This window comes from Sciurus vulgaris, assembly GCF_902686455.1.
Source record: "Sciurus vulgaris genome assembly, chromosome: 9".
NCBI classification, from domain to species: domain Eukaryota; kingdom Metazoa; phylum Chordata; class Mammalia; order Rodentia; family Sciuridae; genus Sciurus; species Sciurus vulgaris.
The window spans coordinates 134,821,449-134,948,704 of record NC_136469.1 but is presented as its reverse complement, the minus strand read 5'-3'; the positions used below and the strand labels follow the sequence as shown (position 1 = coordinate 134,948,704).

The following is a 127,256-nucleotide window of genomic DNA, read 5'->3' as shown; positions in this document are numbered from 1 at the left end:
TTTTAAGTCCTTTGGGTATAAACTGAGGAGTGGGATAGCTGGGTCAAAGGTGAGTCCATTCCAAGTTTTCTGAGCAATCTCCACACTGCTTTCCAGAGTGGCTGCACCAATTTGCAACTCCACCAGCAATGTATGAATGTGCCTTTTCCCCCACATCCAGGCCAACATCTATTATTGTTTATGTTCTTGATAATAGCCATTCTAATTGGAGTAAGGTGAAATCTTACTTGTTTTAATCCTGAGCAGAAAGAGTGAAGCAGGAAGTGTCACAATGCCAGACCTTAAACTATACTGTAGAGCAATAGTAATAAAAACAGCAAGGTATTGGCACCAAAATAGGCAGACAGATCAATGGTACAAAATAGAAGACACAGAGATGAACCCAAAAAAATACAGTTACCTCATACTGGACAAAGGAGCCAAAAACATACAGTGGAGAAAAGATAGCCTGTTCAACAAATGGTGCTTGGAAAAATGGAAATCCATAGGCAGTAAAATGAAATTAAACCCTTATCTCTCACCCTGCACAAAACTCAACTCAAAATGGATCAAGGACTAGGAATTAGACCTGAGATCCTGCACCAAAGAGAAGACAAAGTAGGCCTGAATCTTCATCATGTTGATTCAGGACCAGATTTCCTTAACAAGAATCCCAAAGCACAAGAAATCAAAGCAAGAATCAATAAATGGGATGAATTCAAACTAAAAAGCTTTTTCTCAGCGAAGGATACAATCAATAATGTGAACAGAGCCTACAGAGTGGGAGAAAATCTTTTCCATATGCACTTCAGATAGAGGTGCTTCTTCTCCTTGTTTTTGGAGTATTTGTTTGCTATTGTGAAATGTGTCACATTTCACCAAATAAACTCTCAGTGTCAGTTGAGATGATCCTATGATGTTTGTCCTTCATGCTGTCAGTGGGGTGTTACATTTAGCAGTTTTCACACATTGAATCATCCCTTCATTCCAGGAATAAGATCGCTTGGTAATGATGTATAATCCTTTTAAGGTCGAATTAGTTTGCTAGTATCTTGTTGAGGATTTTCGCACCAATATTCATAAGGAACATTGACCTCTTCTGGTGTCTTTATTGGGCTTCAGTGTCAGGGTAATGATCACTTCATAAAATAAACTTTGAAGTTTTTCTTCCACTTTAATTTTTTTTTGGAAAATTTTAAGAAGGGTTTGTTTTATTTCTTCCTTAAATGTTTGGTAAAATTCCTTAGTGAAGATATCAGGTCTAGGGCTTTTCCTTTTAAGGAGATATTTTTAAGTTACTGATTCAAAACCTCTTGAAGAAATTCTGATTTAATTAATTTGGGGCAGTGTTTCTTACCCTTGACTGAACATTCAAATCACCAAGGGAAATTAAAATTCTGTGTGCTCAGTCCCCAGCCCTGACCAATGTCACTGTAATCTCTAGGAGTGGAAACCAGGCATCAGCATTTTTACTGATGCTACTCTGTTGTGTAGCGGGGACTGGGCTTCACTGGGCTAAGTAGACAATTTGAAGACACAGTAGTGAATTATTAATGCACTCTTACATAAAGATGAAAACAAAATTAGGAGGGGAATGTCGCTTATTTGCTTATGCCTAATAAATTTTTTGGTCCCTTCCAACTTTATTGATTTAGTTTAATTGTGAATATACAGGGCTGCTCTTGTCCCAGTCTACTTCTCTTTCATTTTGGCTATCTGCTACTGCAATATGGTGACTATGCTGGGTTGAATAATGTCTCCACATAATTCATGTCTACTCAGAATCTGTGAAAATGGACACAAAACCTTTATTTTGTTTCTTTAATGTTTATGTGGTGCTGGGGATCAAACCCAGTACCTCACACATGCAAGGCAAGTTCTCTATCACTGAACCACAACTCCAGCCCAAGATCATTCTTGATTAGGATGGGCCTTTATCCAGTAAAATAGTGTGTTTATAAAAAGAGGGAAATTTGGACACACATGCAAAGGAAAACTCTATGTGAGGATAGGGACAGAGATCAGTCAGAAGAAAATGTCTACAAGCCAAGGAATACCAAGGATTGCCAAGAAACTTAGGAGAGAAGCATGGAACAGATTCTTCCTCACACTTTCAAGAGAAAGTAGCCTTTGTGACACGTTGATGTTAGACTTTTTGCCTTCACAACTGTGAGAGAATATACTTCTGTTGTTTTAAGCAATGTAGTTTGTGTAATTAAATATGGCAGCCTTAAGAAAATATTTTAGTTACTTAATTGATACCTATAGCATTGAACTATGTCACTCATTCAGAGTAGAGGGAAATCATTCCTTTATTTTTCACATACATAGTTGCTATTTACTGAACTTTTTAAAATAAGTTCATGTTCCCATGCAATGAAATTTGACAAAGTCCTATCTTGTTAACTGGAAATTAATAAATGTGTTAGATATTTGAAACTTCATATGAGACTTAGCTCATTAAAGCAAATCTTCCAGAGGTAAAGCACAGATAGGCACATTTGCACTCTTGGGTCTATCAGCCGGAGGTGGTCAACAATGAATATTGCTTTCACCATCAGCACATTTTACCTATGGTATTAATAAATTCTGCAAGGAAAATTTTATTTTTCCAATCTTTGGAAGTACTATAGATTAAGACTTGTATAGTTGGATCTAATTAGAAACTCCACCCATTCAGGGTGAGAACATTGGGTTAAAGATGTCTGAATATAGAAAATTTTTCTGTTAAGGAAAGGGTGGTTAAGAAAAAAAGATGGGAGAGAAAGTGAAAAATTATTTAATTGTTCTGAGATGAGTTTTGTCCCCCTGCACCCATAAATTTTATGTTGGAGCCCTAACCTTCAGTGTCTCAGAGATGGTGTTACTGGAATCCTAGATCAGAGGCCTCATTCTGGGGGTCCCAACAAATCAGTCCAACCACTTGCCCCAGAAACTAAGTGGAAAAGATCACAAAGGTGAAAAGCAGGAAAGAAACTTTAATCAGTATGGCCATATTGGGAAGGCTAAGCGAGATCCATCATCTCAGCCCTGTCTTGGGTACTGACATGAGCTTCAGGTATAAATAAAGGAAAATTAGGGGCAGGGGTGAGGGTGTGCATGATTTAACAGTGTTGGTCAAACTGGTGTGGCTGGTCATCGCAGTTCTGGTTCTGTAAGGTGACTCTCAGGAAGTCCTCATGGCTGGAGCGGATAATTCCATTTGCTGCTCAGGAGGAGACAATTGGGTTCTCTTGAGATGACCACTCCCGCCTAGGGGGTCTGTCTCATCTCATCCTGGGGTGATCTGCCTGCAGGTGTTACTGTTCCTGGATGGTGTAGGACAGGGCCTGGAGACTTCTAGGCACCATTCCAGGGAGCTGGAAAAGGATATTGCAACAGCTGGAAGTTGAATGTACCTGCATATCTTGAAAATACCTTAATTATTCTTATCAGGCTGTTCTCAATTTTAAAGGTGGATGAAATAGGTTAAATAAATTTGGAGTTGGTAAACCAGTTCTTAGATGAGTACTTCTTAAGTGATTAGCCTGCCCACATACAGTAATTAGCCTGACACCACAGCTGTGCCTGGGTTTGGGGCTGAGGGTTTTCTGTTTTCCAAACACAGGGAGCTTGCTCTGTTACTGGCTCTTGTATGGGAACAGCCTTCTTTGTCAGATTCTGGAATATGTCAAGGCACAGCAGAGATGCTCAGGAGAGGTCAGTGCTTGGAGCCAGAGGGTATCTTGGGGTTCCCTCCCATCTCTTAGGGCCCATGGGTTTAGTTAACCTAAAGGATGCTGGAGTCTTGGGAGCACAAGTCTTCAAGATGATCTTATATGTGCACAAAAGACTGAGGTTTAAGAGGAAAAAAAGAAAGAACGAAAAAAGAATTGTATGTGGGCGTGTGGCAAGTACAGGAGGGAGGCAGAGAGCGCCACACTCACCGAGCCGAGTCACCTAGCTGCCTGGGGTGGGGGAGGGGTATGTCCCTTCATCACCATGCCACAGGACCCAGCACTAACTGAGTGCCAGGTTCGTGTTCACACTGTGACGCAGCATGTGTTTCAGACCATGAATTCTATTTTAAGTTGATTTGAAATAACAATGCATTTTAATGTCACAAAAAAAAATATTTTAAGTATTCTTACAGTACTAAAAAAGAGCAGGAGATACCGAAACTTGATTCTGTATCAAGAATCATATTGTGGTACAGTCATAACTGTCTTTCCATGAGCTTTGAGGGAGAGACTTGGGGTGGCCACTACTATTAGGGTGAGGGTTAGTCGTGACAGGCACTGGGCGTCCAGTTTAAATCTAAGGGACTGACTTCTGGCAGTACTGTACCAGGCTATTGCCGTTTTGTGCAGCCACCTGCCACCCAGATAGCCCGAGGCCTGAGAAAATCCAGTGGGGCTGGAGCTAAAGCTGGGTGGAGTTTAGGTAGAGCACCACTCAGAGGAGTCCCTGCCTGCTCAGGAGGGGGCGTGGCCCTCTGGCGCCCAGTGGAGTCCCTGCCTGCTCAGGAGGGGGTGTGGCCCTCTGCCCCCAGTGGAGTCCCTGCCTGCTCAGGAGGGGGTGTGGCCCTCTGCGCCCAGTGGAGTCCCTGCCTGCTCAGGAGGGGGTGTGGCCCTCTGCGCCCAGTGGAGTCCCTGCCTGCTCAGGAGGGGGCGTGGCCCTCTGGCGCTCAGTGGAGTCCCTGCCTGCTCAGGAGGGGGCGTGGCCCTACCCCTGCAGTGGGCAAGGGAAGTTCCCAAGAGGTGGTGCTCAACTCCCCGGAAAGGTCAGAGGTTACATCAGGTTACAATCCCCAGTACTAAAAAAGAGAGAGAGAGAAGGGCCAGAGGGCAGGTTCCTAGGGCAGAGGGACCATGATGCTGGAAGGCAAGGAGGCAGAGGCCTTGTCGGAGATGTCAAAGTAGCCAGAGACAGCCTGGAAAGGAGGGTGCTCTGCAGCCCAGACCCACCCACACAGCCCTTCAGGACACTTTGAGGGCACCAGCTTGGTCTTGGACTGCTTCACACCTGGGAGCCATGGAGCACATATGGTTCCAGCCAGGATGCTGCCCGTGGGCAGATGAAGGCAGAGGTTCACCTGACCCACCCACGGTGGCATTGGGCAGAGCACCACATCCAGCTGCCCTGTATGACCAGTCTCTTCTGGCTCTTGAAGGCCTGCAGTGGAACTTACCAGAAGAAAGATCAGTCCTGCTCTTCTCCCTCTTGCTTCTTGGAACACAGCAAGTGCATTGCCTGGAAACTTGTCTTCCCTGATTACTGCCTGCCTGCCTGGCTCCTTTCTGCCCTCTTCTTAGCAGCCTATCCTTGTTAGATCGGAATTTGGGCAACTATATGACGGACAGCGGGGCAACTAAGGCAAAGGGCAGCGCGCCACATGGTGACCAATCAAACGGGCAGGAAAACTCCACTGACCTGAACATCCTCCTGTCACTCAGCAGGACCCCTGCACATTCCAGCCTATAAAGTGTAAGGAAATTTCTACGGAACCACGCCGGACACGGGAAATCACATGAGGGAATTTATTAAGCAAACAGAGTGTCTCCCTGCAGGGTAAGAGAGAAAATGAGAGGAAAATAGAAAGGAAAAGAAAGGGTGTGCGCGCGAGAGAGTGGAAAGCCAGGAGGGTAGAGAAAAGTGAGGAGGACAGACAGAAGAATGGAAAAGATGGCGGGGAAGCTACAGTAAAACAGCTGAATTCTGCCGGGCTAACAGGGGACCAATATCAGAGAAGGATACTTGCAAGCTGACTGATGAACCAATAGCTAGCTGGGATGTTCACAGATTGACAAGTGGTTGGGAGGCAGAGAAAATGACTGCACCTGATAGGCAGGGGAGCAGCTTTATACATTACATTCCCCCATTTCTTTTTTTTATAAGAAAATCTTTTGCTTTCCAGTTCTTTTTGAAGCCTTCTCTCTCTTTCCTGCCTAAGTGACTGGGGTTGGTTTTGCAGGTGAGATGTAAAAAGTCCATTCTCCTTCCAGACTTTCAAAGGCAGATGGTTTTCATGGACTTCATTTCCTGGATTTGACTGATCCCCTATTTCTACACTAACTGCCTGTCCCCAATTCTGACTTCATTTACCCCTCTAATTCTAGGAACTCCTTCACTGTTGTAGGGAAAGGGGGTGATGACCGATCTGGTTTCTTTGAGCTGGAAGGGGGCATTGTGGGGCAAGCAGTTTGAAGTTCCCTTTTTAGAAATCGGGTCAATTGAGGGGTTCATGGTAGAAGTCCGGTTGGGAAGAGCAGGTTGTACAGGCATCTGGGGATGGGTGCTTCTATGAGAGAAGAACAAAAAGACATGAGTACTGAAATGAGATTGATACAATATAAATGTTGCAAAATCTGGAACATGCCAATGAATATCATAAAGATGACAGAAAACAATAATTCCTCACCAGGGGGTGGAAGAACTGAGACATTGTTCCCATAACAAGGCCTAGCAAAGGCTGGAGGGGATAAGGTCTTTATTTGGGAACTTCAACATTGTCCAGGTTATCAGGAATATAAACACAACATTTAGTAGAGATCTCTATACTTCTGTTACTAGCAAACAAGATTAAGCCTACTTGTGTCTGTAGGCTTTAAACTGACTAAAACTTCTGACTCTGGCAGTTTCTCTTGATAGTTATCAGGCACATTTGCCTAAGAATCTCTCTTTTGTAGCTTTTAGTCTTTATTCTAGTGGGCTAACACAAGTGTACATCTTAAGTTACATTCAAGTATTCTTTTAAATGCCCAAGAATGGCTATATTTTGGTTTTAACTGTTTTGCTAGGTGTTTAAGATCAAGTTGGTCAAAGTGACCTGTTCCTGTCTGTTAAAGAGTCAGCTGAGTTTCCACAGGGGTTACTCATAGAGAACTTAAGAGCAGCTTCTTAGCTCCATTATTGCCATTGGTTAGGCAGGGTCTCCTCAATGAGGTGGCTTTCCTTGAAAGCACCAGGGATGTCTCCCTTTTTTCTTGACCCTCCTCTGCAGCAGGTGCACTGAGTGGCTTTTCCTCTACTGGCCTCATCAATCTCCTTGCTCAGGAGGTTGTGTGACCCAGAGTTGCAAACCTCCTTAGAGAAGTCCTCTTGTTCCCTGGGTTCAGGCTGACTTTGAGAGCAAGACCCAAATATGGACTTTTCTTGACCTCTGTATTTAATCTCAATCTCTAAGTTTGATCTTAACCATCAAGCAAGTCAGTCTCACCAGTCATAAAACAAGAGTACTGGGCTTTAACTTCAATGTCTATGACTTTACAGTTATTTACCTCCTTTTATCTAATTGGGGTTTACATTATCTGTCCTATAGGTAATGGCTTACTATTCCAAGTTAGTTTACGGTGTTCGCTCTTGAAGCAATACTTCTGCAAAATATTGATCAGGCAACAATTAGAGTTTACAAGGAAAATACAAAATGGAATCATTAACAGTAAAACCTTCAGTTTGTGCAATAGCTATCTTGAATTTTGGCTGAGTTCCCATTTGAGATCACAGTAATCTTTACAACAAACATCAAACTTTTGAACACAACTTTAAGTGAGTTAAAGTCAGTCTTACTTTGGAGTCATTGTAATGTGTAGCAGGGTTGTGAGGCAGAGCCTTATCTCAGGTAACGTGGGGCTTTTCAGTGAGGGGCAAAGGAGTATTAGAAAATATAAACACAGATTTTGAAGATTAAGCTGAGATCAGATGGAGCTCTGTTCTCTGATGGAAATGCAGATCTAAAGAGTTATGTCAGCAATCTTTATATATGTGCAATGTTAGGTTCCAAAGTTACTGTGAGGTGGGCAGAACCAGAGAAGGGGGCTGATAAAACACTGGTTATCTAGCAAAAGAATTCCTTCCTGCCCAAGAGCTGTGTGCCTGAGATCAATGTACTGCCACAGCAGTTAGGCATCTTGTGCCCCTGCACAGGAGCACTCCCAGGCACCAGGCATGCCACAGTCATGAGGTCATCAGAAACCCCAATTTCAGTCACTGTTGTCCCATTTTTGCTACTGTGCATTACACTCTTTCTTAAATGTCATTTTAAGAAGTTTACATATATTGACTCCTGAGTCTGTATGAACATTAATTAACACAATTTAATATTATATCCTTTTGTGTGGCAAAGTGGTAAAATGCTTTCATGCTTAACCTTTAAACAAATCAGGCTCTCAATAACTTTAACAAATTTTACATATACCCTATTGATGACAGGTCCTATAATAGAACATTAAATGATAGGTTTACCATTACAGATAAGTTTAATTTGGAGAATAGCAGCTTGATAAATTTTCTGCTTTAAAGGCATGTATACCTGGAAAATATGAACACATTTACTATACAAAGAATAATGTTTTTAAGTATGTTACTCCATGGAATAACTTTATAAATTAGTCAGATGTCTCTAACAAACACATTTGAGTAATCCCATACATGTCGACTCTAATTCGCTCATCTTATTGTAGAAAAACCAAGATATCAGACAAGCGTACCAACAGTATTTGCCGTCTCTTTCCTGTTGAAGAAAAGTCCTAGAAAAATTGATGTTAGACATTTTATAAACATCAACATTTTATTAGTTTGACCACCTAGAGACTTGTGAGTTAAATTGAACCTCTTTAAATCGCATGAATTAAAAATATTTGGATCCGTTTTTAAATTTTTAATTTTTATGCGCACTTATATTTAACACAAAAGCAAAGGTCTTGTAATACTTATCTCCATTGCAATGTAACGGATGTTCAAAAATAACTCCAGAGTTGGATAAAAAGAACTGATCAAAAATCATTAACCTAGGTATATAGGATCAAAATTGTGAGCTCAAAAATATAGCATTTAAGAAAAACAAAAGTCCTAGAAGAAAAATGATAATGGTTATTAATTAAAGCATGAGAAAATGAGAAGGAAAGAAAAGGTGAAAGGGAGAAAAGTATTCTGAGTTATAGCCCAGAAATTTAAAATGGACACTTTTTTCCTTTGAGTTTGAGACTGGTCTCTCACTGCACCTTCCTCCATTTACATTTCAATGTAAGCCTTGACTGAGATCTGAATCTGAAAGGGGCTAAAATGTTCTAGCAGAAACTTGATGCTTAGGTCCTTTTAACTCTTTTTCCTGGTTAGCAATTAATTTAGGTTTGGACGCAGAAAATTGTTAAATAATTATCTCCCACTACTTGTGGGGAATGGGGCTGCTTATATTACATGGGGAAGCAGGGGAAGATGGAGAAGCAGGGTCTGGTGGCGCCTGAGCCTGCAGGAAGAGCTAAGAAGCAAGAAAGAAGAGACTGGAACATAAGGAATCCCTTTCCATCAGCCCACTCGCTCACGGAAGCTGTGTGCCATTACACAAACGGATTTTGATGGCTTTAAGTACCAGGGGTCGGGTGAAGGGTTCCCAGGGTGGAGTCTGCCAGATTGGAGGACCCAGATTCCATGGTGGGGACTGATACAGCCGAGTCTGTGGCCAGGGCGTCCTGAGGCCAGAGTACTGGGCTGGAGATGAGGGGCAGCACATTGATTGTGTCATCACACAAACATCAACGTGGGGCCAGGCCAAAGCCGAGAAGGGTTTGAGGACCTGATATCAGGGTTTTTGAGTACGAGTGCGCAAGCGCGAGATGAGCCTCAACTCTGAGAGAATCTCCACCATAAAATCAGGAGTCCACCCGGCAGATAAGACCGACTATAGGGGCTGCCGTAACTCTAAAAGTTGTGGCTGGGGGTACCCCCACCCCTCAGCCACCTTGAGGGTATAAATCTGCCTAGGGGAACCGGCCTAGAGGACTCACCAATCTGAAGTCCGGTGATGAATGCAGAGCAGAGCGTCCGGGCAGAATGGAAGGTGCAGCTGTATCGGGGGGCACTGGGGCTTAGATGAGGTTCCACTCGTGACAGTGGAAGGACCCATCCCAAGTCACGGCACCAGATGTAAGGAAATCCCATGAAACCACACCGGACACGGGAAATCACATAAGGGAATTTATTAAGCAAACAGAGTGTCTCCCTGCAGGATAAGAGAGAAAATGAGAGGAAAAGAAAGGAGAGAGAAAGGGCACATGTTAGAGAGAGTGGAAAGCGAGAAGGATAGAGAAAAGTGAGGAGAGACAGAAGAAGAATGGAAAAGATGGCAGGGAAGCTATAGTAAACAGTTGAATTCTGCCGGGCTAACAGGGGACCAATATCAGAGAAGGATACTTGCAAGCTGACTGATGAACCAATAGCTAGCTAGGATGTTCACAGATTGACTAGTGGTTGGGAGGAGGGCAAAATGACTGCACCTGATGGGCGGGAGAGCAGCTTTATACATTACATAAAGACCCTGGGCAGCTGGGGCCATGTGCGATTTTCTCCTGCTCCCTACCCTGACCTGTACCCCAGGGGTCTGGGAATTTTGCCTGAGAGCCAAATTCCAATAAAGCTTGCTTCGGCTGCTTTCTGTCCGATTTTATTTGGCCACTAGCCTGGCCCCCCAGCTTACAATCCTGACCACTCAATGAGTTCTCCTGTAACTCCATCACTTCATCCTGCCTTGATCCTCTGTAAAGCAAAGATTTCTGTGGGTTTTCACTCTTCCATCTTTCACACTGATCACGCAGTGTGTGATCAGATTTGCACCACAAGAGACAATATGATTGCATATTAACAAAGGCCAGGCACTGGCGCAGAGCTGTACAGAGGGAGGACAGCGGTCAAGCAAGTGCAGTCCCTGGGAAAGTAGTGTAGGTGAGCTGCTGTAACAAAAGGACCCTGCTCTTGTGAACTGATCTTCCAGGTTTGTGCCAGGCGGTTCCTCAAATTTAACTCCTGGTTTGTCTGGTTGTGGCCATTTGCAGTGTTACAAGTCCAAGATAAGCATCTTTGTTTGATTAGATGCTTTATTCACTTGCCACTAACCTAACCCAACACTGAACTAATTGAACTGCAAGTGGGGCTGGGAAATGTAGTCCCACCCAAGCAGCCCTAAGTCCAGCCAACACTCAAGGGGCTGGAAGCCTAAAGGGGACAATGTCACATTAACCAAGAGACACTATGAACACTGCAAGAAGAGAGATGCTTTAGGGACAGAGAGGAGGGCTAGGTGACCAAGGGTGGGAGGAAAGGAAAGAGGAAGCAGGCTCAGCCAACTCTGGCTCAAGGGCAGCAAGGGTGGAACAATTCAGGGGAAGGCAGGAGTCAGAGAGTGTAGGAAAGGGTAGTAGTTTAACGCAGGGTCAGAGGCCTGTGACGTGTGGCCTGGTTTTGGAATACTTATTAGAACTCAGCCAGTTCGACTCGCTCACAGATTGTCTATCGGCCATGTCTGTGTAGGACACAGCCCGACGCAGACCACATGGCCCAGGAAGCCCAACACAGTGACTGCCTATCCCTTTATAGGGGAAGACAGCTGACCTGTGGGTTAAGGCACATCATCGGGCGGAGATCTGCAGTGGACCTGTGGGTTGCTCTACAGTGACCAGAGATGAGCATCATGAGGACCAGGAGAGGCAGGTGAACCATGGAGGTGCATGAAACTGCCCAGGGAGACAGTGGGGGCTGGACCAGGAGAAAACCTGGGAACACCAACTCAATTTAAGGACAGGGAAGAAGACGAGTGTAAGAAAAAGGCTGAAGAACAGAAAGGAAAGCCCAGGAAGACAGAGGGCTCCTTTGGGAGCCTCAAAAGGAGATCCACGAAGTCCTCTTCAGAGTGGTGGGAGAAGCCAGGTCACAGCAGCTGATATACCAATGGAGGCGAGCAGGTGATGGGTTGGGAGCGTTTTCAAGAAAATTATTTGAGAAGGGGAGGAGGAGAGAGAAAAATGTGCTGCACTGCTGAGAGAGTGTTCTTTGGGGACGGGGAAAAGATGAGACCTTCAGGACTGTTATGGTTTGGAAGTGAGGTGTCCCCAGAAGTTCATGTGAGACAACACAAGAAGGTTCAGAGGAGAAATGACTGGACTATAAGAGTCTTAACCCAATCAGTGAATGAATCCCCTGAAAGCGGTGAACTGAATGGTAACTGAAGTGGTAGGGTGTGGCTTTGGGTATACATTTGTATCTGGTGAGTGGAGTCTCCCTCTGCTTACTGGCCATGATGTGAGCTGCTTCCCTCCACCACACTCTTCCACCATGATGCTCAGCCTCACCTGGAGCCCTGAGGAAGAAAGCCAGCTGTCTATGTATGGAGACCTCTGAAACCATGAGCCTCTAAATGAACTTTTCCTCCTCCACAGCTGTTCTGGATGGGTCTTTTGGTCACAGAGAAAAAGCTGACTAAAACAAGGACCATATCCCACCGCTTGTGCATTTGGCAGCAGGAGATACTGAAAAATACATTGGTAAAAGTTGCAAGAATTAAGCTATGGAGTATTACAATCAGTTGGCTTAAATAACTGAAATCTTTATGGGATATGGAAATTAGGTTTTTGAAAAATTAGGTTAGGGCAGGTTAGTTAGGGCAGGATTTCCTATAAAAGAATTCACGATCTGGTCTCTCATGTACAGTTTAACAAAAATTCACTTTTGCACACAGGAGCGTGTGTGTGTAGTTAGCCCATGCTGGGTGATCTGAGTGTGGATATTGCTGCTTAGACTGTAAAGAAACAGTAATTTGAGATCAGTAAAACTGAGGACCTAAAAGAGAGCTGACTTTGAGGAAGCGGGATGTTGATCCCAACTATGCATTCCTGGGTGATGGAAAAGTAGTGAATGAACAGACAATCCCAGGCCACCTTTCATTGCTTAGAATTTGACAGTTTGGGTCTCCCAAGGAAGCAGCACACGGACCACGTTTTCCAAGCCCCCTTTTATTGAAATGAATCAGGACAGTGATCAGGACACGAAGAACTTGATGGAAAGCCTACATCTTGAATGCCATGACATTTCTGCTATTTTGGTTTGACAGTATTTCATTGCTTATCACTTTTGAAAAAGGCAAATCCAATGTGAATAAACCAAACAGTGCTTTCATATTTTTTAAGGACACAGCATGATGGCTTTATTCATGTTGGACACCAGATCTAAGAACCATGCCAGGGTCTTCCCCTGTTTCATTTTAGAATCCCCTCCCACAATAATCAGATGACATCCAGTTAATGCTCATCCTTAATCAGAAGATGCGATTCAAGTGGAGGCTGCACTCGGCGTCTGTCAAAATAGCTCTACTTTCTGACAAACAGCATTTCCTTCTCTCAAGATCTCTCTGTTTTGAATTTGCTAGTGTAGCAAAGCGGGGTTCTCTGTGAGTGCTTTTGCATTCTGTTCCCAAACACCGTGACCAATCATTGACAAAGCAAATGCAAATCCTTGGGGAAGCACACACTGTAGGTTTCACCTACTTATAGTGAATATGGATCATTTGCAACAGCACCAATAAATCAACACTGACCCAATGATAAGCTCATTTAGAAGAAAACCTTACAATACTCATTTTTTAAAAAAAACCCTGGCTGTGGTAAAAAGTATATATACAATCTACTATACACAAAATACATGTTTTCTGTAAACCGTAAGTGTCCAGCACACTCCACCTATGGAAGTCACTTAGAAACCCAGTATCACATCCTTTGGGCTGGTTGACATAGAAATGTGTCCCAACCCATATGGTATGGTGTCTAAATAGAAATTCAGTGTAAAAAAAAAAAAAAAAAAATAAGCGGGAGAGGAGATTATCCTTGAATAGTGATGGACACACAGACTATGAAGGTGACGGTGTTCATTCCTAACAAAGCTCTACCCCAGAGACCACCAAGCCCTCCTGAGTCACTGTGTTGCCACCAGAGCTCCTTCTGGATCTGGAAAGTTCAATGGCCTGATTCTTTCCACGTTGTATGTCTTGATGCTGAAACAAAGGTCAGACAAAATTTCAGAAGTTGGCTTTGCATTAACCAAGCAACCACAAACACATCATCCTGAATGTTCCCTAGGGGACCCCAGGGGAAACTTGTTCTAGAGGCCATTGTCTTGCCCAACCTGATTTGCATGGTCTCATAATTTCAGTTTCTGAATTTTTTTTAGAAAAGAAAATGATCACAGAAATGTTTGTTGCAAAACAATGTTTTAAAACATAAAAATGTCTGAAGAACTCAAGGTACGTGTTAGTGCACAAATATCTAGGAGCTTAATTTTTACTATAAGGAAAAACTCATATTTTCATAATATATACAGCCACCACATGTGTGTTTTTGTAAGTATATATCATACACATGATCATGTATGACATAGTCATGTACAGAGTCATGATTTATATAGACATATATAAGTGACATTGAACTGTCTAACCTACACATTAGATTTTCCACTTAATACATTAAGATTATCTATGTTTTAATATTCTAAGAACTAACAAATGGTACATTATTTTACATGAAAGCATCAACTTACCTCAAGCAATTTCGACATCAGTTATTGATAATGTGATGGGCTAAAACACAAGAAAATACAGAAATATAACACTTGCAGCGGCTGAGGATATATAGAGAGAGACCCCACCACAGAACCAAGGCTGAAAGTGGTGAGGGTCAAATACGCCCGGCCAGCAGAAACCAGATCCCGCAGCAGATGGACTGCCCACCAGAAGCAGAAGCAGAAGGCTGGCCTGGAGGACCAGAAGATAGGACCAAACGGCAGTCCTGCAGGAGCCTGTTTACGCGAGTCGCCATGCGAGCACACCTGTGTGGCCCTTCGTGGTTCTCTGGGTTAACAGCCACCAGTCGTCCTGTGCTGTCCTAATTTTCTCCACACTCGTGGCCTTGACAACCAGAACAGGGGAATACCAGGGGAGACCACAAACTCCCTCTGGTTTGGAACCCCCGCCCCTTGTGATTTAGGGAATCACAGCCCTTCTGACCCTGCAGGATGGGCCAGGCACAGCGGCACTCAGAGACCCCCAGGGAGGGGGAAGAGCTTGGGAAGTGGAAGTCCAAGCCCCTGCATCAAACTGATCGTTGAACTTTGGAAACTACAGACGCTTAGTCCTGTGTGCCTTTTCTCACTCTCCTTTCATGCACTCAATAAACAAGCAAGCGCTATTGAAGGGGCCCAGAGGTCCCTGGGGAAGGGTGCAGGCAGGGGCAGCTGGGCGTCCTGCTACGGCCCACAGCAGCAGCCCGGGCTGGACCCTGGAAGGCCTGTGAGTTCTGGGATCATCTCTACAGAGTATCTGCATTTGCCCTCCTGAGCAGAGGGGTGCTGGGCACACAAATTGACCCACTGGATTTTCTGCCTAGCCATGCCCCCTCTTGAGAACTCCAGACAAAACAACCTACCCTATTCTAGAAAAGGGGATGTTCAGGAGACTTCAGAATTAGGTAATAAGCAGCATGAACCCATTCAGCAACTGAAACTAATTCTGGAAGCTTCTGATGTGAAGGGGATGATCGGCCTTGACTGGGACAGTTGGAGGCCTTGAGAATTTAGGCTCTGAACTACAACTTCCTGGGCACCCACCACAATAAAATGACAAAGGAGGCCAAGGTGTGAGTGTGGGGCACTCTTCTCCCAGAGCAAACACGGCGCTGAGGTGGCCCTCGTCAAGTTAGTGTGGAGCCACCCTCCAGATCTCAATCAGCACAGGCTCTGGCAGCCCCTCCCACAGACAAGAGGCGGTCCGTGGACAGAAGCTGCTTGGCACTGTTGCACTTGGCAGCCCCGAGGCCTGGAGCGTCACAGGGCCAAAGGGCCCCAAGCACCTTCCACCAGACCAGCGTGGCCAAAGCATGTGTGGTGAGGGGCGGTGACTACTCCCTCAGCGTCACTGGGGTCCGTCTGCTCCCTCCTGCTGCCCCACTGGGCACTTCTACCTCAGTGTCCCTGGGATCCCCGGCAAAGAGCATACTCACAGCTCCCACAAGGAGAAGGCCATGTTCACGGGAGTATCTGCTTGGACCCTGTGCTGTGGTCTTCCTCAACATGCCTTTTTAACATTAAAAAGGACAAGTTCATATAAAACCCAGATTTTCTCATTTCCAGAGAAACTCAACTCTGAGGCACCATTTGCCTCTTTTTTGTCCCCTATTCTGTCAACTCGGTGGTCGTCAGAGCAAAGAATGGGAAAACTGTCAACTCCTCTGTGGTCTTTCCACCTCTGCTGAGGGAACCTGACTCAAACCCTGGCCTTCGGGAGAACAGAAGAAACAACAGCTCAGACCTTTGTTGGCCCGACTGGGGACCTGGCACCTGGCGCCTGGGTCCTCCTGTAAATGGGAGGCAGCTGTGAAGGACTCAGAGGACTGTGCACGATGAAACCAGGCTGCTTAACACATACTGCTGCCCTCGAGACTCTGTGGATCAATGGGAAGCAATTTTTTTCTTCTAATCCTTCAGGCAGAGCTAGATAGGTTTCGCTCCACCCAAAACAAACAAAAACAAAAAAAACAAAAAAAAAAAAAAAAAAAAAACCACAAAAGTCCCCAGAGGGTGAAAGAACACAAGCTGTTGGGTGGATGGCCAGTGATCCAGGTGATCCACCTAAGGCCAGGGGCAGGTGGGCATCAAGGCCCTGGATGCCTCCCCAGATGAAACTGCCCCCGCTGCTGGGTGGGCTCTGGTGGGAGGCAGAAGCATCCCTGAAACAAACTCCAGGCTTCTCCAGGCTCACAGGAAACCTGCTGCCTCTTTCTTCAGACAGAAGCAAACGACCAGTCGCAGAGCAGGCAGTGGACTCATGGGAGGGTAAGGGCGTATGAGTGTGTGTGAAGAAGAGATAACAAAGATGAGAGGGGAGACAGGTGAAGGAGTTGATGAGACTGAGCTGGCCACTCAGAAGCCGCACGGTTCCCCTGCAGGGGACTTTCCTGGGAGGCTCCCCAAGAACCAATAGTCAAACTGCTCCAGACTTTACATAAGCTGACCTGCAGAAGGCTTTTCTTAGAGGGCCAGGCAACTTCTCTGTGCACTGACCGCTCCGCTCCCAAACCTGGCTTTGTCCTGAGACGTGGCAGCATCTGAAGACTTCTGGTGTGAGCACTCATGGAACTCACAGCGACAGGAAGGTACAAAGGTGCTCACGTTTACCCAAACGGAAGGCCCATTGGGGTCTCCCATGGCATCTGAAGCCCCCTGCCCACCAGTGTAGGCCTAGAAGCTAAGTGGACCTGGCTCGGCAAACAGGTTGGACAGACACATTTATCTTCTGAACACCTCTGGGTTCCATTGGAAAGGTCAGGGTAACAAGAAGATGAGATGGTCATTATTGTCATGAACCAAAACCCTCAAGCAAGGGCTTACATGGTTAAAGGGTGAATATTTTACCCTTGTGACCTCACAACCCTATGTGAGCTGGGCTCCTGTTGTCCCCTTCTACAGATGAGGACACTGGTAGGCTCCAGGAAATGCCATAGCGCTTCCATAATGACACAAGAAAGTGCAACACAATTTACCCCAACTCGGACCTCAAGACCTCCAGGAAGGTCTCAGTGGAGCAAAAGTGGATCCTAACATTCCGAGGGCTTCTGAGATGTTGCTCCCTCACCTTCTGAAAATAAATCAACTCCACTGATCTGAAACTTCCTGTGTTTCTTCCTTTACTGGTCCCACAAGAGCAGACTGCCCAGGACACCTATCAGGGCTCCCCCACCTGCAAGGTGAGCTATTCTGGAAGGAAAACCAGCCCTGATTCAACAGTTACCGTGGAAGGTGCTCCAGGGAAACCAGAGAGGTGGCAGTTAGTCTGTGGCATTTTTCTCCTTGAAACAAAGCATTTCAACCTGCTGTTGGGGCTGCACCACAGTATACAGAAAACAGAAACTTCAGGAGAGCCCAGGACTTCCAAGAGGAACACATTCTGAGTTCTTTCCTTCAGGAATGTGAGAGGCTAGGTCCTTCTGGAAGGCAAAGCATTGCAAGCAGAGTCGCTACAGAATCGTCCTCAATGGTACTTAGTACAACTTGGATGTATCACCTATTTTGAATTTCAGCATTAACAACCCAGGATGAAATGTTCACCAGCAAGTGGGAAGGGGCACGTATATCTGGACATCACTTCTGGCTTTTTCCTGTTTTCTATCGTTATCATTTTCCCTTTTCTGTACGGCAAATGAAATCCAAGAGTTAGCAAGTCTTCTCACGTGCAATGACATGGGTAAAAGCTGGCCAGCAGGGACACTTGCACATGTCCCTTGAACCCTTAGTTGAGGTGCACCTGTGCATCGAATGGGGACTCGGGTCCTGTCTTGTCTATGCTGGAGGCAGGTGTCTGCTCTCCTTTGCAGCAAAGGGCCCAGGCAAGGCCACGACAGGATGGGTGATGGCAGACAGCTGCCTGTTCTCAGCAGTCAGCTCTGAGACCAGGTGTTAGTGAATGTCTATGGTTTTGACAATCACTTCTAAATGACAAAGGATTCATGGCAATATCGGTGTGCTGAGAGGTTTCTGGGACCTCAGAGTCTGTGTTATCCACTTGCAAACTGACCCTCCCTTTTTTATATTTGTATTTTGAGACAGGGTCTCAGTAAGTTGCTTTAGGTCTTGCTAAATTGCTGAGACTGACTTCAAACTTGTTATCCTCCTGCTTCAGCCTCCCAAGTCACAGGACTACAAGCTTGCACCACCACGGCCAGCCTAAATCCTCCCTTTAAATCGCAAAGGAATCCTGGATGCAGCAAACTCCTCCAAACCTCCTGCTGCTTAGGAAGCCATAAAGTTGTACCTTCCAGATTCCCAAAGGACTTGCCATTAGCAGTGGTAAGCATGGTCAGCAGAGGGTCTCCTGCTACCAGAGTCCTCAGGGCTGGCTCTGCTGCCAATTGCACTGCCCATGGGCTTTGTCTTTCCTAGGCAGCCTGGATCCAAGGGGCTGAGGGAGGTGGGGGCACAAAGTCTCCATTTTGCCCAGTGAAGGCAACTCTTGGCAGGGCATTATTTGCTCCAGAAGATTGAGGCTTCAGCAGGCCCACCTGGACTTCTCTTCCTTTTGCTATCACAGAGCTTCAAATACCTCGCATCCCAAACTCCATCTCAGCATTGTGACCAGAAGACCCGACCCAGGGCACACTCCGGCCCAGGCTTGCCTCTTTTGCTAGAATCCTCCAAGCCAACTGTGACACTTCCAGGTACAGAGAGGACATTTAGAGCCCTCACAAACAGGGCAAGCACCAGAAACCAATTCTACAAATTTAGAAAGTCCTAGAAGAACAATATAGATAGTTAAGAAGAACTCTAATTGAAGAACAATATAGATAGTTAAGAAGAACTCTACTCTGACCATGAAATTTGAGTCCATAAATACTACCCTGTGAAAAGGGAGATCAGTATATGATACTGGCCACAGCACTGTCTACTCTGCCAGGAGGAGACAGAGCTAAGTGACAGCTGAATCAATCCTCAAACCTCTCACAACATAGCACTCTCGCAACCAAGTCCAACACAGATCCACCTTTTCTTGGAGGCAGCAAATGAGATGGTGTCTATTTGCCATTTTGAAACCTTATTGTTCCTTTATTATTGCTATTTTTATTTTCACTTCTGCTTTGATATGAATGTATGTGTCCCCCTAAAATTCATAAGTTGAGATCCTAGTCACCAAGTGAGGGTATGAGGAGGATGAGGAGGTGGCCGAGCAACCCCAGTGAGCTGACTCACCCCTTCAGCCACGGGAGGACACAGGGAGGGGTGCAGTCTATGGAAAAGTCAGGGAACCAGATGGCACCTGATCTTGCACTTCCCAGCCTCCAGAACCGTGAGAAAGAAGTTTCTGTTGATTGTAAGTCATCTAGTTTATAGTACTTCATTGTAGCAGCCTAGACACACAAAGACAATTCCCTTCCCCTTAAATGGCAAATTAACAAGGAAAGTTTGGAAGTTTTTGTGATATTCGATATTGTAAATTGGGTAAACCTTTCTCACCTCTGAAGAGACAAATTTAAATACCTTTCTAGTTCTGCTCCTTTTGAGGTCTGACAAAGGTAGAGAATCAGCTGTTACTAGGCAACACTACTTAAGATAAGGGTGCACCTGCCTGGACTATATATTTATATACATAAATTCCTAGTGGGGAGTCCACACTGGGGGCTCCCCTGAACATGGTGACCTTTCAACTGGATTATCCCATGGTGCATAGGCTTCTAAAATAAGGTGGATCCCCTGCACACTGATGTTAGACTCACTCCTTTGCACTTGAGATACCTCTTGGGGGGCCAAAGAACACTGGTTTGGGGCCAGCTGTGCAGAGGTGAGAAGGCCCACACCCACTAAAGGGCATGACTTGATGCTGCCCTGCTGGCCTTTGCTCATCCTGTCCCCCTCTTCTCAGCAGACAGAGAGCCCTGGTTGACATGTACATCTCAAGTTTTAGTGGAGCCTCAGAAGAAGACGCCTGGCAGGTAATGCTCAGTTACTTAGTGAACATCCAGGATCACAGAAAGCGCCTGAAGTCCAGAAAAATGTAAATTCATGGAAAGATTTTGGAGAAAAGGATGGAGTTCCGTCTCTGGTTGATTATAGTTAATTTATTAGAAGGAAGAAAGAAAGGATGAATGAAGGGAAGAAGGGTAAATCTTGAAGACCAAAACCACTTAGTTTGATGCAGAGAAATGCTAAATGAAAGTGCGCATGCATGGAAACCATAATGATCTGGAGTTATACACAGCATTTTTGATGACACCAAATTTTAATTGCTACACATTTCCATTGCTAAGAAGTCCACTATAATTTCAAACTTATGGCTTCATGCAATGCTATGTAGGTCATGACTGGAGCTAGCCATTGACAGAGTATCAAGCAGAGAGAAGTGAAGGACATCAAGAGCATGCAGAGAACTACACGGGACACACATGCACTTCCAGACTTTTCTTTACCTTGTCATAACAGGATTGTGAACACCATATAAATGATCTTTATGATAACCATTATTACCATTTTCCATACTGTAACAAAAATAAATACACCAAAAAACACCATGTTATCTCTAAGATGAAGTGTTTGCATCATGGAGAACAAAGACAATGGAATGGTCATGAAAGGTTTGTGACAATTTGTTAAATCTGCAGAGAGGGCACAGGGGTATATTTACATTTTATGCCCTTCAAAACCCAAAGATGGAAACGACTTCCTTACGGCTTAGTAATTTTAACACGTAAAACGTGCATTCATTCAACAAGTATTTCTTGAGCACCTTCTCTGTGCCAGGCCCCTTTTTAAGAGGTGTCACAATTTATTTTTACCAAGATGTATCTGTTATTTTTATGTAATTTAAAGATGCTGTGAATGTAACTTCAAAATCTATCATAGGATAATAAAAAACCTCCCACATCCCATGTATGAATATAATTTTTTTTAAAAGGCTTACTTTTTCATGGGTACAGTTTCAACACTATAAAATACAAAAAAGGAGAGACAACATTATTTATTTTCTTGTGACTGTTTTGGCTCTACAGCTTCATCCCCCACATTTGGACTCCCATACGGATGTTAATAGGGCACATTCCAGAGAGAGACAGGTTGAGAAGATGAGTGAAATGAAAGCGAAACACACAAGATCACCAGACACACAGCCAAGGGCGGACTGCAGAATGGAGAGGAAAGTAGTAAATCAGTTATCATAAAGTAAAATGCCAAGTCCCCGGCAGAGAACGGCTGCAAAGGAGAAATGAGAAAGGAAGCTGAGATTAATTAAGAGGGAAAAGGTAGAACAGGCATTGAAACATTGGTAAACACAACCCAGGACTTACTAAAAAAAAAAAAAAGCCAGCTGCAGTCATCTGAGCTCACACTTTGCAGCTCATTGAAGACAGCACTACACAGACAATGACCCGCCTTGGACAACACCTGTACTTACTCTTCATACACATCCTCCGAGTCCATTCGGCGGTAGTACTTGGCCAGCTTTACAGCGATAATTAAAGCCGGAAGTAGAAGGAAAGTAGCTTTTCCTATGCCAAACCAAAACAAATTCTGGAGAGGAAAAAATGAAAGTTCAAATTAAAATTTAAAAATTAGATGCTCGAAGATGGGAAAATAACTGTTGCTTGGGGAAAATACGTGTCTTGCAATTTTTAAAAATGAACTTTCATTTTGTTCTTTAAAATCATCTGTGAACCTAACACAAACAAGCCGTTGTCTGAAGGGCTACATGTTATAGTCCAGTTTGTCTTTCTGAAAACTTTGCACAGATCCTATCATTAGATTTATTTGGCAAAAGATGAACAGAAGCAGCCAGCAGCGAAGCCGGGGTTTTACCTAGGACACTTCAGAACAACTCCAAGCCTCGTGCTCCCTGGGCTGCCCCAGCTGTCTAGCTAACAGGATGGCAGACGCCAGGTCTGAGTCCAGATCCCTTCTATGCAATATGAGGATGACTGATGAAACTTTCTGGCTTTGTTCTGCCTCTGAGCAGCGGAGATGCAGCAGCCTCAGCCCATAACACGATCGTATCAACAAGACAAAAGCAAAGCTAAGCACATGCCAGGGTCGCCAGGAAAGTACCATGTTTAATTTAACCCACCCTGACGGTTGACCAGAGGCTGAGTTCAACTACGTTTTCTTTAAAAAGCAAAATTAAAGTATTTAAAAAAAAAAAAAAAAGTTGCCAATATTTGTAAGTCGGATCTCTCACATAATCCTGAATTTACGTCTTTTCTTGAAAAATCTGAGGTACCATTTCATACCCTGGACCCTTGTGCCTTGAAGAGCAGCGTCTGTCCCCATTTGGGCACAGATCATGTCACCTTTGCAGGGTGACATCCCAAATCCCTCAACCTTACTAAATAAAGCAGCAACAGCTAACTGCAGTCAGTATAAGCCTGTGGTTCACACAGGCTGGTCCCACTTCTGGCCAGCATCCTTGGTCGGCCTTTTAAGTCAGCAAATTCCAGGCTCCTGTGGAAGTTCAAGTCTGAGCCCTGCCTCATGATAATGCTGCAGGACCACCAGAGCAACTCCCCCAGCCACCATGAGGCAGAAGGCAGCTGGGACACCAGCCACCGCCAGCCTGTCCCAGTCTGGCCAGGCATGTCTGCTTTGCTCCTGGCTGAGTTTGCTGCTGTATCTTGGTGGCACATCTCTGGCCTCCAATTTCCAGTAGATGTGTTCGCCCTTCTCTCCATGTTCTTTCATTCAAAGATTTCTGTTTTCAATCTCGTTTAGAGAGGCTTTAGAGTTTTCTGACAGCCACATCCTTTCCCTGGGAGCCTCCTCAATCCTCTGAGGGATGATCAAGACACTAAAGAGACATGGCGGCTAACCTGTGTCTATTTTGTGGGCACAGTGTGATGCCCAGAGCTCTTCCTTGCTCCAAACCACCAGCTGCAAAGATCCAGCCTGTTACCCACCCCCAGCAGCCAACAGACCTCTCGTCTACCTGCCCCAATTATTTGCAGAGAGGCAACTAGAAGCTGGGTGATTTACCTGGTTGGTGATGGGAGGTGGAAAATGGACCAGGGAGAGGTCAATTCAGCATCAAGCAGGTGAACTTGCCTAATGAGGACTTCACAGAAGCCAAACACAGGGCAGACCGGAAAGAAGGTGCAAAGGGAAGTGAGCAGTCAGGAAGCTCTGGCCTAAGTGCACCGAGCAGATGGACTTGAGAGCAGGGAACAGGCAAATGAAGAGTGAGAGAAATATAGAACTACTGAGCCAGAGTTCACACCCTGGGCCAGTGAGGGGCACAGCAGCGCCCTCTGTTGGGCAGTTCAGTCTAGTGTGTGCTGCAGAGGCGGGATCATGGAGGTATGCACTCATGTGTAATTCAACAGCAATTATGTTTCTCAGGAAAAGCATAGAATTCCGTGGGAATGTGGAAGAGGGATCCTGTATGTTTGGAAGATCAGAAAAATCCTTCTGGAAAGTAGATACATTTGAGCTGGGACCAGAAGACCTAACAACAAATGATAGTTAACAGTTACAGAGTGTGTTACCGCTTCAGGGCTTTACACGTAAGGTCGTTGCTTTAGGGCTTTACATGTAAGGTCGTTGAACCATCAAAACAGCTCCATTTAGGTGATGAAGCTCAGAAAATGTTAATAGTTTTTCAAAGTCAGAGCTCAGAAAGTGTAGAAGTGGAATTTGAGTTCAGAGTCTATGTCCTCAACCATTGTTACCAGGTATAGCCCAATGGGTAGTGGGGGGTGGGGAGAAGAGAGAAAGAGAGAGGGAGAGTGTCTCCAGACCAGAGACTGGGCATGTGCAAAGGCCCTGAGGTGGGGAACTTTGAAGAAGTGAAAGGAAATGAACATGTTTGAAGCACAGTGAGAATGGTAGAAATCCATACATAATGAGGCCTGGGTGGGCAGTACCCCATCTTGCAGGGCTAGCCTATTCTCTGAAGGGCACTGGCCTTCATGGTAGCAAGGGGAAACCTCTACAGCACTCTGAGCAGAAGCCGCAAGAGGATCGACCACGGACAGAGTCAGTGCACGTTGAGGAGTGAACAGCGCCAAGCAATGCATCTGATAAACCGAAACTCACCACCCCAGTGGTCACATGTCAAAGGACTTCTAAAACAAAAATGAAGCCTGGATGTCAGCACTGGGGTTGTGCAGAAAGTTGCGCTAAGAATCTTCTAGTATTAGCAAGGACTCCTCCTTTCCGATTGTTCCCAACAAGAGGAGTCTTTGTCACGAGTGTCTCCCAACTTTAAGGGTAATTTTAGTAAGAAAGGAGGACCTGTATGCAGGACTTTGACTGTTTTAGTCTTCTAGGTATCATAACATGATGACCTAAATTCTAGATTTTAGGATTTCAGTTCTAAACCAAAACAAACCCAAGCAGAAAACTAATATTAACAAATATTACTGTGTCCATTTCAATGGGGGGGGGGCAATCAAGATGGTGGGTTTAACACATGTGCTTTTGGAAGATGGAGATCTCACCAGAGGGTCTACAACGAAGCCACACAGAATCACTTTAATGGCAGAATCCATGGCGGTGGCCACGGGCTTGCAGGACACCATCTTCTCAGTGACCTATGGGGTAAGGGACATGGGAAAACTCTGAGCCAGCAGCTCACCAAACACCACAACAATCAGATCATTTTCTGTTGATCCATCTCACAGAAGGATCTGCCTTCCCCAGGGACGCAGAGCTGACATGTAACTTGCACTAACGAGTCCCACAGGGTGCAGAACCCTGCTCTCCCTGAGCCTCGGTTTCCGGTTTCCTCAAATGCTATTTGGAACCAGGAGACCCACCCTTCAGGGTCGCCGTGAGAACTTCAAGGGCACACAACGCACAGCCCGCACAGTGCTTTAGCCTAAATTGTGAATCTGACCCCTTTGTTATGTGATGAAGGACGTGAGAAGCAAATGGGGACCCCATGTGACAATGTGTGCCCAGGGACAAGAGGGGAGCTGGGAGGGGAAGGAGCTCCCACCTGGGGAGCTGGTCTCAGAGGTCCTGGTCCCCACACTTCAAAGCCCCCCTACTTCACTTTGGTGGAGTCACCGGTAATTCAATTTTATTTTCACCTGAGACAATGACCCTCTTAAGGTGTGACCCACACCACGTATGCTCACAGAAGGTCGACTACTTACAGCCAGCTCCACCCACTGGAGGTAGTGTTCAAAATATCCCAGTATTGTTCTCCCATACTTCTTAGTTTCCTGGGAAGAAACTCAAGATTAGTAATGTCACTAAAATGATGAGAACATACTCAAACACTTAATTATGGGAAGCTCACAGGCCCATTGATTGGTTTGTTTTAAAAAAGAAAACTCACTTCCACAATAATGGAGGAAATATTGTTTGTTATGAAGTGCTGAACAGATTCCAAAGCATACAGGATCTTGGTCACTTTGCCCTGGAAAACACAGCAGTAATTAGAAGGAGATCAAGTGACAGGGGCTTTAATCAGACAAACTGAAGACCAATTCGAGTGCAGGTGTCCCTGGGAACATTGATTCCAAGAGCCCCTCGGACACCAGGTTCACAGATCAAGTCCTTCGTATAAAATGGCACATAACTTACACGTATCATACTCTCCCATATTTACTTTAAGTCATCTGTAAACTACTTATAGTACCTGATGCAATGTAAATGCTATGCAAATAATCATTATTGCGTAGGGAACAAAGAGAAGAGAAGGAGCCTGTGTACATTCAGTATAAAGGCCATTATTTTCGGTTCTGTGGTTGGCTGGACCTGCAGATACAGACCCCATGGACATGGACAGTCAATGGTACTGGTGCCTCAGTCCAATGCCACCATGACCTGGCCTGGCCACCTGAGGGCAGGGGAAGGACAAGAGCCCAGAGCAAGCATTTGGGGGCCAGTGCTAGAAGGGGGCCTTCACAGGACTCCCTTTTTGGAGAACTCACAGCAAGGTGGACAGGAGGGTGCTGCTGGCCACCATTCTCAGAAGAGGTGGCTGATGGCTTCAAGAGCACCAAGCTGAGCACTTACTCGGGTGTGAGGGTTTGCCTGCACTGTCATTCAGAGACAGCACTGTGGCCAACCTACATGATAGCTTGGTGCAAGTCAGAAAAAGGGCTCCTTTGCCCAAGGTGCTGGGGGACACAGCCTGAGGAATGGGGCACGACTGAGTCCTGGCCCCACTCGCTCCCTGGGCTGGGCCCCATGCATGCAACCCAAACCACACGTGCTGCTGCACCCAAGGGAGCAATCAGCGCGTAGCCAGCAGGATGTCGCCAGGGTCCCTGGGCAAGGGATGAACCATGATGAAATGGCCCCCGTGGTTAGAGGGGGAGGGACGGTCCTGGAGCAGAGTAACCTACACGTCTTCAGAGAAAGGGAGTCCTGGTACTGGTCCACTGAGAAAAGTGTAGGAAGGAACACTGAGCTCTTGGGGCAGCCGAGCTGGTCAACAAGGAGATATTTTCTGAGTTGCTTGTTGGCACTATAACAGCCATGGAGCCCATTTCTGCTGTGGTAATGTCTGTGGTCAGGGAGCCCTGGCAGTAAGCTGGCAACTGGTCCAGATGATTGACGCCTTCCCCGGCACGACTTCCCAGGGCTTAGAATTGGCCCTCCGAATTCACAGATTTTGCATTTGGGGATTCAACTAATCTTTTTCTTTGGAAAAAAGTATACTGAACGTGTATAAGATTTTTTTTCCTTATTATTATTCCCTAGATATCACAATATAACGACTATCTATATAGCATTTGCTCTGAGTATTTTAAGTGGTCTAGAGATGACTTAAAGTATATGTGATGTGCAGAGGTTATAGACAGATATTATGCCATTTTATGCAACAGACTTCAGCCCTCATGGGTTCTGATATCCATGGAGGGTCCTGGAACCAACCCTTCCCCCACTGAGGGACAACCATGCTTCTCTTCCCTGACCATCATGATCACTGGTGAGGCCATGTGACTTGCTTTGGCCAGGGGAACACAGGCAAAGTGGAGTGTGCTGGTCCTAAGCAATGTCTTAAAACACAACCTGTGTCCTTGTCATTCCCCAAACTCACGTACCCCTGAGAGCACGTGAGGTGGCCAAGACTGTTCCTTCAGGCTGGCTCTCTAAGTGGGGAGATAAGTAGAGCAGCCGGTGGGTGGCCCAGCAGTGACAGAATGTGGAAGAAGTCGCTGACCCTTGATGCTGGTTTGTGAGGCAGCAATAGCTCTGTGAAAGCAACCCGTGTTACCTTCTAAGTTTCTAAATGGATGTCACCCATGAAGTCAGCCTGCTAGGCAGGGGGTGGGGGGTGGGGTGTCAGCATTTACAGAAGAACTTGTAGTGGGGACATGGTAGGAAAATCCAGTTGGGCATTTAAAATGGGTACATCACTAAGACTTTCTCTAAAATTTAAGTACTTGTAAAAATCAATGTCTCTGAAATTCTATGCACAATATTTAATAACAAAACCCTATGACAGAAAAACAAGATAAATCTTACTGACAGTCCCTTGCTCGTGTGTTTAAGTATCTTGATCTTTTGTTGTAGGTTGTTCTGGTGAAAAAACAGAAAATATTATAAAACTATTAAACAAAGGAGCAAGAACACATGGCTCATGTCTTCCCTGCACCCCCAACAAGACAGCCATCAATCTGATCTTACACTGCAAAGCCTTCATTCTAGAAAAACCAACGGGCACAAGTAACGATGTGTACCTTCCAGGCGTTTGGGGTAAGAATCAGGATAACTGTTGAAGAGCTTGGAAGGGCCACGAATCACATGCAAGGTGCCCATGAAACCCCTTTGAACTGGTTTGATCCAAGTGGAAGGCTTTCAAACAACCTGCCTGACAGCGTGGCATTCCTGAACAGTTAGGTCAGGGGTGGCAAGCTTAACCTACAAGGGCTGGAGCGTAAATACTTCGGGCTTTGTGGGCCACGGCCTGTCCAGGTACTCCACTTTGTCCTTAGAGCCAACAGCAGACACAGACAGTTTGTAAATAAGTGGGCACCACTGTGTTCCAATGAAACTGTGTTTACACAAACCAGGAGCTGGCCGGATTTGGCCCACAGGCTATAGTGTGCTCACCTCCGTATCTTTTTGTGGACAAGTCAGCCTCTGAAAAGGGGTCCTGTCTGCTAGAAGAGAAGCTCCTTTAAGGACAATGAAAAGCAGATTTGTTCTGGGTCTGAACAGGGATAGCAGACCACGGAGATGCCCGTGGCACACAGGTAAGTCAGCTCGGTAGGAGGGCTCCCCGTGGAGTTAGGGAGTCAGACAGGGGAAAAGAAGAGGGAGACAGAGACAGAGACAGAGGGAAAACCCCATCAGGAAGGTTCAGATGTCAGAGGGCGTGGACATAACTCGCTTCTCCAGACTTGATCAACTAACCCAGGAACTAAGTCCTCTGAGGTCAGAGGTCCAACATCACCAACCAGGGCGTAGCGACGCAGGAATCATTCTCCCCATGCTAACTTCTCATTTTGTAAAATTCTATTTTTAGATGGGGAAACTGAGGCACTATCACGTTTTGGAGAGGCAGGTGCAGGTCTTCCTGGCTCCCTAGTCCTTGTTCTTCCTCTGCTACAATCCTGCCTTGATGGTCTCAAGCAAGAAGGCCAGGTGGGAAGGGATGGGAGCAAGGGGAAAGGCAGCAATGGCCGTCAAGATGGCGACAGAGTGGAGAGGACGCGGGAAGAAAAGCACCGAGCCTCACTTTCAAGGCTTTCTAGGCGGAGTTTAGAGAAAAAGAACAAGAGGATATGTGATGAGTGAGTCCAGAGCAAAACGGTCGGTGCCATACCAGATGCCCAGCCTGGGAGGGCCTCAGCAGCAATGGAGACCAGAGCAAGGAGCGGGGCCCAGCACAGAGCCAATGTAAGGGCAAAAATGAGCTTGGGGATGGTGCACTTTAAGCTTTGTGCTCCTTAAGCCCAGCTCAATTTCTGAGGCTAAGGCCAGCTGGATGAGACCTCCCTGTAGCCTCGGGCTGGATCTAAGCCAAGGAGGTGCAGCTGATTTTGCTCAGATCACTGGAATACCTTAGGGAGCTGACGGTTACCTCTGTCTGCAACATGGGGACCACTTGCTGCTCATGAATTGCTCTGATAGTTCTTGCATTTGTCTTCATGGACTCTTTTAACTGTCCAGGGGGCTACAAAGAGAAGAGAAGTCAAGATCGACTGCGTCCTTCCAGACCCCGGCAGCTGACACATAAGCACACGGCCCTCCTCGGGCAGTGGAGACCATGGGTGGGCACAAGGGCTGGCTGAAAGGGGCAGCACCAAAACGCCCTGCTTCAGATCAGAGAACCACGGGCTCCCAGCCTGACTCAGGAGCCCTTCCTGAGAGCCAGAGGCTGGGGTCCCTCTCGACTGCCTCAAGAGGCAGAGCCACCGTGGTTTCTGTGTTACAGATGAGGAAACCAAAGTTCAGCTGAGAACTTTATATTGAACCCACGCTTCAGTGGGGTTTGGCCTACTAACTGTAGAAGAATCCCATAAGTACTACTGTCCTCGTTTGCCAGATGGGGAAACCGAGGCACAGAGGGTTGAGATTCCTTGCTCAAGCTTCAACCCTCAGAAAGAAGCTGAGTCAGGGTTTAAACCTGGGTTTTCCCAAGCCCAGGCTCCCATCATCATGGTCTGCTGCTACTTGGAAGGGGCCAGATGAGGCCATGTCGTCACCGACCAGCAGAGGCACGGATGAAGTGGAAGCCGTGGGCCCACTGGCGCCTCTGCCCTCCTCAGTCACTTATTGCTGGTGATGCAGCAAAGCACTCCTGGGGCTTTTCCCATGTCTTCAATTACTATTCCCTGCGCCACGGAAAGGTGACGTGTGTGAGCTTGCAGGTGCATACGCACCTGTGCTCACACGGGGGGTCTGAGGGTGAAAGAGTCCGTGGGGATGAATGTGGGCCCGGGGAACTTTCAGAACATGCAGGTTGCATGGCAATGGCTGCCCAGGGGACTTTCCACGTGCAGGGGCGAGGCGTTCGACAAGGCCGAATTCACTCATTCAGGAGCCTCTGCAGTGGCTTCCTGGCAGGGACACTGACGTTTGACATCCGCACTACTACAGCACTTACCCGGACTATTCGAACTCACCAGATGGTCCGCCTTTGCTTCCAGTTCATAGGAAAATGATAAAAGATTCACTTTCCCAGGGGATTTTTTACTCTACAAAAGAGATTAATAAATTTGCGTTATGGGATTTTTTAAGCCTTAACAACGTCTTATAGGCAACTGATTGAGCATGGGTCTGTGGGCATAAAATACAAAGGAAGGGGAGAAACTTCTCCATAGGTGACACCTGCATTTCCATTTATACACATCATTTCTATTCAACAGTGGAAAAGAAGGAAATGCCGACGCGTGCTAAACCCTGGGCAAACCTCGACAACACACCACGTGCACGAAGCCAGATCCAAAGGCCTGCTCTTGATGATTCCAGTTACACAAAAATACCCAAAACGAGTACATTCACAGAAATGGAACACAGATTGATGGCTGCCAAGTTTGGGGGAACAGGGGGCAACTGCTCATGGGCACAGCAGTTCTTTGGGGGCAATGAAAATGTTTTAGAATGAGATAGAATTAAACGGTGTAACACTGTGAACACACTAAACGTCACCAAGTTTCTCACTTTAAAATTGCAAATTTTATGCTACGCGAATCTCCTCTCACTTAAAAAATACCAAAAAAAAAAAAAAAAAAAGAAAAGAAATATATACATTCGATGCTCTACTTTCTCCCAAAAGATCACACATGCCATGCGGATGATACCTGAGCCAAGTAGGTGCTGTACTCTATTTTGTCGATTCCACTATTAGCGAAGTCCTGAAGGATTTTACTTCCTGCCTCGTCCAGAAGAACAATGCCATTAAGTTTTACATCCATGTTTTCAAATCGACTGTTTATGTTGCCAGTGTGCTGATGAAATAAGCGTTGGAAACCAAGTCGTTACTCTCCAAGAATGTCGAGTACTTAAAATGATTGAAAAGGGCAATAAAACTGTGCAGGAATATGCACATGTATATTTACACATACACATACATACACATGAATATGTGTGTGTGTGTGTGTGTGTGTGTGCGTGTGTGTGATTTGCTGGGATTTCTTCCTCCCCTGCGTCCCTGGCTTCTTCCGTCCGGTGGCAAGCACTCTTCAAGGAGGTAAAGCGCAAAGCAGAGGAAGAGCTCATCTCCCCTTCAGAGACCTCAAAAGGAAGAGGCTGTGTCATAAGAGGGGCCCACGATCTCCCTCAGGGCACCAGGGAGAGAGGAGCTCAAGAAAAGTGACTGGGGGCACAGAAGGTAGAGAGGAGGTGGCTTTTGGACCTCTAGGCTTGACCAACAGGAACGCTGAAAGGGACGGGTCACACAGGCAGTCCAGGCAGGGACCGCCCTGCACCAGAGCTGCGCAGGAGGATGACACCGGAGACATCTTCTGGGAAACGGTGTTTAGTTACTACTTGGGCAAAGGTCATGGGAATGTGGTGGCTGACCTGGGGTTGACCTAGTAGCCCATAGGTAGTTCCAGAAGGCATGAAGTGCCTCAGTGTCCCAGGTGACACTCGCAACTGTTACCCAGCACAGCACAAGGAAAACAGCCCATGGTGTGATGGGCAAAGGGGGAGAGGGCACCTAATTAGGATTTGGTTACAAAATTACATTTTATTTTTGGACAATAAGCAGTATTTAGGGGAGATAATCAAAACAAAATTCATATACAGTTTTTGAAAAAAGTTCTTCACATTTTAAAACTGTCAAGTCATCAGGACCCCATGGTCCCCCTACTGGCCTTCCAGATGCCTCAGGGAGCAAGCTGTAGGACCTGGTGAATGCTTCCCTATGTTCTGCCTGGAATCTGCTCCCATTCTGGAAGCCCAAAAGTAAGAGGATGAGATTTTTCCCTGCACAACTGAGAAGGCCAGAAGAGGCCCCCAGGTACAGGAGAGTGCCATGGTCTGGGCTAACGTGCTGGAGACGGGGGCAGTGGAGACTCTATTGCTTTCTTCAGTCCAGCGTGTGCTGGACTGGCCTTTCTCTGAGTCTTAAGACTCAAGACTGAGGTGTGGACTGAAGCAAAGCAGGAAAGAAAGTCATTCTATCTGGCCTGCTTCCATCCTTTCTTCTTGCCAAGGGCCACCAAAGCTCAGCAGAGTCTCCCCTGCAGTCCTGGGGTCACAGTGTGATTGCAAGGAATAAGAACGGTTTGGCCTGTACTTCCCAATCCTAGGAGCTGTCAGAGAAGGGGTGAGGGTCTTGGAGAACCACTCTCCCTGGGAAGCAACTGGGGGTTGCCCTCATGGGAACCTCTACACTGAGTGAAGTGGAATCTCTCCCTGGGACACATCCTAAATGAGGGCCCTTGGGGGGCTCTTGAATAATCTATAGAAAAACTCAAGCTGCAAGAAAGACAAGTGGTTGGGGGTGTGAAAAATGTTCTGAACTGGATAAAAATGAAGATTATATAACACTGTGAACGGATTAAATGTACCTTTAAAATAGCTTATTTTGTCTTCTGCAGATTCCACAGCAATGTTAACAAAAAGAAAACAACGATTTAGTAAAACAACATGTCAGATCAGAACTGGTTCTAAGGACTCACCTTCTGAATGTCGAGACTATCACTGATGTTGAAGCGGTTCTCGAGTCGAAGTGTGGAGTAAATTCCTCTACTGTTTTTGCAATCGCTACGGGAATAAACACAGAAATCATGACCCAGAAAAGCAGCGTGGCGACCTCTGTCCATATCTGAGGATGAGGGGGGAGGTTGACTGTTTCTTGCTGTGTGAGCTGTGAACTAAGCAGGTTGTGGGTGTCACCCACAGCCAGGCAAATAGCTGGCACCTGCCACACCCGACTTCTTTCCCTCTTTTGTTAGCATCCAAATTCTGGAACAGATACAATAGCACTGATAAATATGTCCTTGCACCTGTCCTTTACACGGTTGCCTGTACTGCTGTGGACAAATCTACAAATTGGGAAGAAATAAATTCTCATTTTAAAAAATACAAAAATGATACTCGCTAGAAAGATGTGCGAAGGTCATCAGGGGCTTCACTAAGAGATTCTATCAAGTCCCTGCCAAGAATATTTCCCCTTCATATTTCCAGGGATGGGCTACATTGACTGAATATATGCTTGGACATCTATTCTAACGGTGAGGATGGTGACGGGGAGGGGCCCACAGACCTCCAGACCTTTGGTGAGGTTTGCCCATAAACCTAATCTGGCCACCTGGGTGAAGCAACCTCACCTCTCCATGCCTCAATCCCACCTCTAATATGGGAAAGTGCTTATCTGACTGAGTTAAGGAGGACAGGGCTGGTTGGATTCATATTCCTATAGCACAGAGGGTCACATCCTGCCCAGGTAGTCGTCTTTGCTACAACAGCTAGTGCCCTGTGCCCCTGAGCTGCAAATCGCCTACATTTCCAGGAGGTGTGATACCAGCTCCAGCCACAAGGTGGTGGTGTTGGAACCCAGAGCTCCACGCACCAACAGAGGTAACAGTGGAGAGTTCTGCAGGAGCCAGTCACAAAGAGCTGCACGCCAGGAAGGATGCTAGGCCTTGCCTCCCAGCCTGGGGATGGTGAGCAGGTTGAACTGTACGCAGAAGCTCCAAGGGGTTGATAATGTCTGCATACAGCTCGATATCGGGAAGACCCTGAGACTCCCTGGGTTAAGCTGAAGACTACAACTGATTAGCAATCTGAGTAGAGGCAGAAAAGGGTGGGTGCATGTGACCTCAGACAGTGGCAGTGCGGAGCTGCTGACATGGAGGCGGGATGTGATCTGTGTGGTTGGGTCATATCACATTCCCAGACACTTGGAGGATGGAATGGGAAGCTGCAAGCAGGGAGAGGAGATAGATTTAAGGAAGATTTAGAAGGTCAATTCAACTCACCTGACTATGACCTTATTGTCTAGGACAGGGTGTCCCCCTCTTTGGAGATACAAAGAGGCCAATGACAAAAAAGTTAAAAAAATAAAAAAGGAGCTGGGTGCAGTGGCACATGACTGTAATCTGAGCTGCTCAGGAGTCTGAAGCATGAGGATCACACGTTCAAAGTCACCCTCAGCAACTTGGCAAGACCTTAAGCAACTTAAGTGAGACCTTGTCTCAAAATTATAAAAGTAAGTAAATAAAAAAGGGCTGGGGATGTTGCTCAGTGGTTAAGCACCTGTGGGTTCAATTCCTGGTACCAAAAAAAAAAAAATTTTTTTTTTGTTATGCAGGAGAATAATCTACAGCACGTCACCACTGTAGCAGGCAGGACCTTAAAGATTCCAGATGGTTTTAAAAGATTAGAGAAACCTGTGTATCAGATAGGAGCTGAAATGTGCTACCAAGCATTCTTAAGTGTCAAAGATGTAAGAATGTGTGCTGATGAATAATCATAAGAACAGGTGTTTTGGTATGTTTTGTTCCGTTTTTGTGGTGCTGGGTATTAATCCCAAGGCCTCGCACACTAGGCAAGGGCTCCCCCACTGAGCCGCACCCCAAGCCTGTTGTCAGGTTCTTATGAAGTGTGGGACACTGTTCTGATCTTACGTATCTCACTGGACCCTAAATGACCCAAGGTGAGATCCCTATTGTCATAATCCCCATTGAACGGAGTATAAGTAGAACTGTCCAGGGTCACAGGCCCCCAGCAGCAGAGACAGGATGGGAGCTTAGGGGGCTGCAGAACCAGCCCTGGACCTGAATGTTATCATCACAGCTCTGATTTGGACACATTCACTGATTCTCACAGGGTCCTGTTAGTGCAACACAGGGTCACCCTATCCAGGGAACCCCAACGACACCTGGAGAGAAGGGCCTTAGACACCACCATCTCCAGGTCTCAAAGTCTTTCAGGGAAGGATTCTCTTTTTTGGCCTCATTTCTATAATCTTGCTATGACCGGAGGACAGCTTAGCTCTGAAATCGGTAAGTCTTATGAGTAAGGTAAAAAGAAATAATTTGAGAGCAGAATTCTCATTCTGGAAAAACAAACATTTTAAATAGCAAAACCTAACAATGCAATTATCGATACCTGTAAATTTGTTCAAAAGTGAGCTCGATATCTGATTTTTTAAGAACCATGCCAGAGACGTAGTATTTCCAGTTCTTATTTAGTAAGTAGGGAGTATCCAAAATCTAGAAAAAAGCATTATAAAACAGTTTTACATTAACATGCATACAAATAATAAAATGAATATTCTGCAAATTCTTTTAAAGGTTTTTTTTTTCCATATCACAATACTTCTCATTAATCTTGAACCTAAAACTAGAAAATAATAGTGTACCTGGAATAAATCAATTGACGACAGGGTAGCATCAATCAGAATCATGGAAATTACTTTGAGAACTCAACTTTATTTAGCAGACACATTAGAAATGAGAATAAAATAGAGTATTTGATTGAGAATAGCCAATATAAAGTCATGAAGCAGGGACCCAGCTTTTCACTACTTCCCTCTGGACACAATGAATGAAGACACACATGCCCTCTGACTCTGGACCACATGTATTTATGTGGTCACATATGCCTGATTAGAACAGAGTGAGAATCCCTTATCTGAAATGTTTGGGACCAGAAAATAGTTTAACATTTCAGATTATTTTCTGATTTTGGAATATCTGCATGTATAAAATGGGGATGGAACACAAGTCTAAACACAGAATTCACTTGCTTCACATACTCCTTATACACAGAGTCTGAGGGTAATTTTATATTCAATATATTCAATAATTTTGTACATGAAAAGTTTCATGGCATAAAATATCCCCCTTGTCAGATTTTGGAAAATTTCAGATTTTGGAGTTTTAGATTAGGAATACTCAATCAGAATAAATGATTTTGAAATATCCTCTACTTTAAAAAAATTACACTTAAGGATTCTACACTGCACAGGAGATAATGAATCCTGATTTGATGTCTTGTTATTTTTTTTATTAAGAAGCCAAATGGAGATAATGTGATCCATCAATCAACTCAATTTAATTTCTCTTGACCAATTGAACTGCCAAAACACCATGACAAGTGACTGCCTTTGTAATTATTTACTGATTTCACCTCACCTGATTTGAGATGGAAAATAAACATGCAATTAAAGAAGGAAATAAAAAGATATTTTAAAAATCAGAATTGGCTCATTCTTTAAAAAAAAAGTCACTCTGGAGAAGAACACTGGGAAGTGTAAGTTAGAGGCCAGACATGTAGAAAAACCTTATTAATAAAGAACGTACAGCTACCAACTGCGCTACTCCTGAGAGTCCACGGAAGCTGGTCTCAGAGGGGAAAAGTGAAAGTCGAATTCCATTCCTGACTGCCCATCATATATCCACCTGGGACAATCCTCTGCCATGAGGTGGACTTTATTAGCCTCTTTCACTTCAAATTTAGGGCCATGAACCACCTGCCTGGATATCTTTGTCACTTGGGAAACTCTACAGTGTCAGAGACCTGCAGAGGGGTGAGCGGGGAGGGAGGAAACTTGGGGTTTATCTCCTGATGGTCTCAGCCTCCTTTGGAAACAACTTCTAAGGAGAATTGTACTCTCAAATATTACAATCCACATTGATGCATAAGTCTTAACTCCTGGAACTGACTTCATTTACAATCAGAAAATGAGAATACTATTATAGTACTATGTACCCATCTCTGTGTGTATATGGGTGTGTGCTTTTTGCTCTTGCAAACAGAATCTCAACTTGTTGAATTAAAAACAAACTATGCAGCCGGGCACGGTGGTGTATGCCTGTAATCCCAGTGGCTAGGGAGGCTGAGGGCGGAGGATCTCAAGTTCAAGGCCAGTCTCAGCAACAGTGAGGCACTAAGCAACTCAGTGAGACCCTGTCTTTAAATAAAATATAAAAAGGGCTGGGGATGTGGTTCAGTGCTTGAGTGCCCGAGTTTAATCCTGGTAAGCCCCCCCCAACAACAACAAAAAAGCAAACTACTCATGTTTTTGCACTGCTCTTGAAGTAACCCATAAGACATGGAGAAACCCAGTGTCCATTCCAGTCTTCCCACAATGAGTAGAAAAGTATATTTACCCGGAATAACTTCTTGTTTGCGTAAGGTTCGCAGACCAGTTTTTCCACATTTACACCAATGACAAAAGAAACAACCACGAGGATCATCACTATCCAGCAAAAAAGGAAACTCAATCCAACCCCACTGGAAAAAAAATGCAAATAAAGTTAGTAATTCTGCAACGAATCAGCCCATATTACCTACCAGTGCTTACTACCTGGTTAATGTTCAAAGTGGACCTGGGGTCCTCAGCATTGTGCAGGTTAAACAGATCAACCCACCCAGGAGTAAAGAGGAACGTGGTCAGCACTGCGGTCTTCGGTCCTTGTAGACTGTGGCCTGCTCGCTGTCTAGCATCATGGGCCAGAACCTGGGCTCTGGAGGCAGTTGAGAACCTATCCTTTCTGCAAAGGATACGGTAGGTTGAGAGACTCTAAGCAGGAAGTGTCCCCTTGAGGGTCTGAAAGGGGCCAACATAGCTCTGCATCCACAGGAATGGTGGAGAATGGCGTCAACAGCAGCTCCAGAGGCCAGGAGGGGTGAACTGAAGGGGCCTGGGAAGAACACAGCCTGGCTGGGAAGGAGAGTGCTCCTAGTGCAGGGTGGAGGATGCCCTGGACAGTGTCAGTCAGAGTGGACTTGCTGGCGTAGAGAAGCCAGTGGATGAAAGAGATGCAGCGTAGGAGGCAGAGGCAGCAAGAAAAGATAAAGGTGGGGAGTGTTCCCAGGGCGGTGGCAGGGAACACTGGGGCACTCGACAGGAAGAGAAGGATGTCGATGATGTTTCCAGTTGCAGAGAAGATGTCGTGAAGAACGTGCATGGAGTTCAGACTTCCGGCTACAGGACACATTAGGAGTCAGCAGCTTAGAGATGATTGTTTATCCCTGGGAAGAGACTTCAACCCAAAGAACAGGCAGTGGAAGGAGAGCCAGAGAGGAGATGGAGGTGTGTCAGAGGACCAGCAAGGACATCAGCTGGGAAAGGAAGGGGAAGGAGTTTGCAGGAGGAAGCAGGCAGCGTTGCCAACACTGCCGGCCCCAGGGTCTGGAAAATGCAGAGGTCACTGCTGACTTGGGAGGAGGGGAGTGGCAAGGGAGCAAACCAAACTGGAGCGGACTGGGGAGTCAGTGGGAGAGAAGGAAGCAGAGGTGGCCAACAGGGAGCATTCTACCGAGGAAGCTGGTGTCAGAGTTCAAGGAAAGAGGTGGCATTGGCAGAGGTTCTGTTTTTAGTTTAAAGAAGGAAAAGAATAGTTAAAAACAAAAGAGAGTAAAGTCCAGGAGAGAGGAAGAATAAGACACAGGAGTGAGAAGGGATGATCCTCAGGACGGTGCAAAGGCATGGGATTAAGGGAGGAATCCCTCGGTGTTGGGAGCCGCAACAGAGGATGGGAGAGCAGTTGCTGAGAGCAGGGGTCTCTGATGCCCTCATGGCTGTGGCATGCCCGGTGTCTGGGAATGTTTCTGTGCAAGGGCACAGGATGCTTAGCTGCTGTAGCAATGCCCTGCATGAGGTGGCTCTGTGCAAGAGCCCTGTCAGCTCTAACCTGATCTCAGGCACATGGCTCCCAGGAAGAAAAGAATTCTTGTGCTAAGTAACCACAACGTTTCACCAGTTCCACTTCTCCAGTTCCTGCCCGCCTTACGGCAACTTTTAACAGTGGACTTTCATGAGAGCTACACAAAGCTCCTAACATTGCACTTTACAACTGTGGATTGCTACTGCAGAAAAGCTACACAAATGTCCTAGTTTCTGTAACTTTCCTGAGTACAAAGAATAATGGTTGCATCACCTTTAACCTGATAAAGAGACTTGTCTAAATAAAGATTGCGGGTGTAATTCTTTAGACCTGCATCTCCATCAGAGAGCAGACTCCACCTGATCCCAGGCTAGTCTTCAAGATCTGTGTCTGTCAATCTTTATTTTCCTTAGCCCCCTTAGCCCCTCTCTGGACCCCAGCGTTTGCCTGCTTATAGCTACACCTCACCTAGGGAAGTGTTGAAAAGCAGGTATGTTTGGAGGTGAGGGGTGGAAGTTGTTGGATGGCTTTTATTTCCTCTGTGAAAAAGGTAAAGCTATCTGTGGAGAGAGGGGGAAACAGGAGGATGGATATATCAGAGTTGAAAAGATCACTGCAGAGGCGTGGGAGGGTCAGCTGTCAGGGGAGAAAAGGAAAGCAAGGCCAGGCCAGGTGAGGGAAGAAATCCGCCAGACCCTGGCAGGCTCACTCGTGGGGCTAGTGCTGGTGGGGTGGATCACGATGTCACAGGGATACCGGACTGCTGCGTGACTTTCCTCCAGCAGTGCTCAGCTGTGCAGGACACAGGGCGGGCAAGCTCTGAAGAGCAATCCAGGCACAGCTACCAGGTCCAACTCCACCATGGTGCCCAGAGGGGGCTGGCAGAAGTGTTGGGCTGATGCCCTCAGTAACCACGGCACCCCTTCAGGAGGGAGAAGTTCCTCCCAGCTGCAAACATGGAAGCCACAGTTGCAAATATTTGCATGTCTTTATTAAAATAAGTAGTAAGAGTTGTTCACTGGAAGAGGCCGAGGTCAGCTCTACTTTCTGCCACCTAAAAGGTTTTTGAGTCTGGGACAGTATAAAGGCGAGGAAAGTGAGTGAAGACTGCCTGAGGGTCCATGGGATGTCCAGGGTGTGCGTGAGCATGACTATGTGCTAGTCACGCACCCAGGAAGATGCCAGGGCATCTGAAGACAGTGTCCCTCTCTAAGCAAGCAGGGCACCTCTCCAGGCTGCTTCCTGAATATGCGCACACCCAGATTAGGGATAGGGATCTGGCCCAGGACCCGATTTTTGTAGGATGAGTGAGGTAAGAAAAGGCCACTATGTGTTGGCACTGAGGACGAGGAAGAAAGAAGAGAAAACAAGAACAAGAAGGAAACTTTTATTTTTTTCCTAAAATTTGGGACTGGGAACATAGCTCAGTGGGAAAGCATGTGCCTAGCATGTGTGAGGTCCTGGGTTGGATCCCCAGCACAAAAAGAAGGAGAAGGAGGAGGGAAAAAGAAAAAGAAAGAGCAAAAGAAAGCTTACAGCCCCAGAGCTGCACTGTTTCGGTAACACATACCTCTTTTATTTTATTTTATTTTATTTTTTTTGGTACCAGGGATTGAACCCAGGGGCACTTAACCACTGAGCCACAGCCCCAGTCTTTTTTATTTTATTTTTATTTTGAGACAGGGTCTCACTAAGTTGCTGAGTCTGGCTTTGAACTCACGATCCTCCTGCCTCAGCCTCCTGAGCCACTAGGGCTGTAGGCATGTGCCACCACGCCTGGCTTGGGATCCCTTTTGAAACGTACTGTCTCCAGCACCTCACTATTACAAATCAAACCACAAAAACACACCCCTGCTCAGGAGGCTTCTTCCATAATTTGGTCTACTTCCTTGCCAGAGGCTCCTTAATATGGGAATAACAGGATGAAGGGCACTTTGGTCTTCCCACTGCTACCAGCTTACAAAGACATGCCCCCTTTGTGGCATCTGTGGCTGCCCATAATTCTAGGTGGTGGGGACATTGTTCTCAAGAGTTAACAGGGGAAGTTTCATCACAAGCTTCAGGACACGAGATTGTCGCTGCGGCTGTTGGGTCCCCTCGTCTCTGGGAGCCCTCCCCATCTCAGAAGCACACGATAGGGCACCCTGCTCTGAGGGTCCTCGGCAAGCAGCACTGGGCAGAGCCAGGACACTTGGCATCTCCTCCTTCCCAGTCTTTTCCGGAACCTTTCTGGGAGACGGAGTTCTTGCATACTCTTGATAGGAGCATGTTATCATTTTTTTTAAAGAGCAGGTGTGGACCCGGTTGTGGCAGAACTCAACACAAGCTTCCTGATTTCTGCCAGGAAGTTGACAGCTGGAAGGACAAACCTGCATTCTGGTAGTTGGTCAGATTGGATGACCAGGCTGGTACCATGGCCCCCCTAGTGTTCACCCAGCTGCTTGCCAGATGTCTCAAGGGGTGGGGACTTCTGCCAAGCACAGCAAAGCATGCCAGGAGAGAGGCCGTCAACAGGGGAGCCATTGTAGCCATCCCAGGTCTGGGTTGCAGCCCTCCTGGGCAGATCTGACCCCGTCCGCCTGTCATCCGCCTTGCCTTCTTCCTGCCGCCAACCTGTGGGCGTCCACGTGCCTTTATCCCCTTAGAAACTCCTTAATCAGCGGAAGAATTCTACCTCAGCTGAAGGCCTCCAGCAGTTTGTTGGTGACTTCCCTGTTCTTTTTCTTTGAAGCTACCGATCACATTTTTGCCTGTATCCTTAAAAACCGGTGAACAGAATTTACGAATGTGCCCTGTCACCAGAACACTGACAACTGCCAAACGCCAGCATTATTGAACTCGCAGCGCTTGACTGATTTCCTACCTGGGTCTGTGTAAATCTGATCAGAAAGGCAAGACAGATATCTTTTTTTTTTTTTTTTTCTTGATGGTGTAATTCTTAATTCTTTTCATTCCCAAGTGCTTGCGTTTAAGAGTGGTTTCTTGAATCTCTGCGCATGAGCAAACACGCTTCTCCAGGTGTGGTCCTTTTTCTGGCCCTGGCGGAGGTTTCTTTTAGGATCTTTGTGCCACGTTAATGTCCCTAAAGGCCTGCATGACACAGGAGCCTAACTGTTTTGGGGAAAGGACTTGGATTCATAGTTCCAAAGGAGCCTGATTAATTTTATGGTGATCCCATGTCTGACCAAGTGGACGGACGCATGCGGCCTGCTCTCCCGTCCTCGCCACCCCCCTATGAGTGGCACAAAGCGAGAGACAGGAGCGAGCGTCTATTTGGTAAAGGGCTATTTCAAGTCTTACCTTCCTCTCCACCCCACCCACAGCCTGCCCCCGTTCTCAGTGAGTTCATCAAAACAAAGGCTGAAACTGGGAGCCCTCAGGACTCCTGCACGGAGCGCCCAGAGCTACCGTCTGCACCCCAGTGATTGACACTTCAGGCTCTAACTTCAGGCACACCTGCTGGCTTCTGCCCACTCTGCTGTGCTGCCGTCTGCTAAAGTAAAGGTTTCCAAATGCAGGAACCTGGATATGAGTGGCTCTGAAGCAGTGCCTCGGCTCGCCACTCCCTGGTATCTCATTCCTCTTCTTGTCCCTAATGTAAATCCCTAGGGTGCTGGGCGGGCCACCCGATTCCAAATCAAGTTCCTTGAGTTTCAAGCTAACAGCAGTGCTGAACATATGGCAGGGTGTCAGACAGGTCTTGCCAGCTTCTGGGGAGCGAAGGGATGAATGAATGAACACGAAGAAGGAGAAGTGAGAGTCAAGAAAGTCAACTTGGAAATGACCTCCATGACAGCTGCTTTTAAAGGGGGCTCGCCATATGTAAACAGCTCTTCTAAGCTGGTCAATCAAAGTGCAACCAAATTAGTTTTCTTTTACTTGATGGAAGCTCCCAAACCTATGATAGTACTATCACCCCAAGACACCTAGGCCACTGAGCATGTGGCCCAGAGGGCACCAGGCTGGTGTAATGCCACAGCCAGCCCCTGCTCTCCTCCCCACCCCCAGGCGCCAAGAGGAGTAAACACTTACACCATGAGGAAGATACCTCCCGTGTTGGACACGAAGCCTCTAGTGGTTGGGGTGGCGTGCTTGTCATAGCCACAGATGCCACACAGCAAGCCCAGGTAAAAGAAAGTCACGATGAGGGACAGCAGAAAGCAGACGATCAAGCCACACAGCCACCTGGTAAGGCAAGCACAGTGTCACTGTATGGAGGACAGGGGAGGACATCACAACCCAGGAGCTGCTGACCAAGGCCACAGTCCTCGAGGGATTTCCAGCAATCTGGACATCAGAGCCCTGGGGATCCCTCAGAGGTGGGATGGTGGGATGTTGAGATAAGACTGGACCAAGTGAGGCACTTTTATCTTAGCTTTGAAGCGCTCTCTCAGCGGCCATGTTTGTCTTTAGCATTTACTTCCAAAGGTTTTACATGGTGTTCATAGCAGGTCTGCCTGAGCTACTCCAAGACTACTGGTAAAAACACCCCTTAAGCTGGGCACAGTGGCCCACGCCACTGTAGTCCAGGTAACTGAGGAGGTTGAAGCAGGAGGATTCAAGTTTGAGATCAGCCTTAGCAATTTAATGAGACTGTCCCTAAATAAATAAATAGAACTGGGGATGTTGCTCAGTGGTAAAATGCCCCTGAGTTCAGTCTCCAGTACCAAAGTCTTACCCCTTAAGTTCCTCCTAGGTTCCTGAAGTGGAAGTACCTACTACGGTGGATAGATTATGATTAGACTACTGATAAAGAAATACCAGGCTCTTTCCCTTGGCCTTTCTCCAAAGTATTTTGGAATTGCAGGAATGTTCTGGGGCATTGTGTTCCTTACTAAACCAGAAACACTCTACGTGGTAGATGCATGGAACATTTAGAATTTTATGAGCATCCTAAATCAAATGCCTTCAGAATGGAAATCTCAATTTTGGAATGGTCTAGTGAGACGTTTTAGGATAATGGATCCTCAATTAGGCCTTACTGGCATTCCCCAATTGTACACCAACATTTCCCAGCAGCCCAGGGACATTCAAGGGTAGAACTCCTTCCCAACACTTAAGAAACCAAAAAAATAAAAAATAAAAAAATAAAAACACAACAAAGAATTCGTTTTTGCTTAGTGCCTCTTGACAAAAGTTGCCACTGAAGATTTTCATTCAATTAACAACAATCTTGGTAATTATAACGACAGCTACCAGCGGCCACTCTGTGGAGGTTTTGTTCCAGATATTTGGGACACAAAATTAAAGAAGCCAGGGACCCTGACCTCAGAAAACTTTCGGAGTTACTAAATCAACTGCTTGGTTAAATTTCTTTTAAAAATAAGCTTATGATTGTAGGAAGGAGGGAGAGGAAGAGAGAAGCAGATAACTGCAGTCCTCTTTCTCATTTGTGAAACTCTGATGGCTAATGAGTTTTCAAGGTCATCGAGAAAGGTTCTGTCTTGTGTCTGTCCTGATACCATTCACATTAGTTGCTCATTCACAACGAATAGCATGGCCATGTTGGGTCTGAGAGACCTCTTCTGGCACATTCCCGCTGACCTTAGCTGAATCACTTCACTTCTCTGAGCCCCAACATCCTTGTCCCCAAATCCGGGGGATACAATGGAACACAACCAGGGAGTTTCCCAAGTACTAAGGAGATGTCCTGGGTAAAGCCAGGGGCAGGCACAATGAATCGCTTCCCTCAGATGGTGGCATAGCCTTTGCTATCATTTTCTTATTTATCTTCTTCTCTTTCACAAAAAATAACCTGCATAGTATGTTGAGGCTTTGGACTCTCCCTGGGCTTTGGCCCTACGGAGCACCAAGGGACCTGAGGCCAAGGAGAAACACAGTTTACGCCTCAGAGGGTCTGCTACATTTCATGGCCCCCGATCCCTTCCCTTGCAAGGCCACCATTAGTCCCCAGGACCACACCACACCACCTGCACTCGTAAACACAGGTGCAGCCACTGCTCACCTGAGCTTGGAGGGTCTAGTTACTGGTTTCAAGCTCAGTCTCTTAAGACCACACTCTTCTGGTAGAACCAACCTCTATACATTTATTTTACAAGTCTACAAGAAAAGAATATCTTCCAAATACCCTTAATTACTTAATGTTTTAAAATCCCATTACATGTGTGGCTTACTATTTATAACAAAGATTCTAGAAGCCACTCATCATATCAAAACTGCAAATCATTAAATATTTGACTCAAGAACTTCTGGGTTTAAACATAAAAAAAAAAATAGTCGCTTTATGAATTTGCATGTCACTCTTAGTCTGGGGCCATGCTAATCTTTCTGTGCTATTTCAATTTGGGTCTATGTGCTAAGCGAGCACGTCAACCTTTTGAATGAACATGACGGGTTCCCATATCAGGTCACGGCATCTGGGTCGGACTTGCTCTCAAGGTCACCCCAGCGGCAGCATCCGATTTTTAGGGCACTGCATAGCAAGGCGCATGCTCCTAGTCTACTGGTCCAGGCAGGCACTCACCAGTAGGAGTCAATTTCCTCCGCCTTATGCAACTTCTGGTGGACTTGTCTTTCAACGGAATCGATGCGACCGCTGAACTCTGACAGGGAGTCCTGAATAGGAATGTCTTTGGCTACGTCATTGACAGTGTCACCGAGGTTATTTAAGACATTTTTGATTTCTGAAAACAAAGTGATCTTGGTTATGAACATGGGGGACACAGAAATGTCATTTGGGACCCAAACAGAAAGGTTTGAGCCACTTTCAGCTTTTCCCATGTTATATATGGGTTCATAATAGGATAGGATTCTAGGAGACAGTCATCAAAAGGCAACGACTTCACCAAACAGCAGCTGTGGGTGAGGACGTTGGTAAGACGCTGCTGAAGTCCAGCCACAGTGCTTTGATTCTACTACCTTGCTAAAAATATACAAACAAACAAACAAAATCAGAGCCAGGTGTGGTGGTTCACACCTGTAATCTTAGCAGCTCAGGAGGCTGAGGCAGGAGGATTCCAAGTTCAAAGCCAGCCTAAGCTACTTAGTGAGGCCCTAAGCAAATTAGTAAGACCCTATCTCTAAATAAAATACAAATAAGGGTCAGGGATGTGGCTCAGTGGTTAAGCACCCCTGGGTTCAATCCCTGGTACCACATACACACAAAAAAAAGAAAAACAAAACAAAACAAAAAAAGAACCAGGCGATTCGTACATGTGGCGTGCCCACCAGGTGCCAGGCGCTTTTGTGAATGCCAATTCAGTCACTGCACTGAGGCAGGTATTCTAAATCCCCATTTTAATAAAACTGGCCCTGAGGCTCACAGAGGTTAGGGTGTTTACCCCTACGTCTCGTTTTAAGAAGATTCTGGTAATAAGGTTGAAATCATGGTATACCTAAGACTAAAGGTCTATTATACGATTTTGGGGGAAAAAATACTAACTTCTCAGTTTAAGAAATGGCATTCAGGAATACAGAAATTCTCTAGGATCTTTTTTGAACAAGTGACCCCAGGTGACATATTTGTTACGATTTTACTTGACTCATACAGTTTGGGACTTATTAGAGAAGGATATCTGTGCCCCTACATGCAGAGAGCAAGGGAACTTCCCAGTGGCCAGTTCTTATTAACACCATCTCATTTCTCAGAGAGAAGTTCAACATCACCACAGGGTTCTGGAAAGATCCACCCACCATGACCGGGGCACAATGAGTCCCCTGAGCTGACAGTGCTAAGGATAGCCCTGTCCACAGTGATTCTTGTTTCCTTTTTAAATTTTTTTCAAGGCTGGGGTTTGAACCCAAGGCTTATGCCTAATCTGCCACTGAGCTACGCCCCCAGCCCCATGGACATACTAAGAATAAGAATAAGAATGTACTAATCAGATAAAAGCCCACTGATCCTGAAAGAGAAATCTCTCGGCAGCAGCAGAGACAGGAGCAGGTCCCAAAGGTGACCGAGGGCTCCTGGCAAGCCGCAGGAGAGTGGGAAGGTGGTAGGTTCGTCTAAAACATAATTATGTAAAACACGGTGGGAAACTTTTGTCAAAGTGTGTTTTCCACATCTGTATGAAATCTAGAAACCAAAGGCACAGAAAAGAGCAACTGCAGCTCAGGGGCTTGGAGCTGGCTCATAAGGAGGAGAGTTGTTTCTTAGTGGCTCACTGTCTCCTTCAAATGACTCGTGTGCCAACATACCTGGGGCTCTGGGCGGGACAGCTCTGTGGGCCTCTTGCCTAACGCTGGGGCTTTGAGAGATGTGACACTTGGATCCCACCTGCTATGCGCAGCTCCGTGGGGCCCCCGTCTGTTCCTGGCCTGTCTTGTTCTCACAGTCTCCAGCCTTGTCAGCTGTGCTGACTCTGTGTGTGGCAGGTGCCCTCTCTCAGCAAAGCCCTCCTTCCAGACTCAGTTTGGATGCTGCTTTTCCCAGGAAGTCATCCATTACCCTCTCACCACCTGGGCTCCTTGCTCATCCGTGGCCGGCTCGCCTAAGTCTGATCAATGGCATCTGTCCGCGAGGCTGGCTAAAGGTCAGGCAGGGGTCATGCCTTAGACTTTTCACACCCCAGCACCTAGCAGAGCCTTGCACAGAGTGGGCTCAAAAAAATATGTTCAGGCCAGGACTGAAGGATCAGAACGTGGGAACGAAGGACACGAAAATAAACACCTGATCTCTAGGCTGAAGCCAAGCCCTGGGAAATGCTGGTGTCCAGTCAAGGACACCAGGTGCTCTGGCTTCTCTGATGTGTGCTGTGCACTCTGCTTTCTCAGACTCATAAGGGAAGACGGCATAGCCGGGCAGAAGAGGCCCTGAGAGGAGAAACAAAGAACTAAACACAGGAACACAGGTTAGGAAACAGGTGGCTAAAGACGAACAGCATGTGGTCAGCCCCCAGACAGAATCCCAGCAATGCCTGGGCCCTGTCTGCAACCTCATGGCTCAGGAGGGAATCTTACATCACCCAAAGGGGAGCCACAAGACATAAAGCTCTGATGAGACTAAAATGCTCTTTTCCCAAACACTTAATGAGTCGAAAGAATGCTGAGAGGAAATTACAGCCAAATACACTACACAGTACTTAAAAACCACCTGGTAACAGATGAAAAGAAGCCCTGGAAAAATGGCTAAAAAGGAAAGAGAGGAGACGTCCTACAAAGATGCAGAAAGTTCTCCAAGCACACTACCCCAAGGTTATCCCCATCCCAATACGAAAATCTGTTTATTCTGCATTCTGTCACACGCCCCCAAAAACCACATCCTGAACAGGCAGGATTCAGTCCTTAAAAGCCTGAAGCTCTCCCACACATCCTCTCTCCAAGACCGCGAACATTCTTAGGAGCCTAACATACCTTTATAACAGCCCTGCGGAGAGGGAGAAAAAAAACCTCCTAAAAGACAAAATAAATCCCGACAGTCTTCCTAAACACAATCTAATTAATCAATTTTTAAAATCCAGTTTTAAGTCCATTTAGAAAGTAGAATAATGTACAGGGTCCCCTGCCTCTGGGAAAACAGTCAGAAGGTGACCTTCCGAAGCACAGTCTCCCCGAGGCCTGGGGGAGCCTGGAAGGGGCCTGCCAGTCCAGCGCAGCTCTACCCCCCTGCCTGGTGGCTTGTGACCTGAACTGCCTTGCAGAGGAGCAATTTTTTTTTTTTTTCAATCCTGTGTCACGGACTGAAAACAACACCTTCGAATAGCTCTGATCTTCACCTAGTTGTTAGGGTTTTAGTGAGAGACCATTTTTTTTTTTTAATGAGAAAAGAAAAATACAGGTCGTAAGAGCATATTTCTTTGTGCTGACCAACCACAGAATTCTTAACAAAGAGAGATACGAAAAGACTTCAGAAGGATAATCTCACCTGCTACCACAGGCGTGGTTTGGCTTTTCACCCTCTTAGGTATGTCGTTGAAGGATGTGTAACCCTAAAACATATTTCAAAGTTAACCGACATACACGTTAAAAATCCAGTTGAAATAAGTAAGTTGACCAGTTGACCAGTGCTCAGTGTTCAGCTTAGTATGGAGTAGAGAAGTAAAATAAAAACATAACATTTATCTTAAAGCTACAATGACCATGTTATGGTCTTCAGGAGCCTAAAACAGAATTCCCTTTAGACAGCATTTTCTTCTAACTTAATAAATCAAAGATCAAGTTAAAAGTCTTTTATATTAGGTGTCCCCCAATTTTAAAATCACCCCATTTGCCTACACTGATTCTAGGTATTATTATGGGTACATATAGATATTTCAGTGTGTTTCATCTGGGGGAACTTTGTCCCCCAGGGGACATTTGGCAATGCCTGGAGATGTTTTTGCTATCCCAACTTGGGGTGCTATAGGTGCTGAGCAAGCATAGGCTAGCGATGCTAATAAATACCCTAGAATGCACAGGACAGTCCCTACCAGCCCACGGACAGTGCCGAGGTTAAGAAACCCTGAGGTGTGCAATACACCACGTGCAGACGTAAATTGAAATCCTGAAAACAACCAGACTTTACAGCAATCATCCAATAAGAGATCTAGTCGCACAGGAGGAGAGGGGGCAAGTCCCTAAACACAGCCTGGAGAGAATACAAATGGCAGTGAGGCTAAAACAGATATGGCCAGGCCAAGCTGTGTGGCTCTGGGCTAATTCAGGAGAGGGCACAGGTATTTCTAAAGCACTCAGCTCAACATCTGGCCCTTCCTCTGGGAGGGGTTTAGTTTGGGTTTAACTGCTCGCTGCAGTGGTCAGTCATCTGCCAGAGGACACTGCGGTATTTATATGCTTCATATGATTTAGGGACTAGTGAGTTCCCGCCTCAGTCTAGCTGGGTCGGATGCCAGGAGAAGGAGGTCCACAACCTCTGTTTTCTCAAAGGCAACCTTGCTTCCAGCTTGTGTCTGCCTGCCCCCTTCACACTGACCCGCAGGGGGACTTGGAGATGTTGCCCATCATGGCTAGGAGCCCTGCAACATCCTGGCTTAATTCCCATCGCTTAACGAACCAAGTGAATCCAGCACACAAAGACCAATGATGTCGAATGACAAGGGGACGCTCTTGGCAGTAAGTATGGAGTGTGTATTAATTGCTACTTGAGGTTTCTCTACAGCCATGCTTAAAGACACAGCATCCAGAATAAGCAACTCTCCCCTTTTCTATAGGTTTAGGCACTCGGCTGAATCATAATCCATGAAGAATATTTATTGCATATTCAGTATCCACTGGTTAAATAAATCACAATTGGTAAGCCACCGCTCAAATCGTGGTATCCCAGGCCAAGGCTGCCCCTGCCTTTTGGGGGTTTCATAGTCCAATGCGGGGAACAGAGTCATTAAAGGTAGTTACTTGTAATTATAATTAGGAGGAACTTAGAGAATATTTGCAAAGCTATAAGAATTCTAAAAGTGTTGACCTAGTCAGGAAGCCAGGAAAATCCTTGCTAAGAGGGTGATAATAGAGAGATGTAGCTCTGTAGCAGAGGATGTGTTTAGCATGCATGAGGCCCTGAGTTCCCTCCCTAGCACCAAAATAAACAAACAAATAAATAAAAAGGTGCTATAAGAAGCTTAAGAGATCAAGTAGCTAGGCAAAGGAGGGGGAGGAAGAAGAGAGAGCCAGGTAGAAGGCAAACAGGTGTGAAATGGGAAGGAACAAAGAAAACCATTGTGGCCGACTCCTGGGGAGAGGCAGCCTTCACATCAGGATTAACATGGACCCTACCCATGGACTTCTGAGATCCAGGAGAGCAGGGGCCATGGTCTTGACCTCTAGTGGTCTTGGCATGGTGCTTCGCATATCACAGACGTTCAACCAAGACTTCTCCAATTGGAAAGGACAAAATAGCTATCCCTCTTCTTGTCAGTCTCTCTCCAGAATGCCATTTTTTTTTTTTTTTTTTTTTGGTGTTGTTATTCCCTAATATCTTACATTTCCCTTTATTCTTTAAAGTGAGATACAAAAAAGTCGCTCTTATCTTTTTTTAAAAATACATACCTTTTGGACCAGGCCACTCAAATCATTTTTAAAAACATTATTAACATTTTCAAGTTCTTTGTCCACAGGTGGAAGCTGAAAATTTAGAAAACAAAAAATAAGGCAAGGTGGTTACTCCCACATTAACCCACAGAAAGGAGAATTATCTTGTATCCAAGCTCCAAAGCATTGATATTATAGGGAGCCACCTCACTTTTCTTCCCCCTGTGGGGATTGAATCTAGGGGTGTTCTACCACTGAGCTAATCCCCAACCCTTTTTTTTTCTTTTCTTTTTTTTTTTTTTTTTTTAAGAGAGAGTTCCTTACTAAGTTGCAGAGGGTGGCCTTGAACTTCCAATCCTCTGCCTCAGCAACACCCCCACCCCCATTCCCAGTAGCTGGGATGATAGGCATGCACCACCCAGCCAACCTCACTTTCTATTGAACATTTGGGGAAAACACACTTTACTCTGCACAGCCTGGACAAGCACTCATTTTTTGGGTGTTTGGAGGTCTCCTGATGCAGTCAGCTAAAAATGAGGCAAAGAAATTCAACACAGAGTATGTGTGACCTTCCAATTATAACACTGAATATTGGTGAATAAAGCTGGGAACAATGCAAAAATCGCTTTTAAAAGTAATACTGGGGCTGGGGAGGAGCTCAGTGGTAAAATGTGTGATTAACATATGCAAGGCCCTGGGTCTGGTCCCCTGTACCAAAAAATAAATGAATGAAAAATAAAATAAATAAAACAAAGTAATACAGTGAGTGGTTACATTATTGAGAAGACTGGAGTAAGTTTTTCATGTCCAGCACTGCATATGCATCAGAAGTCTCCAGTTCTTACCAACACTGGGCCAAATGTCACATGCCTCTCCACATGATGTGCCAGGAAGGACACCTATCCCTTCTGCAGTGTGTCCTTGGCAAATATGGATAACTTAAATCCGATGAGAAACCACCAGACAAACCTGGAGGGAAGGCCACGCCACCACATAGGTGGCCTGCTCAGAAAATGTCACCAAAGAAAGAGAGTCTGAAAGGGACATGACACTGATGGCAACATGTGGCCCTGGCCAGGACCCTGGGCTGGAAAATGAAAAGACTGCTTTGGAGAGAATTTTCAGAAAAATAGACAATGTTCAAAGAGGAACTCTGGAGGAGATGGTGCTAGTGGTTAGGGTCACATATAATGAATATGGAAAATGTCATGAAAATACGTGGCCATTTTTTCTACATTCCAGAACATTAAATATTCAAGTTGCCTGGAGTTCTTGGGGGGAATCTACTCTTTGGGAAAACAAAGGAATTGACTTCTATTTTGGGGTTAATACATGAGGCACACTGTTTTAAAATATATTTTACCTTTCTACAGGGAAGTGTTCTGCTCTCTTACTCTTTTTCAAGTTGAATTCATTCTGATGCATTTTACCAAATGGCAAAGAACTCCCCAGAAGGGGGCTCCATTTCATTCCTGGGCTCCTGCTGCAGCCACTCCTGTGTGTCAATCAGATGCCACCCAGGCCCCGTGCCCTGACAGGTGCAGTGGTGCTTAGCCTGCCCCACTGCCCCAGCATGGGCCCCTGCCGTGCCAACTCCTTGAACTAGCTCACCGAACTCAAGCCGGGGTCGCTCTCCAGCAGGCTGAGAGACGACTCAATGCTCTTGCAGACTTCACTTATTTGTGGCAGGAGGCACTCGGGGCTCCTCAGGGACTCCTGCATGCTGTCCTTCACAGCTGCCAGGCTGCTGCTGAGCTGTGCGCTTCCGTCTTTCAAGCTCTGCAGATTCTGGCTCATGTCCTCCAGGGCCTCCTTGGTCTCTTTGATTTCTGCAGAAACAGCCCACTTCAGAGTAGAGACATGGGGGCCCTTTCATTTGTAAGAGTGGCCTAACGGAACTTGAGAAGAACTTGTAAGTGACCTTAGACCACTGCAAGGGGCAGCCTGAGAGGAAGCACAGGGTGCTGCTGGGCTGCTCTGCCAGCTCCTCCGACCAGCTCAGTTCTATAGCACATGGTCTTTCAACCAATAAGCCAGGGCAAGTACCAACACAGGTCTGTAGGGGACACCTCGGTGCCCCATTACCTGGCCAACAAAAGCATCACTGCCCAACCTTGAAGAGGTCATTCCAAACAAATCCATCCCAACCAGTTTTGATCCACATAAAAACAGATTATACTCACATTTTAGTTATAAATATTCAAAGAGCTGGAATAACCTAGAGAGTAGTTGAGAGGAGAGTTTTGGATCCAGGCAGATTTAGGCATAGATCTGAGCTTTGTTACTTTCTGTGTGACCAGAAGTAGATTCTGGAACCCCTCTGAGCCAACCTCCTTGTATTAAAATATTGAAACTATCACCGTGCCCTTCACAGTAAGAAGGGGATAAGACTAATCAGACCCAAACTCCTCAACAGCAGTGAGTTTGCCTGTGTTGCTTTGGGAGCCCCACAGCCTAGGACTCATACTAGGAAGTCCCACATGATGATGGCTTTCCTGACTTCTCTGGGGGCAGAACTCCCTCCCAGAGAATATGGATATGAATTACAACTGTTTTCTACAGTGGTTCAAAGCCACAGCAGTAAAAGACGTGAAATTTCAACTAGAAGGCATCTTCTAAGCAGGTAAGTCTTCCTGGTCAAGTCTTTGCTCAACAGCAGAGCGTCAGGCAGGAGTGCAGTGTTGCAAAGGAAAATGTGAATGCCCTTAAAATGGTTTCAGCACCCTTCCTGCAACCACTCTGCCTACAACCACAGTGTTAAAGATGCAGACACACACACACACACACATACACACGCGCGCGCTTGCACAATGGTACCATGGAATCTCTCCAAGAGCAGCCCAAGTTCTCCTCTTGGTTCTACTTTGACCTTGCTATGGCATCTTTAGCAGGTTCTTTCATCTCTTGGACCTCAGTCTCCTCGTCTGTAGATTAGGGAGCTGGATGGATTATCTCTTGTGATTCTAGGCTGTGTCCTGACAGGTTCATGAGGCTGAGCCCTTGGGCAGGTTAGTTAACACCCATGTTAGCAGTCTCATTTGTTGCTGTATCCTAATTTGTCTCACTTGTTACTGTATCCAAAGACCTTGGGGAGGCTTCCCGAATTGGGCAGCCTGATCACTGATCTCAAATTTTATCACTTCACCTGATTTAAAAAAATTCTGAAGTCTGCTTTCATCTTTGCTCTTGATTCCAGGAAAATCACAATCTAACACCACTGAAGACGATACTGATGTCGAAGACCACAGAAGAGCTCTCAGGGCGTCGGTTTTGCATCCCTCCCACCCCTGCTGGCAGCATTATCAGCAAAGCATGACGCCTGGTACCCAGCTCACGATAGAGGCTCAGGAAACATCTAGCACAGCAAATGAGAAACAAAGAACACACGCCGACTGCCGAAGAGCGTGCTGAGACTCTTCACACTGCGCACCTCACGCTGCAGGTTCTGAGGTCTACCTCTCACAGACCTTTCCATTTTGACTTTAAGATAAATTATGCAAGAAACAAATAACAACAACCAAGACAGACAGATGACAAAACAGATGGCCCAGTAAATGTGTGTGTGTGTGTGTGTGTGTGTGTATGTGTGTGTGTGTGTGTTTGCTGTCTACAGACATTCTGGGTGGTAATACTCTGTTATGTCCCAGGAAGGACTCAGAGGTAATACATATATATTTTCCAAAAGCTTCAAAGCATTTTCATGCCTATAAAACATTTACAGGGCTATAACTCTGGGAATTATTCCAGGCCTACTGAGATCCCATGCATTATGTATCTGAAGTAACTGGGGAAAATATTTCAGGTTCCTAATTTTAGTTCATTAACATTTCGCCAGCCCAGTACTCATTTCCTTTTGACCTGCAGCCTAAACATGATGTACTCAAACGAACTGCATGAGTCTTCAATCTCCAAAACTCACAAATCACATAAGGCTACATAGCATTTTTAGAAAAAACTTTGCTGGTGCAGTTTACGAAGCAAGCTTTAAGAAGTTCTGGCAACAACAGAGGTGAAATAAACTTTGACTGATTCAGGTTGGCTTGAAAAAGAGTAGAACTTTGATAACACAGGAAGCACTGAAGGGAAAAATCAGTTTTAATTGTCTTTCATCTAGAAAGCACTATAATTCAAATACTAAAAATCATTGGAACTTTGGGCAAAAAAGTAAAGGGACGCATCATCCAGGCTGATGTGTAGCTTTAGCCATCGTGTGATTCTGATGGGAGAAGGTCTTGGAAGACCCATACTCCAAAGGCACTGGCACACAGGGGCCTGCGGTGCGGGGATGCATAGCATCATCCCATGGCCACGTCAGCTTGCACCTCAGACTCCCAACTCCTCCCCTGGGGTTCCCTGTGTGGCCTTCTAGCGGGTAGTACAGCAGTAGCCTGCATCTGAGCACGCCTCAGTGTCCTGAATCCTGTCTAGGGTGGGTGGGACAGCAGAGGCTTTTGTCAGATGGGGTTTCAATCCCAACCTCGCCACTTTACAGCTACCCAACTGCCACAGACTGAAGTGTCCCCCAAATTGATACGAAGAGGTCCTGACCCTCCTGTATTTGAACACAGGGCCTCTACAGCGATATTTAAGATGCAATAAGGTCAGAAGGGTGGGACCCTGATAGGGTAGGACTGGTGTCATTATAAGAGAAAGGGGTGCCTAAGATAGGAAGTAAGATGGGAATGACAGGAAAGGGCCAGGGAGGGAAGGAAGGAAGGACAGGACCGGGGAGTGGGACAGGAAGTATGGGTTTCTGAGGTTGCATCCCTTGGTGGCCAGGAAAGGAAATGGTTGATGAAGGAGAGGTTGGTGATGTCCGGAGGCAACTAGGGTACCCACCTCAGAGGACCCCCTTCAGAGATGACCAACCCTCTGCAGGGTCACATAAGGGCACAGCAAGGCCCTTTAGACTAGTTAGGCCTCATCCTATTTTGGCCTATTCGGCCAGCCCTCCTCTCCCCGTAGAGTCTGCTGAGTAGCTGAACTATAAGGAATGCCAAAGGGAGCAGGTGTGATTGTCTTCCACATGATCCCCTCCTGATGGCCTGTGTTCTCAGGAATAGGAGCTTGTGAAGGTACGATTCATATTAGCCAAATGTTTGACACAGATGAAATCATCCTTTGCATCAAACACCCAGCACAGACATTTTTCTTAATATTCAGAAGGGCCTGGGGATTTTTTTTTTTTTCCATTGCAGCTTGAATGTTTATTAAAATCAGTGTATCTGTTCACTTCTACACTGACTCTGGTGGGGTTTAAGATCCATAAGTGTATTCCTTGTTTTAAAAGCTGTTCTTTGGGGGGACTTATTGATAGAACTCAAAAGATCCAAAATTCTATAGGCTATGCATCTTCTATAACAGGGGTCGATCAACTTTTCAGTACAAGTCCAGATAGTAAATATTCTAGACTCTGTGGCCCTTAAGGTCTCTGCTACAACCACCCAACTCTGCCATCACAGAACAGAAGCAGCCATAGATGTTACCCACAAAATGTGCATGACTGTGTTCCAATAAAACTTTATTTACAAAACCGAGTGGGAGGCTCCTGTCAAATTCTGCTGGTATTACTTCAAATGACTTTTTTCAATATAATAGCTTTGGTACAAGCTTTTAAAAAATAAAATAGAATACTAACTACTGTTACATGGTGTGTCTCTGCCTGACCTGTTTGTGTGGCCACAGACTGCAGCTCCCGCTCTGGCCAATTTTCAGGGAAACTCAGGAAAGAATAAGTGACCCCGTGAGACCCAGGGATTCCCGGATGGTGCATTTTCAGTCACTTTTGCCACTGTGCTTACCTGTGGCTATGGCCTGGATCTCATCAAGAACAGGGATCACCTTAGGTTTTAGTCGCTCCAGAATTCCACCTCCCAGCAATGAATGAATACCTGGGATCAAAGAGGCAGAAAGGACAGTGAGGGCACTTACCCTAAGAACAGGCCCCACCTCTACTGCTGCAAAGTCCCACATTCCATTCGAGACCCTGTTCGGATATTGATTAGTGTGTGGATTTCATCACGGGGTCTGAAGTTCCCATATCAACGTCTCCCAGTGAAAACTTAGACACCACAGACTGACAATGCGTGCGAGGAACACAGAGTTTAGCATCTTCTTGTTTTTCCCCAACTTCTTTCCTTTTTAATTAAATGCTATCAGTTTGTCTTTTACATTCATTGCTATTTGTATAATCTAAGGTCTTGCAAGGAAAGAGAATTTAGCAACTTGAGCTGCATGTAACCACCTCTGTCCCATCTTTCCAGCCAGGCTAGATTCTCACCATGGCGACACTGTAGACATGTTAGGCTGGATAACTGGTGGGGCCTGTCCTGTGCACTGTAGGGTGTTTAGCAGCTTCCTCTACCCACAGATGCCAGGACCACCCCTCCTCACCTCACTGTGCCAACCACGGATGTCTCGGGAGGACACCAACTGTCACTCCTTGGTTGAGAACCGCTAAGCCGCACCATGAGCCCTAGCAAGATCCCCACCTACTTCTGAGGGCCACTTTAACAGGGTACCTAGCAGGGATGTACTTCCTCCACCACGTGGGGAATGAAGAACAAGTGCTAGCAACCACAAGACAACCAGGGCCCTGCAACAAATGCCAAGTAAGAGAGAAGCCGGAGACTTTAAGAAATAACAGATTGTGAACTGTCAGTAACGCCCGGGGATTGTTTTCCTACTTTCTCCTACCTCCACCAAATTTGTTTCTTAGTCTATGTCCTGTGGGTGGCAGCCACAGCCTCTCTTGAGCCCAAACAAGCAAATGAATACCAACGTGTGCCATCGGTACTCACCGTCCAGGTCTGAGAAGGCCCTCACTTTGGTGGTGTTGAACTGAGCCACAATATAGTCGATTTGCTGGGGAAACAAAAATTACATGAAACCTGACCTTCTAAGGCCCAAAGCCACAATAAAAAGAGATTTATCATACAGAAATTAACCTGAATCAGAGCAGCTTTAGAAAAAAATTGTCAACAAATTTTGGAGATGTTTTTATTTTCCGACAGACTTCTTAATTATACTCCCAAGCTTATTGGCCTAAACCAGATTTGTTTACTCTGAGTTTACCAATGTATTATGAATTATTATTTGTGTTGCTTGATTAGGTCTCATGATTCTGTGGCCTGGCTGTTGGGTCTACTCGTCAGGTCTAGCATAGCTGGGGATGGGTGGGCCCCTCTCTCCCTGTGTGGCCTCACATCTTCTAAGGACCAGTTCAGGGTGTTTTCACATGGTGGCCCAAGGTTCACCAGGAGTGAGAGGGGAAGAGTAGACACTGTGTGGCCTCTGGAAGCTGAGGCCCCAAACTGGCCTGAGGTCATGTCCCCTGTGTTCTCCAGGTCATAAGCACACCATGGGGACAACCCAGACTCCAGGGGTTGGGAGATAGATCCCCTGTGTGACTTGAGGAACTGTCAAGAACTTGTGCCCTTTGTGGGCTGCCACACTGGAGCCATTTTCTTTAGTGACGATTACCAACTGGCCTCCAAAGGGGCTGCTAGCCCTCCCGTCTATGGAGGAGGTCGGATCCCTATTTCTCTGTACCACCAGGGGCTATCAGTTTTCAATGATGACTGCCAATCTGCTCAATAAAAAAGTGTATCGTTGTTTCAGTTTTCATTCCTCCAACTACTAGAGAAAGACTAAATATCTCATTCTGTGCAGGGCCAGTCATGTTTCTTGTACCCATGGCACCTTCACATTCTCTTGCCCATTTTTTTTAGATTTGATAGAGCTCATCATATATTTCGAATCAGGTAAGTTTCCCTGAAAGTCCTAGCAATATGCTGTCCTTTTAGGATGGTGAACGCCACCCCAAACTTCAGCAGCCAGCACGGTTGTCTGACTTTGCCAGCTGTTTAGGGAAAAGGTTTTTCCTTGGACTTTTTGCAATGTCAGGTAAAAGAATGGTGTGAATTTTTATTCACAGATTGGAGAAATGAAACATTTCCATTTGTATACAGGCTATAAAACTACAGATAAAGTCAACTTCTCTTTTCTCAATATGTTTAAAATGCCTGCATTTGTTTCTCTTTCATTTCCAACCACTGTTTTAAAAAACTAGCACACACTCATATTGTAAGATAGAATGAACTGCGAGGGGGCCCTGGGCCTGGGGGGCTCTTCCTAGTGGCTCCGGGGGTGGGCTCCTCCTCCTGATACAGGTACCCTCAGCCCCACAGATGCAGGAGGGCTCCTGCCCACACGCTTTTCCAAACAGTGTTCGGGATGGTTAATACATCAACACGCTCTTGGGACACAGGAAAGAGGGCCCTTGCCCACAACCCTGCCCTTCAACCATCCACTCCCCTTCTCCAAAAACAACGAGTAAGTGCGTGAGGTGCATGTGAAAGATGGTGCGTGTGCCCTCCCCGAGGAAGGGGACGCACCTGTACCAATACCAAATGGGTGTTTATAGGGCAACAGGCTTTCGTTATCAGAGTAACTACGTGAATGATCGAAAGTGAATGATACTGCCAAGAAGGAAGGCTGGGGACATCCAGAGACTTTTCTTTTTTTAAAAACTAATCAAGAGACCCTTAAAATTGTTAAGTAATCTTATAACGTAGGCTATAATTTTGTTTTATCAAAATAAAATTAAAAGACCCATTCTGTAATTATGCTTTTGGACTCTTTTGAAAAACACATGCTGCACCTGCATTTCTTCATCTACAACATAAAAGGACAGCAGCCCTGTGCACTATCAGTATGTCACAACGAACCCCACTCCTACGTACAATTATAATGCGATAATAAAAACACGTTTTTGAAAAGGTAACTCCCATCTACACAGATTCGCTGGGGTCCTGGAAGGTCCACTGAGGTCAGTTACACTCAGGACCTGTGAGAAGCCCTGAACACAAAGCACCCAGGGTGCAGAGCTTGTGGCTGTACCTGCGGCGCTTCATTCAGAAGGGTTCGCAGGTCTTTGAAGTTGCTCACGACCAGCTTCTGAGTCCTTTTGATCCGGTGTCTCACCTGGTGGTTGGCCACAAAGCCATAGAGGATGCCAATGCTGCAGGAAAAGGCAAGAAGGAAGAGCAGTGACCGCGTGGTCCATCCACGGTCCCTGCCGCAGAGCCCGTTCCTTTGCCTGCTCTCTCCTACTACAGCCTTCCTACTAAGACCACCAAAGGGACCACATGTGACACAGAGCTCAAAAACATACAAGACAGATCTCCACTGAAGATAAAGCACTCTGTTCAAAAGGACTCCCATAAATGAGAGTGTCCCCACACGTTGTGAGGGAAGCAGGAAGTCTGCAAGGCAGTGTGCACCCTCTGTCTCAGTCCCCTCCAGCGGGACCCCTGTGTCCGCCCGCCCTGCCCACAGACTCACTGCCACCTGGGCCCCAAAGCCTCCAGGAGAAAAGATCAAAATGATAAGCATGACTTGGCTTTCTAGCATTAGCAGTTTCTCTCATTTTCTTGTTAGTCTCTGTATTGTCCAAGTTGTGGGGGGAAAAAATGCTACTTTAGCATTGAAATGCCATCTGAGAAGCTGCACACGAGAGGGCCTCCTGTGTTATTTATGTGAAGCAGGGAAACAAGCAGCTGGACAGTGCTGAGCGGTCAGAGGCTTCACGCGGGGAGCAGCCAAGGGCAGTAATCTCTTTCCAGGTGTATTCGGGAATTCACAGGAAGGACAATGACCCTTTCCTCCACATAAAATATGCATCGTAAAAAGCTTCAAAAACGCTACCTGAGATCATCCTACCATGTGTATGTATGGATATGTAACAACAAATCCCACTATTAAGTAGAATTATAATGCACCAATAAAAATATGGAAAAAATACTATAAGAAAAGCATCTGGCAGGAAAGACTACATAAAAATAAATATGCACTTTTTCAAGCCATCTAAAATGCTCTTATTGAATCATTTTAAGCGTCCGTAATGTTGACTTGTCACTAACAATCCCATGATGTAAACTAATTTGACTAATGGCTTCTGTCTGCAGCACTAGAATGTTAAATTTCAAAGTACTAACAGCCCAGGCCCTGTTGAACTTGTCCACTGGATGGCAGCATGGAATCACATTAGCTAAGCCACGGCACAGGCTTTACCTGCAGAAGCCTCAATAGAACTGTTACAGTGGAAGGTGTGGATATGTTTTCAGAACAAATTTTGCATTTTGGGGGAAAATTTGGGCAGGCGCGGAATGCAGAAAACCAATGCACTGAATCTTCATCAAATACAATTTTGTGGACTTTATATATATTTATAGGCAGGGTGATCAAGGGTCCTATTTTTTGGGGGAGGGGCAGGTTACTAGGGATTGAACTTAGGGGTACTTGACCACTGAGCTACATCCCCAGTCCTATTTTGTATTTTATTGAGAGACAGGGTCTCGCCAAGTTGCTTAGCACCTTGCTGTTGCTGAGGCTGGCTTTGAACTCGTGATCCTCCTGCTTCAGCCTCCTGAGCCACTGGGATTATACGTGTACCCCTGGTAAGGGTCCTATTTTTTGCACTGAAAAAATTCCATGTCTCCAGTTAATTTCCGAGTCCTGGATAAATGAGGACATTCACCCCACTTACAGTATCAGTGCCTTCCAAGGAGCAGTGGCTGGTCTCCTTAAAACCTACTCCCCATGGCAGTATCGCATCTGATCCAAAACTCTCTACATGACGCACACACTGAGCGGTTTCTGAGGGGTAACAAGTTGCAGCAGAAGGAATGCAAGAGCAGAACAAGATGTGTGTCCTAGTTCCTCTAGTGCCACCAAATGTGAGAAAGTCACTTTTCTTCTGTGTGCCTCAGTGGGCACGTCACAGCTAAAAAGATGAGTTTAGATCTGGTCTAGCTTAAATTGGATAAATGCTCAAATGGCAAGAGAGAGGGTTTCTGGATGCCTCCAGTTTCTCTAAAATGGTTTTTAAGTTGGGATTCTTTCTGACCGTGACCTTAAAACATGAACACCACCTAAACTCTGTGCCATTTGGAATGGCTGCCTTATCATCCATTATTGTCCATCCTAAATTTGCACTGGTATTTATGAGACAGAAGCTAGACCTTATCTATAACAGTTATGAAATATAATGCCCTCATGCCAAATAAGGCCAAATGACCCAAAATAGGATTATGGAGTTGTGTGAAGAGGAAAAACACAAAGCCAAGAGCTGAGTTTCAGTAATGAGACTGGCACTTCATTTACCAGGCCAAGTTCAACGTTCTATGCTGGATGAGTCAGGATCACCCCCCAAAATACACAAAAATACGCAAAAATAATCAGAGTGGGACCCTTGCTTTCTCCAGCATGTTCAAATTATCCCAGACATTCATCATGTGCCAGGTCCCTCTGATCACGCAGGGAGTCAAAGTGAACTTGGAAGTCCACTTCCACTTGGCCTTTGCTGACCCTGCTGCCCATCCCCAATGGGAGGAGAACCTCCTTGTTTTGAACTCCCAGAGGATTTCTGCCTCCGATTCTGATGGGGTATTTCTCACTCCTTACTCTAGTCTGTCTGCATTTCTGACTACATTTAATTTCCCTAAAAGGAGGTGGAAACTGTTTCTCTCTCAGTTTTGCACAGTGCAGTCTTATCCACAGGGATACTCACTGGAGGTGTGTTTAAGGATTTTGTTTTCATTGCTCTACTGAGAGTAACCACATTTGGAGAGTCTAAGGCCCAAACTTCCTCCCTTTACTGAATACAATGTGTCTTTGCTCACAAAAGCATCAGTAAGAAAAATGAGCTGCATTTCAATACAACGCTAACATTTCAGTGCTACATATCATAAAGACCCACATTTCTGGTAATCAATAGTGAATCCACTTAAACATACTGATAATCTTTTTCTTTCCAAAAAAAAAAAAAAAAAAAAAAACTGTACTAAACAGAAGTCTGTAGCAGAATACAGCAACTTTCCAAGCTGATTCTCGGATCCCTACACAGTGTAAAGATCATATTTAAATTAAGGATGACGAGTCCAGCCGCCTGCAAAGTGCAGGCTGGAAGCAAGAGGGAAATGTGGGTCCAGGGGGCTACGGAGGCAGGGAACAGAGGTGGGGTGGGGCAGCTGCTCTGCAGTCCTCCCATGTGCCACCATAATGGACGGTGGCCCCAAGTGCCTTCGAGATGGCAGGCCAGTGTGATCAGACCCTTCGAATGTCCACAACATGTGGAAAGGTGGAGTCTCAGGTAAAATCTCCAATTTTTAAGTATTAGCAACTAATTTTAAAAAACACAGACCCACCGATGGCCTTCATTTGCAATCTCTAACTTAAACCTTTTTATTCAAACAAGTTAGAGAATAAAGATCTGATGCTCTTTGTTGTTGTTGATTTAGACACTCCCTACTGTCCAGTATATATTAAAAAAAAAAAAAATCACATGTGTTCATGTTTTTGTATTCTTTTTAAAAGTTTTTCTCATGCCTTTGTACTTTAACAGCCACTGGACAATTATTAGAAGATGAGGATAATAAGAGCAATATACCTAAAACGTCAGAGATTATTTGTTCTCTGGCCCTTGACATAAGCATCTTTAAGCCATCGAAAGCACATGCTTTTGTGAAGTACAAAAAAAAAAAAAATGTTAAAATTTTAACAGAAGGTAGGAATTTTTATTTTCATGGCATCTTAGCATTACATTTTCTATGTTTTATTATGAAGAAAACAATTTCCTTATACATACACTTCTAAATAAATATTTAAAGTTTTAAAATTTGCAGCAATATTTTCTTAATGATTTATACTGACTTAATGGAATCAGCCAATGAAAGTCAAGTACATGTGTTTAGTCTATAACCGATCGATCTCTTATTTTTCAAGCATAATTGTTAATTTAAATTTTAAATAACCAGACCTCTTCTTCTCATTACACAAGTCTCATGATTTTCAGGCATGCTATAGTTTAATTTTTTTTTTTTTTTTTTCTGGAATCTCTTGACCTCCAAGCCAGGAATTGATGGCCACATCCTAATACAAAATGAACGCTGACAACAGCCAGCTTCCTGAGGACAACTGGGTTTAATTCACCAGGGTCGTCGCTAGCAAAGCTGAACTGTCACGCTCAACAACTTGGAAATATACAGAAGAAATCAAGGCACGGCTGCTCCTTTTCTTTTCTTTCGAAGACTTCTTGAAATTTTGAAAAATGTAATGCTGAAATGTTCAAAAGAAAGGAGGGGCAGAAACTGGGCTCTCCCTGGAGGTGGACACATTTGCCAACCTGTCCACATGACAGGTGGGGATTCACTTTCCTGTCAACGGTCAGGTCAGGCAGACCACAGAAACATGGGCAGGTCTGAGAACTCTCACGCTCCACAGCTGCCTGGGGAAAGTTGCAGCAGGAAGAATGTGCCCAGGTGTGCTCCACACTTACAGGGAAACTTTGTCCTCAACACCTATGGGTTTCTCATAAAAATAAAAAAATAAATAAAAAGAAAATTTTTGAAATAAAAAGGATGAATGAAAAAACTAAGAATAGACAAAACTAATTTGAAAACTATTTTCAATGGTCAGATTAGAATCACTAAATGAAATTAAGCCCAATAAAAGGCAACTGGACTGCTCTGGGTTTGTGAAAGTTTTTTAAATCATACCAAAGATTAGTAGCCAATTTCTGCTGTGTAAGCTAGAGACCCTATAGCAAGAAAAAAATCCACTAATGCCTTTCATTCTCTGCTTTCTAATTTAGTTGACATTCTGTCCCCTCTTATTTTTGGTGATGTGCCTTCTCCCTTTCATCTAATCAAAACAAAGAAATCTTTACTTTCCCCTAGTCTTTAATCTTCTTGCCTAGCTTTGATTACTTGCAAACATTATTTCACTATCATGTGACTCACGATGTTTAAGACACTTGCTAGCTAGTAGGTTTCCAAAGGAAGACATCAAAATAGGAACAGTAAATTGAAAAGTTCAAGGCAAAGTTTAAACTTCTTGTCTCAATGTAATGTAAGTAAAAAGAAAAAAAAATTATATACTGTTCTCATTTAGACTCATATATAACATAAATTCAATGTACTATGTGAAGTCAAATTAGTTGTAAATTTGTTATTTCAAACAGTTGATCAACTGTTTTCTCAAATTAAGTTTTCACTGATGGGGAAAAATTTTTAACTGTATGTGTAGGAGGCAATAGAACCATGGAATATATTTTGTTAAAGAGTTTCCCAGCTCAAAAGAAAAGATATCTAAATTTGTTGGATGGATCTAAATCTCAAGAATAAAAAAAAAAAAAAATAGTTGTAATATTCATTTTATGTACAAATGGAAGCCAAGTTTATGTTTGGCTTTGTAGCTTCCTTGTTTATATATTCTGGTATTTTAAACATAATGTAAATAATCAATTCAGAGTGAACTAATAAATAATTACATGAAATGCAAACAGAAATCCAATTTAAAAAAGGAATACAATATATACTATATGCTTCATTAAAAAATGAAAGTCCAATATTACATATGTAATCATTTATTCAGGTAAATGTATAACTATGTATAATAAAGAATTTTCCTGAAATTATGAGATGAAAACTATTAACCCGTTAAAGAAGCCCTAAAGGCAGCATTTTCAAAGGACACTGAGACCTGAGCCTCATCTTGATGTCTAGGGTGTGGAAGTGGACAAGGCAAAACACAGCTGCCCAGGCTTTGGACAAATGACCAGGTAGGTCTCCCACTTCCGGAAAACGCACAGGGCGCCTGTTGAATCTGACCGGTCTTTGGGCTGTAAGTGACATTCTTCCAGCACTTAAGGAGCTCACTAACTCCTGCAGGGGGATGGCTTTGTGCATTCCTGAGGATACTTCAAACGCACAGCAGAGAGAAAGAGACATCTGGAATACCATCAGCCAGATTCTAATCTGCCTTCCAGAATCCAGTGTGAAGAGAGAAATCTGAAATACTTTGAGAGAAGACAGAAAAAGACAGAGAGGCAGAGACAAAAAAGACAGACAGGAAAGGAGATAAAGACAGGGACAGAGGATAGATGCCCCCACCTCAAGCTCACAGAGAGACGCCAGGGCTCCTGTTTCCAACAGCACGTGAAGTAACTAACACATTCACTTGGATCCTTTTACACTCATATGTGGTTGAGTCTATTAGTCCACTTTTTTTCCCAGCAAAATTATGTCTTTGTTATTTAAATAATAATTGCCCTGGAACAAGTGCTAACGCATTGGTTTTTACTGGGATTTTGCACTGCTCAAGTTTAATTTCCGGTGTAATTAGCTCAATAGGTAGTGCCCAAGCCTGGTACAACAATTCAGAAGAGACAGGCAGCCCAGCTGCAGCAAGAATGAGCTTCTTCCTTCCACCCAACTGCCCCCAATTCCTCTGCAGAAGCAATCACTGGGGCTGGTCCCTCACCAGCCTTTCACGTATATTCTGTAAAAACACAACCATGCTTTTGTGTCTTGTGTCGCCTTCCTTTTCTGTTCACATCACAGTTACTATGTGACCATGCACACAGGGTTGTTGTTTTCCTTCATCTCTCTTGGAGACTCTATTGTATCAATACGTGTAGAGCCACCCAGTTCTTTGAATGGGTATACTGCATTTCTAATATGGACAAATGGTCTCCCCAGACCACGCATCTTACCAGACCCTTACTGATGGCCACACTTAATAACTTTTCTCTTTGGTTTGCTAGCTAAAACTTCAACTAGTAGGAATCACTGCTTTGTGCTCAAATACACAATCATCACCTACTTAATAAAACTTGAAAAATCTCACCCATGGATGCTGTACAATGTGGTGTTTGGAGAAAGACAAGAATGCTGATATCAGTCTTTGGTCTGGATCCATCAGGCCTAGCCTGGTTCGCCTAGTGGGACCTTCACCTTTGTTGCTGTATGAGACACTGGTTGAATGAATGAGGAAATGTGGCACAGTAACCAAAAATCACAAACGGACCAGTGCCATGGTGCAGTTCCTCAGCGGAGGGCTCAATCTGGACTCAAGAAAACATCCTCATCTTAAGAGCAATGAATTTCCCATCTGCCCATCAATTGGAAACCTTCTGGCAGAAGCAAAAACTGCAGCAGAAACATCCTAAATAATGAAATGTGTTCCAGACCTCAAAGCAGGGTAGCGATGAATAGCAAACTCAAGAGAAGTGAGTTCAGAAATTTGTAGAAAGTTAAGAGCCTTCTGTGATATTCTCAAATTTCCAAATGCAGGGACTGCACTCATCTGGCAAGATTCCTTTGGAATCAACTATAAAATCAACTAGCAAATGTGGCAAAGGCCTTAGAGAGAGAGCTGCTCAGGGAGTGGATGCTCTCTGCATTTACCACTATATCCACAAGGGGGAAAAGTGCCCCAGGGCCGGCTGGTCACTCAAATTAGGGCTGCTTCCTCACTAAACTCACGTCCAGGGACAGTGAGACCTTTGGAATCACCTTAGACAAGCACCTCTATTCTCCCTTTTCTGCTTTTTTGTCCTCGTACTCAGTTTTAAATTCACGGGCTTATCAATTAAAATGGGGGCCGTGGCTCATCACCCTGAAAACAATCAGCTGTCGTCCAAGATGCTACTTGCCTTATGAGCACACAGATCACCAGGAGGGAGACGGCGAAGCACTTCCTCTGGAAGGGCCCGTTCTCCTTCTCTCGCTGATGCATTTTTCCACCACATTTGTTACAGCAACGACATATGGAAAAGAAATAACCCACCACAGGGACCAGAATAATAAATAACAGCCCCAGGAAAGCGCATATGATAATGCCGATCTCATAGTAGGCGATCTGCAATTCAAACAAAAGAAACAACACAAATGGTCACACGAAATAGTAAGTGGAACAAGACAGAGAAAATGCGCTTCGTTTTCTTTTAACCTATTCACTCTCATGAGTTGAATCGTAATGTGTGTGTACACATTTTTCCATTTGAAACGCACTTTCAAAACAGGATTATGTTATTAGAATGTGGGAACAAGTGGCTACTAGCTATCTTTCAATTCCCAGGAAGGTGTCCACCAGGGTCAAGTGGCAAATGGTTTAATTTTTTTTTCATTTTAAAAAAGTGTGTTCTTTTTAGTTATATGAGACACTAGAAGGTATTTTGACATATCATACATACATGGAATATAACTTCCCATTTTTGTGATTGTAGGTGATGTGGGCAAGTGGTTTAATTTTAACCCCAAACATGTTTTGTCAGTTTGTAAACCATCTGATAAGTCTTGGCAGCAATACCTGCACAATGAATAATCTATACAGATAGGACACAGAGTTGAGGCCGTTTGGATTGAATCAGTTAGTGACAAATTCTTAGTTACAAAAGAATCTGGAATAGATCTAGATTTAGAACAAAGGTTCAGGTGTTCTGAGTCTGATGATAAAACACAGTCCACTTAGCTTTTCCATCCTGACTCTGGGAATAATGGTTTGGATCCTGTAGAGACACTGTGAAAATTAGAGTGGGGGTATATGCTTAGAGGGAAGGTGCCTAACTGACTACCAGGCACAGTGTGGACACTTAATGACACTTCCCATAGTCCCAGTGAAGTCCTCGGCTCCACAGTCCGTGTCTGAGACTGGTCCCGAGTTCCCAGGAACAAGTACGACGTCTAGATACAATCATGGGACAGAAGTATGTTTTCAGTATCACTACTAGTTTATTCCAAGGTAAATGAAAGTTGGGTTCGGGAAATAGCTTAACTGGTAGAGGGTGTGCCTCGCATGCACAAGGCCCCAGCACCACAAAAACAAACAAACAAGCAAAGGATAAATGAAAATTAATGCAACTGGATGATGAAACTCGGCCTGTTCCCAATCATGCCTACAGTTACCTTTCTCAAAAATGGCAGAAAATTACAACAGGAAGTGGGGAACCTATGGACAAGCTAGATAGCAATGGACACTGAGTCCAAGCTGAGCAATAAACAAAACACAGATCCTGTTCCTACAGCTGAGTGCTGAGAACAGATCTCCTGCTTGACTTCCTATTCAACCTCTCCTGGCCCTCATCTTCCATAATAATCAAGCAAAATCTGTTTTCTTTCACTGCTGTGACTTTGGGATCAGCAAGAAGGTTGGGGCAGTGACCCCCCACCCCCCGGCCTGTCCACTGTGTAACGTGTCAGGAGCAAACTCACCAAGACAAGAACGCCCCAAGGAACTAATGATCCATGTTCTGGAGGTCTGCAGAACTAAACAGCATCTTGTGACTAGGTGTTTAGGACCACATGTGCATGATCTGGTCCCACTCCCTGTGACAAGGTACCTGCTAGTCTGAGAGTGCCCATCAACTGACTTTATAAACCACTCCCAAGTCCGCTTCCTGGCAAGATAGGCCTTGTGACAAGAGTCTTCATCTCTTCTACCTGTTTTTCAAATGAAGTTACCTTCCTTGGCTCAACACCTTGTCTCTTGACTAAATTGGTCTGTTGTGTGGCAAGTAGCCAGACCTGGGACAGGTCACATTCCTGGGAGCACATGCTTGCCGAGTCTCCAGTCTAGAAGGTGTTCCTTTAGCATTAACCCCACCAGCATATCATGGGGGAGGAGAGTCACATAACCTGAGATAATTAAAGGAACTAATTACATGAATTCATATTCAAGGAACAGTAATGCTTACGTATTAAATCAGATGCATGTGACACTTGAATACCATCTACTTTAATATTCAGATAAAAATGCAAAACAGAAAAAAAGGGGCTGAATTTTGATGCATTCATGAGTTACGTATGTGTGCTTCACCTTGTCCCCCTTCCCATGGCTATGGAGAGCCACGTGTAGGGGACTCTTCAACCCTTCCTCAAAGACTAACGTACTTGGCCAACTAGGAACTATCCCAGACACTCCAAACTCTGACATACTTACATATTTTGCTATTTGTCAGCAAACATTCTAAATTATTTATTTCTTTGAAAGGAATTTTAAACCCTTTCTAAGTCCCAGGAGATACTAAACCCAAGCCCAGGAAAGAAGGTATATTGAAATGTTTACAATGCACTCATTTTAGCTTCAAGTACAAATTCTGTATTTTACATAGAACTAACTAATTCTGACTAAATTAGGTAGTATCAGGACTCAGAATGCATCATGTTAAGAGTTGACTCCTAGGCTAAAAGTTAGCCAAGATCTGGCAGTATGCAAATTACTTTTTGATACACCAAGATCTTCAGGCACTTTTTAGATTATGCTGAAGATAAGACCAAGACAAGATTAAAGATGACAGCAGAAACAACAATGAAATGAACAATTTAAAAAACATTGCAGGAAGACAGCAAGGAAGAACAGAAAGTTCTGAGCAAAGCAACACTACGTACTGTTTTGAGATAAAGAGCAACATGCAAGAGACAGCAGACACGAGCTTTACCTTCAGGACCAAGACTATGTTCTCTGGCTGCGAAGTCAAAACAGTTGAGGAGTTTGTGTGTAGCAGAGGCGGCAGGCACCAAGGAAGCAGACAGGAAAAGTCACGTGAGTGATTGACCACAGCCGCCAACATGAGCGTCCCAAACAGAGAAAATCAAGCAACAGAAGAATAATAGAAGAAAGAAATGCAATAACTGAGTGTGCATTTGAGAAACTGTGTTGGGTACAGACAAGTTCTGAAATTTACATTTGGGTTACTGAAAAGTTCTTGGTTTGGTTTTGCTTTGTTTTGTTTTGGTATTGGGGACTGAACCCAGGGGCACTGAACCACTAAGCCACATCCCCAGTTCTTTTTATTTTTAATTTGGAGACAGGGTCTCACTAAGTTGCTTAGGGTCTTGATATGTTGCTGAGTGAGGCTGGCTTTGAACTTGTGATCTTCCTGCCTCAACCTCATAAGCTGCTGGGACTACAGGAGTGTGCCACCATACAGGAGAAAGGTTTTTAATCAGTATGGGTCACTTGTGGAAAAGAAAATTAGAAAGTCACAAATGCTCAACATGCTAACCATGTGATCTTCATACAATGGAGAACCAGAGGTCGACTAGAGTCCCAGGGCCAAAGGCCTCCAAGATCTGCTGGTGTCCCCCGGCTTAACAGTGTTAAGTGGAGTTCCACCATTTTTATTCCAGAATTCTCGATTTGGTTCAGGTCCCCGTTCTTCCCCACCATCCTTGGCCACCCTAAGGTGTTTGTTGTCACTCTATAAAACGTCCCCAGAACGTGTCCTGTGTGCTGCCCTGCTTCACTCTGGGCTCCCCATGCTGCGTCCTTGCCTAGAACTTATTCTCATTTCTCCTTCTCCTGATGAAACTCAAGACCAAGCCCGGGAGTTGCCTCCTCAGGACACGCGGGTGCCGTACATCCTCTACCTACCGTCATGCAGCCCTACGCCTGCCCCGTGACAGCAGAGACACTGCAGAGAGGAGCCAGCTGCCACTTGGCCATCTCCACGCTCGTGGAGGGGAGGGCAAGACCCACAGTCACTCTCGCCACGTGCTCCCAGGTGCCCAGCACAAGACCTGGCACTAACCGTCACCCAGTCCAACTCTGACGAACTGATGAACCGAGAATAGGAGACCCAGCCCTGCACCAGTTCTTCCCAAACATGGTCCAGAAGTGGGGGCTAGTCCCTGCTGAGGGCGAACAGCCCTCAGTGAAGAAAAAAAACCCAAAGCAGATGCAGCGAGTTTTCCATAAGACTAGATTTGTTCAGTTTATGAAACTGTGCTTTTCTGGTGGTAAGTATATGAGGGATAATGGAGTCGTTATGGATTTTATGGCTAATTTTGTATATGTACATGGGATTAAACCCAGGAGCACTCTACCCTTGAGCTACTTCCCTAGCCTTTTATATTCTATTTTTGAGACAGGACCTTGCTAGGTTGCCGAGGCTGGCCTCAAACTTACAATCCTTCTTCCTCAGCCTCTCAAGTTGGTCCCACAGGCTTGTTACACCTCAGGGCACAATCTTCCGAAGGTGCCAACTTCACAGTGAAACACTGGCTTCCAGTTAGAAACACTGACTTCAGACTCCACCCTAGAGGGTGAGTCAGGATTGTGGCAAGACCAGCGGCTGTCTTTAGGAAGAGCCCCGTCACGGTGGTGCTGTGCTGAACTCAGGTAGTAAGTGTGGCAACCCTGCTGTCCTTTGGCAACCATGGCTGGGCACTCTGGGCTGCGGCCAGGGCAGAGCCAACCATAAGCTAAAATAATCAGCCGATTCTTTTGCGTTCATTTCCTCCACCCCAGAGTTGGTCTGCCCATTCGATACACTTGATAGGCGGCAACCAGCGCTCTGGGGAGCTGGGAGCATTCGCACTCTTTCTCTTTCCGTGCTGGCTGTCATGTAGGTTTTGTCCTCTGTGGAATGTGGCAGTTTGAGTCCTCGCTCCACCACTTGGTGTCTGTGATTCTCTACTCCAATTGCCTATTCTGATCACCTAGGGAGCTTCTTAAAAAGCTCCAACCCTGAACAACTACATCAGAATGGGGTCTAGGCAGGGCTAGCCACACTCCACTGAGCTTCAGTTACCTGTTGACAGAATGGGAATAAGCAGAGACCACACCTCGTGCTGCTACTGTAAGAAGTGCAGGAGAAAACGGCAGGAACGTGCGTGCTTTGTGCATCCTTCTGCTCCAAGGGTCTTAGTGGGTGTTAATGGATACTCATGAATCCTGAAGACCAGTGTCTACAGGGTGATGCTCAAGCACCTGAGCTCCAGGAGCCTCCAACCATGATTCCTGCCCTGCCCTGTGCCCCGCAGATCACTAGAACATACTTTCCCCACATGGCAAGGGGACTGAGCTTTCTTACTGGCAGAGTGTCATCTCCTCTGGGAGGGCAGGAAACAGGAGCTAAGTCACTTCCCTCTCAGATAAGTAGGTGGGATCCAAGCTCGCAACCTCACTTGTGTGATTACCTGACATTTACTAAGTGCCACATTGGTGTCCAGTGACATTTAGGATGTTAGTGCTAGTGAGGTTGTTAAAGCAGCAGGGCGAGTCCCACGCCCTGTACCTTTCCCCACAGGACACATAAAGGGCAAGGAAGTAATCGAGGAGTGAGATAAATGAGGAAAAAATGAACCAGCAGAATCTAGCAGGGAGTTGGTCAAGAAATAAGAGTAAAGGTAAACCATGACCACGTGGAAATGAGTCCAGGAACTGGGACAAGGAAACCCGCCATATCCACTGACGAAGCCACCAAGATGGCAAGTAGCAGATGCGGAGGGTTTGCCAAAAGAACCAACTGCTGGAAAGGTTTCTCCTTGAAAAGGTGTGGATAATACTTACCAGTTACCAGTGGGAGGTGATTATAAGGAATCTACCCAGATGCCCCCAGCCCGGCATTCTGTCATGGAAGGAACTGTGTTCTTCCACTTAACTGACAGGTGCTAGGCTTGCCTTCTGGAGCTGCCTTCTCTGTAGAACCCCACGGGGGCATGTCACCAGGTGACACTGCGTTGTATTTCTCTTGTATAACCAGGACGTGGAGAGTCTGGAAAGTGGCTCCAAGCTCTGACCCCCAAGAGAACATGTCCTGGCAATCTAAGACATGGGCTGGGTGTAGTGTGGCTCACTTCTGCATCATGAGCACAGGCGCCGGCACAGAGTGGGCAATAAATGGGGTGGACACTTCCCCTGCCCATGTACTCTCTGGCCCAGCACCTCACATGGACAGACTAGTCTTATGAAAACCAGAAGCTCGTCGGTGTCAGTGGCATGGAAGGCTGCCTGGGACCCGGCATGTGCTGCCGAAGGGAACTTAGGACCAACAGAGTTGTTTTGGTGTCATCTATCTGGGGCTCATTTTTCATCATGGCTCCATGATTCCAATTCTTAGTCATCCCCATCCCAGACATGCCTCTACCCATCCATTGTCCTGGCTCTGGAATCTCTCACGAGTTCTCGGAAATCACATTCAGTATTCCTTCCTCAGAAAATGGGGGGCTTAGTCATGCTGGAGTGGCAGATAAATTGGGATGTGACAATTTCTGTCCAGGGACAATCATCCACTCGAGTAATTTATGGCTGGAAATGTACAGTGGACACCTCTGAATCTGTGATATCCTCTGTACATAGCAGAAGATCTCAGTTAAGACCTGCTTCTTCCAAAGCAGTCCTGTGGGCTGGAACAAGGCTCATAGACATTGATGCTGTTTGTCTGTTCAGAGTCAGAATGGTCTGGGTACAAATCCCAGCTTTGCCATTTAGCCACTGGGTGACCTTAGGCAAGTCCCTTGGCCTCTCTGAGTGCAGGATTTCTCCTGTCTCTACGATAGCAGAAACACTTGCACCTTGGAGGGGTGTCCTTGTGAGAATTAGAAACAAGGCAGCACTCTTAACCCAGTGTCTGGCTTGGACAGCAAGCAATGGCGGGGAAGATGATGACTAGTTAAAGACACGCTTTATGCAGCTGAGTGGCCTGGTGCGTCAAGCCAAGCGTTTTTGGTGGAAGTAAGGCTTTACCTCTTCCTAGCTCTGCTTGCCTTTGAGTAAGCCTTAAAGTCAGCTGCACATGGAGTCTTCCCTGCTTTCCCGGGGGCAGTGTCCCTCCCTGGACAACCCGGCTCTGTATCAGAACAGCCCACGTGGTGCACGGCCCTCTCCATCTCACCATGCAGCGTCCCAGGTCTCAGTCTGCGCAGCTGCCATAACAAAGCACCACCAACAGGATGGCTCCAACACTGGACACTCATGATCCTGCAGTTCCAGAAGCTGGAGAGTTCCAGATCAAGGTGTTGGCAGGGTTGGTTTCTGTGCTGCCGCTCTCCTGGATGGCTGGAGGGTGGCCACCTGCTGGCTGGAGCTTCACGTGGTCTTCCCTAGGTGACTGTGTCTTTGCGTCCCCTTCTTATAAGGACACCAGCCATAATGGATGAGGGCCTCCCTAGACCTCATTTCAGAATTACTTCTTTAAAAATCTTTTGTCCAAATACAGTCACATTCTCAGCTCCCGAGCAGGACGTCATGAGCATTAGAATTCTGGATACAGTTCAGTCTGACACATCCACACACTCGTCTATCTCTTGGCCTCTCTTTCACCAACCCTGAATTCTCGGAGGAAGGGCCGTACTCATGCATATTTGTACTCCTACCATGCATTGAGTCCACCTGGTACCCCATAAGTATAAATTAAGCAACTATACTGTATTAAGAGAGAAAGTCTGAAAAAAATAGTCAGGAAAGAGAAGGGGTCCTTTAAACTTTGAGCTAACATGCAAAAAAGAGGCACTGGTATGAAAGGGAATCCTGTCTCCCTCCCAAAGTCAGGGCTCCTCCTTAGAACAAAAGGTCCACACTTCTGACAGCTTCTGACTCTCCTTAGGAAGAAGATCCCCTGAAGAGCCCCCACCAGAAGACCACTGAGTCAGCTGCCCAGGTCCCTCAGCCATCAGAGGAGCTGGAAGATGCAGCACAGAGCCAGGAGAAAGACTCCATCCCAGGACCACTCACCTGGGCAGTCCTTACCTGTGTACCTGTGCTCCTGTGCTGCACAGCACAGGCCAGTGTGAAAAGGTCTTCGGTGCCTGCCCATGCCCTCGGGCCTCTACCACCCTGGTGTGCCTCCTCAGACTTCTGACCACTGGCATCTTTAACTCTGCTCGAGGGTTTTCTCCAGAACCACGGAAGGTCAGAAGTACTGAGGGAAGAACACTCCTCCACCCGTAAGCAGCCCTAAGCAGCGCCCCTTGGCCTTGGCACACAGACCCTGTGGCTCTCCTGCCCTTCCTTCCCCAGCTGACCTGGAGGCTGACGTTTTGCGGTTTCCCAGGGCTCTTCTGCAGTACAAAGCAGTTACCCTCTGGGCAGGTGGCTCCTTGGCGACCTCTTGAAGGGCAACCCTCCCTTCCCCACATCACAGTTTGTGTTCCGTGCCCCTCCCTGCCCTTCACTCCTTGACTTAGGGTCTGCCTGAGGGGGCCAGGGGACAACTTACCAAGTGCAGCAGTTACCAACCCTCCAAAGGTACCCTGGCTCCTTCAGTGTCTTTGCTTAATTACACACCTCCTCCCTGGACAGCTGTGGGAAGTGTGATCCAACTGCGTGTCCAGGGTAGGATTCAGTCCATTCGTGTGGGCTCCGGGCTCTAGCCTCTCTCTACTCTGCCTCCCGACATTGGATCATCTAGGTACCCCCGAGTGCAGAGCAGCTCCCAATTCAACCAAGCTGAGCGTGAAGGAGCTGTCCGGTTAGGAATCCTGCCGTGGTCATACCTGCCAGCCTCCTCAGAGTCACTTCAGGGTCTCAGGAGCTTGTCCTACAGGGTCTGAGTCCACTATTCCCACCCATTTCTTGGCAGAAGTGGGTGGTATTCAGACTATTAGCTGCTATGGAATGCTGATTTCAATATGAATATACATTTTATTCTGTCTGGGGACACAGGCCATCACAGACAATTGTCTGGACGGCATAAATGAAGCCAGTGGACTGAAGAGTGAAATGCTTTCCACAGTCCATGGGGAGGCGATAAGTCCCGCAGGAAGGAGAAAGGCTCCTTCCCCATCTTAGGCTTTCCCACCATCAGATATAAATGACATTTAGAGAAGGGTTTCCTCTTTGGCTTCTACATTCACTTTTCTCTTGAGTCTCATTTTATTGCAAATTGAGAATATGAGGCCATTTGTAACTACAGCATCTGAGGTCACTTTCCACTGGGCAAGGGTTAACTGTCCCCACTCAAACACTAGCACTGAGATTTGTGGCACCGGCCAGTAAAGCAAGTCCACCTGGACCTCTGCTTGCTGGACCTCGAGAACCTCGGCTACTCTCGCAGAGGCAGGGCAACGTGCCTCGCTCACCTTGCTCAGGACTGAGAACATGACCAACAGACTCAACTAATTTTTATTATTCTCCATTCAAGGCAGCAATTATCTGTGTGTGGGTTTCCTAGGAAACCAACACCCATACCAAACCAAGATCAAAAGAACATCCTTCTGTTTAGGTGTCAGTCACAGAACCAAAGGAGCGAATCAGCAGCATACCTCGCTGGCCGCCTCTTGACGTGTTAAGCAGAGACAGGAAGATGCCTGGGACTTTCTGAGGTACCGTCCACTCGCCCACTGATCAGGCCCAGTCTCACCTTTCTTTCTCCCTGGCCAACTTGCTTGCTTCTTCATACATGATCTCTTGGCTCGCATAGTTCCCCAGCCTGGGATGCGACAGAGCCACCTCCCACCTGCTCAGGACCTCTTATCCTTTCTACACCCAGCCCCAATTTCACTCCCTCTTGGAAGACCTTTGGGACAGAACCAACCCTTTTCCCTACCTGTTCTCTGAAGGTCACCTACAGAGCCGTTCTTCCCTTCTCTCTTCGATCCTTGAGTCACAAGGCCCTGCCCCCCCAGCATTGGACTGGGCCACCTTCCTCACCTGCACCTCCCCCCAGGTCAAGTACACACCACGCAGGTGTTCATTGCACACTGTTCAAATTGGAAGCTGCTTTCTAACAAGCTGTCTTCTAAAACAGAGCACAGTGTCACTGATCCTGGGGATTTTCTTCCTTCACAAAAAAAGTTAGTATTTCTTTGGGGGAGATTTTAATTTTTTAATAACCTACGGCTTGAAAGATTTTCGTCAAATGCTACTTTTGAAATTTCTATTGTCATTCAAACAGGATCTGTGAGGTTGTTCTATGTTCTCTATAACCAAGGATACTGAAATTACAGATTAAATAATGGCTGTTTGAAGATCTATTTGCAACTCAGTCAAGAGATTTCTCATACTTGTTATTTTTAATAATAAACACATCAATAAAAAAATTACCTCATTATAATCAGTTGAGAGATCAAAGTTCTTCCGTATGATTTTTCTGATGGATTCTGGGGGGGGAAAGCCACAAAATAGCAAGATTATTTTTTCAGTAAAAATATAAAATGGATATTTAGAAAAAATGGGTTTAGTTATAGTTACAAATTATTATTCCTATATATAGTAGTCTTATGATTTTATTCTTATTTCTTAATGTCAGTAAATAATTGAATTAATGATCCCCTGGCTGCAACCAAAGAAGTACAGATATTTTTGATTCACTGTTTTTTCGGTGGCAGAATTAGAGTGGCAGAATTAGATTTCACAATTTCTCACAATATACCTTAATTAAAACCAAAGGCAGGTCATTAATAATCACTAATAAAATGTTATGTTCAAATTACTAGTTATTATTTTGCAATAACAGAATTTTTCTTTTGATAACTCCACATTTGCATAACACTTTTTAAAGGAGTCTAGAAGTTAACCCTAATCCAAGAGTTCTTAGCGTGGGAAACCCGTTTCCACCTCTGAGCAGTGAATGAAATCCCTGAAATGTTATGCAAAATCAAATTTTGCCCATGCATTTCATTTTTCTACATTTTCAAATTCTTGTAGGGCTGGGTCAGAAAGGAATGATATGAGACAACTGAGGCCCAGTTGTGAGGAATGTGCCAAGGAAGCACACAGGGATTGGTGAGGAAGCCGGGGACCCAGTCTTCCGTCTCCTGTTCAGCCTCCTGCTCACCATGCTGATCGCAGTCGCACCCCAGGAATGAGCTTGTGCAAGATTCTGACTGCATCCATCACACCTGATGTGGGCCAGGAAGGGGCAAAAGAGCCCCACCAGGAGTAATTTTTTAAAACAAGGACAATCAGCTTTATGTGCTGGAAAGCAAATCACACCACCTCCCAGGAGGGCCTTCTGGAAAACTTCCATCCTGTAGGCAGAAAACACCTGAGCAGATGTTTAAAGACTGGGCTGCAGAAAAAGGAATTTTCCAAACTGACAGGGCCTGGGGAACCCAAGCAGTCCTTCCACAGCCCCCGCAGGCCCACCAACAGGCTGCCTCCCCTTCACCAGGCAGTCTTGCTTTGGTTTGTCTTATAGATTAGACTTCTATCAGAATTTCACAGGATGAAAGTGATACTGGTCTTGGAAATCAGGATTGGGTTCTCGTCCCCCACCCACTCCTGGCCCCCACTGTGTTGAAGATTAAACACCAGAGAAACACTAAGACAGGTATAGAAAACAAACTTTATTTAAGAGACAGAACAGAGGTAGCAGACTTCTTCAGAAGTCGGAGCCCAGAGACACCCCTGGGAGGGGGGGTGTTTTGCTTTTTTACAGAGCCCCACTCTCTCTTTTTTCTTGCAGTTGATGGCCCTTTCTCTCTGGTGTCCACCAGCCCCTCCAGGTTGTGTGGAGTAAGCAGGCCACTGGGAACCTCAGGAGGGTGTCCTGAGGGCAGGAGTCAAACCTGCAGAAACCAGTTCTGGAACTGGGGCCTTTCTATCTGTCTGCCCCTCCCTCAGACACCAGGCCTGAGGACTGCAGTTGCAGAAAGTCTCCCTTAGGTTATATGAGGAGAGATCCTTCTGAGTGGACTTGGACGAGGCTCTCTCAATAGCACATATAGCAGGAGACTAATAGACAGTGGAGGCAAATGTCAAAGAACTCAGATCATGGGCCATGGCAGTCACAAAGAAGTGGATTCCCCCAAGTTCCAGCAGATTCTACCAGCAGTGTGCTTGAGGATCCCCAGCCTCTCCCCAGCCCTTCTGGGATCCTAATGGTCCTGGGGATTCAAGAAATGGTCCTAGCTACAGCTATATCACTACCCCCTGGCAGCTGACCCCTGTCCTTTGGCTGCCAAGAGACCTAGTCCCTCTGCCAAGACCTATCCCTGCAGTGAGGGCAAAACCCATCTAAGCTTTTGGAGCAGAGATATTCTCACTTCCTGTGAAATAGTGCAGCACTATCCTATAGAAATACAATGCAGTCACTTAAGTGATTCTATTATTTATTTATAGTTTTATATATATGTATATCTATCTATTATATATAGATAGATGAATTATAGCTATATGTATTTATGGGATATAAAATAACAGTGATTTTTAAATATCGACGATCAGGGCTAAATAAAGTCAGCCAACCCAGCCATCACCTCAAACCTTTGATGTCCAACGAATGAATGGATAAAGAAAACACGGTCCATATACACAATGAAGTTCTACTCAGCCATACAGAATGAAATTACAGCATTTGCTGCCAAATGGATGGAACTGGAGAACATGACACCAAATGAAATAAACCAGACTCAAAGTCAAGCGTTGAATTTTTCTCTCGTATGCAGAAAAATAAGAAAAATATGAGATGTTCATGGTATCTCCCCTTGCCCTCGCCCCCGTTTTTTCCCCTAGAGCAAAATAAGAGGGAAAAGGAGAGAAGAAATCCCACGGAAATAGAAGGGAGACCAGTGGAGCAGAGGAAAGGGACTGAGGTGGAGGGAAGAGGGACAGGAAAAGGGAAGAACTGTGAAATGAATTTGACCAAATGATGTTATGTCCATATAGGAATATACCACCATGAATTCCGCCTTTATGTATATCTACAAAGCCCCAGTTAAAAAACAATAAACAAATACACGAAGACCAGGAGAGTAGAGAAAGGGGAACTGCCGGGGGCTGGAGGGAAGGGAAAGAAGTACTGGGGATTGAAATGGAACAAGTTGTATCCCATGCATGAACCAAAATGAACCCCACTGTTAGGTATGACCATCATGCTCTAATAAAACATTCAAAATCCTTAAGAAAAAAGCTGGTATGTCACGTGTCATTTCAGAAGAAGTTATTCCTAAGAAATTCATGCTTTTCTTTTGTTGGAGCTAGGTATGCCAGAAGGCCATGATCACTCCATGAATCTATTGCTTCTTATTCACATTGTATAAAGGTTTTCTTTAATAGTATAATTAGAGATTTTGCAAATTCGAAACTTACTTTTAACAACAGGTTCGTGAAGATGTGGCAAATAACTAATATAAAGAAAATTTAAGAAAAAAAATTGACTTATTCCATGATGGGCACCTTTGAGATCTGTTCTTCCAGTGAATTAAAGCGTATTATCAACTCCTAGCTATATTCACTGCACTGTGCAACACATTTAAAAAAATAACACGCAAAACTCAATTCCTCTCGTCCGAGGCATTGTGCCCTTTGATCGTCATCTCCTTCTCCTGCCCACCCCTCAAACTCTGTGGCGGCCATTCTACTCTCTGCCTGTTTGAATTCATGCTTTGATGTAACACACAGTGAGAATATGCGGATCTTGTCCTTCTGTTTGGCTTATTTCACCTAGCATGATAGTCTCCAGTCCTATGTACCTTGTCACAAATGGCAAGAATTGCTTTCCTCAGGTTGAATGGTGCTTCAGTGTATCCGTCCCACTTTTTATTTTTTTTTATCCACTCACCCCTTGATGGACACAAAGTGATCCTTAACTTGGCTACAGTGAATGATGCTGCAGTAACCCAGGTGTGTGGGGACCTCTTAGACATACTAATTTAAAATCTTCGTAGATATCCGGAAGTGGGATTCCTGGATCATATAAAATTCTGTTTTTAGTTTTTTGAGGAGCCTCCATAAAGTTTTCCATAATGGCTGCGCTGACATTCCCACCAACGACCTATAGGAGTTCCCCTCTTCTCCACAGTCTTACCAACAGGTGTTATCTTTAGTCTTTTTGGTAATATTCATTCTGACAAGGGAAATCTGTTAGGTACTATGTCATTGTGGTTTTAATTTGCATCTCGATACTGATTAGTAAGGCTAAGCATTTTTTTCATATGTTACCTGGTGATCAAGGTACCCATCAACACCATGGTGACACACAAGGACAAGCCACAATCACAGGAGCAAGAAAAACCTCACTTTAACCCAGTGCTTACTAAGGATGACATCATGACCAACACCAGCCCTGACGGTTTTTAAGTGAACAGTTTTGTACTGACATTTCCCATCCCGTTTGCCCATTTTTCAGTCTGACAAGCACAGAGCCCAGCATGGGTTATAAGTCAGGTGAGCCATGACAACAGCAGCCTCCATTTGTTCCAAGTGTGCTCTGCACACAAACCTGACCTGGTCTTCAGGGCCATTTAACATTATTCAAGCGTCTGTGAAGTGCAGCCTGTCTGTCAAGTGCCCACGATGAGCCACACAACGTGGTACCCAACAGGGTAGACGGTAAGTCCTAGACCCCTCCTTGAGAAAATAGTCTTCTCTTGCCCTCCAGGAGACTTCCATGTGGAGATGACAGAGACACTATCCTTCCTGGGTTCCAGGGGCACCTGCCACCACAGGGTCACTGAGTGCTATACCAGGACAGGGCGCCGTCTGGCCACCTCTGCCACAAAGTGGTTCATTTCCCACCGTACCAATTCTGTGCTCTTTTCAACAATGGAATATTTTCTTAACAAATAATGGTGGGTGGAAGACATTTCAGCTAGCAGATAAGGAAGTTATTTTCATGGTAAAAGACTGTTCTCAGAGTATGGTCTTGTGGAATCATGTGCAAGACTCCAGAAGAGGGACTCTGCAGAACGGCCACAGCTGAAAACCTCTCCTTACTCACCTTCTAGATCATATGCCTTCTCACCTGGGGGTTGCTTTCAGTTTTACATGATGATATAAATTAAGAAATCTATCAGTGAGGGACTAATTCTGATCCCTTGGATTATATGTGCATCAAATCAGAAGGGAGCTGGGTTTGGTTCTTGACTCTGTCTAGAGGAGTCATGTGGTCTCGAGTCACAGAAATAAGAAAAGTGCCCCATGCAGGACCTATATATGATGGATACACCTCCTTCATCCCAGCCAAAACGCATCTTTGACTAAGAGATTTCTGTTCCCTCACTGACTTCTTTCAATACGTATGCAGTACCAACTCAAGCGGGCCTAGTGGAACTCTGCTCTTGAAATGTTCCCTTGGAAAGCGAATAGAGAACTTTAAAACCCCTGTTATTTGCAGTTGGTTTATCAGCTGTGTGCTGAGCTTAAGAGCTCTTGGAAGGATTCTGCTGATGCCATCTGTAAGTTGGCCCTGTTGGGCTCTTGTGTTTGCTTGGAAATGTGATTAATTAAGAGTATAAAGTGTTATGTGTCTCTCAGTGGAGAGACCACAGAGGCCCTCTTTTGCCCTCAGTGGCACTGTCTTAAACACCATTTGGGGGTCCCCCACGTGGCTCTGTGCTAAGAAGGACTTAGTGTGCTACTCTGTGTTAATTCACCACTAATCAAAGTGAAAGAGTGGTTTACCTTTTTACTCCTAATAGTTTATAAACAGAATAATGATATTCATGTTCAATTTAGAGACTTGCAAACACTAGTTGCATAAATTATGATCTTACTAAAATTAAATTAAAATACAACAATAATTGCTTCTTTCTGGACATGAAAGATTTTCTACAGACCCTTAAAAATATACTTGACAAATTGCCCCTGTCTAGACCAAATTCCTTATGGGGCAAAACGGCAGGCAGGCTAACCAACTAGAATACTTGACAAGTCCAGATGAAACATAAATCTAGAAAGCTCAAAAGGGTTGTCCTCCTGGTATGCTGGCATTACACAGGAAAGGAAGACAAGAGGTACTCTGCCCTAAGAAAAGTGTTCAACACAGTGCATGTGCTATGACACATCAATATGTAAGTGTCTTCACCTCACTAGGGTACCCGGCGGCTTTCAGCACCCTCTCCTCCTCTAGTCCCTCAGTGAGTGGCATGGCATGTGAGTGCTCAGCAGGATCCATGGGTTGCTTCCTCTTCTTGGCCCGCTGCTTAGCTCTACTGGCCAGCTCCTTGCAGTCAGGAGTAACCATGCAGGTGTACATACATGTCTAGGCCTGGCCTCCAAACCACAAGAACACTCATGCTTGCCTACTTCCCCATCAGTCAGTCAAACATGGAGGATCCCATAGAGAATTCTAAAGTCCAGGGACTTGGCAGAGCCTTTAGGCAAAGCAAGTGGAATCGCCAGTCCAATGCCCTACCCTCTCCTCTCTAGACCAGACTAAGCCATGAAAGGGAAAAACAAATTTTTTTTAAACTGAAACCTGGGCTTATTTGTTACAGCAAATGGTGTTACTTACCCTAACTAAAACAAGCTGTGTTCAATTAAGTGCCCATTATTTCCTGGGACATGCCTCCTGCTATGGTTTGAATATGGTTTGACCCTTCACATCTCATGCTGAGATTTTTTTTGTTTTTGTTTTTTTTTTTCGCAGTGCTGGGGATCAAATCCAGGGCCTTGTGCTTGCAAGGCAAGCACTCTACTGACTGAGCTATCTCCCCAGCCCTCATGTTGAGATTTAATTCCCATTAAGAGGGAACTTTAAGGAGTGATTAGAGATCTACCTTTATGAATGTTATTCCATTTGTGCAACTGATGGCTTAATGGGATACCCTGAGATTGGGTCTGCAATAAAAGCCTGTTTGGTTAGGCCTCACACACTCTCCCTGTCTCTTGCCATGTCAGGTCCTGCACCACCTCCATCCTCAGCCAGCAAGAAGGCCAGCATCTGACCTTGGACCAGAGCTGAGCCAAAATAAACTTCTTTACCCTATAACTTATCCAGTCTGTGGTATGGTGTCATTAGCAATAGAAAAAGCACTAAGATACCTCCTCTACCTTATAGACTATCCTGCCAACTCTGATCAAGCAAAGAATAAGAAAAAATTTCATTTTCCTTAAGAGAATATACAGATTGACACATGCAGATGGAGACTTGGCAAAGTCAATAGATTGGAACTAATTGTGTACTAAAGTTTCAAAAGTCGGCTTCATTCAAGATCCAAATTCCTGTGTTCATATGGGAGAATGCAAGAAAAGCCATTTAAAGCCACAAAAATCACTTTCAAATAAAGAGCAGCGTAGTTTAAATAAAGTGCTCTTCCTGCCTGCTTTTCACCGGCATGTGTGCAAGCTTTGACAGTCACTCTCAGTCTGACGTGTGTCCATGAGCCTTCTAAAGTCTTACAGTCCACTGGCTTTTCCTAATCAACAAACACATGTTCATGGCCAGTTTAAACCTCTGATTCAAACATGCCTCTACCACCAAAATATTCACGGAAAATGCTCTTAGGTAACAGAATTATCCTGGAAAACGTGCACCAGATGGTTAAGGCAAGATAGGGTTAAGATTTTGATACCATCTCCAAGAGTATGTGCGCAAATGGCCCATAATATGGTCGGGAGCACCAGTTGCTCTCTCTGAAGGAGAATGCAGATTGAAATCAGGGTGCAGAGGCTGCTGACAGAAAAGGAAGCATTTATGGGTCTGTGTGGCCCGGAGCACCTTCCCCAGAGCCCCCTGGAGGAAGAGGTGATTCACTGCTGCTCCGTCTGGTCTTCCTTCATTGGCTGGGCTTGCTAGGTTTTGTTTTGATGCTTCAAAATTTCCTGATTCAGAATTCTAAAATGAAATTTTGTCCTTTCTCCACAGGCGGACATCCATTATTTTAAAAAAATTCAGAACTGTTTTGTTAATTGGGTAGCTTGACTCAGCTAACTTTTTATCAAGAAAAAAAAAATGTTTAATAAACCAATGGATTGAATGAAAATGGTTAAATCTACACTGAATCAGCATAGTAGATATAAGAGTTCTGAGAGCTGATAGGTTGAAATGAAAGAGAAAGAGAAGGCCATCATGCCCTAGACATCTCGTGTTGACTAAGGCATACAAGTACACCTTCACCACTCTTCGTGTGATGCCAGGCCAAGCCCCGTTTTGAGTCTGAGTTCTCCGGCTGGAATGGAGGTGAGTTAAGGTAGTACTGGTGGTGAAAGAAAGATAAGCACCGAGGTAGACTTGTGGGCAGGGCTGTAGCTCGGTGGTAGAGCCCAGCCCTACCTGGGTGTGTGAGGCCCCTGGTTCAATCCCCAGCAGTACTGAAAACACACATAAAGGAAGACTTACGCCAGCTACCCCAACTCCGAACCACAGGCTCAACGTGAGAATGCCCCATTGGACATGAGGTATCCCTCCAAAGCTCCTGTATTATTTCAGGGGGTGACATGATTAGATTGAGAACTGTAACCCAATCAGTGCATTGATCCATTTGATGAATTGATAATTTGAATGGACTGCTGGGTGGTAGGCAGGTGAGGAGGTGAGTCACTGTCCACGTGCCCTTTGGGATTATATCCTGTCCTCTTGGATCCTCCATCTCTCTCTGCTTCCCGGTTACCATGAGTTTTTCTCCACCATGACCCTCCACCATGATGTTTTGTCTCCCCTTGGGCCCAGAGCAATGAAGCCAGCCAACCATGAACCCCAAATAAACTTTTCCTCCTCTAAGTTGTTCTTGTCATACATTTTGGCCCCAGCAATGAAAACTTGACTAACACAGTTCATAGGTCACAATGTTGGCACACAGTACAGGTCCTTCAGAGAAAGCACCAGCTAATCAGACTCTGTTTCAGGAGTCACGGGGCCTTGCTCATTTGATTCTCTAGTGTTTGCAAGGGGAGAGGACTAAGCTTTTCCCAAACTACACACTCCTTCCAATCTCATCCCTAAACACTGGGAAGGCTGTCCGCACCTGTCAGTGATCTCCAGAAAGATTGAAGCAATTAAAGATACAGACAGAGGTGCATGGATACAGACAGAGGTATAAAAAGACAGACATCTATTGTAAGGCATGGTGGGAGCTGGCAAACCTAAGATCTACAGGGTACGCTGGCAGGCTGGAAACGCAGGCAGATGTTGATGCTACAGTCTTGAAGCAGAATTTCTTCTTTCTCAGGAAACCTGTTTCTGTTCTTAAAGCTTTTCAATTGGCTGGCTGGAGCCCGCCCACATTATCAAAGGCAATGTCCTTCATGTGAAGTCAATTAATTGCAGGTTGGGGTTGGAGCTCAAGGGTAGGAGAAAGTGCTCGGCACGCAGAGGGCTCTGGCTTCGATCCCCAGCTGCTAAATAAAGAGGCAATTAATTGTAGATTTTAACCACATCTATAAAATGCCTAGTATTTGATTAAGTTGTTGGGTATTACAGCTTGCCCAAGATGGCACAGAAAACTGGCTGTCCCTCTACCCAAGGAGGCTCTTGATCCTGAGAAGGATGGTTCTCCGAGGAGGAAGCATAACACAGCAGAAGATCTCTAAGCAGCTCTGTTTCTGGAGGGAGATAAACCTCATCAGAGACGCCGCCTAAGAATTCTTGAGAGCTCAAGCTCCCCTACCAAGCTCAGGCAGCAACTGAGGCCCCATCCGTGCAAGGGAAGGTGACCACACAGGGTCTCTGAAGACGACTGACCTTGAGGGATGACCCTTAAACACCTCCAAAGATTGATTTGTGTTTTGTGTGCACTGTATTAAAAGTCCAGCAAATAAATCCCTTCTGAAAAGATTTCCATTGAAAATAACAAAACTAAAGTTTGTCACTTGAACGTTTAAGTGCTGTGTTTTGGAAAGGAGTACTTACCAGTCCCACCTGTCAGCAGCCCTGCCTCCATCATCTAGAGGAATGGACACACCTGCCCACTCTGGCTTACCTCTCCCTGTGGCTGGTGCAGCTGTGCTGAGCCTGTCTCCATCTAGCACTGATTGGCCCAGGTTTAACAACCACTTCCTGCTGCCACCCTGCTGTATCTTCAGTTGCAGGGAAATGAATGTTTTTGGTGAAACCATTCAAATCCGCACACCACCCTGATGCAACCCTTTGGGTTTTTTTTAAATTTATTTATGTTTATTCTTGGGTTTTGTTTTTAGTAAAGAGACTGATGTTTCAGACACTTAGAAGCCACAGCAGGTTTATCAGACTTATGAAAATGCGCTCCCTACCTCCAAGTACAGGTATCGAGTTAGAACTTCTTTCCCTTCAGCAAAAACACGATGCTTGCTGGGTAGGATGGTGCATACCCATAGTCTCAGCACTTAGGAGGAAAAGGCAGGAGATCACTTGAGCCCAGGAGTTTGAAGCCAGCCTGGACTACGTAGGGAGACTCCACTTCAAATAAGAACATTAATAATATTAATAATGACACAAAGAGCCTTGGCATATTTTTTCCTTTAGAACAGCAATTGGCAAGTGGACTGGGCTCCTTCAACGGACTGGGCTTTCACTAGAATTAGTGACAGCACTCACACACTGTCTCTGAATGAAGAACTAGGAGAAATGACCGCAGAAGACGTTACCCTCGGGGCTGGGGTTGCGGCTCAGTGGAAAAGCGCTTGCCCAGCATGCGTGAGGTTCTGGGATCGATCCTCAGCGCTGCATAAAAATAAATAAAATAAAGGGATTGTGTCCATCTACAACTAAAAAATTCCTTAAAAAAAGAAGTTATTCTTATGAAAACAGCTGGGATCACTCGGGCTTTTTTAGGTTTCTGCCAGCCATGTGCCCCCACCAATCTGGGGGCTGTGATTTACTTGACCTGGGTCAGTGAGTGTGGCACAGCCCAGCTTGTGACTGGGCAGGTCCGCTGGTCATCATTTCCAAGTCCTTTGGGGAAAGGGGCCAGTTTGCAGAAGCCTGGGGGGGTGCTTCCGAAGGCTCCTGGAGCTGGGAACCCTTGGCAAAGTGTCCTTTCAGAGGAGAGCTGGGCTGTGTGGCCTCCTGGACGCGGGCTGCAAGGCCCCCCACAGAGGGATGGTCGGGGGCCCGGTGTTGAAGCCCTGGTGGGTCCAGGGAAAGGGGGCAAGGACCGCTGCCAGAATATTTGTGGATTCCCATGTGTATTTCCTTCCCTAAAACATGCCTGGAAAGTGTAATTCTGTTATGGTCTTTGTGTCTGCTCTTCATCAGGAAAAGTCTGCCTGGAGGACCTTTGAAATCAATGTGGTTTGAATTACAGGTTTTGATCCATACTGAATGTCACATGACCCCAACCACAGGGCTGGGCGAACACGAATCAACTAAACCTCATTCTGTTCTATGTGACACAGGGTCAGCTCCAGGGACGGAGAGTGGGACTAGGGACAGGAGTGTTTTTGTTGCCCCCTTGTATATACTTTGAGTTCACTTGAATTTTTAAAACTTTTTTAGATTTTTTTAAAAATAAAACAATTTTATTGGCATACTCTTCACTCTCCCTCCCAACTCCCAGAAAAGAGAAACATAGAAAGACTAAGTTATTAACAGAGTAAAGTTAAAAATTCTGGTTCCTGTAGGCACGAATCAGATTTTACCAAATCTTGTGTAGGATCCATGACCTGGAGCGATTTTCCAGCACATCGGCATACATCGAAAGCCTACCAACCACTGGTCACCATCACGTTGAATAGGAAGGCTCTCCTCTCCTTTAATTAGCCCATGTGTGGATGGAGAGATAAACAGATGATCATTTAACTGTACGTGAATCCTGCTGCAATTCTCCAAGTTGGAACAACCTGTCCTGCTTGTTCAAGGGTCCCAACCCTGGGTTTAGTTTCCTCCTCCAATTCTAACTTTCTCAGCAAGCATCAGAGGAAAGGAGAGAAAGAGAAGGAAAGAGAAGGGAGGACCCGCTGTGCACACATTACCCTCTGGGCTAAGGGCTGGCGGCGGGGTGGAAGGGCAGGAAGAGCTTGCCATCTGGAATCACCCGAACTGGCTTCCAGTTCTGCCTCCAGCGCTCCCACGCTCTGGGGCAGGTTGGAATACCGGTCAAAGTACAGAAACTCGCTGGGTCTCAGCTTCCTCACCTCTACAATCTTGTGAGCTTATTGGAAAGATTATAAATGACGGGTGGTGGCATCTCCCAGATTCCTCCCAGCAACCCTGCAGAGGAAGGTTGAAGGAGCTGTGCTCCGTCTCTCAGCAGGAGCTCCCACTCCGACAGTCTAATGCTGACGCCTCTGCCTTTCCTACCACATCCCCTGTGCGGATTCTGACTCCAGTTCTGCCGTGACCCGGGCCATTTACTTGAATCCTCTGAGCTTCAATTTCATGCACGAAAAAGGGGAAATATCTACCTTGCAGATGACCCCAAGCAGCATAAAAAAACACATGTGAAATCCTGACACAAAACCCTGGGAACTGTACCTGACACAAAGTAAATGCTCCCAAGATGGTGGTGGAGGCCACCGAAGCAGCTGCAGCAGGTTATGCACAGGCAGGTCTCAGGGCAGAACTAGTGGCCAAACATCTGTTCATAGCAGGCAGGAGGCTAAGACTGGGAGGTAACGGAGCTGGGATTCAGTTCTGGTTCTCCATTTCCTGGCTTCATTATACTGGGCAAGTCACTTACCCTCTCAGGGCCTACATCCCCTCACATAAATAAGGAAACGATCCAACAACATTCCCAAAATGCTTAGTAGACACAAATATGCCCCAAATCCTCGAATGGGCGCCAAGGCTAAAGAACTGGAAGGATGCAGTTCTCCCTCGGTGATCTGCCGGTGCACAGCTGCCGGGGAGGCGCAGGGGGACATGCCGAAGCAGTTCTTGGGGAGACGTGGGCATAGGGGGCTCACACCGCCAGCTCCACTGGAGAGCTAGGGAGGGAAGGGAAAGACTGACGGCAGCAGAGGACACTTGAGCTGTGTTTTGAAAGGAGCAGAGATGTCTGAAACATTAAGCGAAGGGAAGGAACTCCAGAAGGGAGCAGAGGGTTCAAGGTTACAGAGGCAAGAGATGACATAAGGTTCCAGGGACTGCAAATAATGGGCACCGCTTCAGTACGAATCCAAAAAGGAGATGAGGGAAGACAGGCCATCAGCATCCTGGGTAACGGTGGAGGATGCCAGCTCTGCTGCACAGTGGCCGTGTGGCCCTGGCCAATAGCTTAACCACAGGGGGCTTAGTTTCCTCTCTGTAAATGTCAAGCTGTGATTATCGGCAATATCCTGCTGGGTACCAGGGACCATTAACTAACACTTAGCTGTGAGCTTCCTCAGGCTTTAACTATCCATCATTCTGTGAAGCAAAGGATGCACCTACTGTGTGCCAGGCCCGGCCACACACAGGATGAGCTGGTTTCATGTTGTAAGATGCTGAGTGGGATGTTTAAGGTCACCGCAGGATGTGCACAAGGAGTTCCGGCTCCAGGGAAGGCTCCTCCACTTTGTGACCAATAGCAGAGATATGGTGGCTGCCAGGTCAGTGGCCCAGGACATGAAATGATTTCCTTCCCAGACAGGCAAGCAGGGCCAGGTTTCTGACCCTCCAGCGTAGTGATCCAGCACCTAAACCAGCTCCTCTCAGTATTCCTGGTAGCAGCACCGAGAGCAGCATTAGGTGCGCAGAATGAGACCGGGATTAGTGGAGCCCTGTGGTCTCCAACACCACTTCCCACAACTCAGTATAAACTCGGTGCCTTCTTATTGGCTTCGAATCCCTCCTACAGGAGGTTCCTTAATATGGCACACACACACCCCAAAGAAAAGGGAGTGAAATACCCAAGAGACCTTCTTTTAATTTCAACATAAACAATCCAACTTCTGCAGGATCTCTCTCTGGGTCTGTTCACTGGCTGCGGGATGGAAACCCTGAGGCCGGTGGAGATGAGAAGAAATGCTTTATGATCCGTGAGCCCCCACGGAGAATGCCTGGGCTAGAGAGCCTCCCCGACACCCAGAGGGCCTCTACTCCCTGCTGCCTCCACATCTCCACACCTCCAGCCTCATTTGCTGCACTCCCAAGGAATCCAGAGCTCTGAGCGATGCTTGGACCACTCACAAAACTACACCAAGTCCTTGGGAAACACTGAAATATGCAGGTTTTCCCCATTCCTGACCAGAATACTCCTGACACAGCAGAAAGCCCACCAATGAACGGAAAAGAAAATACCATCGTTTTACAACAATAGTGATTGTGTTATTAGTTTTCCATCACTATAACTAAATGTCTGAATAATCAAGAGAAAAGGTTTATTTTGGCTCACAGTTTTGGAGGTTCTAGTTGGGGGCTGATAGGCCCCCTCGCTTTGTGCCTATTAAGGCAGCAGGTCATGGCAGGAGTATGTAGCAGAGGAAGGGACCAAGGCCCCGCAATCCCCTTCAAGGGCACTTCCCCAGTGACCTAAAGGCTCCCGCTGGGCCCCACCTCTGAAAGTCCCTACCACCTCCCATTGGCAGCACCCTGGGGACCAAGCTGGGGGTATTCTGGGGGAAATTCACCATCTAAAACACAGCAGTGAAGACTGATCAGAGACTGCAGGGCCCTAAAGCCCTAGGGACTGTTGAGGCAAAGGAGAGGCTCAGGAAAAATCTGGAAGACACCACCTCAACCAAATAATCAAGCTTAACCTGAGCAGCGATGGGACACGCGGACACAGTGCGCCTCCGTGAGCCTGGCGTGGGGGGCCCCTGACAAAGTGTGAGACTTGAGTAAAAGCCATAGAAGACACTGGGGAATCTGAGAAACGTACACGGGAACGGTGCCGCAGATCAGAGGTCTGAACGGCGCTGCGGGGTCCCGAGGGTCGGGTCTGCGTGTGGTTAGTGCATGGACGTCGGAGGGCCGCCTGCGTGTCCGCTGCTGGGCAGTCCTGACTCTAAAGCCGACGATCTGGCAAAGGACAGACAGGTACTCGCCCCACCATTCTGGCCTCGGTTTTCAGGGTTTGGAGTCATTCAAAATAGACACTTGGAAGGAACGATGTTCCTGGACCTCTTTCCATCTTTCTCTGCAGCCCCTTTCCTCTCCCAAACTCTGCTCTTAACACCTAGTTAGCCAGTTAGTCAGTTTTCCTGGTTTATCAGACTCGAAGCTTTTCGACTCAGTCTTGGGGAGTCACAGTGTTTTAAAGTTTCTTCCTTCCTTCCTGGGATGCTGATTCAAGGGAAGGAAGGAAAGCGATAAATAGGTAATTAAGAAAATATGGGTTATTAAACTTAATAGTAAAAAATTAGAATTCTTCTTAATTGTGGCAGGTTTGCGATGACATGGAGGAAAAAATACCCGTCATCTTTAGAAAAGGGTGCTCTAGTGGACCTGAACGTGACGTCATGCTTGGGTTTACTTCAAATGCATCCAGTTCAGACCTTCGTCATATCTGACCCACTTTTTTTTTTGTGGGATGGGGGTACCAGGAATTGAACTCAGGGACGCTCAACCACTGATAAACATTCTCAGCCCTATAGTGTGTTTTATTTAGAGACGGGTCTCACTGAGCTGCTTAGTGCATCACTGTTGCTGAGGCTGGCTTTGAACTCACAATCCTTCTGCCTCAGCCTCCCAAGCTGCTGGGATTACAGGTATGTGCCACTGTGCCTGGCCCTAACCCACTTTTAATGAAGTCACCTACTGATGATTGCTCTGGCATCTCATCTCTGTTCCACCTCCTCCTGGTCCTACAGTTCCATCAACCTGCACCCTCTTTTTCATGGCCCCCACTGTCTTGAAAGGTATTCATATGTGACTCCACCCTTCCAATTCAGATCCAAGTGCACACAGGCTTTGGAGGACAGTTACCAAGCACACATCTTGTGGTTCTGGCATACTCATTACCAGCCCTCTCTTTTACCCTTTAAATGTCCCAGTTTGTATGATGAATAACATGACGATCACAAAGCAGGTGGTTCTGTGATCAAATTCCAGGTCTGACACTTAATGCTATGCAACCTTGACACATTATTTAACTTCCCTGGGCCTCAGTATTCTCATCTGTAAAATGAAGACAGTGATACCTATCATTAAAAATTAATATCTGCGCTGGGCACGGCGGCTCACGCCTGTAATCCCAGCAGCTTGGGAGGCTGAAGCAGGAGGATCAGAAGTTCAAAGCCAGCCTCAGCAATAGCAAGGCACTAAGCAGCTCAGTGAGGCCCTGTCTCTAAATAAAATACAAAATAGGACTGAGGATGTGACTCAGTGGATGAGTACCTCTGAGTTCAATCCCTGGGACCCAAAAAATAAAAAAATAAATACATAAATAGTAATATATGAAAATCCTTTAACATGATGCCCAGCACACATTAAGAAATTAACAGGGCTGGGGAGATAGCTCAGCTGGTAGAGTGCTTGCCTTGCAAGCACAAGGCCCTGAGTTCGATCCCCAGTACCGCAAAAAAAAAAAAAAAAAGAAAGAAATTAACAGATGGGCATGGTGGAATGGTGTAGGATGCCTATAGTCCCGGCTATCTGGGAGGCTGAGGCAAGAGGATTGTAAATTCAAAGCCAACCTCAGCAACTTAACAAGCCCTGTCTCAGGTAAAAGATAAAAAGGGCTGGGGATGTGGCTTAGTGGTAGAGCATCCCTAGATTCAATCCCCGGCACCACAAAAGAAGAAAGAAATTAATAGACAGTTGCTGTAATTATGTCTACTTCATACAAAAATCCTTCTAATCCAGCCAGATTCCTGGCCCCCAAAACATGCCTAGTTCATGAGCTCTCCGAGGCTTGCTGATGCTGCTCCCTACCCAACAAAACCCTCCCTGTATCCTTCAACATTAAAATCTAAGGTCCTCCGCTGACTTCCCGCATTATTAAATATGTACTGCTCATTACTCCTGTGGGACATGTAGTGACCCACTGGCTCATGTGCTCCCTGGACTATTTTTCTATATAAATGTGCTCTGTCTTCTCCACTATGAGCCTGTGCATTCCTTAAAGAAGGAGATGTTCTCTCTCCCACGTAAAGGCCACAACAGCTGGCCCAGGGCTACACACCTGCGGCAAGCTCTCAGTAAAATGTGCATGCCCTAAGCAAGACACGCAAATGAGATCTAAGAAACTAACGCTGGGCGGGAATTTCCTTGGGGGAAGAATCTGGAAAAAACAAAAATGGGCCCTACTCTTAAGAACTTTCTGTAGGACTTTTACCTCCACTTCTTTACTAAGCCCCAAAGATGGGCAGGGGAGTGGGAAACGAGATCTTCTTACACACTAAAATGCAATCCTAAGTCATCGCTGAACTTTAAAACCCCATGTCCCAAAGGAAGATCCAACATCACGCAAAACCTGGTTTCTCTGCCACTCTAAGTGTTGAGGCAGGCTGGCTTATAAGTGTGGAGCTTGTATTTTTCCAGTCTCATTTATTACAAGAAAATTCATGGAGCCCCTGAATGCAGTCAGTTCTAGACCATCTGCACACACAGGAGGCCCACGGGGAAATGGTTCAGAACCACATGACCTAAAAATCTGTTTTCTTCCAGGACCTATCCTTATGCCTGCGTCCTGCACGGAAATGCAGTGTGGTCTTAGTTTTGTAAGTCAACAATATAAAAAACTACGAAAACCAACAGACCAAAACGTAAACAGAGTTATCTGCGGGTCAGTTCCTATTTATGTGTACCTGATATGAACACGTACTTGTAAAATGGAAGTGAATTAAGGTGTGTCTGTGGTGCTTGCAAGGAATGACATTACGAAAGGAATTCAGCGGCTAGTTTCCTTGGTCAAGAAAGCACATGGCCGTAGCAAGAGCTCCCAGTAGCTTCCGAGGGCCAGGAACTCACCTGGGAAGATCAGGGAGATCCTCACGCCCTGCGTGCAGGGGAACTTCCCTGCTCTCCTTCCTGTCACCTATCTTCTGGCTCTCTGTGGCCACCTGTCTCAGGTGGGTGAGCCTCCCCTCCCTGGACATGTTTCTCTATAAAGGTGCTGGCGGATGACGGCTTCTGACCAGCTGATCTACCCGAATGACAAGTTCCCTAAGACCAAGTGGCCTAATTTATGCCAATTTACAATAAACAAGCGAGACGAGGGATTCCTAACAAAGAGCTAGTCAAGGATCAGTAATAATAATGATAATAATAATAATAATAATAGAGACTCTCCTGCACACCCAGGCCAAGTCATTTCACCTCTCAAAATAGAAATACACAGGTGGGAAAACAATCGACCTCACTAGCAATCAGAACCATGTATTAAAATGATGTGATTTTTTTCACAATTCAATTTTTTAAATGCCCAGCACATTACAGGGAGTGGCATAAACCTTTTTGTCCATAAATTCTTTCAAAAACTTTGAAAATGATCCTATCATTTGACTAAAACTCTAATGAAGGAAAAGAACCCTAAGTTTAAAAAAAAAAAAAGTGTCATGCACATATAGCCCAGTGAAAAATGAGGTAGGCGGGGATGCGCTAGCTTTTAGGTGATTCCGTCTATTTTCTCCATGGAGAATGAGGTCGCTGGCTGGTGGAGGTTTCCAAGAGAGATTCGGGAGGAGGAGAGGAAGAATGAAAGCGGGAGGCGGGAATGAGGGTTTTCTCAGGGCATCCAGGCGTTCCGTGGGCACAGATGCAATTTTTTTCTAGGAGCTGTGAGCTGCCAGGTTACAGGACCCCCCAAAAATGGAGTGACCAGGAACTGTTGAAACCAGCCGGAAGAGGCTCACGGTGGGACAAGGATGGGGGGACTGTGACTGGGGCTGAGGGCACCGCAAGGTGAGGAGGAGAGGGCACCAAGAGCAAGGCCTGGGCAGGACACAGGCGGAGACCTGGAGGATGCCAGGCGAGTGACCACCCGCCACAGGGGAGCAGGACACTCGGACTGCAGGCTCAGCCTGTGCCCGGGGACCAGTGTTAGGGAGGAGCTCGCCGAGTACTGGTAACCGAAAGGCCCACGCGCCGCAGCACAGGGAGCCAAGGCAGGTGGCCAAGATGGGCTTCCTGGAGCAGAAGCCAGTTCCGGGGTGGGGCAGGGCCAGAGAGCACAAGGCTCCCACGGGCAGCGCACCGGGTCCAGCACTGGCTGACTCTTAGGCACGGGTCCAGGCTATGTGAATTCAGCACTGAAGAGGTGAACAAAACCAGTGGAGCCCCATGCGGCCAGATTTCAGCTTCTGCCAAGAGAGATGAGCAAGTATCTAGCAGACGGAACTCGCCCTCGCTCTTGGGGATACGTTCCAAGGTCCCTAGTGCATACCTGGGACTGCTGAACCCTATACACCGTGTTTTTCCTATACATACACACCTACAACAGGGTCTAGTTTATAAATCAGGCAGAGTAGCAGGTTAAAAATCACTAATATAATAGAACAACTATAATACAGAGTCATGAAACCTCTAGCATTGCTACTCTTGTGCTTTGGGGTCATCACTAAGCAAAATAAAGGGTATTTGAACACAAGCACTGTGACACCATGCCAGTCGGAAAACAGATGGCTATGAAGTGACCAACAGAAAGACAGTATGCACAGTGTGGATACACTGGACAAAGGAGTGATCCACACCCCAGGCCGGGGTTGTGTTCATGTTACACAGAACAGCACACAATTTAAAAGTCACGGATGGTCTATTTCTGGAATTTCCCATTTCATATTTTCAGAGCACAGGTTACTGAAGCCACAAAAATAAGAAGGGACTACGTAATTCCAGGATGCATGAGACACATAAAAAATGAAGCGAGGCAAGGAAGTGGGGGTCTAGTAGGAAGATGGTCTGTCAGAGATGAAATTTGAGCAAAGAAAGGAAGGAATGAGAAAGAAGACCCCAGAAAAGGGTGCAGGCAAAGGGAGGAGTCAGGTGCAAGGGGCCTGGGGCAGGCATACCCAGATGGTATGGGGAAGACGGCTGGTACAGGAATGACAGTCTTTTGGAGGTTGCAAGTGTACCCCCTTCCCCATTGTACCCCCTTCCCCATTTTCAATATAGGACAAAAGGTCCTGGCGGTGGTGCAGTGTCTGGGAGCCTTAGCTGGGGAAGGGCTCTACTGCAGAGAGAAGTACCCCATCCCACCAGAGCACTCATTTTCCACGTGAGCGAAGTGGTCTTCAGAAAGGCTGGCCTGCTCAGTCTTGCTGCCAGCCATGCTTGAGAGCTCTCACTTCCACAGTTAGTGGGTCGGCGGCCTGATCGTCAGAGGCAGTTGATTCATTCCTGCTCAGTTTTATCTCCATGAGCAAACGCTGGCGGAATTCCTGGCGGGCAGGCCTGCACATGCAGGGGCGAGCCATTAACACGGACCGAGGCGGTGCATCGAATGCAGCAGGTCAGTCTGGCTCCTCTGAAGGCTGCTGTCCACGTCCCAGCAGGCCGATATTCCCGGTCGGCCAATTCCAAGGGGCTATGAAAACACACCCAACCTCCTGCTCCCCCTGCACAAGCCCGGTAACTCCCAGTGGGGTTGGAAGAGAGCCTTCCGCTTCAGTGAACTAACGCGTCGCATTTAATCAGTGGCTGCATCCAAATGGAACATTTTAAAGTCGTGATTCAGGAACTCGGAGATTCCAGTATGAAGCAGCAAATGCTAAAGAAATGCCAAACAGGAAGGAACCGCCGCATAACCCTTCAGCCCCCAGACTTGACTGAGAAGCGTCTTTCGCACAGAAGCCCCTTGCTCGACCTGCTAACTGTAAACTAACCGCCCCTCCCCGCCAGGGCCAAGCAGACGTCCTTGATCCCGGCTGGGGTAGGTGGGAGCATCTCCTTCCCCTTCCTCTAGTTTTTAAATTACCTGGTCTTTGTAAAATTTTAATTCCATTTGATCTGAGCTTTGGGATTTCTTTGTTTTGTTGATTTTTAAAGATTTTTATATATGTTTTACTTTTTTATTTTATTTATTATTAGGATTTTATATTTTTATTATTATTCTAACAAGGCTTACCAAAGATACATCTAAAATTAAGATAACAAGTAAGAAGAAAGGAGCAAAGAAAAGGGACTAGCCCGGGGACCTCAGATGAAGCCCATGCAAGGGGAGAGACTCGCTGATCGGGTCCTCCCCACGGCTGGGAAAGGAATTGAAGAAGCAGAGGCACACTCAAGAGGCCCAGGCCTCTGCCTAAGCCTGAGCCACTCTTTAGAAACTTCCCGGCCCATTGTCTGGGGGAAAGGTGAAGACTAGAAAGTAGTTCATCCCTCCATCCCTGTGCACTCCCACACAAAGTGGACTCCTCCCTCGGATGCGCCAGGAGGCTCAGGACACCTGGCAGTGAGACTCCAAAATGCAGGAGAGAGAGCCCGAGGGCCTGCCCCCCGCTCCTGCTCAGGAGCTCGGGACAGGCCGGCTGGACTTCTGATCACAGGGTGGAGGACTTCAGCGTTGTTGAATAAAACCACTTCACCAACTCAGGCTGTCCTCGTCACCGCCTTTCAAACAGGGAGATCCTCCGCAGCTGATGTGGGTCAAACCAAGAAAACCGAAGTGATACATGAGTACTTTTAAAAGACAAGAACACCACGTGGTCAAAAAGGAGCGAGCCAGCAATTCAACTGAAACAAAGCAAAGGCAACAGCAGGAGGGTGTCTGGAAACCAAGAACAAACGGATCAAAGGTCATGACTCACTCATGGGTAAAGGCAGACAATATGAAACGTATTGATTTTCTGGAACCTGTCTGATTGACAATGATTTTAAACAAAACAGGTCTTAATTATCATGGTTAAAAACAGGGTGGGAAAACAAGCATTTCTATGCATTAACACAGGGAGCACAAACCACTGAACACAACGGAGAACACTTTGGCTCCATCCATCCCAAGTTCAAGAGGGTACAACATTTGCTATATTTTTTTAATTTTTAATTTTTATTTTTTATTTTTACAGACTGCATCTTGATTCATTGTACACAAATGGGGTGCAAATTTCCATTTCTATGGTTGTACATAATGTAGATTCACACCATTCATATCACATATGTACATAGGGTAATAATGTCTGTCTCAGTTCACTATCTCTCCTTCCCCCGCCAGCTCCTGCCCCATTTCCCTCCACACGATCCAAAGTTCCTCCATTCTTCTCTTGCCTCCATCGCCACCCCCTCATCATGTATCATCATCCACTTATCAGAGAAAACATTCAGCCTTTGGTTTTTTGGGATTGGCTAATTTCATGATATCCTCCAGCTCCATCCATTTATCAGCAAATGCCTAATTTTATTCTTCTTTATAGCTGAGTAATATTCCATTGTATATATATACCACAGTTTCTTTATCCAGCCCTCAACTGAAGGGCATCTAGTTTGGTTCCACAATCTAGCTATTGTGAATTGAGCAGCTATGAACATTAATGTGGCTGCATCACTTGTAATATGCTGATTTTAAGTCCTTTGGGTATAAACTGAGGAGTGGATAGCTGGGACAAAAGGTGGGTCCATTCCAAGTTTTCAGAGGAACCTCACACTGCTTTCCAGAGTGACTGCATTAGTTTGCAACTCCACCAGCAGTGTATGAGTGTGCCTTTCCCCCCACATCCACCCCAACACTTATTATTGCTTGTGTTCTTGATAATAGTCATTCTAATTGGACTTAGATGAAATCTTAGGGTAGTTTTGAATTGCATTTCTCTCATTACTAGAGATGATGATCACTTTTCCCTATATTTGCTAATCACATGTATATCTTCTTCTGTGAAGTGTCTGTGCAGTTCCTTAGCCCATTTACTGATTGTTCTTTGTATTTAAGATGTAAGTTTTTTAAGTTCTTTACAAATTTTGGAGATTAGTGTTCTACCTGAATGTGTGTGGCAAAGATTTTCTCCCACTCCATAGGTTCTTTCTTCACGTTATTGAATGTTTTCTTTGCTGAGAAAAAGCTTTTTAGTTTAAACCCATCCCATTTATTGATTCTTGCTTTTATTTCTTGCACTCTGGGGGTCTTGTTAAGGAAATCTAATCCTAGGCCAACTTGATGAAGATTCAGGTCTACTTTTCTTCTATTTGGTGAAGGGTCTCAGGGCTAATTCCTAGATCCTTGATCCATTTTCAGTTGAGTTTTGTGTAAGGTGAGAGAGGGGTTTAATTTCATTTTACTGCATATGGATAGCCAGTTTTGCCAGTACCTTTGGTATGTTTTTGGCACCTTGGTCTAGTATGAGATAACTGGACTTATGTGGGTATGTCTCCATGCCTTCTATCCTATACCATTGGTCTACCTGTTTATTTTATTGCCAATTCCATGCCGTTTTTGTTACTATTGCTCTGTAGTATAGATTAAGGTCTGGTATTGTGATACCTCCTGCATCACTCTTCCTGCTTAGGATTGTTTTGGCTATCCTGGGTCTCTTATTCTTCCAGATGAAGTCCATGATTGCTTTCTCTATTTCTATGAGGAATGCCATTGGGATTTTAATTGGAATTGCATTAAATCTAGTATAGCACTTTTGGTAGTATGGCCATTTTGATAATATTAATTCTGCCTATGCAAGAACAGGGGAGATCTTTCCATCTTCTAAGGTTTTCTTTACTTTCTTTCTTTAGTGTTCTGTAGTTTTCATTATAGAGGTCTTTCACCTCTTTCATTAGATTAATTCCCCAATTTTTTTTTTTTTAGGCTATTGTGAATGGAGTCGTTTTCCTAATTTCTCTTTCAGAGAATTTATCACTTAAGAACAGAAATGCATTAGATTTATGTGTGCTGATTTTATATCCTGCTATTTTGCTGAATTCATTTATTAGTTCTGGAAGTTTTCTGGTGGATTTTTTTTTTGGATCCTTTAAATATAGAATCGTGTCATTTGCAAATAGTGGTAGCTTTCTTTCTTCTTTTCCTATTTGTATCCCTTTAACTTCTTTGGTCTGCCTAATTGCTCTGGCTAGTATTTCAAGCATGATTTTGAATAGAAGTGGTGAAAGAGGGCATCCTTGTCTTGTTCCAGTTTTTAAAGGGAATGCTTTCAGTTTTTTCCATTAAGAATGATGTTGGCCGTGGACTTAGCATAGACAGCCTTTACAATGTTGAGGTATGTTCCCACTATCCCTATTTTTTCTGGTGTTTTAAGCATGAAGGGGTGTTGTATTTTCTCAAACACTTTCTCTGTGACAATTGAAATAATCATATGGTTCTTAACCTTAAGTCTATTTACTTGATGAACTACATTTATTGATTTCTGAATGTTGAACTAACCTTGCATCCCTGGGATGAACCCCACTTGATCATGGTGCACCATCTTCTTAATATGGTTTTATATGCAATTTGCCAGAATTATGTTAAGGATTTTTGCATCTATGTTCATTAGAGATATTGGTCTAAAGTTTTCTTTCCTTGATGCGTCTTTGTCTGATTTTGGTATTATAGAATGAGCTATTGGGAAGGGTTCCCTCCTTTTCTATTTCATGGAATACTTTGAGGAGTATTGGTACTAGTTCTTCTTTGAACATCTTGTAGAACTCAGCTGAGAATCCGTCTGGTCCCGGACTTTTCTTCGTTGGTAGGCTTTCGATGGCTTCTTCTATTTCAGTGCTTGAAATTGATCTGTTTAAATTGTGTATGTCCTCCTGATTCAGTTTGGGAGGATCATATGTCTCTAGAAACCTGTCGACGACTTCAAGATTTTCTATTTTGTTGAAGTATAGATTTTCAAAGTAGCTTCTAATTATGTTATGTATTGCAATGGCGTCTGTCTTGATATTTCCTCTTCCATCATGAATTTTAGCAATTTGAGTTTTCTCTCTCCTCTTTGTTAGTGTGGCTAAGGGTTTGTCTATATTGTTTACTTCTTCAAAGAACCAACTTTTTGTCAGTGTTTTGAATTTTTTTTTGTTTCAATTTCATTGATTTCAGCTCTGATTTTAATTATTTCCTGTCTTCTTCTACTTTTGGTGTTGTTCTGTTCTTTTTCTAGGGCTTTGAGCTGTAATGTTAGGTCATTTAGTTGTTGACTTTTTATCTTTTCTTGAATGCGCTCCAGGCAATGAATTTTCCTCTTACTACTGCTTTCATAGTGTCCCAGAGATTTTGATATATTGTATAGTCATTCCCATTTATCTCTAAGAATTTTTTTTTATCTCCTCCCTGATGTTTTCTGTTAACCATGCTTCATTCAATAGCATATTATTAGTCTCCAGGTGTTGGAGTAGTTTTTTTTTTTAATTTTTTCATTGATTTCTAATTTCACTCCTTATGATCTGATAGAACAAAAGGTAGTATTATCTATATTTTTTGTGTTTACTAAGGGCTGCTTTGTGGCATAACATATGGTTTATTTCAGGGAAGGATCCATGTGCTGCTGAGAAGAAAGTGTATTCACTTGTCGGTGGATGGAATATCCTAAATATGTCTGTTAAGTCTAAGTTATTGATTGTGTTATTGAGTTCTGTGGTTTCTTTGTTTAGTTTTTGTTTGGAGGATCTATCCAGTGGTGACAGCAGTGTGTTACCCAAAATTATTGTATTGTGGTGTTTTTGGTTCCTGGAATTGAGAAGGATTTGTTTGATGTACATGGATGCGCCATTGTTTGGGGCATCAATATTTACAAGCATTATGTTTTCCTGATTTAGGTTCCCTGGAGCAGTATGAAATGTCCTTCTTTATCTCTTCTGACTGACTGGCTTGAAGTTCACTTTATCTGATATAAGGATGGAAACCCCCACTTTTTTACTGAGTCGGTATGCGTGGTAGGTTTTTTCCCATTCTTTTTTTTTTTTTAATTTAGCTTTTAATTTTTTACAGACTGCATTTTCATTGTACATAAATGGGGTACATAATTTCGTTTCTATGGTTGTACACAATGTAGGTTTTTCCCCATTCTTTCACCTTTAGTCTCTGGATGTCTTTTTGTATGAGATGACTCTCTTGAAGGCAGCACATTGTTGGATCTTTCTTTTTAATCTAATTTGCCAGTCTATGACTTTTGATTGATGACTTTAGGTCACTAACATTCAGGGTTATTATTGAGATACGATTTGTTTTCCCAGACATTTTAGCTTACTTTTGCTTTTAACTTGACTTGGTTTCTCCTTCGATCAGCTTTTCCTTTAGAGTATTTCCTCCCTTTGGTGACTTACATTGTTGTTTTTCATTTTCTCCTCATGGAATATTTTGCTGAGGATGTTCTGTAGTGCAGGCTTTCTATTTATAAACTCTTTTAACTTTTGTTTATCATGGAAGAAATTTATTTCATCTTCAAATCTGAAGGTGAGTTTTGCCAGGTATAAGATTCTTGGTTGGCAACTATGTGCTTTAAGAGCTTGAAATATGTTGTTCGAGGGCCCTTCTAGCTTGTAGGGTCTGAACTGAGAAATCTGCTGATATCCATATTGGTTTCCCCTATATGTAATCTGATGCTTTTCTCTCACAGCCTTTAAAATCCTATCTTTATTTCGGATGTCAGGCATTTTCATTATAATGTGCCTTGGTGTGGATCTGTTGTAATTTTGTATATTTGGTGTTCTGTAAGCCTCTTGTATTTGATTTTCCATTTCATTCTTCAGGTTTGGGAAATTTTCTGATATTATTTCATTGAACAGGTTGTTCATTCCTTAGGTTTGTATCTCTGTGCCTTCCTCAATCCCAATAACTCTTAAATTTGGTCTTTTCATGACATTCCATAGTTCTTGGAGTTTCCATTCATTATTTCTTACCATCTACTCGTTTGGTCAACTTTGTTTTCAAGATTAAATATTTTGACTTCATTGTCTGAGGTTCTGTCTTCCAAGTGGTCTAGTCTGTTGGTGATGCTTTCCATTGCGCTTTTATTTGGTTTACTGTTTCCTTCATTTCAAGGATTAGTTTATTTTTGTTTTTGTTTTTGTTTTCCCAGAATCTCTATCTCTTTGTTAAAATGATCTTTTGATTCCTGCAGTTGCTCTTTTAACTGTTTAATGGAGTGACCGTTCATTGCCTGCATTTGCTTTCTTATCTCATCCTTTTCTTCATGAATCATTTTAATTATGTATATTTTGAACTCCTTTTCTGACATGTCTTCTATCATGCTGTCATTGGGTTCTATTTATATAGAATCTTGGTTTGTTTGAAACACTTTCTTCCCTTGTTTTTTCATGTTGTTCACCTATCTTCCCCTCTAGCAGCGCAGATCTGGGGCATTGCAGTTTCCCCCCTGTAGATTTATAGTGACCCCACAGGTTTCCAAAGCCTCTTCTTTAAGGGGGAGATCAATACTAACAGCACCCTGTACAGACAATATGCAGCCCTAAACAAAATAGCCCCTATGAAGATGTTAACAATATTGTCTTAATAAACAGAGAGGATGAGTTCAATTATTATCTACAGTATAACAAATAGATCTGCAATGAGGTGTAAGTTTCTAATGGTGGACAAAGAGAATTGGGAGGGGTGTAGGATGTAACTGTTAATGAGATAAGAAAAGAGTATATAGACATGCTGGATCATAGGAAGAGTGAAAACAGAATCAAAAAAATTTGGTTGTTATAGAATGAGAAAAGGGAGAAAGAGACTCTGAGGAAACAGATAAACAAAAGGAAAATAGAGAAAGCAAGAAAAATAAAGAAATAAAACCATAGAAGTTTTCAAAAAGGAGGAAAAAAGAAAAAAAATCTACATTGTAAAAGTCATATACTATTCAAACCTTCCAGTCTTCAGTAGCCTGATGCATGAGAGGTACCTGACAATGAGCTTCCAGTCTCCAGCAGGCATCTCAAGATGGGATTTGCCCCACCTAAAGATGGCAGCTTCTGCTTCCAGGATAATCAAGATGGTTGCACTGGCTTCCAAACATGTTAGGAAATGGGCAGCTGCAGTAAAGTGCATGGGCGCCGAGTCCACTTGGGGAGCAGTCCTTCAGGCCCAGGGTCCTGGAGGCGGGGTGTGGTTGGTTGGGCCAGGGGTCCTGCAGGTCCTGGCTGTTGTCCCAAAATGGCAGCAGTTACGTGTAACAAAACCTGCGTGTATTGTGACAATGGACTTCTAGGCAACACTGGGCAGCAGTCTGGCAGTCTGCGGGCGGTCTGCAGGCTACCAGGGTACAATCAGCAGGTGGACTTTGGGCAGTGGGTGATGGATAGGTGAAAGGCAGGCTATGGGCAGGCAAGAGGAAGGCAAACAAGCAAATGGGGGATGATAGGCGGTGGTCAGTGAGTGATCTGCACTCAAAAAGTAGGTGATATGCTGGCAGATGGCAGGTGATCAAGGTGGACAAATGGGGTAAACAGCAGGGGATTGATGAACATCAAAGACTGCCTCACAGAGAAACAGATTTTTCTCTGCTTGAAACCCAAATTACAGATTGACAAGGACCGCAGCCTCCCTTTAGTCCGCCGTCTTGGATCTTCCCAACATTTGCTATTTGCTATACTCCTGCCTTTTCCTAAGGACTCCTCATATTAGGTTTTCTTGTGTGTGTGAAGCATGCAAAGGAAGACATTCAAAAGGTTCTTTGCATTTGAAATAGCAGAACACTGAAAACAACACAAATATCCTTCAGTAAGGAAATCAACTGTGTGATCAAGGAGCACTAAGCAGTGTGAGAGAAGGGAAACCCTAAAACCATCCCCATGGGACTGACAGTCTTGCCTAGTCATGCAGGAGGCCATCAGAGCTCAGCTCAGAGGGATGGACTGGGTCCCTTGGTTCCAAGGTAGCTAGAAACCAAAAACCTAACAGGGAGTAGAAGGGAAAAAAAGGCAGACACAAAACATATGTGTTGAGTGCAAAATAAGATGCATCCAGGGGATGTGAGTTTCTGCAGGAAGGGTAGCAAGAAAAGCTGGAGAATGAGGCTGGAGAGGGTCAATAAGGGGTCCCAAAGCTGTCAATAATGTCTTCTTTCTTTGATTTCAAACAATCTGATTGCAGGTTCATGAGCAGATGATTACACTATGGATTGTTCTGTGCATGTGATTTTTCTTTATACTTCTCTACATTCTTTCAAATAAAAAAGAAATAGAATGTGTGTGTAGAATTATGTACCAGATATATTAGGTCTTAAAAACAAGGGGCAGAAAAACATGTCAAATATTCCTCTTGGGGAGAAAGGTTTATGTGTGATTAAAACATTTGATAGATGTTTATTCCCCAGAGCCTGGAAGAGAACAGAGCCTGGCACATGTAAGTACTCACTAAGCACCCACTGGGGGAGGAGGGGGATGGGTGAGTGAATGGATGGATGAGTGAATGGGTGGATGGGTGGGTGGATGGGTGGGTGGATGCACAGATGGATGGATGGGTGGGTACATGGATGGATGAGTGGATGGGTGGGTGGGTGGGTGGATGGGTGCAGAGATGGATGGATGGATGGATGAGTGGATGGATGGATGGATGAATGGATGGATGAGTGGATGGGTGGATGGGTGGGTGGGTGGATGGATGGATGTGTGGGTGGGTAGATGGATGGATGGATGGATGGATGGATAGATGGACAAAGGGAAGGATGGATGGGTGGATGGATGAATGAATGATGAGTTCATAAAAACTTGTTAGCAATCATTACCTCTGGAGAGTGGAATGGGGTTAGGGTTATTCTGCTTTTCTTTTTTACCCTTCAAGTACTATTTGCTTTTTTTCCAACATGTACATATACTGTTGTTATATTTTAAAATAACTTTAGTTTTCTATTTTAATGATGTGAGAATGAAATCAATATATATAACTGAACTCACTTGATTTTAATTACATTCGATATTTATCCCTTCTCAGTTCAGATCCCCAGGACCCCTGGGCACCTTTGGTCTGAATCACACAGGGTATTCTTTACATCACAGTCGTTCCATGCATTTCACAACTATTTAATTACCATAAAGTTTAGGAATCCTCTTGGCTAACTATTTATAAACTCGAGTTTTCCCATGGAAGAAAAAAACCAGTAGTCTTAGAAATAAATTTCTAAGTCTCTGAAATATAATTAGCCATCCGAAGATTCACGCGCTTTGAATTCTATGGAAAAATGGAGTCACTCGCTGGGACTCCTCCAGAAAGTTGAAATAATGCGGCGTTAGGATTTGAAGCAGGAGACACATGGGCAGCTGATGACAAGATGAATGGAAGAAAAAATGTCAACTCTGACAGCAAGGGGAGGCCAGAAGGAGACTTAAAAGTGGAGCAGCGCGCTCTGGAAAGGCCTGGGGTCCTGCAGCGACAAGATGGGCATAATAGAAATGCCAGCCGGGGGCACCGTCCTGGCCGCGCTGCTCCTGTTTCAAGGAAGTACACGAAGGAAACCCGCGACCTAAGCTGAGACCCTACAGAAGGACATCGCGTGGGGAAGATGGAGGAGGTCTGATTTCTTAAAAAGCTCAGGCTTTCCGAAACCACTGGGAGCAACGAGGAAGCTCTGGAAGGTGCGGTGGCTTCGGCGAGTTCCTAAGCCAGGGCTGCGCAATGAGAGCAGCTCCGGGAAATCCCACGGTGAGGGTGTGAGTGACAGAGAAGTGGCGTCCCCGAGCGAGCGGCGCTTCCAAGAACCCAGAGGGCCAGCGGGCGTGGCGGAAGGGTGACAGGCAGGTCTGATCTGGGGTGAGGTCTTCAAGCCAGGCACCCAGTGTGGCGGGAAACCCCTTCGGACGAGCGGCCCCTGCAGGCGGCGCAGGTTTTCTGTTAAGCTAAGCTGAGGGTAAAACGTGCCTTCCTGAGGTCAGACCTGCGTGCTGCAGCTGCCGAAGGCGGGCAGATCGCGGGCACTTCTCATTTCTCTTTGTTTTCTTTTTGGCACACAGAGGGAAGTCCTCGTGAACTAAATGCATGGGTGAGGTGACCGATGTCGGCCTAAGTGGCTAAAACCCCACTTTGTCAGCTGTCTAGATGACCTGTCATTTGTTCCTCCCACAGAACACATGACCCCAATGGGGCAGGGTGGCGCATACCTGCAAACCCAGTTACTCAGGAGGCTGAGGCAGGAGGATCCCAAGTTTGAGGTCAGCCTGGGCAACTTAGTAGGGCTCTGTCTTAAAATTCAAAACAGAAATTAATCCTTTGAAAGAGGGCTGGGGGTATAGCTTGGTGGTAGAGCACTTGCCTAGCATATGCCAGGTTCCATCCCCAGCACCGGGGGTTGGGGGCAGGGAACAGCAGCTCACTGTCCCTCATTTGCAGGTGACCACTTAGTTGGTCTTGACCCTCTCCAAACTCCAGGTCACTGGTCCACTTACCAACCAAGGTAGTTTGCTAGAGCTGTTGTAACAAAGTACCAGGACTTGGGTGGCTTTTAAAAAAACAGAAATCTGTTGTCACAGTGCTAGACGCTGCAAGTTTGAGTTCAAGGCGTCACCTGGGGTGCTGCAGGCTCTGGGGGAGGATATGTTCCAGCAGATGCCAGTTTCTGGTCGTTCCTTGGATTGTACCAGTGCCATCTCAGACTTCACATGGTGTGCCTGTCTCCAATTTCCGCCATTTAAAAGGGCACCTGCGTGTTGGATTAAGGGCACACCCTGCTGTAGTACGACCTCATCTTAACTAATGGCATCCGCAGTGACCCTCTTTCCAAAGATCTCATTCAGAGGCACTAGGGGTTAGGACTGCCACACAAGAACCTGGTCAGGGGGCAAAGGATTCAACCCACAAAAGCCAGGTTTGCTCCCAAGCCTCCTTCTGCCTCTTTATATCTAAGAAGTACAAGTATTGATGTATAATAATGAATGTGTAACTCTTACATAAAATATAACAGAGTAAGCATTAAAAACTAAGTCAAATGTTTTATAAAGACAACAAAGGCCTGCATTTGTGTGAAATGGTGTGTGGGTAAACTGTAAAAGTCTGGAGGAAAAAAAATGAAAACTCTAGACCTCAAAAAAAAAAAAAAAAAGTGTGTTTTAGTTTTGTTTTGGTATACTTCAAAGAAACCAAAACAGAGAAACCAAAAAGTAAAAAGGATGTATGTTGAGTGATATTTATATCAGAAACACTAATTTTGAAACTTCAAACAATTAAGTTATAATAAAAATAAATTTTAAGTGTTGGCCATACATCAAAAGATTGGTGAATGAAAGCTTTAAAATCCTTGCTTAAAAAAAACCTTCTTAATTTAGGCAACACTATAATAAGAACAGACATGGAAAGATCCCATGATTTGTTAAGAGAAAAATTCAAGTTACAAAATATGCAAAGTCTATTTTTTTTTAAGTTTCAATATATTTGAAAGCTTGTTCCTGAACAGTTTTGAAAGGATTGGGCCCTTTATGAATGAATAAATCCAGAGACTGACCATCAGTACTACTAATGTCTGAAACAGACACAATCAGAGATTATCCATCTCCTGATGCAAATGTACAACACCATCTACAAGTCGTTTCCTCAAGTGTGAACCTGAATTTGATCTGTATAAGCATAAAGATCATCTGCATAAAAAGTATAAGTATAAAGATTGCACACATAATATGTTTCTGGATTCAACCAACTGTGGATAGAAAGCACTTGGAAAAAATTGCATCTGTACTGAACTGAACACGTACAGTCTGTACAGTCGTTTTTCCTTCTGTTATTATCTAAGTAATGTAACAACTGTTTACACGGCATTCACATTGTATCAGGTATTGTAAGTAATCTAAGGATGATTTAAAATATAATGGGTGCAGCCACTCTGGAAAGCAGTATGGAGATTCCTCAGAAAACTTGGAATGGACCCACCTTTTGACCCAGCTATGCCACCCCTCACTTTATACCCAAAGGACTTAAAATCAGCATACTACAGTGACACAGCCACATCAATGTTTATAGCAGCTCAATTCACAATAGCTAGATTGTGGAACCAACCTAGATGCCCTTCAACAGATGAATGGATAAAGAAACAGTGGCATATATACACAATGAATATTATTCAGCCATAAAGAAGAAGAATATTATGGCATTTGCAGGTAAATGGATGGAGCTGGAGAATATCATGCTAAGTGAAATAAGCCAATCCCAAAAAACCAAAGGCTGAAAGTTTTCCCCAATAAGCGGATGATGATACATAATGGGGGTGGAGGGGTGGGAGGTGAGAGAAGAATGGAGGAACTTTAGATTACATAGAGGGAAATGAGAGGGAGGAGCTGGGTATGAAAGATGGTGGAATGAGACAGACATCATTACCCTATGTACATGTATGATTACAGGAATGGTATGAATTTACATTGTGTACAACCATAGTAACGAAAAGATGTACCCCATTTGTGTACAATGAATGAAAATGCAGTCTGTAAATTTTTTTTTTAATTTTTAAAAATAAAGAAAAGAAAATATATGGGGAAATGTGTACAGCTTATATGCAAAGACAGTGTCATCTTACATAAAGGACTGGAGCATCCTTGGTTTTGGGCATCCACGGAGGGTCTAGAAACCAATTCTCCCTGGAGGATAGTGAGGAATACTACACTACTTTATAGGAAATGCAGAGGACAGAGGAACATGATAAAAACACCACAAAGATGCAATCAGCAAAGTGCAGCCTATGGGAAACACTGCAGGAACAACAACTTGGTCCTTCAACAAATAAGCTGCAAGGGAGAAAAGACATGGAAGGACATCCAATAAATTAAAAAGACGATCCATCTTCATGGATGCTCATCTTCTTTGGGCAGCAGGGGAGATTATTCCAAGTGTTTCAAAGATCCATTTCACATGCAAAAGCCTCAAGACAGCCCTGCGTACCTATTCTACTCCAAATGTGCTAATGTGTATATCAAACATTTATGTACCTCTAAAGTGAAACTGTTTAATTAAGCCTCTGACATAAATAGGGCAGGAATTTTTAACTTTTCAAAAAAAAAATGCAGTGTCAAAAAAATAGATAAATAAAAGAGACATAAGGAGACATTAACCAATTGCCATGTGTGGACATTTGGACCCTGATTCAAATTGAAAAAAAAAAAAAAAAATGTCTATGGGACAGACAAGCAATCTGAACATTTTACTGTGAAATTACTGACAACTTTCTACGGTGTGGTAATGGTACTATCTTTATATTTAGAAACATATTAAAATAGTTATAGATGAAATGAAAGAGTGAGATTTGCTTCAAAATAAAGGGAGGGGCGGAAGGAGTGGTTGGGAACAGGGCCACCACAGGAGGGTCCTGTTGGAGCTGAGTGATGAAGAAACACAGGCTCACCAGACTCTGGTCTTTCTTTTGTACAAGTTTGAAGTATTCGATAATATTGTAAGGACTTGATTGGCACATTCTCTTGGAAAAACTGGTAGTATTACTAAAGGTGAAAACAACACAGCAATTCACTCCTAGGTAAACACCCAGCAGAAACATGTACAGAGTCACCAAAAGGCACACCGAAACATCTGCACGGCAGCCCACCCAGAAACTCTCCAACACCAGTCCAGGAGGGCAGACACCTCCATTTTGGTATATTCGTAGTAGGTATTATAGAACAAGAAGAGTCACAAACACTTGTCACAGTATAGAGGATCTCATCAATTAAATATTGATGAAAAGAAGGAGAACCCAAAGACTGCACATAGCCGGTCCCCAGGAACAGCGAGGCTGTGCTGTGCACGGCAGGAGCTAAGTCCCTCTCAGCGTGAGTCGGGACAGTGACCAGGAAACAAGAGGAGCTCTCCTGGGGGATGAGCCTTTCCCTTGATCTGGATGTGAGTCACCTGCTGCAGTGTCAGCTTCCCTGCTGTGTTCTGTACACGTATTATACTTCAACCTAAAACAACTTTAAATAGTTTTGCTGGAAAGGAAACAAGAGACTCTATTTCAGGGTGGGGTGAAGGGCCCAGGCATCTGGGACCAGAAAGGCTCCCAGGGGATGCAGATGCCTTCCGCCCAAAGGCCGTACCTGGAGTGACAGCGAGGCCCTGGCGGCTGACGGACATGGGAATTTCCAGCAACAGTCTCAGGGAACGCGCGCCCTGCCTGTGGCCGCTGCATGTGGCTTTGGGTAAGTCGCAGGCTCTCTCAGGGATGCCTGCCTTGCTCTCTGCAGAAGCCCACGTGGATGTGCCAGCAGGGCGCTTCGGAGCCCGCCTGCCGACTGCTCACCAACCACACTTCGGCTCATATCCTTGACTACCTCCTGGCCCCACAGGGCTCAATCCAGGCTGGCTGCTGCCTGGGTCACTCAGCCTGCTGCTCGCGGTGCAGTGCCCCCCTGCCCAGAGGGCTCTCTGCTTCTGGAACTCTCCCATGCTTGCCCAGCTCGGCTCAGATGCCGCTTCCTCTCCTCGTGTGGCCTCCTCCCACTCTCCACTATTGACCCCCTCAGGTGTGCGAGGACCAGCCTGCCCAACATCAGAGCTGACTGTGAGTGTAGGCTTGCGAGAGCTAGGACCCCACCAACGCCATCAGCCCAAAGGCACCAGGCTCAGTATCAGGAGCAGCCCACCAGGTGTTGACAGAACTGAAGTCAGACAGGATTCAACCTGGTTTCAATCCTTTTCTAGAAATATGACCTGAGACACCTGGTTTAACATCTGTGAGCTGTGTGGGGTAACTGAGAGAACTAAGGAAGAATATCACGTGTCGTGGGCTGAGTGGAGGTGATAAAGGCTTCTATGCAGGCACCTGTGCATTGACCTTATTTAGAGAAGCGGTCTCTGCAGATGTAATTGAGTTGAGTCTTGAGATGACATCATCCTGGACTTGGTGGGCCCCAAATCCCACAGGAGATGTCCTTGAAAGGAAGAGAGAGATTTTGGCCAGAGACCCAGAAGACAGCCATGTGAAGCCAGATAGATGGCAGTGGTCTTGCCATAGGCCAAGGGACAGTTGGAGCCACCAGAGACTGGAGGACACAGGAACCATTCTTTAGAGGGCATGAAACCCTTCCCACACCTTGGTTTTAGACTTCTGGCTTCCAGTTGGGAGAGAATGTATTTGTGCTGGTCCAAGCTATCCAGTTCACCATAACTTATTACTGCCCTACTACAAAACCAATAAAAGAGAGGGTCAGATAAACTTATCTCTCCTCATGTTCACCAAGATCTGATATTTAAAAGATTTTAATAAGCATGGATTTGACATATTCATACTTCATTTGAAGACACTTATCAGCATTTCTATCAAGCACTATTGTAAGTACCTTGTGAATATTATTTATTTAAATATTACGATGACCTGCAAGTAGGTATGATTATTACTAATAATTTCCATCATATCGAGGGACAACTAAGAAACAGAAAGTTTAAGTAACTTCCCCAACATCACAGAGTTAGCAAAAGGAGCAAGGATCCAAACCCAGGTAGTGGTTCTAGGGTGCAAGCTCTTCACACCACACAGCACATGGGGCCCTTTTCTGAATCTGGACCCTAGTCCAGCGGGTGGGGGACATATGGCAGGCCTGTCATGGCCATCTCTCCTGGTGATGTCCATCCTACTGGGTGGTGTGTGCAGGCCACACTTCCCAGCTGCTTCTCCAAGCACACGTTTGAAGTCATGATTTCTGCCCAGTCCCAGGACAGGGGATGTGCCCCGAATGCTGGCTTCACCCCGCAGATGCTGGGGAGGCCCCCCTTTATTTATTTAGGCTTCATCTCCAGTTTCCTGCACCCTGGGAAGGCCTCTTAAAAGGACGTCCTTGTGGTCAGCAGGGCAGGAAGCCTTGCTCTCAGCCCGCCTGTTATTTACTTTTGGAAAGACAGGACCACACAGGGTTCTTTGCAGACAAGGAAGTGGAACAACAGTCAGCAGAGTGAGTTTTTTTTTTTTTTTTTTTTTTTTCCGGTTGGACTACAAAGGTTGTCCTATGAACCTGGAGATGCAGAGGTGGACTGCAGAACTCGCTATAACCCCCGGACACATTGCCACCCAATGCTCACAGGTCCCTGGTGACAGACACAGTCTGGGGAGACCTTCCCCTCCATGGAGCCAACAGGACAGCACTCAGGGACGAGCCCAAGCTTGGGGGTTCCAGGACCGGGCTCAGCCTGGGCACAGCCTCTTGGCTATCAGCATGAGTGACCTTGGGACACTCAACCTCTCTGCAGCTCACTTTACTAACAAAATAAAAGCAGCACTTACCAGTCTAGACCTTGCAGTCAGCCTGCCTGGATTCCACCCTGGCTCAGCCCTGACTGCCTTACCCGGAGGACCTGGGTAGGTTTCAGCCTTGGCTTCCTCTTCTGTAAATGGGCACCAACAGGACCTTGTCCACAGAGGGCTGGAAGTGTTCCAGTGATAGGGCTGCTGGGCTGGGAAGCTGGATTAGCTGAAGGCTGTCCGTCAAAGCGAGTGACACGGGGAGGGAGCAGCAGTGCCTACGAGTTCCTTCCCTCTGTGACCTTACTCATGGTGAGGTCCATTGCCAACATGAGTCACATGGTCTCCAGGGCACAATGCTGGCTTTGTGTGAATCAGGTAAGAACACACAGGTGTTGGAGCCGGCACTGCACGAACCCTGGCACAGACATGCCTGTTGGGCTGTCCAGCTGGCTCTGCCTTTCCCGAGACCTGCTCGTTCTGCCACTGATGCCATGGTGGCAGGTGATGGTGAGCCAGGCCCTAGGAGCACCATCCCCACCACAGCTGCTCAAGGGGCCCAAGACTGGCGACTGGCCCAAGGGTCCAGAGGCTGTCCCCAGGAACGCAGATTGGGACTAGAAGAGAAAGGACTCTTGGCCACTCTCCACAACTCTGGCAATGTGGCTGTCCACCACAAGGACTGTGGGAGCGGGCGAACCAGATGGGCAGGGATGGGGAGGAGGCACCAAGGGCGGCCATGCACACAGGAGCCAAGATGGGTAGCAGAGGGATGCCAAGAGGGCGGCGCCATCCTGGTAGCACCTCCCTCACTGAGCGCCATGAGACGCCTGGAGTTCTGAAGATAAACTCCCTGTTCTGGTCCCTGGAGTTAATAGGTTTCCCCTCCTGCAACAGCCCCAGCTCCACAGGAACCCCAACTTCCCCACGGGGACCTCTATCCCACGCCCACTCCCAGGGCAAAACAGGTCAGCCGAAAATGCTTTTAGAACTAGGCCAACCTTCCAAAAAGCTCATTTAAAAAATATACTGAAGCCATGTTGAGAACCAGTTTAGATCATTTATAAAACTAAAAGCAGATGAGTGTTGTTCCTTCACTTACTTCATCGAAGTCGCTCAGAGCTGGCTTTTAGGCCAAATTCATCACAGCCACATAAAACTGAAAAAGGTACTTTACAACCCCACCGGATAATTCACAATGCTGCTTTTAAGGTACAAAACTTCCTATTTTCCATACTAACCCATGGTTATTTTAGTCCTCTCTTCTTTCTAAACATTTTCTTTGCTTTCTTTCTTGTTTCTTCCTTTAGCTCGAGGGGCTTTCGTTGCTGTTGTCTCATTCTTGTCTGATGCTGGGGACTGAACCAGGGCCCACACATGCAGGCAAGTGCTCTACCCCTCAGCCACATCCCCAGTGCTGCCATGGGTATTTTTAAAAGCATCACAGTAAAATGAAAGGAAAACAAGGGAGTTGTGGGTTACGGAGGGACAACTGATCCTGGGCACAACGGTTTCTCGCACTGCCACTTGCTACTGCAGGTCCTGAATGTGTAACACCTTTCTCGGTTTTCCTGTCGGTAAAGGGGAGGATAATAAATAGTAATAACAGCACGTGCTCCCCAGAGCTGTGAGAAATCCAGGGAGCTGACACCTGGCAAAGCCAGTCTCACCAGGAGGCTTGGGACAGCAGGAAACAACAAAGAAACAGACAAAAGCAAGAGCCCGCTAGACAGCGCGGAGCAGCAAAGACCACGCGGTGCACTAGCGCGGGCTGGCTTCTCCACCTGTCTGCTCCTGCCGGGCACACCAAGGACACCGTCCCCTCCACCCAGAAGTAACAGAACTGCTTCCAACAGGGCCATCCCGTGTAGAACATTCCTGGAAACAACCATGAGGTGGGTTTCAGGATCCTTCCCGGAGACGCCTTCTCATTCCTACATGCAGCTCCTGTACCAGTCTTGCTATCACATCTGGTTAACTCTTCCTCCCAAATAATGAAGTTAATAGCAACTGAAATTGTTGAGGCTATTTCTCTGTGCCTTTCTAAACAAAGGCCGCACATACAGCATCTCATTTAAGCCTCACAAACAAAGCCAAGGGGGTTATGATGACAGTCATATTCCATCCCAGGGAAAAGAGGGTCTTGGGGTGAAGGACTTGACCAAATTGGCCCAGCAGGAAACAGTCAAGATTTACGCTATAGTTCTTTGGACATAAAATACATACTATATCCACTTCCCCATGACTGTCTGCGTGTTCTGAGTTCATTATTAACCCTTTGAACGCTGCAGGAGCCTCCACCGCCCCCCACCTGCCCTAGCAGCTGTGGGGTACCGTTCCCAACACGCAGCAAGGGCACTGTAGAAAGCAGGGACTTTCAATAACAGCTTTTCCGGAGAATGCCCCCTCATCTTCCTTCCCTCCGCAGCTTTACCTTTTCACTTTATATTTTGTGACAAGGTCTCAGAACGTTGCCCAGGCTGACCTGGAACTTGTGGTGCTACCACCTCGGCTTCCCCAGCGGCTGGGATGACAGGTGTGCACCAGTGTGCGTGGCCAGGTTACCTCTTTTCTTGCCACCAGACGGGGGAGTTTTTCACTTTTATATCCTGCAGCCAACCAAGACTATTACTTACAAGGTTTTGCATTTGAAACCTTAAAAGAAATCCATGCTGAATTCTTAAAGCTTAAGAGATGGGGCTGCTGGGTGAAACCCTGTCTCAAAATAAAAAGGACTGGGGTTGTAGCTCTGTGTGTGAGGTCCTGGGTTCAACAGCCAGTACTGAAAAAAAAAAAAAAAAAAAAAAAAAAAACCAGCCCAGAGCCAGGGTTGTCCCTTCCTCTTCCAGTCCTCAACCCACACTGGAACCTTGCATTCAAAGTACTTTTGTTCTTTCAAAGGAAATAATATGCCCATGGGATAGTGTCTTCTGTGAGAATACTATATTCATCCCATAGTTTTGTTTTGGTTAATGTACTAAGCTAATTAAACTGATGAATAAGAAATAGGAATTTCTTTCTTCTTTGTTTTTATTGGGAGTGGGGGTTGCATCTTCACTTTTGAAGATATCTACCCACAATTTGATGCCTGTCCAATGCATTTGCCTCAAATAGAAAAATGTGATTGTCTTATATGTGTCCTTTATGTTGTAAAGTCCGAGTGAACACTTTGAGACCATCAACAAATCCAGTAGCTGAGTGAGAGAATATAAAAAAGGAGGTGGACAAAAACCAACACTGCAAGGTGTCATCTGTTCAAGTCAATATTATATTCTTGAAGTAATCTAATAATTTTTCCCCAAAGGGTCGTAACGCTGGTCTTCTCTGCTCTCCTGCTGAAACTTCTGGGAATTTCTTGCTCCAAGGTACTAAGTACTGATGAAGGTCAAGGAACAAACCAGGCTAACACCTCAGATTACCTCTGGATTTAAATTCTTCAGACATTTCCTAGACTAACAGTGTTGCTGGAATTTACAACCTTCAAATGCATTGCTAATTTTGTTTAAGGCTAAAAGATATTCTCTAATCTGATCATCTGAATGAAGACTAGTTTAAATACTGCTTTTTATCATAAAGCATGAGAAAATCTTCCTCTAAAATTTAGAAGAAGCAAAATAGAACAACATATGGAAAGAGATTAAGGGATTAGCTAAGTACATGATGAGTCTTACACTAAGACATGGGAAGCCTCCCTGTCTTTCTGAAGAATCCATTGCAAATTCGCATTGAACGACTGAATTCTACACTTTGTACATATATCTAAAATAGAAGTAAAGTTGGGCATGGTGGTGTACACCTGTAATCCCAGTGACTTGGAGGCTGAGACAGGAGGATCACGAGTTCAAGACCAGCCTCAGCAACTTAGCAAGACCCTAAGAAACTTAGTAAGACCCTGTCCCAAAATAAAAAATAAAAAGGGCTGGGGATGTGGCTCAGTGGTTAAGTGCCCCTAGGTTCAATCCCTAGTGCCACAAAAAAATAGAGATGAGAAGCACTCGTAGTTATTTGTTTATTCATTCATTATGACTTGTATTAAGTCTACAAATAAACTAAGAGATGCATTCACAATAGTGAATTTTGTGATCAACAGTAATAATTTCAACTAATTTTCTACTTTTATCTTTCAAATTTCCAAATTTAGACTTTCAAACAGTGAAATGGTAATCAGCATTAGTTCTGGATACTCTTCTATGACAATGAGGGCTCAGACTGATGTATTTTTTTAATTGAAATTTAATCAAAATATTGACAACTGTACTTCAACTTGTTTCAAGCTAATAAAAGGCAGAGAGTAGTAAAAAAATAAATCAATCAACATGTATTTTGGTGAAACTCTTTATAAAATTCCCATGCTATAAACAAGTGATGAGACTTACCAAATTCTCTCTTTCTCTCTCTCTCTCTCTCTCTCTCTCTCTCTCTCTCTCTCTCTCTCTCTCTCTCTCTCTCTCACACACACACACACACACACAATACACACACGTGTGCATGCACACACGTACGAACAGTAACTGACAAGCTGAGAAAAATAATAAAGGCTACTACAAATTTTATGATCAACCACAGTACTCAAGTCTACCTATGTGGGATAGACCTAACATGAAGACAATCAACATTTCGGCAGCCAGACCCTAATAGCAGATACTTCCCAGAGTTCATGTCCCTTTCCACAGTCCTATTCCTGCGATCTCAATTTCCAAGTTCAGATGCATGGGATAAAGAACAGAGAGAAGACCAAAGTGGCACTATGTATAAAGACTAGCACGCTGGATGTCGAGTTCCAGGAAGCACCATCCCCCTCTCCCACACCCAAACTTAGATCTGAAGCAAGCTGTTAATAAGATAAATAGGTTTGGGCAGGTCTGACCTTTCCCTTAGAAGTGTCAAAATTGTATTCTGCAGTGGGCAGAATTAAATTTGTCAGCACTCACACAGCCAACGGGAGCCAGGTGGCTATTAACCTCTCAGTCCATGACATAGAAATTGCATGTTTACCCTAATTTTTACCTTTGGTATATGCTTTAGAGGAATTCATTGCTCTAAGCAAAACAAAACAAAATGCAAAAAAGGCAAGGACCTGGAAAACCAACACAGCAATAGAGTTGGATTCCACTTCTCCTAATTGCATTGCCACCAACCTAATTAACTAGAGTTCTGTCTCAAAGTTTTCTGCTCCTGTGCAAATCAGCCATTTTGAATCTCATAGCTTAAAACACTGAATACATTCCATCTGAATTGCATTGTCACTAAGAATAATACCATGGTGTATCTGGAGACAAACCCCACCTTTCCTTGAGATTGGAGCTTACCTTCAGGAAAATCGTTGGGCTGCACCATGTGGAGGAAGATGTGCACCATTTGGAAGAGCGCGCCTATGGAGCCAGCTTTGTAGGTGTCTGGGGTCTCATATTTCGATGTAGGCAATTCAAAATGCAACGGCCCAGAAGTGTCTGTTGGGGGAGACTCCCCTCCGGAGATGGTATTCCCACAAAGCCCCAGCAGCAGCAGCGCAGCAAGCAGAAAGGCCATAGCTAGCAAGATCCCCTGAGCATGAGGCAGCTTCTGGAAGTTTTGGGAAGGACAGGGTGCTTCCTGTGCAGAAGAGGTCTAGTGGGTTCTGGACCTGCCGAGTCTTCTTCCTGGCAGGGCTGGCTCGCAGCAAGGGACACAGAAGAGCTTCCTTCAAGGGAGTCATTCACTCAAGGCAACATCTCTGGCAAGAGAGAGAGAGTAGCAGTCACCAACACGGGCCACTCAGCAGGAGTCGCTCTGGCGAGGAGACTGCAAAGCTTTAGGGCAAGCCCTTCAGCCTAATCCGGGAGGGTGGAAATCAGACCCACAGCTGCTCCTGAGCTGCAGGGGAGGGGCTGGCAGGAACGCCAAGAACTCAGAGAAGGTCCTTCCTGGGGGGTGGGGCAGACTCAGAATACAGACCCTTTCCAGGCTCGACAAACAGGCGGGCACTGAAGACTGCAATCCTGGAAACCAACATTTACCAGACACTCACTAGATTCCAAATGCTGTTGCATGTGCCCAAGGCATTATCCCACCTCACAGATGAGGATTTTCATAACTGGCCCAAAGTCCCAGGTGATGGTCGGGGGGCCAGGACTCAAACCCAGCAGTCTGCCTGCAGAGCCCAGACTCTAACCAGGACACCGGGACACTGACCCCACAGAGCTTGCCCTCTTAGGCTCCAAACAGGGTCACAGAGACTCCAGAAATGAACTATATGCTCATTTTTCCCTCCAAGTTTGTGTTGTTCTCCCTGCCCTCAATTCTACTTATAAACTCGCTGATCTCATTTCCAACAGCCTCCTCTCCACCTTACCCCCAACCCAACCAAAAGGGGATGACCTCTAGGTAAGGGACCAAACTGAGACCCTATGACACTAGGATTTGCCTTCCTAAGAAGGTCACCAAGTCATCCTGATGGAAACCTCTGTCCCAGGTCACCACCTGGATGGCTAGGCACCTGAAGGTGAGAGTCAGGGCAGAGACTCCTTGCCCTCATCCTGGTAGGCCTTAGGTTCCTTCTGTTCCCAGAATCTAACACAGCAGGATACACAGCTGGCATCTGTATTCAGCATGGAAGCACCTGCTGAGTATAAGAAATAAACAAGCCAATGTAACTGCTTTCCTGTGCCAGTTCAAAGGGCGAGGTGAACAGCCCAGAACTCAGAAGTGGGATCTGGCTCACACATCTCTTCCTGTCTTGCTCTCTCCCTGCTCTCTCTCTTCCTCTGCTCAGGTGTTCTGCAAAACGTTGCTGCCATCTTGTAAGCTAGACACACAGTGTACTCACTAACTTTCAAGTGAGTCAAGGTGCCCTAAAATGATACACACTGCAAGAAAGGGAAAGGGGACAATCAAGAGAGTGACACATTTGACAAGAGGTTCCGAGGACCTGCTACCTAGATTCCAAGTCAAAATAAGCTCCAGACAAGAGGTGAATTTCATGAGCTATTTGAATGAAGATATTAACTTATATCTAATGCCCTTCGATGCTGCCACGGCTCCCGAGTTCCGTCCCACTTCAAAGACTTCTGCACAGTGCAACCAACACAATGACCCTACGGCAAATGGTGGGCTGCTTGGATGTCGAGTAGCTTCCGGGAACAAAGGCACTCACCCCACACCTTGCTAATGGCTCCCTGTCACATTCACAATGTGCACAGGACCCAGGCGACATCTCCCAAAGGGTCCCCCTGAATGTCTCACCCACACACCACTCACACCTTAGCCAGAGTTTTGCTGAAGAATAGTCAGGGACTTAAGCCTGGACTTAAGCAGCTGCTAGGATTAAAGGTTCAGCTGCCGAGAAAGGCTGACTTCCTGGTAAGGCCACCAAGCCACAGCCAGAGACAGAATCCACTGAGGAGAGCTGTGGATAAGCTCATTTCCAGAGTCCTCAGTGGAAAGGCAGAAAGAAAACTCCAGGTGAAGGGAAACAGTACAGCTCAGCATTGCAAAGACAGGCAGCCATCATCTTAGAGATCACTGGAGCTGCAGGTCTAGATTTCGTTATATCCTGCTCCAAAGTGTAGAGCCCTCATTAATTTTAAGTAAATTATAAGAAAATGTTAAAAATCTCACAAATGAAATGATAGGCAACTGAAGAAAGTCAAGTCAGAATGGAGAAGCTTTTCACCTTGCTTCTAATGGCTGTGCCAAAATAGGTCTGGGCACTTGCCTGATAAAGTCCACCAAGTCACAAGAGCTGCTGAGCTCAGCTCCTGGAGCAGTCAGCACACAATCCAGGAAAGCTCCCAGGACCAACATCTGTTCCAACATACAATGGTGCTGACTTAAAAGGCCTATGACCAGACCTGATTTCTGGATGGGGCCCATTAACCTGATTTTTCATAAGCTGTCCTCATGATGGATTCTTAAGACAACTGAAGTTTGAGAACCACCGTGCTGTTGGTGGGATACCAGCCAGGTCAATTCATGCTGCTTTCCAAAGACACCACAGGCATCTCAGATACAACTGTAGGACACAGATGTGAGGGACACGCTCCCCCAAAAGCCCTCCTCATGTTCCTTTGAATTGATCTATCCCAGCTGCCATACAGGGACCCCGACTTGCTCACCCCTATAATCTTGGTGTGGCACACAGTAGGTATTCAGTAAAGGACTGCTGAAATAAACAGGCAGTGGGGAAAACTGATACAAAGTGGTCATTTTTACCTTTTTTTAAAAGTGATACCAAACATTTGCCTATTTACTATTTTATAGCCTTTGGAAGAATGGTCCTATCTTACCTGCAAGATTGCCTCAAGGGTTATGGAAAATAATATTCCTACAAGACATCTCCCCAAGAAAAATGGAGAGATAGTGCAGCTTGGGAGGAGGGCAGGAAACTAGCCAAGGATCAAACTCCCAATAAATCCTTTCCTAACAACAAGGGTCCCTAAAGGAAAGGGGCAAATACTGAATGCTGGGTCCTAAACTTTGACCTTCCCCCATCACAAATTAGTCCTAAATGGAGGCACAGCAATATTGAAACTCTGGGAAACAATGGATCCTAGAGAAAGAAAAGCAATGGGCACTCATCCCTCAGGATCTGGACTCCTGTCTCCCCAGATAATAATGAGTCTCAGCCTTTTTACAACTACCTTCCCTAAGTTAAAGTTTTAACTGTACAGCTAGCCCCTGACTGTCCAAACTGCACGTCCATGGCGTCCAATGATTAAACCATCCTCACTGTACCCTGTAAAACCAAAATCTCCTCTGTAACCGATGGCCATTTTCACAACCAGAAAATGAGCCCCAAAGGTGCCTGAGTCTGTGAATAAATAAAAGGCTTCTCTGAATCTGTTGAGGTCTGCCTTCATTGTTTCATGCTTACATTGCCCATGGTCATTTCTTCAAACCCAATTCCAACTCGAGTTCCTCTTGGCAGAACCTCTGGTCTACCATGATGGGGGAGATGCCTTTTGCTGAGACCCTCAACTTTGCAAGCTTTGGGGAAATTTCTCGCTCAGGGGCTATCCCCTTAAGCAGGTACTAATTAATAAGGCCCTCTCACGGATTTCCTGATTTAGGGGGTATAGATTCCCGGTTTCTACTCCAAGCACAGAATTCATAAAGAGAGAAGGGGTTCAAAAAGGTTGATTTTAAACAAATACCTCACATGATTCTGAGTCTAGAGTCCGTTTCAGCAAACACTGGTTTAAAAGCAAATAGGGTGAATGACCAGCTTCATTTTCTTTTCTCCATTTGATGGGAACTTCTCAAAATCAATCTTTTTTAAAAAGGGTCCCTGAGTAGGTGTTCATCATCTGGGAGGCTTTGGGGAAGATGGGAGGGCTATCTAACTTCTAAGCCCACCTCTGTGAGTCCTGAGGGAGGCAGCCCTGCCTCTCATTATGAGGCCAACTGAGGTGCCCAATAGGTCCTGGGGGTGAGTTAAACTGGGCCAATCAGGTGTCTGTTCCCAGGCCTGGGCCTCAGCATACACTCAAGTCACACAGTTTCTAATTAATTCTAGTAACAATGATGGCAGTGCCACATCCAGTACATAGCCATACATAATCCAGTGTCTGTCACATGTCCTGGGCTCCTAAGAGTGGTTAGCCAGCCTTCTCGTCACTTCCCCAAGCTACCCAGTAACCATCATTCCAAGAACCCTCTTTTGCAACAATTTCCCAGACTTAGCTTGTATTGGCTTTTGGTGGTGGTGGTGGTGGTGGTACTGGGGATTGAACCCAGAGGCACTTTACTATTGAGATACATCCCTAGTCCATTTAATTTTTTTCAGTTTGAGACAGGATCTCGCTAAGTTGCTTAGGGCCCTCGCGAAATTGCTGAGGCTGTCCTTGAACTTGCAATCCTCCTGCCTCAGCCTCTGGACTAGCTGGGATTACAAGTGGGCACCAACATATCAGGCTGCTTACTTACATTGTTTTTAACAAAGCATCCTGACCCTTAACAAAACTCCAAAGGCAGCTCCTGGACCCCTGAAAAATGTATTTCCTTCCTATTTTAAACAATAACAAGAACATAATACTTGGATTAAAGTTCTGTTATTTTCAGCCTGTGCTTTGATGGAACTTGTTTACTTCATTGAACTAGAACACAGAGAAATAGTATAGCATGGAAATCATAAAGAAGTTAATAAAAAAATTATAGGACATGTTAAGAAAAACTATTAAACAGACAATAGTGCAAGCTGCTGAGAAAGGGCTGGGTTTCTGGGATCACTCATGAACTGTGACAATGCCAATTGTTTGTATTGTCCAACCTTTGCTTTGTTCATCTCTACAGTGGGGAGCAGCGTGGGTTAGCAAGAGGGTGGTAAAGCCCTGACCCACAGCTGGCGATCCATAAAGCGCTGTGGGGCTCTGCTATCACATTGATGCTCTGAGCAAAACTCCACCGTGACCCTTAGACTCATCCTGCCAGAGAAGGCAGCTCTGTGGACACAGAAAGAGTTTCTCACAAATGAGTGAGAAAAGAAAAATAAGCAACATCGTCCATGTTGATTCATGAAGCTGCTGATTTTCAAATCTTCGATCCAAAAACAGCAACTCCTTATGTTTCCGCCTAACTCGTCGCCGAAGTTGTTCGGAGTCACGAGTGAGTCCGGGCGGAGGGGGCCTTTGAGGACCACAATCACGCTTGCTTATCTTAAAGGTCAGCAGCCGCTCACGAGAACCCGGCAACCCTTTCTCCAGCCGGGACAGGAGGAAGGTCGGTCCTGTAGCTGCAGGAGGCACTGGGCGCGGGCTTCCCGGCCTTCCCTCCAACCCCGCCAGGCCCGGCCCCCTCCAGCCTCTGCTCCCTTCTCGGCAGGAGCCTCTCCCAAGCTGCGGGACACAAAAGAATGGTGGGCCACGCGGCACGGGAAGTCAGGAGCCCCCAGGAGCCCGCCGCCGCCCGCGGGAGGGGGTTGCCGGAGTAACTTGGCTGCCCCCAGCGCGTCGGCGCCAGTTCCCTTCCGTGGCCCCAGTTGGGCACGGATTGGGGGCGCTCTCGCCAGAGAGCAGGGGACCAGGACCCGTGCTCTCTCAGCCCTCCGCCCTCCGACCTGCGCTCAGGGAAACTGATCCCGACTCTCCCGCAGCCGCCGAGCTCGTCTGTCCATGCTCCCCTTTGTTGTCGCGGTCAGCGCGTTCCTGCACCCTCCAGCTCTCCATCCCGCGAAAGCCAAAGATCGCCGAGCCGTGCGACCAGAGGGTGGTGGGGGTGGAAGGGCAGCGTGCTCCAGACCAGGGGTGCATGCGCTCTCCTGCGGCCCCCGGGAGACGGGTTCCCTTTGCAACCCCAGATCCCCCTCCTCCCACGGTCAGTTGCCCAGCGGACTCCGCTCGGCAAAACCGAAGAAGGCTGGCCCTTCCCAGGCTCCGCACCCCGCGCCCCCGAGCCATTCCCAGCGCTCCCCTTACCGCGGAAAAGTTCCCAAACCCCTGGCGAGCCAGCCTCCCCTCGGTCACGGCCCTCCCCAAGAGCGAGCCAGCAGCCTCGGGGGCTCCCGCGCCACCTCCTGCCCTGACACCTGGAGACCCGCAGGCGCCGGCTCCACTCCAAAGAATGGGGGACCCAAGCGGCGCCGTGCGACGCGGGCCACCAGGCAGCCGGAAAAGTTTGGGCTCCCTACCGGGTTCTCCCAGAACCTCTCGGCATCTCCGGTTGGCGGGCTCCCGGACCACCTCCGGCTCCCCGCCGGCCCTCCAGTTCCCTGGTGGCTATCGGGGTTCCAGCCACCTGCTGTGGGCAGGGAGGGGTCCGGAGAGCTTCTCCACTCCCCATGGCCGGTCCTTAGTGCTCCGGAAAGCGGGCGCCCAGCCCCACCCGGTCCACAGACACCGCTCCGGCCGGGAGTGAGGACCTAGCTACTCACCGCGCGCCGGGGTCCCGCTCCAGCTCCGGCCCTCGTCACCGCCGCCGCAGACCCCTCCCCTCACTGTCCCGCTCGCTGGGCCCGGCTCATGAATTATTTAAAACCCGGCTGCGGAGACCACCGGGATGGAGTCCCGAGAGCCCGCCCCGCCGGCCCGCCTATGGGTCGGAAACCGTGCACACCGCGGGGCAGCTGCAGCCCGGCGCGCTGCGGAGTACGGAGAGAAGCCAGCGGGCCCGCGAGGACCTGTTGCCCTCTTCCCTGTGCACGAGCCAAGAAGAGGATGGAACCGCCGGAATAGGAATGACTACTGAAACGTACTCAACCGTCGCGGGGGTGCTGAGCGAGTGGCCAGGTGCTGTCGCGACCCGGCTCAGTAACTTCAGATCGCTAAGCCTAGGGTTCTGGCTGCCCTCTGATTGGACGGTCTGAGCCGCCCGGCCACGATGCCCCGGGGAAATCCACCCAGACCTGGCCAACATTTATTTCCTGCTGCGGGAGCCCTGTTCAGCTCAGACCCTCTTCGCCTCTTTTGCCCAGTCAGATCCCTCTACTTGGATTGCAGCTACCATTTAAAAATCCCTTGCCTCTCAGATGCTCTGCTGATTGCCCTCCCACACACGCGCGCCACTTAAGACATTGTTGCCTGCTCCAAATGCATTTAAAAAACAAAAAAAGAAAGAAAGAAAGAAAGAAAGAAAGAAAGAAAGAAAGAAAGAAAGAAAGAAAGAAAGAAAGAAAGAAAGAAAGAAAGAAAGAGAAAAGAAAGAAAAAGCATTAAAAAAGAAAAAAACTAAACAGAACCCAGATCTGGGGCTGGGGACATAACTCAGTGTTTGCCTAGCATGAGGGAAGGGGGGGCGGGGGAGTTGATCCACTATGCAAGCACACCCCGGGCCCCAGAATCATTTGCTTCTTATGGTGTAAAATCACAATGGTTAGTTACTGGAGTCATTAAAAAAAAAAAAAAAAAAAAAAAAGGCCATAAGACAGTTCTTGCTCACTTGTATGCACACAGACACCCACTATAGCAGGAAGCACACTACTTCCTAATCACTCATTGCATGTATTGTAGGCCTTCCTGGGCTGAGTTGCCTGGCATCCCCAGAATCTTCATGTTCTGTTAGGCTGAGTGGTGGAAACCTTCTTTTAACTTCCCTCACTGATGGGGCTCTACACCCTCACTTACCACTGCCTATCTGGAATTGAAAAAACGGTGGTCCTTTCATTCATTCATTTCTGTGGACTCTACCAATGGCAATGGAAAATATTCACCAACAAAATTGCACCTGCACCAATTATGGACAGGTTTTTCTTGTGGCCATTCCCTACACTACACAATGCAATGGCTTATTTGCATAACATTTACATTATATTAGGTACTATAAGTAATCTAGAGATGATTTAAAGCACAGGAGAGAATGTTCATAAGGTATATGTGCATGTCATTTTATATAGGGGACTTCAGCATCTACAGATTTTGTTATCTGCCAGGATCCTGAAACCAATCCATTTTCCTCTCAGACACCAATGGATGACTATACTATCTGGTAGGGAAAAAAAAAAAAGACTTAGGGAAGAAAAGTACTCTCCAGCCAGTGTCTAGCATCCTGAAGGTGTTCAATAAATGTTTGTGATATGGATAGCTTAATGGATGGTCTGATGGAAGGACAGAAGGACGGTTGAACAGACCTACAGATAAATGAAGTGCA

General features: G+C 45.7%; 1 protein-coding gene across 6 annotated transcripts; it reads right to left on the bottom strand.

Moving 5' to 3' along the window:
• Positions 1–12,723: 12,723 nt before the first annotated feature.
• On the bottom strand, positions 12,724–126,101 carry PROM1 (prominin 1). 6 transcript variants are annotated; one of them, XM_079154793.1, is made up of 27 exons: positions 125,545–126,101; positions 119,009–119,412; positions 77,307–77,362; positions 67,195–67,400; positions 59,598–59,718; positions 57,497–57,560; positions 56,498–56,587; positions 52,308–52,525; positions 50,715–50,789; positions 48,598–48,661; positions 45,259–45,418; positions 42,807–42,959; positions 37,275–37,398; positions 35,269–35,372; positions 32,835–32,919; positions 31,008–31,154; positions 30,330–30,401; positions 29,285–29,377; positions 27,724–27,777; positions 25,583–25,663; positions 25,398–25,466; positions 24,738–24,830; positions 21,707–21,822; positions 21,218–21,241; positions 20,727–20,795; positions 14,317–14,356; positions 12,724–13,774 (listed from the first exon to the last, which is right to left on the bottom strand). In XM_079154793.1, the coding sequence occupies exons 2-26, from the start codon at positions 119,226–119,228 to the stop codon at positions 14,338–14,340; spliced, it is 2,577 nt and encodes an 858-aa protein (XP_079010919.1). In that variant the 5' UTR covers positions 119,229–119,412; positions 125,545–126,101; the 3' UTR covers positions 12,724–13,774; positions 14,317–14,337. The 6 variants fall into 6 exon arrangements, with proteins under 6 accessions (XP_079010919.1, XP_079010920.1, XP_079010921.1 ...); XM_079154794.1 differs by lacking the exon at positions 125,545–126,101 and adding an exon at positions 125,302–125,494; XM_079154795.1 differs by lacking the exon at positions 21,218–21,241.
• Positions 126,102–127,256: the final 1,155 nt, after the last annotated feature.

What these genes read in the sequence shown, in the direction of transcription:
- PROM1 (XM_079154793.1), bottom strand. Translation starts at nt 119,228, where the DNA reads ATGGCCTTTCTGCTTGCTGCGCTGCTGCTGCTGGGGCTTTGTGGGAAT. An exon ending in ACACGAGCAAGGGACTGTCA is followed by an intron (nt 25,664 to 27,723) that starts GTAAGATTTATC and finishes TGTGTTTTCCAG; the next exon opens with GGCAAAGTGACCAAGATCCT. An exon ending in TCCAGTGGGTGGAGCTGGCT is followed by an intron (nt 24,831 to 25,397) that starts GTAAGTAGTCGA and finishes CTTACCCCATAG; the next exon opens with GTCACTGAGAAGATGGTGTC.